The 116,571-nt window shown below is 44.1% G+C and overlaps 3 protein-coding genes and 1 long non-coding RNA gene across 7 annotated transcripts; 3 read left to right on the top strand and 1 right to left on the bottom strand.

The window, feature by feature from the left end:
- Positions 1-22,995: 22,995 nt before the first annotated feature.
- On the top strand, positions 22,996-61,133 carry CREB1 (cAMP responsive element binding protein 1). Of its 2 annotated transcripts, XM_061455734.1 has the most exons (8): positions 22,999-23,392; positions 42,229-42,350; positions 45,803-45,949; positions 47,853-47,953; positions 50,499-50,641; positions 52,091-52,273; positions 53,648-53,798; positions 56,691-61,133. In XM_061455734.1, the coding sequence occupies exons 2-8, from the start codon at positions 42,237-42,239 to the stop codon at positions 56,833-56,835; spliced, it is 984 nt and encodes a 327-aa protein (XP_061311718.1). In that variant the 5' UTR covers positions 22,999-23,392; positions 42,229-42,236; the 3' UTR covers positions 56,836-61,133. The 2 variants fall into 2 exon arrangements, with proteins under 2 accessions (XP_061311709.1, XP_061311718.1); XM_061455725.1 differs by lacking the exons at positions 42,229-42,350; positions 56,691-61,133 and having other exon boundaries at positions 22,996-23,392; positions 53,648-55,384.
- A 5,349-nt stretch (positions 61,134-66,482) lies between these two features.
- METTL21A (methyltransferase 21A, HSPA lysine) lies at positions 66,483-70,760 on the bottom strand. 2 transcript variants are annotated; one of them, XM_061455760.1, is made up of 3 exons: positions 70,611-70,760; positions 68,960-69,071; positions 66,483-67,916 (listed from the first exon to the last, which is right to left on the bottom strand). In XM_061455760.1, the coding sequence occupies exons 2-3, from the start codon at positions 69,042-69,044 to the stop codon at positions 67,519-67,521; spliced, it is 483 nt and encodes a 160-aa protein (XP_061311744.1). In that variant the 5' UTR covers positions 69,045-69,071; positions 70,611-70,760; the 3' UTR covers positions 66,483-67,518. The 2 variants fall into 2 exon arrangements, with proteins under 2 accessions (XP_061311744.1, XP_061311733.1); XM_061455749.1 differs by lacking the exon at positions 70,611-70,760 and adding an exon at positions 70,255-70,509.
- Positions 70,761-75,960: 5,200 nt separating this feature from the next.
- LOC133270521 (uncharacterized) lies at positions 75,961-79,695 on the top strand. Its single transcript, XR_009743816.1, has 2 exons — positions 75,961-76,733; positions 77,307-79,695. It is a non-coding gene; the product is annotated as an uncharacterized LOC133270521 (long non-coding RNA).
- A 4,168-nt stretch (positions 79,696-83,863) lies between these two features.
- On the top strand, positions 83,864-116,111 carry CCNYL1 (cyclin Y like 1). Of its 2 annotated transcripts, XM_061455795.1 has the most exons (10): positions 83,871-84,201; positions 95,572-95,646; positions 98,072-98,106; positions 99,805-99,905; positions 101,348-101,383; positions 102,072-102,123; positions 103,701-103,820; positions 106,813-106,979; positions 111,344-111,506; positions 114,364-116,111. In XM_061455795.1, exons 1-10 carry the CDS (start codon positions 83,949-83,951, stop codon positions 114,478-114,480), a joined length of 1,119 nt encoding a protein of 372 aa, XP_061311779.1. In that variant the 5' UTR covers positions 83,871-83,948; the 3' UTR covers positions 114,481-116,111. The 2 variants fall into 2 exon arrangements, with proteins under 2 accessions (XP_061311790.1, XP_061311779.1); XM_061455806.1 differs by lacking the exons at positions 99,805-99,905; positions 102,072-102,123 and having other exon boundaries at positions 83,864-84,201.
- The last annotated feature ends 460 nt before the right edge of the window (positions 116,112-116,571 follow it).

Here is a 116,571-nt window from a genome sequence, read left to right on the forward strand (position 1 = left end):
CATCACACATCATCAGGTGCTGTTGGTATCTGCCCCGCTTGGGACACTGAGGCCATCACTGCCCCATGCCTGGGGACACTGCCAGCGCTGTGCTGGGGGCTGCTGGAGGGGCTGAGCACCATGTGCAGTAACACACCTGCACCTATGGTGCTGCCCAGAGCAGAGAGGAGCAGTTGTACACCTGTGCCCATCACACAGTGCTCAGGGCAGACAAATGGAGAGATGGACAGGTACAGCATCCCCAAACCCCCTTGTCCCGCAGGAAGTAAAGGCACGGGGAAGTCTCACACTGTGGCAAGGGCAGAATGGCAAAATTGTCATGTAACAGCCCATTTTGGCCTTCACATGGAAAGGTGGGAAAGAGGGGATGGGGTGAAGTACTGGTTTATGTATTCCCAACTTCCCAAGCACCCCCATCCTTCCCTCAGCAAGATCTGCACCAGTGGGTCGCATCCTGCACCCTGGAGGTGCTGAGTGCCCCCACCCTGCCCTGCAGCAACCCTCTGCACACAGGCGCTTCAGTTTAGCAGCACCGGGAGTCCCACCGGGGCTAATTATAACTCCTAGGATTTTATCAACAATTAGCTCAGCCCGGACGGTCTCCTATCTGTGCAGCGCAAGCTGTTATTATCGGCTGGGCTGGCAATAATGCTGGATACTGGTTTTCCCCAGGACTTCCCATTATAAAACCTTGATTTTGGTCACTCACAGCGCTGCTGAAATTTTAAGCATTCAGACAGAAAATCTCATCCCAAGAATGTGTCTCCAAGGCAGGGGTTTTAATGTCTGGAAAGATTTAATTCAGGCTAAGAGAAAGCAATTACTCTGCCCATGGAAAGCATGCTCTGGTTGTAGGCAGCTCTGGGCTTTCCCTCCTTTGGCTTTGGCAACTGGATGCTTTGCAAATGTGTTTGTTAGCGTATGTAGCCCATGTAATTCACTGCTGAGCAGCCTCAGGGCTTGGAGGGACTTCATTTTGTTCCCTGACAGGGCAGGAAGTGGTCACAGCATCATGTCACCATGGCTTGTGGCTTGGTGTTTCTCCCTAAAGCACTTGAGGTTTGCTGCCATTAAGTGCCATAATGCACGGCTGCTCTATATAGCACGGTCTCTACTGAGAGAAACTCTGCAGTTCAGTGTTCGTACCTTGCATGGGTCAGTGCACGCTGCTAATGCAGGAGAAAACACTGGCAAGGATCCTGCCTCTCGAAAAGTAATGGGGCACATGGGCACTGTGGGAGTCATGCAGCAAAGCCAGTGGTGTCAGGGCACAGCGGCTCCATTCAGGGGGTCCCCAGTGGTGATGGGTGATGAGACCGGCTGGACCGCAGGGATGAGGGGAGATTGGGCAGCGAGGATGGAATGAGCATCCCTGGGGAAAACACCTCCTGTGGAAGGTGCCAGAATGAGGAGGAAGGTTTGGGCTGAGCAAAGGGGTGAGGACACAGGGAAAACTGGGAAAGAAAGGGGAAGAGCTGATGGGGGAGAGCTAGCAAGGGATGAAAGGACAGGGTGGAAACATAGGGCTGGCAGGATGATTAGCACCAGATGGCAGGTATCAATTATTTACCATTTATGTACAATAAAAAAATACACTTTAACGATGGGAAGAGCACAAAACAAGCTCGACAGCAATTCAAAAGCATATGGAAATAAAATGCAGCAATTTAAGGGGTTGTAATAAATGTGCATCGTTGGTTGTAATGCCCCTGCAAGAATTATAAATGTTCAGCCTTAGTGAATTACACTTAAAAATAAATGTAACATAAAAAAAGAAATTAGGTACACAAATAACTTCACATTTGGGCATTTATAACAGAAAATCTGTTTGCAGCATCTAATTAGAAAGAGGGCTCTAATGAGGCTTACTTTTCTTTACCTTAGGGACAAGGCTGAAGAGTTAAAAGTGAATATAGGTATGGTGGGTGCCATTAAAAACTCAACTTCCCTAACTTTCAAGTGATTTCAGAAATGAGATATCTCTTTCTCAGAGATGGGAGCTGAAACTGTGGTGCTGTTATAGCTCCACTGTGTCTGGAGATGCCATCTGCACCTCTCTGCGGATTCCCGGATGCTGGCACCGCCTTCCTTTAGCATTACCACTATCACTCAGTCGCTGTATCTGTACGTTAATGTTGGCTGGTGGGAAAAGAGGTGACTACCTTAGGCTTGAAATGTGCAACTCCCAGTGAAGATCCTGCATTGTAAATGGTATTTTTTGGTTTGCTGTAGTGTGGGTACCATTCGAATTGGAACAATGATCTTAGGTCAGTGAGCAGTGCCAGTGCCACCTGAGAAATGTGCTTTGGGTAAAGCGGTGTGTCAGAAACAAAACAAGGAGGCCAAACCAGACTGCTCATTTCTAGTGGGTGAGAAACTTTAATATCATTAAACTGATCACTTCCCACTGAGCATTTGGTTTGCACTCAACAGCAGCACTGTAAAATGAAGGCAAATCAGCAGTGCAAATCACTGTCTGCTCCCTCCATACCAAACTACCAGGGATGACTTTGAAGTTCTCCACAAATGACGTTTCACTGGGCAGAGGCCTGGGGAAGGTTTGGTCTTCACTTAAATAGCATTTCCCCCCTCCTTTGCTAAGGAGTGCTGGTAACAACAGGAGCAATGGCCAAAAGGGGCCCTTGTGCCCTGCAGTTTCTGCTGCGGAAACCCAAGTGGAGGGGGGGGGGATGTCCCACAGAGGCTGTGGGCAGCAATGCTGATGGGCAGGGCAATGGCAGGGCAGCAGCTCTCAGCCTGGGCAAGCCTTGCCAGGTGAGGTGGCAGCAACAGGGCTGCAGGACACTGGTGCGGGCCACAACCCAGCCACGTGGATGGAGCAGGGCAGCTCTGCTTGCCCCTGAGTCCCTGCATTGGCCTCGCACGCCAGCATCGCTTCCGTGTTTTTAAATATTTAACCTTTGCAGCCCGGTTGCCGTGGGAACCTTCAAGCAGAAATCTGGACTTTGGGTTAATCAGAAGGAGCCTTCCCATGGATGGGCAGGAGATGCGTTTTCCTCCGGTGCGGTGCCAGCACCTCACCAAAGGGGTTAATTCTGGCCCGCTCATGCCCAAAGGTGTCAGGCTCTAATATACTGTCACTGAGGTCTTGGGAAATCCCCTCTCTAACACTCACATAATTCCTACTGGAAGTCGTGGGCTGCCTCAGAGCACTTACTGTGGAGAAAACTCTTTTCCAGGAGCAGCCTAGGACATGGCTGTGATTCCCAGTTGGATGCCACTGGACTTTTAGCGCATGGTGAGGGAGCTGAGGCCATGAGCTGCCTTTTGCCTATTGGCAGAAAAAGGCTTCTGATTCTCATCACAGGTTGAAAGTGATCATTTCCTTGCTCATTTCAACACCTCTGGGAGCAGCAGGGAATTGGGCTGGGAACACCAAATAAAGCACACCAGTTATCAGCAGGGCTCACCCTGTCCGATTTGGCCAGCGCACCCCGGTGTGTGTGCAACAAGACAAGCCCACTTAGGAACATCGTAGTCCTTTCACAGACCACCTTTTCTGTTTTGTGGCTTGGTGCGGAAGGCGCTCAGGATGCTGTGGAGCACGAGCAGCCCCGCCTCATGCATGCTGTCAGTGAGATGCTTCCCTGGATTTGAGCCCACTCCAGCAGACTCCCACTCCCATAATTCATCCTCCAGCCGAGCTACTGGAAACCACAGCCCGATCAAAGTACGGACTTGCCATTCCGTACAGTTAATCCCCAAAAGGTTCATCAACCACAGGAGGTGCCCAAGAGTGGGAGCTGCCATCGGGAACACAACAGTGGCCGTAGCCATGCTGCCAGCAGCACAGGGGAGCAGAAACCATCATTAAACAGTGTTTCACTGCTCATAACAACTGGGGTACCAGTTAGCCAGATCATTCTTATGGTCTCACCCCAAGCTTTTTGTTTGGCATGGGGGATTTCACATTGCAAAGCCCTAACTGAGAGCAAATCAAGGGCTCTTGCTCTGCTTTCCTGGCTGCTATCCCCTTGTGTCAGCCAGGGAAGGCAAGGTGTGAGTGGTAACCCCAGCAGGGAGGAGGAGAGGGCTCCCTCTGCACGGCCGGCGCTGCTCCTTCCCTCTCTTCTATTTTCGGATGCCTCCTCCCACTCTCGTTTAAACATTACCTAGATCCATAATACTTGCCATCTGGGGGTAGTAATGCCTGCTCCCAAGGTGCCTGCGGCACTTACACAAAATTAGGCAATGGAAGGAAACTGTCTCAGCAATTATGTGAGAGATGATGGTGAGCCAGGGAGAAAAATGTATGCAAAAGGTGTGCTCTCCTGCCAGCAAATTAGGGCTAAATTACAGAGTCCGGGAGTCTTCCAATAAGTTAACATTGTATCACGAGCGTAGTTTCAGTTAACAAACAGGGAAACAACCTCACTGCCCACCAGCTCCCACACCAGAGGCATTTCGAGCCATGACCTTTCTCCTGTCCCAGATGGTACAGCTTAAAACAAAACCCCAAACCTAAGCCCATTTCCTCAGCTCCGAGCTGGGTGTCAGCAGCGGTGGAAGCCACAAGCCTCTCCCAGGTCCTCTGCAGCCCTGCCTGAGCCATGGCACACGCTGGTTATTCCTTGACCTTCCTGCCTCTGGGCCAGGGCTAAGGACCAAGACCCCACCATGCTCAGCTCCACTCTAGACACACTACACTGAGTGCGGGGAGTGGGACAGGGACACAGATTCCCGGCTAGGGCCCATGGGCTGGGTGCTGTGTCCCGCAGGAGCAGGTCCTCCCCACCGAGTCCCCTCCAACAGTGTTTCAGCAAACACCCCACTGCTGACTGCCCTTTTTTATTACTTTCCAGCACAGTTTTTCCTCAAATTTTATGGCATTTCATTAGAGCCGCCAGAAGGTGATACTGCCCCCTTCCACAAGTGAAATAAATTCAAGCTTTATCGCTTCTGGAAATGCTGGAACAGCTGTCAGCACATTTGATGGATTTTCTCAATTACAGGACTTGTGGAGCATTTTATACTTACATCCGCACCGAAGTCTAATATACTGTACTAGATGTTTGTGCTCCCCCCCGCCCCTTATCTCTTTGCATCTCCCTCCCTAATAATGGTCAACTTGTTGTTTTTCTCTTAATTCCTTTTTTTGACTGTAACCTTTATTCCCCCCGATAATCATCTCGCCTTTTCCTTCTTTGTTTCCCAATAACACTTAACTTGTCTATAAATGCAGGCGGTGACCCCAGAGCTGGTGAGTTCCCTTGTGAGAGCTTAACCAAAAGAGCACATACACCTCATCCTGGCAGCATTCAGGCTGGGGGCATCGGCAGAGAGGCCAAGCAAGGAGGACTGACTCTATGGGCTGCCCTGTGCCTTCAGGGCACAATTTCCTTGGAAATAAATCCCAGTTTTACCTCCCCCCTGATTTCCAGATCTTCCCAGTGTGGGCAGCATCCCAAATACAGGGACCTGTCCCCTTCATCAGGGCCAGAAAGCACAGGAGTCAGCCTACAGCCATCTCCACCTTCTCCTAAAGACATCCCTGACAGATGAACGCTCATTTCCCAGCGCTCCCAAGGGAGCCCTTCTCCTCCAGGCTGCTCCAGAGACTGTTTTCCAAGTGGTCTATATGAAATCATTTCTCAGGCTCTTCTCCGCCTCATCGTATACCTGACAGGTTGTATCAGCTCACGCGCTGTCATGAACACATCCCGTTTTGATGGAGGCATTTCTCCACGTTGCCTCTTTCAGCACAGGTGCCCCACTGAGGCCTCAGGATTGATGGAAACACTTCTTTTACCAGGGTGAACTTATCTCAGCTCACCAATAAAATGCCAAATTACACCTTTCCCTCCTTTCTGGCTGTAATCCAAAGCGGAGCAGCAGCTCAGGGCTTGCAGCTCCCTGAAGCAGCGAGCAGCACAGGGGCTCAGATGGGAACGTCCCCTTACAAGCAGCCACATCCTCCCCACAAAATGAGGCTGGCAGAACTGAGCTGCTGCTTTGTGCCGCTTAAAATAAGTGTTTTAAATGGGTGCCTTCCTCTGAGTCACAGGGAGAGGAAATCCTGCAGAAGCAAGTGCCCCAGCACTGCATCTACCAATGGCCAATAAAAAAGAGCATGTGCATTTTAAGGCTTTCCTCATTTAACCCAAAACTTCTCCCTTTGAGAAGATGGGAAGGAGGAGGCACCCACCCCCTGTAGGAGCAGGAGTGAAACAGAGTGGAGATGAAGCTGTGCCCCATCCTAGAGGAGGTCCAGCATTGGTTCCCTCGTCGCTAAGGCACTGCCTGGGTTTCCCACCTCCCCGCACACCCCACGCGTGAGAGCTGGCAGAGGGGTCAGAAGGAGCAGCTCCACGCAGAACATCACAGATCCTCAACAAATTTCCGCAAGCCAAGGTGTGATCCCAGATTTATTCAAATCAGAACAATTAAGGCAATTAAAGGCAAAGAAGTGCTCAGTGAAGGTGTGTGGGGGGGACTACTACCAAACAGAATTGCTATTACAGTCTATCAAATTGACACAAAAAGATTAAAAAGCTGATTTACATAAAGGAAAAAAAAAGGGGAGGGGGGGGGGGAAGAAGTCTAGTATTCCCTAAAATAGATAATGCATCCTGCTGAGAAAATCACTCCACGCATAAAAGAGAAGCCAAGGTGATTATATATAACAAAACTAATCTTCTCTATTGCTTTAATCACCTCAGACCATTTCACCTGCTTATTTGGAAACTGTTAACCCGAGGAAAAAATTATTGTGAGAACAGCCTCATTTCCAGCCCTGCGCTCAAATGGGCTTGTTTTCCTAAACATCCATCCCCAGAGCCTTTAACAGCAGCCATTGCTCTGCAAGATAAATGCTTGCTTAAGACTATTCTGTAGTTAATACATATATTCATGACTTGAAAGCAATGCAGCAAGGGAAGAGGGTGCCAGGAAGGCACGAGTGACCCACCAGGGTCATGGCAGGAGTCTGTCTGTCCTGCCATTGCCACAGCCAGCGGTAAGTTCTGCCCAAATTTGAGGGAGCACAGCATGCGGAGCCGGTGTATGGCCAGGGCACAGGATGCACAAAGGCAGCCCTACATGTTTCCTTCCCAAAATCCTGGCTCACAAGGTCAGGATGGAGCTTACCTGGGGCTGTTCACAGAGCTAGAGACGTGAGCATCTGGGCGATGAGCAAGACAAGGGGTGATCATCTCCTTTCATAGCTCCTTGTATGCCAAAACCACCACCGCTGGGACCCCGCAGCTGGTCAGCATCTCATACCCACACCCAACAGCAGAGCAGCACCAGAGAAGGACACCATTGCATACTGTGAGTATTAAGAGGCTCTGTGCTGGCAGAGTGAACTTACCCGCAGTGCTTCAGCCTGGCTCAGCCTGGTGCAGCAGCACATGGTGCATGCATGTGCACATGTGTAGATGTGTGTTACTTAAAGCAGTGCTCAGGTGAGTGCAGAGCCCCTGTGTGCCCTCAGCTGAGCCCCTGCCCTGCACACCAGCTCAACAACCTGCAAGCAGCCATGGTATGCATGGCCAGCATTGCCCTCACAGCCTGGAACAGGGCTTTTTGGGAAGAGCTCCAGCTTTGAGGTCCCCAGGGTTTATCTGTGGCTGACACCTCTCCACTGCCAACAAGAGCAGGAGCACCTCACCAGGCTGCGAGTACCTTCACACACTGCGTCTGCAAAGATGAATGTGTTAAGCCCATGCCATATGTGCTTGGTTATCTCAATATTAATCATATTTGATACTGAGAAGCAACACCTCTTTTGCTAAATCAGACATAGTACATTAAGCACCGGTTCTTTTGCTGCCCGCATGGTAGCTTGTGAGATTTTATAGATGGTTTATTTTTATATGTCACAGCTTTGGTTCGAAGCCCACTGAAACCCACAGAAACCCACCAACGCGGGAGGCTTTGTGTCAGAGCTATAGCAAGCAAACACACGGAAAGGAGGCTCTCAAGCAGCAGCATCCTGGGCTGGCACCGCGTGCCACTGCCATCAGTGGCAGCTCCATGTTGCAGCAGTAAATTCTTGCAGGTCTCCATAACTCACCCCAAGTGCCTCGCTCGTTTTTCTTACGAAGGCAGATTCACAATGATCTCCGAATTCAGGGCTGGCATGAATGATACTTGTTATCCCGGGGTGTCAGCAAGGACAGGCAGAAACACTTCCTCTTCCAGTCACTGGTATACAAATCAGTTTAGGTAGGACATACCTGCACTGCCCTTGCAGAGCCTAGTTACCTCCCAAACCCAGGATATTCAGAAGAGGGGAAGACATCGAGCCCAGGTGCACAGAGCGAGCAGGATGATGGTAAGCATCCACTCCTAGACATAAATCACAGAAATCAAATTAGATCATCTCAAATTGAGGGACAAAAAGCCTGTTATAGATCCATTTTGCAAAGCCAGCTGACATGGCTTCCATTTGTGACTCACTGAGTGACATTACTTACCCTGAGTGCTTCTCTGACAATATAAGCACTTAATGTGAAGACGTGTAAAATTACAGCAAAATGAATGAAACTCAGGAAGTTATGTAAAGTTTATGGGGTTGATTTTTTTTTCCTTATTTTTTTCCCCTTTTTTGAGTCCTCCTCTCAATTTCTGCCTTCTAAATGAGGATCTGGGCAATGCATCACCTGACAGTGCCTTCCCAAAGCACGGGCTCCTCTGTGCTTGATGCATCTGAGCAACCTGAAACTAATACTGGTGTGCACTGAACAGCATATAGACCTTCATGTTGATGAGGCAAATTCTGCAGCACTTAAAAGCGAGCTATGCTAAAGTGTCCCATGTATCTCCGTCTCCAAAGTGCAACACACTTATGGAAATTGCAGATGCTGTGGTGCTATTTGTCTGGAAGGAGACATTACGGATGACATATGAACCTGATTTCTCAAACAGATGAGGCTTGTGAGAGGATTAAGGAAACATCTATAAATTAAGATGCAGAATAAAGTTCCTGCTGTCTTCCTTGGCCTCTCGTGTTGGCTTGAGAGTCAAGTGCTCATGACTGCGTATTTGGCAGAACACCAGCATCCCTCCCTTGCCTAATGCTATAAAATAGACAGATCTCATGCTGTGATTCGCCTTCAGTAGAGCAGGCAAAACCACAGTGCCCCGGGCTCTTGGCAGTGCCCCCTCCCCAGCCTTCCATGGACAGACAGGTCCTCGGCCATCATCCACTGCGAGCGAGGTGTCCAGCATGCAGGCCGCATCTTTATCCTGAACTTTTTCTAGCTGTGTACTGCAAATCCATGTGGTGCCCATTCCTGAAAGCCATCAGAGGTAGCATGGAGATGTCCCTCTGGATGGGAGTGCGGGTGAGCAGGCAGCTTGTGGGCCTGGGGTACAACCCACACTCCCCACACCAGATGGGGGATCCCTAGAAAAGGCAATCACCTCAGTTCAGGACACAGATGGAGATTTCTGGGTTTCTTCAGTGTTCTTTGTGCATGAGATAGGGTTAAGTGCAAGGGAAAAGAAGTTCATCTTTCTCTGCAGTGACCTCAGGAGTGAGGTAATTAAACCCACACCACAACCCCACTTGCACTCCTCAGCAGCCCCTCTTGCACTCCGCAGCAGCCCCGCTCGCACTCCGCAGCAGCCCCTCTCACAGCTGCACTTCCCAAGGAGACAACATGCGGGCAGGGAAACCAAATTCCTGCTGCCATCTTCAGCTCTGCCCTGATAATGCATGCATGGCAGGGCTGCACTGGAGTAACGTGCACACCCCAAAACCTCCCGCAAGTAGACCCCATCCTGGCTGCACCCAAGAACAGTGGCCAGCACTGAGAGAGAAACCTGTGCTGGACAGGCACCAGCTCAAAATCAGCACCCAAGAAGTAAGTGTCTGAAGTGCCAAGGTGTTTGCATGACTCTTACAGATCACTCACAGGGACAGAGCAAATGCGAAAGCATCAAAATATTCTGTTTTTTCTTCAAAACAGATTTTTTTTTGTTGTTGCATTGGATATAGATGGATTTTTTTGGAAAGGGTGTGATAACTCCGAGCCATGAGGGTCTGTGCCAGCCAAGCAATCTGGACTGATCTGAACTACATCCTTTTCCCTGACTGGGTCAGAAAACAGTTTGTATGACTCTGCGGCCTCTGTAAGAGAAAACACACAGTAAGAAATTACTCTTTTCTTTCTGAGCACAAATCGAGGTGGATAAGGTCAAAGGTAGGAAGGCAAATAATGGGAACAGAGATAACCTGGTCTGACTGAGGTTAGAGGAGATGCCACTGCCAGTACCATGGTTGGTTGAAGCAGACTGTCGGCTGGTGTTTTCCCTCGGGACAGTACTGTCCACACAAGGAGTTAGAAAGGAGTAAGAGGTGAAGGATCAAGAGGTGAAGGAGCTTACCTATGTCTTTAGGGCCTCACCTTTCCTGACTGCAGTGGAAGCAGGGCAGCAGGCACACAGCTGAGACCAAGCCCCAGAAAGCAGCCCTGGAGCATTCAGGCTGTGCTAGCAGCGTGAGTCACCTCGCAGAAGCCGGCTGCAAGCCATTTTATTTTCTGCTAGCACAGCCTGCTTCACAGGAGCAAGGAAAAGCTCCAAACCTGGAACATAAAAAAGGCATCAAGCAAAGACAAACAAGTATTTCCATTTGTTTCATTGCAGATAATGGGTGGCAGCTACCATTTTGAAATCAAGTCTTGCTCTGCTGAAGACCTCCAGCTGACACATCACCAGTCATTTACAATCTGCCATTAAACATATACAGTCATTACAGCTCTTTTCTCTGCTAGCTGCAGCCTCAGGACTTTTTGCTTAGGCTGCACATAAGTTCTTGTTTGGAAGATTTAAAAGGAGAATAAAAATAACAATCTTTGTCTCCCAGAAGCTGTCTTGTGGTGCCGGGGAGGGACATAGTGCCAGAGCCCCAGCAGGGTGGCAGCCCCATCCTGCTCGGCACTGGGCACGGCTTTCCTTCTTCCCAGGTTTAACTTCACTCCCAATTTCTCTGCCTCCTCCCCACAGCAGCACAGGGGGATGGCTAATGAGGGTTGCAATCAGTTCATCACACACTGTCTCTGCTGCTCCTTCCTCCTCAGGGAAGATTCCTCACACCCTTCCTCTGCTCCAGCGCAGAGTCCCTCCCATGGGAGACAGTCCTCCATAAACAGCTCCAGTGTGGGTCCTTCCCATGCGCTGCAGTTCTTCATGAACTGCTCCAGTGTGGGTCCCGTCCATAGCTGCAGTCCTTCAGGAACAGGCTGCTCCAGTGTGGGGTCCTCCATGGGCTGCAGGTGGAGATCTGCTCCCCCTTTGACCTCCATGGGCTGCAGGGGCACAGCTGCCTCACCATGGGCTGCACCATGGGCTGCAGGGGAACCTCTGCTCCAGTGCCTGGAGCACCTCCTCCCCTCCTTCTGCCCTGATGTTGGGGTTCTGCAGAGCTGTTGCTCTCACATACTCTCACTCCTCTCTCCAGCTGCTGTCATGAAGGAGGATTTTCCCCCTTCTTAAATATGTTATCCCAGAGGTGCTACCACCATTGCTGATCATCTTGGCTTTGGCCAGTGGAGGGTCTGTCTTGGAACTGGCTGGAATTGACTCTACTGGACATAGAGGAAGCTTCCAGCAGCCTCTTAGAGAAGCCACTCCTGAACACCCCCCCAGTACTGAAACCCTGCCACACAAACCCACGCCTGCCCTCCCAAAAGCAAGACCAGATCTGCCGGGAAAGGTCATACTCTCCTCTGGATCCGCTGCTGCAGTAAAAGCAGACAGAGAAGTTTGGGGACCACTGGTGTCACACAGACCACTTGGCAGACACCTCTGCCCCACACTGCATGGGGCTCAGCCCAAAGTCTGCCTGTTTTTCCAACTGCATCCTTTGTTCAGATCAGAAATACCAGGGCTCCCTACAAACCTTTCATCACTTGACATACCTCCCCACAGAGGTGACATGAGAGGAACGATGGGGAAAGAAATGATCAAAGAACACTATTATCAGGATATTTGGCAGCGGAGCTATCATTCCAAATGAGGCACAGCAGACACTGCTCCGAGGCACTGACAGGCCCATGCTGGGTGAGGTGTCCTTGGCAAGCAGGAATACAGCACAAAGAAATCAGTGCTAGGGAAAACAAGACTTCTCCCACAAGTTGTCTGACCCTGGGGTACTTTGTGTGAGCTACCCTAACAGAGCAGACACCATCATCCCAATTTTAACTTGGCTAAGTAACTGGCATCCAGTCTGGCTCCCTCTGGAGATGAAGCTAACCCCAGGTTATCTGGACTTCACAGCTGTTTAACCCGAGGTTATTCCTTTTGGACTGGGGTCAGCGTGCTCTAATGGAGCTCTGTGATTACAGAAACAACATGTTTCTGTCAACCAGGAGTTAGTGCTGTAGGATGGTGCTTTCTCTTGCATTTTGGGGTTTCTGTGGCTCTCACACTTCTGCCTTGCTGAGCTGTCTGTGTCAGCCAACCCATGAAAATTTGGCACTGAAAAGATTCCGTGTTGCACTGTTTTTCTCACTCTATAGCTCATGATCCCTCCTGTTCCTCGCAGATCACCACAATCATAAGGGCTGCCAAGCCTTGAAGGCAACAGCAGCTTTGGGATATCTATCTCACCTTCTTGTTTGACATGTTGGAGTTGATGCTGTAGCCACGTTGGATGTGGTGGTGAAGGCAAGCCCAGAGAATGAGAGGAAGATGAAATTCAGTGCTCAGGAGCACAAAAACCACTGTAACTTGGAGCCGGTTTCATGTCAGCTATGAACATCTGTTTTGGGAGAGAGGTCAGACCTCTCTATGACTTTGCAGACTACAAAGTTCCTATTGCATTTCTATTTTATACAAATCAAGAATTATCCAGAAATTCCAAATTTCAGCAGGAAACCTGGATAGACAGTGTCCAGTTTATTCCTTCTCTGCTGAAAGCATCCATGAATGAAACCAAAGCATTGCCATGGATCTCTAAATTGCTTTTATTTGTTTGGTTATGCTCCCAGAGAGCTAAATGCATTTGGCAGATTGAGACAGTTGTAGTGGGCAGAGTGCTAGAGATCACCCAAGCCCTGAAGCTAAATAAAAGTGAGGGAATGTTCTCTGCTGAGCCATCTCAGGTGCTGCTCTCCAGCAGCATCCTTGCTGATGTCCTCCTTAATCTCTTCCTACAGATAGAAATGGGCAGAAGAGTTCCTCTCTCGGAATAACATACTCTCCATCCAGGGCAAAGTCATTCCAACATGACACTATTCAAATTAAACCACAAATCTTCTCTTCTAGGAATAACACTGTGCTGTCTTTCCAAATCTGTTCTCATTTTCTGTTGCTGTTTTGACACCATTAGCCTTCTGCAAGTGCTAACACACACAGAGAGATAATACTGTTAATTTTATCGTGCTTGGAAAGGCACAGAATAGCCTAAACTCAGCCAATGCTTGGCTTTGCCTTCACCCCATCGTATAATAACCTTTTGTAGATAGCTCTGTGTGGCAACTCATTTATATCAAATCTTACCAGTTAAGGGAAGAAGAAAAGGGGAACAATCAATAGCTATCTTGCCAAAGAGATCTGAAGTCAATAGACTCCTGTTTTCCAGTGAGAAGTGCTGGTGTCAGAGCTCATGCAGGCTGCCTGCTGCCTGGGTGGGGCAAAGCGTGTCATGGAGCTCACTGCTCTGTGACACGAAAGTTGGCCAGCAGATACCAACCCGTGGATAGCATGGTGCAGCCAGCTGCCTGCAGAGCGCTCTGCAGTCACCTGCTGCATTGCTGCTCTCTGGGAACTACGAGCATCTCAGCATCATAGTTGGTCATAGCTGTGGGGTGAAAACACAAAACAGCCCTTGGAGCTCTGTAGCGCAGCAGAGCAGGAGGGGAATGTGCACTTCCACAGCTGTAAGAACAGGAAAACCAGGATGTTTCGTATTTAAGCCATGGGTGAGGACCTGCTCTTCAGACAGTGATTTCTCACACAGATTTTCACCCTGGGGCTGTCTCCCCAGCCTTCAGCAGTGGCTCATTGGGAGCAGTCAAAGAGGTGGGTGCACATTGCAGCATCAGAAGCCTCCATGCAATGCTGAAAATGCTGCTGAGCATGTTCCTAGCAGTGGCATGGGGGGTCGCTTCAGTGGGACTGAGGGATATCGTCAGCTGGGGGAAAGATGGAGGGAGACAACAAACATTTGTGCCCATTCATCTGAACAAGATGTTCAAAATGAGCAGATCTCTTCTCTTCGCACAGTTTTTGCTTCAAACATGGTGTAGAAAAAAAATCAATATGTTTTTCTCGGTCCAATTCCCTTCTGTCTAATAGGTCTGTTGTAAAACGCCAATTTCACTGTCATTTACACTGTGCCCATCTGAGCTCTTTTATCAATAGTTAAATAAGAATACTTTAAAGTAATTTGATTTTTTATTTGAATTCCAATTTATGTTCAGATGGTTTGACACAAATCTAGTATAGAAGGCTCACTATTTTCATAGAGCAAATGAAGTTATATAGCCACATGAGTAAACATGTTATATAATTGGATAAATAAATACTTGTGATTAGATATGGTATCTCACTCTTACCTACACGTAAGAGGTAGTGTGGAATGCTAGTAGAAGCATTGCACAAACCACTGTGCTTTAACTGTCAGCAGTCCATTAAAACCAACCTGAAAGACAATAGGCAAGAACAAGCACAAAAAAGAGGCTAAATCTAGTTATTTGAACCAAGGCTTCCTGCTTGCCGGTTTAAGTGTGATTCAAATCGGCTTAGAGTCATTTTCACTTAAGCCAGTGCATCTGGGCAAAGAGGTCAAAATGTAATTAGTTGTGCAGAAGATGGCAGTGGTGGATAAAAGGTGATGATGGAACCTGCTGGTGGGACGGAGGATGGGGATGAGGATGGGGCTGGATGACTGGCATAAGGATGGACAATGGGGATGTGCCACCAGTTATAGGGCACAGTTGAAGCCTGCAGAGCCAAAGCCAGTACCTGGATAACTAAATGGTTGAAATTGCCCATTTGCAGGGAGTTTGAGAGAAAGCACTGATCTCGGTTCATATTGTCACAGACAATGCTTTCCTTCTGAGTGGGGAAGAGAAAATCAGTTCTTTTTAAGCTGATAAATACAGCCCAGCTGGGACCCAATTTGTTGTTTGGATATTACAGGCAGAGAGACAGACCGGAGTTCTGGCATATTTCAAAGAGTGGCTCCCTCATGCCGCTAAATTAGTAATAGATAGCACATGCCTGCAATGGAAACCTAAGAAGGCTAATGGTAATCATTCCTCTCTTACACCCACCCTCCTCTGCCCACATTTTGGTTCAGATCAACCTACACTACTTTTGAAGTGTTTTCACTGTTTTTTTCTCTTCAGAACAACCTCCTTCTCCTTCCCACAACTTCAACCTGACTTTATAGTAAATGGACACACTAAAATTGGAGCTGTCGAGCATACATTAGTTACACCAGGGCAGTGAGACAGCTATCCTGAAAGCAAGCACCACACACAGGCTCTCCTCTCTCTGCCATCACTGAAATTATTCACCAAATGAGTGTTTGCTAGCTTCCCACATGGAGGAAAGGCAGCTAAGAGACATCAAATCTATCTTTTCAAAGTGTGAAAGTCAGCCTAAATAATATTTTCTATATGACAGGAATTAACTCAAAACCAGCAGGCTGTGCTGGTTGAAATAGGGTATCTACCAGGAGAGCGATATAGAATATACCACCCCTAGTAGCCACATTCAAGCTAAAATGTGGGCACTCAGGGCCAAAGTTGGGGGCATTTCCAAGAATTATTCCTAACAATTTCCCCTCATCTTCCCCACTTCATTCTGACAGCAGTTATTGTGTTTCATTTGGTTTTTCATTTCAGCTTTGACTTCTACTGCGCCTCATCCAACTGTTTTTTCCTCTATGTGTGGCAGATGAAATCTCATTCCTACTTGAAAGGAAAACCTCTCCAAATGGTGAGCTACTGGGAAGCCCAAACACCTTGTCCCTCATGTGCAGAACTTATGCGGCCTCACGACAGCAATGGGTTCATGGCATGCAGGGTCCTGCGTGTACTCATAGCACATACCTACACCAGGTCATTAAACCATTCATATTGTATTTGCCACATCTGGTACTTAAACGAGTGCTGACAATGTCATCATTTTTTGTAGCTCTAAAAGCAACAGGAACGTGTTGAGTATACCAAGGCCCACAAGCCATGAAGTATGTGATGAAAGGACTTAATAGACAAGAAAAAAGTCACCATTGTTTGGAGCGTAACCAAGTATCTATAGCATGGTTAAGCCCCTCTCTGGTCAGCAATTCATCTTAGTTCTCCCTTCTGTGTGACAGTCTGTCATGTGAAAACACAAGATGCTCTTCAAAGCTTATGTGACCTTTAGAGGTTCAGCCCAAAGCAGTTTTGCTGACATCTGGCACACGAGGGACTTGCCATAAGATGAAATAACAACAATAACCAAGCTTCTGCAGGGCTGTCATCTGTCAATCCCAAGGCAGGGAAAGCAGCACAGAGAATGGAGGGCAAAAGGCCGTACCTGAGCTTGAACTGCAGCCCTGAGGCTTGTGACACCTACAGTTAGTCATGGACGGGATGGAGAGAGGGGCAAAGGAAGCAACCTGGTGGGAAGGAGGTTTAGTGTGAACACAGTTCATGATTAACCTTTGGAGAAAGAGTGACGGCCCCCAGAAGCCATTGGGACCACATGAGCCAGGATGTCTCTGCAATGAGAAGATACTGTGTGAAGAATTTGGTTTACATTCACAGTTAACTCAGAACAAATTAACCTAAACCAAGAAATGGTTAAGCAGGGATTAAATAGGGGTCAAACAAAATGAGAAGAAATTCAGCTTACTGAGGAAGACAAAGAAAAGTGAAGCTATAGTGACAAGAAAATGACTTTCAGAAGGCATTTTTCATGAAGTGAGGGGAAACACTAGACTTTTCCTTAGTCTACATGGAGCTGTTCACACAGTGGGCCAGGCTGGGCTTGCTGCAGTGTGCTCAGGGAGCCAAAAGATGTATTTTACTGGCTGTGCTTAGAAAACACAGCACATTGTCAAAGCATCAAAAAGCTGCTTGTGCTCATCTGTTCCTGCACTCCTGCCCTTGAAACAGTCCCTCTGCTCCTAAGCGGGATGATATCGGATAATGCAGAAATGGGCTAATACATAGCACAGAATGTAACCAAAGTGTTTGGGGTTTAGAAATTGTTCTGTCAGAGCAGGCAAATCCCGGTGCGGCAGCGTGTGAACTGAGGAAGCTGCTCTGCTCCACATAAGGTGAGGTGTGGTGGGGAACAGCAGTGTCCCTGGCTCAGGATGGAGGATTTCCATCCCCAGCTGCTCCGTCAGTGCAAGAAGCGTGATCCTGCTCCAGCAGTACGGTGCAGCAGCAGGGCTCCGTATTTCAAACGGCAGGGGTTAAGCAAAGTGACCAATTTCCTTGGACTAATTGAGCATGCAATCTGCCTGCTTGTAAAGCCTGTATTTGGCCAGGAAGATTTATTACTTTTCGCAATGATGACTGTCCAAGAGCACTGAGGGCAGACCTGAGCTGCAGTTCATTAAGTGGGATGATGTTAAAAAACATTTCTATTTTTGGTTACTTTGTTCTGTGTTAACTGTGAATTTAGTCCTTCTTCTGTAATAAAGAGTCCAGGGAGTCCAGTGAATCTTGTTCTCTATGGCAGATTCTAAACCTGTAGGATTTTGTCCTTATCCTGATGAGTAAGCAGTTTTAGCTGGTCCTGAGAGGCTATGAAATGATAGAAGACTGCTCTGTGCAGGAGTTTGAAGTTAAGCCTCCATCTATCTCAGAAGCAGAAATGGAAATGGAGGGCTGACATTCCTTTGTCATTGGGTTTCAGAATAACACCTCTGAGGGGGGTTAACCCCAGCTGAACACCAGGTGCCCACTATTACTCCTCTTCTTCAGCGGGACAGGGCAGAGAGAATAAAATGGGTCAAGATAAGGCCAGGGAAAGATCATTCACCAGTTAGTGTCACGAACAAAACAGACTCGACTTGAAGAAATTAAGTAAATTTACTAAGAATCAAATCAGAGTAGGGTAACAAGAAATAACACAAAATCTTAAAACACCTTCCCCCACTTCTCCCTTCTCTCTGGGCTTAACTTCACTCCCAATTTCTCTACCTCCTGCCCTCCAATGACACAGGGGACCAGGAAATGAGGGCTGTGGTCAGTTCATCACACATTGTCTCTGCTGCTCCTTCCTCTTCCTCTGCTCCAACATAGGGTCCTTCCCACAGGAGACAGTCCCCCATAAGCATCTCCAACAGGAGTCTTTCCTGAAAGCTAACTGCTCTTCATGAACTGCTCCATGTGGGTCCCTTCCCTGGGTGCAAGTCCTTCCAGAACAGCCTGCTCCAGCGTGGGTCCCCTGTGGGGTCACAAGTCCTGCAGCAAACCTGCTTCAGCCTGGGCTCTTCTCTCTATGGGTCCTGCCAGGAGCCTGTTCCAGCACAGGCTTCCTATGGGATCACAGTCTCTATTCGACATCACCCTGCTCTGAAAGGGCACAGCCTGCTTCACCATGGGGTGCACCACAGGCTGCATGGGAATCTCCGCTCCAGCACGTGGAGCACCTCCTCCCCTCCTTCTGCACTGACCCTGGGGTCTGCAGAGCCGCTGCTCTCACATATTCTCCTCTCTTTGGCTATAATTGCTCCTGCAGTATAACTTTTCCCCCTTCTTAAATCTGTTAACCCAGAGGCGCTGAGGCTCTGTCAGACATAGAGGAAGCTTCCAGCAGCTTCTCTCGGAAGCCACTCCCGTAGCTCCACTGCTACAGAAACCTGGCCACACAAACCCAATTCAACCTCTTTATTATCTTCATCTTCTCAGAAAGCCATCAGTTCAGTGCTCTGTCTGTGCTACTGAATCACCATGTCCATCACAGGAGTATCATGGCACCCCCTACCTTCCCCTGCATCTGCTTTAAAATCAGTTGCTCCGTTTGCATAGGATGGAAAGTGTAATGCAATGCTCCTCACGCTGAGGTGCTGGACACTTTACTGTCTAATGTAACATCTGTCCCCCTCCATGTCCATTATTTGCAAATACTGTCCTTTTCTCCCTTCCCTTGAAGAATGCCCATTAGTAAATGTAGCTGTGAATACCCACAGCACATCCTGCCTTCTTGTGCTTAATGTCATACTTAATACAAAACAGCCTCTCCGTGTCCCTGCAGTGCAAGACCACACTGCTGCTCTAGAAATTGCCGTTGAGTGTTTGATGCTGAAAGATCATTTTGTTATAAATCATCCCCAGAGGTGGCTATGGCCTTTAAAAAGCACTTTTGTGCTGCTCTCTTTACAGCTGTGTGTAGACTGAAAACACCTCTGTGTCTGTGTTTCCACAATTACCTTGCATGCTATCAGTGTCAGCAGCATCAACTGCTCCAGACTGCATTGTGTGCATTGTGGCCCTGCCACACCTTACAGCCAAATGCAAATCCTTCTCGATCTGTATGTCACTCATTAGCCTCTGCGGACCCTGGGACAGGGGCAATCAATCTGCAATGCTGTATGCAAGGAGTCCACAGGCCAGGGTAAACAACCTAGAAGCTGCAAAACTAATGAATTTGCCTCTGAGGCTTAAATGTAAGAAAAGTAATTAATCTTGCTGCATTTCACTCATCATCAAGCGAACTTTTGCTGATGAAGAAGAAAACTGCTGAGAATAGCAGTTCACTCCCGATGTCAGCCCCTCCCTATTGGACTTTGTGGGTAATTGGCACATCATTAGTATCCCATCTTCTACAGACTCCCCAAGAGGCAACAGTGAAAGAAACAGGTAGATGTCAGTGAGGGAAGGGGGCTTTGCAGCTCAGACTTGAACTTGCAGTTCCAGTTTGGCTTAGGGTCTCAATTTCGCTCAGATGTGGTTAGAGGGGAAGAGAAACCAACCCAAAACCTGTCACCATCACCAAAAAGCTCCAACCAACCAAGCAAGCAAAACCAATCAGAAAACCTGTGAGGGAAGGGGGAATGTGCGAATCAGCTGTCAGAAGGTTTCACTGCAGTTGTGTATGAGATGTTTGCCCAGCCTTGCCACTGAGCAGGTATGAATCATGGATGAATCCAGCTCCTGCCCATCTAACTCTCAACGATGGGGCATAAGATGAAGATACCAAAGACACACATCAGGTGTAATCTCAAACCACTTCAAGAATCTGGACTATCCAAGGCATCTGTTTTAGTGAGATAAATTGCTCTCTTGAGCTGTCCGCTATATGTGGAGCCTATGCCGGCTAGCAGAGAAGTAGCCACCACTGCAAGATGCCCTTTGCAAACTCATCAGTGAGCTGACAGACTTTGAGAGAAGTGCTGAGGAGCCGGCCAGAGAGCTGTGAGTGAGAGCAGGGCTGGCAAAAATCAGCAAGGGTGCCAGAGTATTTGGCCCTAAATGGGCAGCAGGATCAGAGGCACACAAGGAGCTGTCTAGCTGCATAAAGGCAGTCCTGGCTGGTCTCAGGAACCAGATGTAATTCAGAATCACCAGTGGCACTCCCACGAGTGATGTTTGCTGAGATATGGTTAGTGCATTTTCATTGCCTGTTGAGGACCAGAGTTCATTCCCTTCAAGGCTTATTGCTGTGATTCCTCAGGCTTGCCGCACGAGAGTGAGCAATCCAGTTCTGGGAAACATGCAGGGTGGAGAATGCATATGATTTTGGTCATTTGGGGGAGCAAGAAAAGATGATGCAACATAAACATTAACACAAAGGGGAAAGGGAAGGATAGGAAAACAGATGAAGAAATCCGTGAGTCAAACAAGACATGCAGATGACTACGTTTGTTCTGCTCATTAGAAGTATTTTTTCACAGAAAGTACTTTATTCCTACTAAGAGGAGCACAAAGGTTTGTGCTTTGATCTCAGAATCACTCATTGAAACGCAGGAGTTTTAGCAAACGTTATAACCCACACAACAAAATGTCCATGTTTTATCTGAATTAAAACATTTTAATTACCTAGTTTGATTTAATCTGTATATGGTAACAAAATGCATAGAAGATACTTTATTATACACACATTAAAATATTTAAGCTCTGTGCAATGGGGCTAGAGCTCAAACGTGAAAACACTGTCAGAAACCAGTCCTCTACCTCAGTATCTAGTGGAGTGAAATGAGCAGAACATGATTGTGAGACAAGCCTTTCACACCTATCTTGCTGATTTGGAGTGAAAAGTATTTCCATTCACTGCCAATGAATAGACCAAATAAACACTGCTTTTAGGTTTCTCACCTGTCTCAAAAACTTTAAATGGCATAAAAATTCTGCTCAGGACAGGAATTGTAAAAGCCTTATTTAGTGGATTGAGCTTGCATATCCTAGCAGAAAGGATGGGGTATGAGCCAAAGGCACAGCGTAGGTCCACACATGGAGGGGGGAGAAGCGGGCATAGGGAAGGGGCTGTGCTGTGCTGCAATCCTGGAACTCCTGTCTGCAGGCAGCACAGAGGGAGAAGTACAGCAGAAGCAGGAAATGGGGCAAGGACCAAGCCATGGCGTGTGTTGTCAATGAAACAATGTTCTTGCTTTACTGTTCTGCCTGGGTTTTTTTTCCATATGAGAGGTGTTTTTTCAGTTTATCTTAGAATAACAGTAATCACTAAAGTCAAAGCAAACCTGCAATCGCTCTCTGCACCATATCTTGTAATTTCAGATGGAGTTAGATGAAACTCAACATAAAAAAACTCAGTTCAACCTTCTTGAGAAAAACAAGGCTAATTTAAACTGCACACCCGTGTCATCTGATGTGGTGCCTGCAGCACTTACAGCCTCCCAGTGGGGTCTCAGAGTGGCTGTGAGGCCACCTGCAAAAATGAACCAGATCTGGAGCTTCAAATCTTGTTATGCAGTGCCATCTTGAGGTTTTATGAAAGGCTATGTGTAGCTTCTATCAGGTTGTAGTTCAAGCAGTTAATTCTTCAGGGTGTACAATGGGGTGCATTGAACTCTGTGAAACATAGAAGACAGGGCTGGGCCCACTCAGCAGGAGCACCAGCGGCCCATTCCCTGCTCCATGGTGGCATCAATGCTTTGAAAGGCCTCTCCTAGGAAATGTTCGCCTATCCAGTGTTTAAAACCCCAGCAACACACGTCACACTGGTACTGGAGATGAGGCAGTTGTGAGCCAAAGCACATGGATGCTCCTCTTCTCTGACAAGACACAAACCGGTATCTCTGCCCACTGCCAAGTGGCAAAGCATAGGGCTGGCACCAGGGGTTAAAAGTGCCACCTCGGCCACAGCTGCTCTGGAAACTGGGGGTTACTGCTTCAGTGCCTCTGCAAAAGCAGGTTTGTCCCTCCAGCACCGGTGGAGGACAGTTGTTCGGGGCTACAGCATGCCTGGGGAATATTTGGCGACAACGAAGCAGCAGTCGCCCCAAGCCTGGTTTTGGGCTGCCAGGGCTGGCCAGAGAGTAGGGGGCTGGATGGGAGTTACAACCTGGAGTGAAAACCAGGCAGTAGAGGAAGACTTGGAGGAGCAATCTGAGCACTTCCCCATGTGGGGAATGGACGGCGAGGACGCCAGGCAGGTGGGAGGCACAGACAAGGGTCAGCGTGGCGCTGCCGCATCACCTCACCCCGCCATGTTGTGCCTGTGCAGACAGGGTGGCTGGCCCTTAGGGTGAGAATCGGGGATCTGAGGAAGGTGGGCTGCCCGGCTGTCCCGGCACTGGGGCAACTATGCAGGGGATTCCCTGGGGGTGGGAGCAGCCCTGCGGGGCCGGGACCAACAGCTCCCCCAGGAGCCGGTGTGCCCGTGGGGACGCGCTGGGTGACCGGGGGTCCCGGCGCCCTGGCGGGGACTGTGAGGCCCCACGCTCACCCACCCGCCGCAGGGGCAGCTCGGCCGTTTCCGTCAGCGCTCGTCACTTTCCGGTTGCCTCGGCCACGCGCGCGTGGGGACGGGCATGGGTGGGGGGGAGGGGGTGCGCGCCTCCCCCGCACCCCCTTCCCCCCCCGCACCGAGAACCCCACTCGGGGCTTTCCCGCGGGCTGCCCCGGACGGAAGCGCCGTTCGCGCCTTCCCGCGGCCGCTCGGCTCTTTCCGCCTCCGCTCCGGGGCGCTTCGTTCGTTTCCGCGGTCGCTCGGCTCTTTCCGCGGGGGCCGGCGGCGCGCTCGGCCGTTCCCGCCGCCTGCTGGGCGCTCGGCGTTTTCCGTGAGCGCTCGGCGTTTTCCGTGCGGGCCGCGGCGCGCTCGGCGCTTGCTCCCTGGCTGGCGCTCCTCAGTCGGCCGCTGCCTGCCTGTCGCCGGGCTGGGAGCGCCTGTGTGTGTGTGAGTGACGCGGCGGAGGTGTAGTTTGACGCGGTGTGTTACGTGGGGGAGAGAATAAAACTGCGGCGAGATCCTAGGCGCGAACGAAAGCAGTGACGGAGCAGCCTGGTAACCGGTAAGAGGAGGAAGGCGCCCAGCAAACAGGGGCGGGGGGGAGGGAAGGAAATGGAGCCCGGCGGGGACCAGGGGAGCCGCCGGGCGGCAGGACGCGGGGGCCCGGCCTTGCACCGCCCGCGGGAGGGGCGCCCGCTTTAAAGATGGAGCCGAGCCCTGCAACATCCCCGCCGCCGCCGCGCCGCGAACAAAGGATAATGGCGGATGGGAGCCGGCCCCGGCGGCGGCCGCCACGGCCGGGCGGCGGCGGCGACTCTGGCGGCAGCCAGCAGCGGCGCTCCCCGCGGCGGGGAAGGGGGATCGCGCCCCCCGGCCCCTGGAGGAGGCGGCGGAGGAGGAAGACGACGAGGGGGGAGCGGCCGCTCACCCACCCGCGCCCCCTCCCCGCCCCTCCGGGTGCGCCCCGGCTTGCTTCCCGGCTGCAAACCCCGCGTTCTCCCCCCGGCGCTGCCCTCTTCGGTCGGCGGCGGTCCCGGGCACGGCCTCCCGGCCGGCGCGGCTGCGCCGGGCTCCAGGGACGCTGGGCGGCCGTGGCGGCGGCTGGCCGGGCAGGCGGGCAGCCCTCCTGCCGGGCCGGGCCGGGCCGGCCCCCCGCTCCGCGCCCGGAGAGTTTCACTTCCCCGGTGACCCGAGTGCGCTGTATAAATAAATAAACAAACTCTTGCCGTGATGGAAACGAGGACGTGGGGTGCTCCTGCGCTCTGTAACGAGAAGTTCTTAATAAAATCTGTGCACAGAAGCTCTGGGCCAGCGCTTGGTCTGGTGGTTTGATTTTATTTGCAGCGTGGGGCACGGCCGTCTGCAGCAGGCTGTGAAAGGGGTAATGGTGCTCGGACACCCAACACCGCGCTCCGGTCCGGGCGCAGATCGGAGGGGAGAGCTTTAAGCCCGATGCGCAGATCACGTAACAGAGATACGGTTCCCTTTTGCTGCGTTATTTCTTCCCTGTATTTTTAACCCGACGTGAACTTGAGCTTGGCCGTGGCTGGTAAATCTCGGTTTGGGATTTGCTTTTGCCAGTTTCCCACAGACGTTTAGGTGCTGCACAGCGAGCAGGATTTGACCTCTATCGCTGCCTCAATCGCAGATGTCAACTCGGCTGCCTTTTGCCACCTTACACCAGCCTTGCCGTGCTGCTGCTGTGGGGCTTTTTTCCCTGTTTTGTTGCCTAGTATAGAAGACATTATTTTGACTTCATTTCAGCTTTTAAAACCCGGATATTTGCATTTTTACATACAGTAATAAGTAAAAATGATGCAATAGTGTTTAAAAACTTATTTTACCTAAGATTGTAACACCTTTCAAATGTATACAAGGATAACTTTTTTTTTAATAGATCATATGACTTTTCTTCCCAAAAGCATGTTGATTTTGGTTTAATACATTTTTCCCCTCTTAAATATTGAAATGCCTGCACATAATCTGCTTCTGGAATAACACTTGTCATAATTTATTCTCTTCCTGGGGTTACAAACAAGTTTCCTATTAAACAAAGGATTAGAGACTCTGTTTAGTCCCATCGTGACCACCAAACACTATTTCAGAATACAGGAATTTTGAGACTCTACTTGCTTCCTTTGCTTGTATCAATATGGGGTTTTCTTACAGTAAAATGTTAATTCACTGAAATAAGCTTTTATTCAACATGGGTATTTGTGATTCACCTGTCCTTCCTTGTACATGAATTTCTGTCACTTCCACCACTCCTTTTGAAATGAAGGCCAAAGGTGCTCTGCATCACTCTGAATAATACCAACATGAAAAGAGGGTTTCTAAAGTTGAAATTGATTAACAGACATCTGTGGGTTTAAGTAAGTAACATAGGTGTTGATAGTGATTAAAGAGAATGTAGTCATTAGTGTATTTCATTCATTCTTTGTTTGATGGAATATGCACTTAAATGCTAAAGTATAACAGTAAATCCTTGCTTGGTGTTTGTAGCTTTAGAAACACAACATTCTATTTTATAATAGAGTGGAAGACTCAGATCCATATTTTCTAACATGGATCTCTGCATTTCCTCACCAGCTTTGTATCCTCACAAATCAGAGAGAAAAGGGGACAGAGAGGTGGTTGTGTATTTGCTAAGCATCAATTACAAGTGACCTAAAGTGGAATAATTTGCATGCAGTATAGAAAAGTGTAATAATTTTTAGTTCTTTAATCTCACTGATAGAACATCAGATGTTAAATTAATACTCTCAGCTTTGTATCTGGATCTGCAGTAATGGTCTGCATCTGTTCTTAATTTTTCTTCCAATACTTTTGGTGTGTACATACATATATACTCACATATACATATATATGTGTGTGTGTGTGTATATATATATAAAAAAGGGTCTCTGCTACCCTGGGTGGGGAAAAAAAAGCCAATCAAAACCCAAAGGTCTAAAAGGGGGAAATTCTCTGATAGAGAGAATTCAGAAACTTCTCATTTAGACTGTCACGTCATCAGTCTGTCCTTCCTGGATGCCTGCACCAGCGTAGCTATTGCTGGTACTGATGTCAAAGATAAAATATTCTGTAGTAGCTGATCTTATTCTGGAAAGTAGGTGTTCTGCTGCAGTAAGAAGCAAACAGCCTCTTGCCTAAGTACAGCTACAGCTATGTAGGTGCAGATTCTGATAGCACATAAAGCCCTGACTAGGAATTTCTGTTGACACCCTTTTGAAACAAATGGGATATTCACACCTCACCTCTATTTTTGGATCTCTGGAAGCAAGTGGGGATCAGTTACTCATGCTGCATTTCTCAAGGCTTTTGTGCAGTGAGAAGGCCATGCTAGCAGACACTAAAGTTAGTTTCATGGGACGTGACAGCAACCCTTGTCTGCAGAAACAGCCTTACTGAATCTGGTTTGAGCTCTTTGGTGCCCTACCTGCATACAGTTGAAGTTTCATGACAAGGCAGTGATTTAACTCTGAATCAAAAATTGTGTTGCTTCATCTGCAATCCGTGCAGTCCTACTTCATAATGGTTATGAAAACCTGAGCAATCTTCAGTTAATGATCTTTGTACATCCCCCAGCATGAAAACACTGATACCTCTTTTATTCTGCAAAACTTTTAGATCACTTGGTTGTACTGCAGTTAAAAAGGTTTCATTACCTTACAGTTGGTCTCTGACACAAGACTACACTGCTACTTCAGACAAAGCTGCAGGAAGCCTCATAATGACCTGTTCTGGAGCCACCTTCATGCAGGAAACATAAATGTCTGCCCTTGAGATTCTCACACATTTTGGAGGGGAGAGTTCAAGTGATGTGTAAAAAATCTGATTCTCTAAGTGTTGTTCCAGTTATAGATTGTTTGGTCAATGAGGTTATCAACAAAATGGTTTTCCCCTGCATTTGGAAGAACTGGGTTGTATTTTCCTCTTTTGGCACAAACTTTTTCTAAACTTCAGGAATTTTGAGAGTTTATCCACTACCTGATGGACTGAAACCATAGTTCCACATACAGGTTTTTGACAGAAATACTGGCTGAAGCATCCTCTGTCTGGTGGTTTGTTCATGTCTTCTCCATTGCACTGGCACAAGTGTTTGAGTTGCTGCATGGTAGAGCTGACTGGGGAAATGATCTATCAGGGTGAGGGATGGGAAGTCTGGTTATTTTTCACCTGGATCATCCCTCCCCTGATTGCTGCCGGCTGCATGTGATCTGTACCAGCATATGCAGGGAAGGGTGGGTCAGGAAGATGAGGGTGGCTTAAACAACAGTGTTGCTAAATGAGAAAATGCAACCTACATGTGAATTTCAACTATTGCTGTGCTTGTAACTTAAACTGGATGGCACAGATCCTGTTGTGGCTCTTCCTGCTGCAGCCCTGCATCATTTAGCTAAACTCAAGTTTTTACGTGTGCTAAATACGAGCAAATGAACACGAGCAGCAGCCCTTCACAAACTTCAATATCACGTATACATACTGTTTGTTGTGCTACTTATTTCCTTGGATTAAACACCTTTTGTGTGGTTTTGGGTGTTCTTTTAACAGCTCTAGCATTCACTTGCTCAGTGCTGTTCTCACATGTTTTCTTCTGACTTTTAAACTCCTGCTGCTGTTCTCTGCAGCTCTTTGCTGCAATCTCTTCAATCATCTCTCCAGCAACCCTGCAACTCCTGTGATATTTTGGCTCCAATATCACATGCATTTTTTCTGATCAATGCTGCCCTTAATCTAATTTGTTGTCCACTGCTGTTCCAATATCAGTTGGATTTTGCTTTCCCTTGCACCTTTGCTAGGCTTAAATGTAAAATCTTTTTTCATCTAGCTTATATTTTATACCCCATGGAGTAATGGACGGGAAGCATTATTTTCTTGCCTTTTTCTGATGACTGTTCCTCTGGCTCTATGCAGCTGGCCCAGACTCAAAACTCCGCTGTGCCTGTCCATTCCTCCAAGTGACATGCAGTGTGAGCAGGGTTGTAAATTTATGTCTTTGTAGGTTGTAGAGAGCTTTCTCTTGAATAAAAGCTTAGGGCATTGCTACAGAAATAGGACACCTGCCCCTCTTTGTGAAACTCATCCAAATTTTCTTTTTTGTGCTGATAGGAAAGTTCTGGGAGATACCAAGATGTGAAAAAGGGCACTCTGTAGTAATGCCACAGTATAATACCAGCAGAAGTCTTTTACTGTGGTTTCATCTGAGCTGATAAAACTGCATGTGGCTCTCAAGAGACCAACATCTCATCCTTCCTTCTCTCCTGCTTCTGGTTCTGTGGTGTTCAGCTACCTCTTACACTAGCTGCAGTTTTCATTGTATGTAAAATCTAATGAAGCAGTTCAGTAACCCAGGAGAAAACCATCCTTTTCTGTTAAGTTAGTTTCTTCTGTGTGAGTGAGCTGAATCAGTTGGTGATTATTGTTAGCACCAACACTGGTGCACATTCATAAGGAGATGCAGGGACAGGAAGTGGGGCCATAACTTTATGTCTTCAGCAGCAGAGAGCTGGGTCAGTAGACCCATCCTGGGGAACCGCAGCACATCCATGATTCATCATGAAAGAAGGGTCAGGCTCTGTCCATGGTGATCAGAGCCTTATCAGTTTGTCTTTGCTGCTAGGAAAGCTGGGACACAGTAAGGGCCTCAGCTGAAGGAAAAAAAAAAAAAAAAACAAAAAACAAGAGGAGAGTCCCTCTTTTGAAAGCCTCATGATACCCCTGTGGTTGAGCTAGCTTCTCCTTATCAGAGGCAAGTTTCGGTCTTCTAAAGAGATTGAATCATTGTAACTCTTTGGTCCCAGTCAGATAGGGAGAATTATGTATAACTTTTCTTTAACCAAGCCCAAGTTGAAAGGTGAAGCTCCAGAAGGTGTCCAGGCCCAACACATTGGTGTAGATCCTGTCAGTTGGCCCAAGGCACCTGAGTGGTGAGCTCACTTTAGTTTCACTGTTACTGCAAACTGATAGATGCCTTGCCCTGTCTTCCTGATTTTAAAATAATTGTGGCTGAAACTGCTAGCCTGAAAGTTGCAGTTCAAGGTTAATGTGGTATGTGTAATCAGTGAACGTTATCCTGGGCTGGCTAGAGGATGAAGTACGTTACCTGCTGCAAACATCCGCTATGGCAGTGATGTGCCTGTTTGAAAAATGCGTGTTTCTACCCAATCTTCAGTGAGTTGATGTTGACTATATAAAAAATAATCATCCTGTTTCCGGCCTCCTACTCTTAAGCAGAGTCATCAGTAAAAACAATAATATCAAATTACAGAATATAGGTGTTCTCTTTAGCATCTGTATTAACTTCCTGTGGTCTTACGACACACCCATTATTTTACCTACTTTGCTTTCATTGCAGGACTGATTGCAGCAGGGTAGACTCTGCTCCACTTTCCCTGTTCCTGCACCTGTGCCAGGAGTACTGGTACAGCTGCCTCTGGGGCACTGCGGTGAGCTGGGTTGAACTGGTCTGGGATAAAAATGCAGTTGGTCTGTAGTGCAAATTGGTTGCCCAGTCCCATTTACTGCACAGCCTCACAGGCAGTTCTAAAGGTATAAATAAGAGAGAATCCGGAGGAAAGCAGAGCCTAATCTGGCAGTGTTGCCAACAGAAATCCTTGTCAGACTGTAGTTGCTGAAAGCAAAATTGAGATATTCTTTTGTGCGAAACACACTGATGCAAAACACAGGTTCTATTTCTTTCTCTGATCCTTTCTGGTTCATCAAGGGCTCCTATTCCTTATTCAGGGTTAGTTCGGAATGTCGCCATTGCCAATAGGGCACATGTCTGTTCAGTGGAGACAGCTGTGTTGCCCACAGGTAATGCAGGTCTTAAAACTCCAGTTAAACATTTGAGAACCAAGGTAAATTATTCTCTGTTCTGGAGGTGATACTTTTGCGGTGTAGATCTGCCAGGCAGGCATATGAGAGATCTTTCTCATTTGAGAAGCTCTCCACACCATCCAGGCAAATATAAAATAAACCAGAATCCACTCAGTTTATAACATTAGACCAAATTATTTTACTACAGAATTTGGTCACTGTTTAATTTCAGTTGATTTTTAGGGAGAGGGTGGGTCGTAGATGTAATTTTGGTGTTTTAAGCGAGATAATGTACCTGCTACTGCTCCAGGACTGATGCTAATTGACCAGCCAAAGATTATTTCAATATAACTAGTAAAGTCAGAGCAATTTTAGGATTTAAAATATTTCCACGTCTGACTTGCGGTTTAAGCCCCAAATCTTCAGTTTTAATGTTGCAATAAATTTTGTGAATAGGGTGCATTCAGAAGGCAAGGTTTGTAAGGAAGTGATGTTTTTCTTGTGCATACCTGGGCATACTCTACTGTAGCATGCCAGCTGCAGAAATAATTCAAAGGTTTTCACTTACTTGAGAGGATTGGAGGAAAATACAGCCTATATTGCCTGTTAAGAAAGAAACAAAGCTATTAAATCATAACAAAAAGTATGTTGCTTATACAGATACAGGTTATTTTGCATTTGTTTCAGACATTGGACTTTATCTCTGGTAATTGTCCACTTTGTATAATAATTCTTTTAGATGACCATTTCTAAAGATGTTCTGTTAATAAAACAGTGAAAGCAGTGGCCTGAAACATCCATTTTGTTGTGTTTTCTTTCTGAACTCAATAGAAGTGTGGGTTTTTTAAATAGGACTTTCCAATATTTACTGTGTTATATAACTTCATGCTCCTACACTATGGGTTGAACTCCAGAAATACCATGAATGTTCCAAGCATCAAACCGAATGAGCAGTGTTTGTTTTAGTAGTTTATGCCTGTAGAGCTTGCAGCGTAAATATATGAAGCGGCATATTTTACACATTAATCCTTTAGCCACTGACATTCAGAAGTGGGTTAGAAACATCAGCGATGGAGCTGTCCCTCATGCCCACAGACAAAACCTGTTCTGGAATGCTACCTAAAATTCTCTTGTCAAGTTTAACCATGGTGCTGATAATACCTAAAGCTCCATGCTTGCCTTGAGCTTCTTAAGTCATTTGATAGTTCTCTGAAATAGAAGAATGATGAGAAAATGAGTGTGATTGGTGTCACTTTTGGATTCCAACTTGTGACCCTTTTCAGCCTGCAGTATTGTACTGAGGTGTATTGCTTGAGTTTTTAAACCTCAGGATTTTTTAATTTGTTCATGAACTAAACAATGGATGTTGAAATTCAGGTACATAATTTAATGTTTTAGACTGAACGGAAGAACTTCAAATACTGACAGTTGCTCTCCCTCGTTATAGGATGGGAAAGGAAACATTTGCTTTATTAATGGGAAAGTCTCCTGAATTCTGGGTCTTTCCAGAAGATTTAAGTTTCAGAATGTAAATTTACATTCATATTACATTAGAATGTCATCTTCAATCAGAATCAGAACCTTCAGTCCAGTCTTACAGTACACTATTCCAGTAAATGTGATGTGTCTGTTAATATTTTCACACTGTAAAATTAACAGAGACTCTGGAAACAAGTTACTTTGGAAAAGGAAGATTTCAGGTAATAATAAACATGCTTATACGGTTATTTGTCTTTATCACATTCCTGCATAGGCTTCCATTAAATCATACCTGGTATGTAATTTAAATTACTACAACTGAGGAAATGCCAGTATGGAGGTGATTCTCTGTGACAGGCGTGAGATTACTGTGTGTTGTGTTCTTGGCCCTTGGGCTTGGAGCACTCAGGTTAACCAGAATCATGTGAGTCTGTAATGCTCTGGGTTTTATTTCTGTTATTTAATGAGTTGTTCCTCATCTGCTCTGAGCACCAGAAAAGAGTTGGATTTTCTAATGTATGATTTCAAAGTAGCTTTAGCTTTGTTCACTTAAGCATTTGTCATGGACCCAGTGATCAAGACTGTGAATCTCTGTAATACATAGAGAGAAAAGCCTGTGCAGGAGGCACAGTTAGGAAATACCCTTGTCTTAACAACATCACAGTCCTACTTCACTGTCTCTGGAAGAGTAGCTCTGTTGAGCAGTTAGTCTTTGCTCCTGTAGTTGTTTGCTAAGAACATGTTTGAACAGTTTCCTTGTGTCAGAGAGAATGGTTTATTTAATGCACATGCGTATAGAGTCTCTATAGGGCAGCGCTCTGTCACAGATTTGGGATTGCAGCAGTTCCTTCCGCTGATGCTGCTGACCTGGGATTTTTAAAGGCTTCTTGGCATGTGGACAGAGGTCCTTACAACATGTCAAAATGGTATCAAAACGTATTTCATGCAGTATTTAGGTGGTTCTTACTCTGCCAGAATGAATGAAGGGACCGTAAAAGGCCGTAAGACACAGAAATGCATATGGAGGAAAACAAATATGATCCATCCGAATGATTCTGGCAGGTCAAGTGGAAATCTCAAGTTCTGACGGGTCTACCCAGTGGAAAAAAGCAACACATCCACCTTAGGTGGATCTTAACCTTGCTAACTGGGCATCATTTTCTGCTCTGAATACTCCTTTCATTGTTAGTAGGGACACAGTCCTCTTTTCTGACAGCTCCCATTTTCTCCCTGTCACTGGGGAAGAAGGTCTCTGTCCACTTGCAGAATTAACTCTCATTTCCATCACTCTGGACTGTCTTAGCTCTTCTGCTGGAACACCTTCACGCGCCAATGTTAGCTATGAAAAGAGGTGGCCCAGAATGTTCTGCATGTTGACCAGCACAATCCAATAAATTATTTATTTGGCATATCTCAATAGCTGGGTGGTACCAGAGCACTGTTTATGAACTGCTCATTGTGCCAGGCATGTACAACCTACCTCCTTACTCAGGGGTCATGTAGGTGCTTTTGTGTGGCGCTGAGCCCAAGCTAACAACCTGTACTAAGAGGTAGGGTGTACCAGCTTGGGCATAGGGCCTTGTTAGCAGAACAGACATGTTAGTTTATTGTACCGATTGCTGTACTTGAGATTGCTTGGGTTCAGGCTGCATTAATACACCCCGTGGCTGTTAGATGGGTGCTGGTTCATTCCAGCAAGTCTCCACCATGGACTGAGCAGGTGCTATCCCCACCTCACCATGTGAGGTACCTGCAGAAGCGAGCACTATTGGTGCAGTATCTGTTAGCATCGCAGGGGCTTCCTTCTGTAGAGGCACACACACACAAAGGTAACCTCACTAGTCATAGTGCAGATGTAATTGTATCTTTTTCTGTTAAAAATTGCCATAAGATTAGTGTGTGGTCACGGTTCAGCACTGAAGTTACAAGTGCAAATACAGGACGTGGCTGGCTTCGTGTCACTGCAATCAGTTGCACTGAGAGATCAGCTTCATATCTCATGGAGTCATTTTTTCCTCAGTTCTCCACCCACTGCTGTTTCAGTCAAAGGTAGATGAGAATTTGACTAGGGACAGAAATTAAACCTCATCATGAAGAGCTATGCTGATTATTAATTTGCTGTACTGATTGCAAAGAGCTTGTTCCCGGAGTTCAGGATGTATTCAGAGGGAGCATTAGCTACCAGATGCAGTCATAAAAAAATGATTTGATGCCCTTATTTTATGTCATGCTAAAGATGTCTGGGTATAAAATGATACTGCTAGGATAATTTTTATTAAGTAAGCAGCAGCTCACATTGCGGAGTGAGCCACAGGACTTCCAGCAGACACACGGGCAAAAGAGGCGTGTATTTTGACAATTTCACATGGTTTTCTTTTTGTGAAAGGAAAGCTACTTTCTACACTTAGTAGCAATTGCAAGAAATCAGCATAAGTTGAAAATTAGGTGCTTTATGTTCTAAAAATAATGTCAGAGAACAGATGGCAAGCTGTAGTAAAGTGTGGTCAGTTTATATGTAAGTGCACCTCATAAATATGACACTGGCAACAAATGTGGAAGAACTATAAAATGTGCTGAATTCTTAGAAATAAGCAAGTTCTTACGAGGGCTCTGTGAACAGATGATTGTATATACTGCACAGGACATCCTTAAACTCTGTTTTGTCTAAAATTCAGTTTGCTGACATATTTCAGGGCTTTTTTTGTTGTTTGGCTTTCTTTTTTTTCTTTTTTTTACTACACATAGTAAAGGTGTTTATAAGTGGTTATGACAATTCTTTTACAAGTTAAGGATCACAGACATAAAGCATATGAATTAGTCTTAATGCCCTAAGTGCATTATGAGGACAGAGCATTTATAAACAGAATGTATTTATGGATTATGTTTTCAGTAATAATAATAATAGTTACCCAATGACTTTATTACCCTTCTGGGATTTGTTTTAACATTTTGATTTGTGTAAGTGAAGTCTGACAATATATTAGGGGAATTTCTAAATGCAAAGGGGATAAGGCAGTGAAGAGGCATTTGTTTGCCTTTCATTGTTAATGCCTTAGGAAGTGCTTGCTCTGTTCTGTCCCCTCAGGATCATCTACCCGGCTCTTCGCAGAACTGGTATATTCACATATGAACTATTCCAGCTATTAGATAAGATTAGGAAAAAGGTTTTGGGATTTGTGTCATTTTGGTGGTGGTGGGTTTTTGTTTTGCTTGTTTGGCTGGTGTTTTTTCTTAATACATATATTATCAGTAGAATGAAAATATGTAGGGGTTTTTATTTTTAAGCTTTGTAGGAAGGTTCACCCTTACTTTCAGTGCCCAGTTCAAAGGCAAAGGTTGTAACTTATTCAGGTCCCTTGATTCTCTATTGATCAAGAAAAGGCAGTATAGATTAAACTTCATTTCGTGCATGTACCAAGTGCTTGCTGGATGCTCTTGTATTTGTTCATAGAATCTGTGATAGAAGAAATAAACTGCAGTTAATTGCTATCAGAATCTTTTTTCCTTTTAAAAAGCTTGAAGGCAGAAACACTAGATACTGCTGCAGTGCCAACAGCGTGGAGTCAAACCAGGAAAACTCAGCATAGAAGAGTGTTTAAGCAACTTTGACTCAGATACGTTACCTGTGCATACTGATTCCCCATCTGCCTGCTAAATGTCAGCTTTCTTGTGTTATGCTAAGAGAAAGCATTACATGATCGCTCATTTGGGTGCTTGCAGCTGTGGTTGTGATTTTTGGTCTCCTGACCTTGTTTTAAAATCTGCCGCTGCTTTTTCTTCAGTTGAAAGGAAATTGAGTATGCAATGCCTGTCATTTCATCATTTATATATTTAAAGCAGTGAAATATAAGACATTTTCACCAACTTCAGAGGTGTAGCTACTCGAAATTTGATTGGAAAGGTCATGAGCCAGAAAGGTTTGTTACACATAATCAAGGCTCCTGGTTGCATTCCTTCTGTAATCTATATGAAAATACTACGTTGCTCTCCTCTCTTGCATTGTCTGATACAGCATGAGAGTTTTCAGACACTTCTCTGAGTGTCATGCTGATGGAGACACAAGTGGGACTACAAGTATTACCTTCAGCTGATGGTCTGATTCTGCTTTGTGCAAGATCCCGATATAGTAGGATTAAATTTTGCTTGTAAGTTCACGATCAAATATTTTAACTTCAGTGACAAGAGGAATTTTCCCAGCTTTCTATTCTTCAGTTTGCCTAGCAGATTTCTGTGTGTGCATGCAAGTCATCTGAATCACAGAATGACAGAATAGTTAGGGTTGGAAAGGATCTTGAGATCATCAAGTTCCAACCCCTGCCGTGAAAACATTTTCGGCATTTGCAGTGGACTTAGTTCTTGAGGCCATTCTTTTATTCCAGTTCTACCCAGTTTCCATGGCCCTTGCACTGTCTTCACCCACAATCTGTCATGGTCATCGAACAGCTGTGTGGTGGTCAGAGAAGTAGGAAAAGGTGGGTTTAAGACAGAGCAACAGACATAGGTTGTGTTCACATTATGGTGCACAGTCCTGTTACCCTGAGGAGAGGGCAGGAGCACAGACCCAGGGGTAGCAGCAGGGGCAGTGCCAGACTGTGGTGACAGAGAAGCTCTGGTGTGAACTGCAGTCCCTGTGCCAACCCACTGTAGTCATTAGTGACAGAGGGAGATAATTATGGGCCTGTCCTGTTGAACATTTATTACTGCTTATTTGAAGTCCCATGTGGTAGCTGTAAATAAAATCACTTTTCTCTGAATGTTTTCAGTCTGTAGCCTCTGAATGAAGTTTATAAAGCGGCTGTTGAGGCATAGCTGAAAGGGCTGCTGCACTGCAAGGTGACAGTAAAAGTGTTTACAGATTTCATGTGAATGTGCTTAGTACTTACACTGGGAAGATGAAAACAAATAATACCTTAAAAGAGGGTTTTTTTATGACCTCTTCAGTGCTTTCATGATGGATTGTAGCTTTATAAAGCCACATATAGTAAATACAGAGCGAGTTCCTGGAGCTTTGGACAGTGGAGGGGTATTTGCTTCCTCAACAATTGTACTGGCACTCCTGCTATGAATAAATCTGAGTACAGTGCTTGAGAAACAGGCATTGCCTCAATTTCCCTTTCCTCAGCCCTCTCACTGCCCCAGTCTTTTACTGCCTTGCTGGGAGGCTGGGTATTGAACTGGATCAGGAGCCTAGTGTGGCGGTAGAGGTGGCCTCTGCAGGTGATGGCTGAGGGAATGTCCAATGGATGGGGCACAAGGCAGGTTCAAAATGATCACAGGTTTGTTGGATCTCTGCTCCTCACTGTTTCTGGAGGCTGTGATGTCCTTCAAAATCTGGGTGTGTGATAAAATAAAAGCAGAAGTCATCATCTGGCTGCAGAGGAGAAGGAAGCTTTAAAGTATGTCAGTTGGTAAAGCTGTGCTTGCTTCTGAGTGGGCTATGACAGTGTATCTGAGGTGTAAAGCAGACCGTGTTGCCTCAAGGTGTACTTATTTTTACTGTATGGCCAGTAACTGTCAACATAAGCATTAACTGATAACACTGAATTGTTACCACGATGTTACTGAAGACAGAAAAGAAAGGCTTCCAAGGAGAAGTAAAATGTGTTATTGTGGCAACTGTAGAACTGAAAAGCATGGAAAGCTTTGGGGCATTCTGGACCTCCAGGTATGAAAGTGGACGGAAAGTTTCATCTGCTGCAACAGCCACAGTGAGGTATTTTGGTTCTTGGATTTAGTGGTGTCTGGGAAAGGGCCTCCACCTTTTTTCTCCAGTCCATCCTGGGATATGAAAAGCAGCCTTTTTTTGCAAAGCAGGAAACCTATGAGCAATGAAAAACCAAGGAGCAGAGCCTAACATTCTGGAGAGATGCTGGAGTTCATGGGGATATTTAGGAGAAGGAAGTAGTAAGAAAGCTGGAAATATCAGGGAGGCCACGGATATATCAATGGGTGGGTACTGAAGAGTGAAGATGATATGAAACCTGTGGGAAGACTGAATGATTTCTTGACTCTCTGAGCAGGTGGGAGGGGAGGCAATGCTCATAGTCCAGATACACAGCATTGATGCTCAACCAACAGTCTTTACAGGAGTTACCATTATCTGTAGCACACCTAGTTCAACATCCTGGCTCTAAGGTACTGAAGATCTCTAGGTTCAACATCCTGTCTCTTAAGGTACTGAAAAGACTATTGGAACTGGAAAGAATTACATGTGACATAATCTTCCCATCTCATTAAAAACTTGATTGGATTTTTTAATAACTAGAGATTGATTTAAATCCTGACTTGTGATCTTCCTCTGAGTTCTGAAATTCTTTTGGTGAAATAACCGTATTAATTCTGGATATTCTTGGATATTGTTATCCATGTGCATGTCTAGCCCCTCTTTGAATTCTGATAAATTGCTTAGCAGCAGCAGTGCTTTATTTGTGCCATACATAAAGTATCAATTTTCATATTTTTTTCTTACATATATCTTGTTAAATACAAATTTTTATACTTTTAAATTTTCACCTTTCAGCTTCGCTGCTCTTATCATCAGGCAGTGAATGTTTCTAGCTTACTTACTTTTAGTTTTTAGTGTTGGAAGCATTTCTCTGCTTTCTAGAGTGAGTAGCACAGTTTTATCCAGTTTCTTCTTACAGCAGTTTTTCACTGCCCCAAACGCTTGCTTTCTCTAAGCACCCAAATTCCACAGAACCCAACCTCTGCACTGTAATCCAGCTGATGTATAGAGCACAATCTCTACAAATGTTATTTTCAAAGATCACAGTGTCTCCTACTACTGTTGCTGTCTACCACTTTAGCTTTTCTTGTCACAGATGTTGTCTGCGTGCTAAGCAGAAATCCATAGTGAACTATCCGCAGTAGTGTCCAGGCCCCTTTTCCAGGTTTTTGCCATTAGGAAAACAGGATTATTTGGATTTTTCTGCAGTGTGTATAGTTCTGTTTCCCTGCACTCTGCAACTGTTTGTGTTTAATAGCATCCGTCTGCTGCTGTCATGGTGTTAATTCAGTTAATACATTTAGTTACCTTCTGAACATCTTTCTCCCTGTCCTCATTTGGCTAAAACAAATTACTGGGTGTCAGCTGAATGTTTCACTCTTTGGCTCTTCACCTCTGGAATGCCAGATCATTAGTAAGTATGTTATTAAGAAAGTATTAGGAAGTTTAATACTAGCTCTTTTGATCTAATAAAATTATGTATTACATAAAAGCAAGAGTTAAACTTCTCAAACTAGGTAATCTCATCAGCTTTCTTAAGCTGTGTTCAGAGTTCATAGCTGGGGTGTTCTAGGCATGCAGACTCTTGTTTTTCCAGCTCTGGTTGTTAATAGCTAACTGTTTTTTCAGTTATATTCAGTTGGAACACTTGGTTCAAGAAGAGCTACAGCAATTACTAACTCCTTCTCCAAGGGAGGGTGTGGGGGGGTGAGCCCTCTCCTGACAAGGTGTAAAGTAGCTTGGAAGTAGATGGGAATGAGAAGATTCCTTCCTCTGCTCTCATCTGCCTTATCTGCCCTGGACACTTGCTCCCCACCAGGACACTTTCAGACCCCTGCCTCCAGTAGAGAAGTGCTGGTGTGGTGGCTGCCAGGGAAGTCAGTTCCTGGGAGCAGGCTGGGCTGCTGCAAACAGGGCAGGGAGAGCAAAAAGATAGGCTGTGCCTGAGCATCCACAGGAGTAGGACACCAGGGTACTACTGGTCAGTAAAGCTTGTGTAGACGAGGGATGTGCAAGAGATTAGAAATGAGGTGTAAAGATTGGTGTTCATTTGTATGTGTAGGGAGCTTAAGGTTTCAAACCAAACATAATTTCATCTGTTACCCTGTAAATTGCAAGAACTAATAGGAATTGACTACCTTAATTTCAGCCATCATGGTCTTCTCTGTACATGCAACTTAATAAGTATTTATGTTCTGGATGTCTGGTCTTTTGTATCTTGGCAGTCTTAATCATACTGTACTGTTAACGCAAACATCAGACAATGTAGTAATCACTGAATGTGGGATATGTTGTGATGCTCAAAAACACAATTCCTTTTATCACAAATTACTGTAAAAGGTAGTAGTGAAGATGTTCAAATACAAATACTGTAATGTGCAAGTGCAGTGTAAATTGAACCAAATTCAAAAGTACTTAGAACCTGAAAATAATACAAGACTAGAAGCTTGTCCAAAAACCACAAGTCATGTGGGAAACTCGCTTAAACTGCATGTGTCAAGATGTAAATCTTGCAGGCAGCTTCCCGCATTGCTCAGTGCTTACTGTACGTTATGAGGAGGTTCCTTTCAGGTGCTTGCAAGTCGCAATAAGAATGTGATTTCTGAAATGGTGGTGGTGTAGAGGAGGGAGCACCTCAAATAGTTAATGCTTGTACTGATTACATATGCAAAAGATGATGCAAGTGTGGAAACTAAGCTTGTAAAACCAGAGGTCCTTTGCTGAATAGTGAATAAGAGGATTGGAAATTCTTCCTAGGAAAACATTGCATTTGTCAGCAGGAATTTGGCAATATCTACCTTTGTGAACATTGCTAAATACCTGATTCAAGAGACTTCTCACTTGCACATTTCATCTGTTTCTAATCCACTTGTATAGAAATTAACTCCATACTGGAGTTACGATTTCTGTCAGCAAGCAAAAGCATTACTGGTTTTGCAAGGCATTTTTTGTTGCAGGGAAATTGCTTTTTTTAAGGTTATTTTCAGATTCTTGGCTGGGAGATGTTGCTCAGGCAAAAGATCTGCTCCTGAAATGGTTCCGATGAGCCAGTCTTTTGGCTGGAGTCACCATGATACATGCATAGGAACTGGGGAAAAGTTGCTGGTTTGCTTACATTGGACAAACAAGCTGATACTCACAAAAAAGCGATAAAACTAGATGCCTCCTTTAAAATGATAGAACTCAAAGGGAAATCTACAGTACTCTGGTTTGTAGTTCACACTTCTGAAAATGCAGAATACTCAAAAAAAATGGGCATATAATGTGGAGGACTAAGAAATGTAACTCGTGTGTTGAAGCTGGGGTAGAAAACCACGTTAATGAAGTCTTTCAGAACTGTTTTGTGACATACTAGAAACAGTAATAGTGCATGGGTTTTCTTCTGTGCTTTCTGGAAGATGAAATGCAACATGGAGAAGACTTAGTACTGTAGGGAACAATGGGGTTATTATATTTGCATGGACACAGGCAATAAAAATGTAATGTCTGGACTACTTAAAATGTGATGACTTTACAATTAACTTATTTCATGGCCAGTTGACAAATATATACATATAAGTAGACTATTGTTTGTGTCTAAGCATTTGGCAGACTAATGTGTGGTTTGTGGGACAAAAATTATGGCATAAAAGTATTCCAGGTGCTCAAAAGAATTTAATTTGGGTTTGTTTTTCTTAAAAAAACCTTGTGTGTTTTCTGTCATTGTTTGTTTTTAAGGAAGATCAGGTTTAATTCTCTTCCTTCTTTTCATTTCCTAAGAGCTTCTAAACTGATGATGTAACTAAATATTCAGTAGTTAAAACATTCCCATGTTCTGACACATGAGCTTATTTACAGTCTCTTTCAAAACTGAAAATACAGATTTTGATTTATGTACATTGACTTGCTTTCTTTTGATGCAAGATAAAATCACTGCTACTGTGAAATGCTGTTTTATCTTTATTGAAAGCTATCATTTACTCTAAGACAGAGTATTCGGTCATATTATGCTCGGGGTTGAAGTGTGACTCTACTGCTTTGGGGCAGCTCATCTCCAAAAAGTATTCTTTCCCATAATACTGAAGTATAGTTTGCATTGAAATGGAAAGTTTCCCTGGCTGTGTTTAAAATGAAATGTTTTGAATGTGGTCATGGTACCACCACCCATATTGACACTTATAAGTCTTTTTCGGGGGGGGGGGGGGGGGGGGGGCAATAAAGTTGAGCAAGGAGAAGGACACGTCTCCTTCTTTCTACCCTTCTTTTGATCTGAGCATCTTCTGCCTCCAGGCCCTTTCCCAAGCAGAAATGCTCTACTCTGTGGTTTTGGTCCAGCTCTGAAGATAGGTGTGCTGCTTTAGGGTAGCCAGAGGCCTGAGTAGATTCGGCAGCACAGGGTGGTACACAGGATTAATATTGTGGTTGTGGAGGTAACATCCATTCTCAATGCTTGGTATTTGGAGTTCTGCATAATACAGTGATATTGCTATCACCCTGGGGAGCATTTCCTTGTATTTTGAAGTTCTTTTAGATATATTAAATATTTTCATAATCAGTATTTAAAGAAGAACTGAAAAGTAATTTTCACAGATCAGTGCAGAATTTAACATTCATTGCACTCTGCCTACATGCATGGTTTTGGAAGTTATGCAACCTCTTTTTATAGAGTGGTGTGTTGTGATCTGGGCTTGCTCAGTTATTCCTTAGAAATATAAGTGTGTTAGGAGCTATATATTATACAATACTTAGGTCATGACAAACTGCTATGTACCTTTATAAAAATACTTATTTGCATTAAGGTTCAAGTAAAAATGGCTTCCATCATTACGTCTGATGACAAACTACGGAGTAGAGAAGACTTACGCTGCTGTGATGTAGAACTGGACAGGCTGGTTGTGGAAAGAATTTGCATGGTGATGTTGCATATTTAGTTCACACAGAAAAAGACTGAAAACTAAGTACCCAACACAGAAGCAATTGCTAAAGGTTATCTGCAGACTGCAGTTGTGGGAGAGCAGTGGGCTGTCCCCTTGGCACCGAGGGAGGTGTCCTTCCTGACAGTGGTGGTCATTATCCCAAATTGCGGAGGTGCTAGGTCATCACGGTACATTTGCTCAAGCAGCATTTTAAGATGAGCTAACCACATTTTTTTCTCATCACTGGAAGAGACTGGGCCCGTTCTTCAGAAAGGTGACACACAGAAAAACCAACCTGAGGCAGACGCCTGGCATGGAAGTATTTTGCCCGAATGCTGATAGTTTGGCAACATTTTAATAAGCAAATGAAAACAGTATGTAGTAATGGGAATTCAGGTGCACTGACTGCTGCTAGATCCACCAAGAACAATGGACTTGCATACCAACCCAGACTTACAACCAATATTGTGATTGTAGGTAACTAAATGACCATGGAATCTGGAGCAGAGAACCAGCAGAGTGGAGATGCAGCCGTTACAGAGGCAGAAACCCAACAGATGACAGTACAGGCACAACCACAGATTGCAACGTTAGCCCAGGTATAAAGTCATATGGTGTAATAGTTTAACCTATTGGCTATTTTTTAAGAGGGATAATGTCTGCTCACGGGCCTGAGAGAAGGTTCCATTGATAAGATTCTGAAAGAGGTACAATGTATAGTTCCTTTATTATTTGTCTTCATGTTTCTAAAGCAGTAGAGATTTTAAACTTCTCATCACACTAGGGTGTGTTAGCTCTGAAGAACTGTATGTGTGTAAACTGAGTATACAGTTTACACTGTAATGTATAATGATGTAGCATTCTTTGCCATAGAATGGTGTAACATTCTTTGCCATACTACTGAAAGGTATTTTTTTCAAAACATACGATTTACTCTCTTTTTTATATTGACTGGATTGTTTTGTTGCTATGTTTTCTTTTTAGAAACTTGTCTATAGCAATCAGTTTAATTCTGAGGGAAAAACCTGAAAATACAGATAAATAATACAGGGAATATGCAGATGGGATTAATATTATAAGCATTATAATCAAATGGAACAATTCAACAGCTTGTGTTATCCTGCTGTCTCCAGAATTTCACAGAATTGCTGGAGAGACAGAATTTCACAGAATTGTTTAGAGAGACAGCAGTAGATCACTTATTATCCCCAAATTATTTCAGAGAGACAAGAAATGTGAACCTAGCTGCATCTCTGATTTTGGAACCTGGTTTCATTCTTGGATACATTGATGGTTGGCAGAAGCAACCCCATTGTGTAAATGAGTACAGAATCTGTTCAGCTCTCTCCTGTAAGCATTTAATTTTAAAACTATTTGCAGCCTGCAAACAGCAGACAGGTTTTTTTAAATCTCATAGTTTGGGGAATTGAGTGTCTTCTAAGTGGCGCAGGTGTTAAATCACGTATTTCATAAATGATTAATGTATTTTTAAAGTCCTCACACCTTTTGGTAAGCCAGATCTAGTACGCTTCCATTCAAGTGATAGTATAGGGTTTGGAGCTGTTAAAATGCACAGGGTGATTTTGTTGTGTGAAGCTGTAGTGTGAATTTACAGGCCACCAGCTGCCCTGCACCAGCTTGCCTCTTTGGGCAGTTTTCTCACTGTCTAACTTAGGCACAGGATGTAGGTGGTGTGACTAACACTTCAGTGTGAACTGAGTGGAAGTAGTTTATTTCTCTTGCAAAACCAGTAAGCTGCTTCTCACTTGGTATGCATTACCATTTAGTCCAGAAAAGCAAGAATGCTTTAAATTCGTGTGCTAACACACTGACCTCCAGGTAGCTGAACTTGCAACTATGTGGTGGGTTGAATGCATTTCACTCAGTCAAAATTACCCCAGTACTTGAATGAGATTTCTTTCCAAGTAGGGAAAAGCTACACAGCTATGGTTAAAATCCATATGAACCACAAAGAAATATGTTATATTTTTCCTAATTTGCTCTGTTGTCATTCACTGTATTATTTGCACCTTAGCTGTTCCCCAGGCTTTATGTTCCCTGTGGAGGTGATATAACAGTCTAAACGAGATTCCTTCTTGTGTTCACATCATGTTACGTTATTATGGCATTTTAAATACCAACAGAGGCTTAGGCAAATCTAAATAACTAATTATGCCAATTTGTTTCTTTCATTATCTCTTGTAAGGTCACCCCTCTTGTAAGCTTAGTTTAATTGCTGCATTTTAGTGAGTTCAGGGTAGTTTTTAGAGTCAAAAGGAAACTCGTTCCAGTTCCACAAGGTATGAGTCAGAGACATCTGCAGAAGTTACACTCTGCTGTTGGCTTAATCCAGTTGCAGAGTAGCCTCCAGTTGATCAGTTTTGCCATGATTGCCAAGGACTGTTGGCAATGTCAGATGTGCACTATTAAAAAAGGCTGCTTGGTAAATTTGCTAGAGGAAAGTGTGCTCATGGTAATCTCAGCCCTGGTTCCTCTCAGATGGAGTTAAGTACCACCATGTAATGCTGCAGCTGTTTTCCTGAAAAAGGAAGGTAGAAGCAAACACAGGTTTATGGATTAGGGAGAGACAGCTGTGGAGGAGAGAGGTCTTCGTGTCATTCCCTTTAATTTTGTTGTTAAGCAAGATTTCCTTGTAGGTGGTGGATGTTTATGGAAATGCAGAGATGAGCTACTGCACCTTTTTGAGAACCACATGTTCATGGGGACAGCAGAGGATTTACTTCTGCATCCGGTACATAGCAGCTGTTTGAGATTAGGTAGGACAGCAGTGCAGCCCCTTCTCACATTGTAGCTACATGGGTTGAATTCTTGAAAATGCTATTGAACACTGGAGGATTGTTACATTTTCCAAAGCTGGGTGTCTAGTCGAAGGCTGGCCAGTCAGTGACCTGTAGTCTGGCTGCCGTCTGCCAGAGCAGCTCACACATCATAGTCCTTCCCTGAGGGCTGTGATGGTGTGAGTCAGATGCAAACTGAGGGTAATGTACGCTGGTACAGCAGCACTGGCGCCCTCCTGCCTTTCAGGACCCCCCCCTTCCCCAGCCATGAACACATGTATCATGTCACCAGAGAGTTGCTGAGTGCTGGGTGTGCACCAGGGCATCTGCCCAGCCACATAGCAGCCTTGGTGCATGGCCCTTCAGCTGCCCATAATAGTTCCTGTGACCTGCCAGAGTCATACTTCCCTGCGTGATGTGAACAGCTTTGTGTGGGTATTGCTGACATCAGAGTCTGAGCCACTGCACAGGACATGGGTGGCTGTGCACACAGTGCTAACGTATGCTGCTGCAGTCATTAGTGTATCCCTGTTGGCATAGCTGCTGTGCCTACAGGTCTGTGTTGGAGAGATAAAGTTGCGCTTAGGAGCTGAGTGTTCAAAATGTCAGCAATTTTTCCTCACAGAAATTGACTAGAATCTGTGTTGACCTGTTACACTGAATCACAGCAACAGCCTACAAACCATTTGTTTCCCACTGCAAATCCATGTCTGACCACATGATCAGTTTTCTTCATTTAAATGGGCTTTTCCAGCTACTCAGTATGGTTTAGTCTCTGGGAAGTCCAGAAGATGCGGCTCCCTAAAAATTTTAACTTCATACAGCTGGCAAGCACTTTGCATTTTCTTGAGTGGGAACAAAAATAGCTCCACTCCCATATGCTTCTGCCTTTGACTCAGCAGTGTCTGTAGGAGTACACCCAAGTCCTAGCAGTATCTAACTGAAGTAAGCGAAAGGTAATAATGTGGTTTTAGTAGGTTACCTCAGAATAGGGGCAGTTGTGTTTTCTCATTTTATCAGTGGTTTTACAAGTGATGTTTTGAGCCTGCAGAAATTCTGCATTAGATTAATTCGTGAAGTAGGTCAGATGTTGGGTTTAGACAGTTCAGGGGAGTTTATATTACACTGAAACATTTGGGTCATGTAACTGGGGTCTAGAAGACATGTAATTCTTTGACCACGGTGTGTTCTTGGTAGTAAAATGTGAAGGTTTTATAATAACCTAATCTATGCTCACTGTCTCTTTTTTGCAGGTATCTATGCCAGCAGCTCATGCAACGTCTTCTGCACCCACGGTGACCTTAGTTCAGCTGCCCAATGGGCAGACGGTTCAAGTGCATGGAGTAATTCAGGCTGCCCAGCCATCAGTTATTCAGTCTCCACAGGTCCAGACAGTTCAGGTACTGATGGAAGAAATTCCTAATACGTGAATTGGGCCTTTCAAGTACTCCTGCCAGTTCACAGGTTTCTAATGTGTTTGTGTCCTAGATTGTGGTTTTGCTTATATAAACTTTAAGAGCATATTGAAGGCAAAATCTGTACAGTATGTGCTGCTCTGTGACTTGTTTTCTGTTCTGGTTTAACCACTTTTCACTTTCAAACATTGCTGAGTTTCATTTCTCTGTAGAACTTGGTAAGTGAGTTTAAGTGAGTTTAACAGCTTCATGTTTTTTCTTACAGTATTACTCTACTTTTTGTCTCCATTGTATTTTCATACATTTTTGTTCAGTAAGAGTTTATACTATTCTGAAGTGAACAAAACGTTGTGGGTTTTTTTAATAATCTTTAATCATTACTGAGGCTGATATTCTGGAATGAGAGTCTTTGCTACCTCAAAAATACTTGCATTGGTTTACAAAATAGGTGTCTGTTTGTTAATGGTCCTTAAAATAAACATATCAGTCCTCTCATAAAAATGGGTTTAAAATTCACTGTGGAACTTTGTTTGCCTTGTAAAGCCTTAGCTTCTCTTCTATAAAGCAAGCCAGATAATACAACATGATGAGGTAGCTTGAACACGTAAGAGACAAGTAGTCTGAGATCTGTAAAACCTGTAATTTATTTATTTGTTTATTCGCTACTTTAAACACAGTGGTACTGAATGCAGCAAGAGAAGTTGCTTGTCATGCAGCAGCTACACAGGGCAAGGGTTTGTACATCATTCCTTTGCTAGTAGTACAGTGACCACAAAAAATGTTTCATTTTAAAATCAGGTCATTCTTATCATAATCTTTGTTTATCCCTTGTCAGCTTTAGTGCTGAGTTTCTGGCAGGCTCTACCCCCCTCAGCCATTGGAGTCAAAAGTTTAGAGTTTTAATGTATTGGTGGTAAGCAGTGTTCAGATAAGTTACTAGCCCAGAGGTGGAAGATAAGAGACTGACAATGAAACCATGCTTGGAATTCACCTGGCTCAGTGTAAAGCCAGCATGTTTGAATATTTAAAGCCTGGTGGCTCACTGTCAGCCTCGGACCTGTTCAGGCCCTTTATCTGATAACTGAGATGTGGGCGCCAGCAACCTTTTTGAGCCTTTGGGAATATTCTCTACAGTGCATAAAATGACAGGCTGTGAGGTAGGTTTCTCACACAGGCACTTCTCTATCCACTCACTATCATTAGCTTTTGTATATTTGTCATGAGTGTAGTCTTCTGGAAAACAGTCTCTGTTTTTATATATCGAAGATGCTTTTACATTTGTGGCACACTTCTAATTTAAAGTTATTGAAAGGTAATTGATACAAACATTTTAGCTTTCCTTCATAAGCCTTTGTCTTTTTTTAGCACAGATGTTCAGAATTGCAGCACTGGATTCTTTTTTAGCGTCTTTGTGTTTGACATTTTCCTGACAATTTCCCCCCAGCATCAGTCTCTAAGACATTGTCTACCCAGTGATTTATAAATTGATGTTTCTCAACTTCAGGTGTATTTTGCTCTTTTGTTTCCAAACGTTTCTGCTCTCTTAATTTGGTTGTAGTTATTTTCTCCCCAAGTTTTACTAAAAAATCTTTCTTGGTTTCCTTAAAATGGATGGAAACAAGGAGTCACGGAAGACAAAAAGTGCATGAGATTACTGTTTATATTTTCTTATTAGAGTATTTAAATTATAAAGAACATTCTCATGGGTAGATAATTGTCAGGTCATCAGTCGCTGGATCTGTTACTGAACAGCCTGTCCTTTGTGTTCATTGACTAGATAGAAGCACTATAGAATACTTGTAGTGTTTTTCACAGGATGTCAACATTTCCTTAAAGTAAAGATACTGGAAGTGTCTTGTTAAAGTTTGTTTGCTGTTCTTATTTACAGATCTCCACCATAGCAGAAAGTGAAGATTCACAGGAATCAGTAGACAGTGTCACAGACTCACAGAAGCGAAGAGAAATCCTTTCCAGACGACCCTCCTACAGGTATGGATTTTAAAAGCAGAAGCATTTTGCTTAATGGATGTGTTCTTCATGTGGCAAGACCGATAGTGTGATTGTATAGTTATTTCTAAGTTTACCGTTAATGGTGCCTCTCTTCCTCAATGTGTTTTCCATGAATAGGATGTAAAGAGATAATAGGAGGAGGAGGAAGAAACCTCAGCTGTTACACTCAGTTAAGACAGAAATGAGCTGAGAATAAGCTAATTGCCACATTTGTGAAATGCTGAGGTATCATTGTGCTAGGTCCCCCAGAGGTAGCTTTAATGGATAGTTAATACATAAAATACACTGAAGCTTTGCAAGCAGGTGGCTTCTGTATAATCTGTAGTCTGCAAAAAATCAGCTCTGTTGTTTTTCATCAGTGTTGAAATGCTAGCAGCAGTCAAACTTAATTCCTTTCTCCCAGGAGACTTTCGATGAACATGTGGTGTTCTGAGGCTCAGAGAAAAATTCATCTTGAGCCAAACTGGTTGTGTTTAAAGGTTAAGAAGCCAGGGTATAAGCTGAATGTAGTGGTAGTCATCTGGTATATTTAGTTGTCATGGCAAATACTTCTGTGGTAAGAACAATTGATGTGCTCCTTCACATGGTGTTAGTCATGTTTATTAATTAGCCCTTGTACAACTTTTTCTGGCTGTACTAAATCTCATTTTTCATTCTTAAAACATGCTAAATAGCGTTAAGGAATAGCTCTGAAGTTCCGGTTTTAAGTGACTCGTGCATTCCTGCAGCTTCAGAAAATTCACATGCTCCTTTTTTCTTCATGAACATAACGTTAGAAATATAAGCTAGACTGTAGGCCTGAGCGTATCTCAAACATTTATTAGCAATTACAGATTATTTTCTTCCACCAGTCTTTAAGGCTGTTGTGGTGCAGATAATAAAGGTCATTGCTGAAGACCCCTAGCCTTAATAGATTTGTGAGGAGCAGTGTTGCTAACTTAAAGGCTTCCACAGACTTCCTTGCAGTCTGCTTCTGCAGTGAGACACTGGCTGTTACTATATATGGGAGAATGTCTGTGTATCGTGAGACAACAGAGCTAAGCAGACATGGAGCAAAGCTGAGAAGAGGGCAGTTGTTCATGCTCACTTCTCATTGAGATGGGCTCCTTTGCACACACTGACGCCACGCCACAGCCTCTGTCCTCAGACCACGTCCTGGTGACTCAGCAGAACTTTGTCAAACGTAGCCTCTAGGCCAAGGCAGGAGTCACATCAGAAAAGCTGAGCCAGACTGGTGCTGTGTTGGCAAGATCCCGGTTGGCATTCTTCAAGCTGATGTAACTGGCCCCAGAGGCAAGATGGATTTACAGAATAGAAGGCTCTTCATCTGTTTTGTCCCCTGGTTTTTCTGGTCTAACACATAGTTGCAAACTCTCTGGATGGGAGTTTTTCATTTGTCCAGGTGGTGCTTGGCACAGTGGAGTGCTTGTGCAGAGCTGGGGTTCTTGCATGCACACCATCAAAACAGCATCAGCAAAGCTCTGTTCTGTCAAGTTGTTTAGCAGAATCACTGCTCTTCCCAGATAGCTCTGTACAGATGTTGGCTCCCAGAGCCATAGAGCCTTATTTAGGAAATGAGTGTTGCTTTGGAGCTTGGGGTCTACAGCTATGTTTGCTTCATCACACTTTGAGTTCTAGTGACAGTCCACAGGAAGACATATGAGGAGGATTACAGAAGATGTTGCTCTTTACCTGAGTAGCATTTTGCAGTGACATAATAGAACATGCCAGCAATGAAAAGGGCTTGACAGTTCTCTGAGGGACAGTGTTTGGTCTAAATGATGCAAATTGCAGTAACCGCTATGGTCAGTCCTACAGTCATGTTCAGTGGGACCTGTAGCAGTGATGTTTTAAGCAGTTTTTAGTTTGGATAATTACCATGTGAAAGTAATTAAACCACGTGTTCTTTTCTTTACCCATGCTACTGTCACAGCGTTCTCAGGCAGGGCACCTGTAAACATAATTGTGTGACTTGACTCAAACACACTCGGTATTGCCTCCCAGGCAGGCATTACACTATAAACTGGTTGCTTAAAGAGCAAGCATTTCTGCTGTCTTCCTTCATACTCAGCTCTCTGGCTGAAGTGATTACAGTCTCTGAAATGGAGCGGTCCCCCTAATGTAAGGGAGGAGACAGGGTTTTACATACTTTTGCTTTCCTCCAATCCTTCTGTGGCTAAAAGCAGGAAACAAGTAAAAATGCATGAGAGAGAAACATGCTTTTAAGAAAAAGGGAAGGTTGTGACAGCTGATGCTTGGGTTGAGAAGAACCTCCTTGAGAGGCATCTTTGTCTGGTGTACTAAAACACAGCTGTTCTGTGCTGGCTCCCTTGCCCATCTATGAATGGCACTTGGAACAGTCCTCTCCATAAGAGTTTGAAGATGGTGCAGGTTTTCCATTCTGCACCCGTACTTCCCTTGCTGGCGTACTGCACTTTTCAGTTTACTGCAGCACTGTGTATCAAATAGGCAATTTTTTTTCCTCATATTTTTGTTAAAATCTCTACAACACTGTCTTTGCCAGAAAAATTTTGAATGACTTGTCCTCAGACGCCCCAGGAGTGCCAAGGATCGAAGAAGAGAAGTCTGAAGAGGAAACAGCAGCACCTGCCATCGCCACTGTTACGGTGCCAACTCCCATTTACCAAACCAGCAGTGGGCAGTACAGTATGTAGTCTGAATTTCTCAGTGGTGCTAGTAAGTGGGGATGAGAAGATGAAGAACTATTATTTCTATAAGTGTTTGGACTAGGACAAAGCAGGAGGTGAAAATAAGGTTATTTTAATTTGACTGTTTGATAACCGTGCCCTTTAAACACATTCCTGTTGTAAGTATTTGAAATGATCAGTTAGCATTCTGGGACTGCATGCCAGTTAGTGCAGCTAATGCATCCTGAGGCAAAATATGAACTAACCGTAATTCTTTTATGAACTTCACTTCAGGAACCAGATGAGGTAATTCAGAAGTTTCTTTTTTTCCTGGCAGATGATGAATACTGGTTCACAAATTTGTAACCTCATTAATAGGAAAAGCACTGCAGTCTGCAATTACATTTTTAGAAAGTCCTGGAAAAATAAGAACTTCAGCAGCTTTATTTAAAATACGTAATAAATATATGATTCTGTGTTTATTCACTGTATTTCACAGACAGAGTGCTTTAACTTAAAGGTTTGAGAATACAGAAGTAAAGCTAAAATTCACATGCTGTCTCACACAAACACAGAGTATTAAATATACAAAATGGAGAAAGAATTTGCTTGTTTGTATTTTTCTCTTAAAATCTGTTTAGAATTTTGTATCTCTGTTTATTCCTTAGCCACTTTGCCTACTGAAACTGATGTGGTTAACTCTGCTTTTCTAGCGTAACTGTAAAATACCTGCTTGTGCAGATGCTTGAGATTTTGGGGTGTCTGTGTTTTGGAGCACAGTGAAATTCTGTGGAATCACAAATGAGGTGTGATGTTTCAGCATACCTGCATGACAGGGTTGAGGGAAAGAAAGGAAAAAAACCCACCCAAGTAAGATTGCTTGAAGGAAAAAACCTGTGAAAATGGACCTTTATCAACAAAAACACTGCTAGGAAGGCTCTGAGGAAGTTGTAGAGAGGGGGGATACAGTCAGAAGGAAAAAAAAGCGAAAGCAAGAAGAAAGTGAAACACAAGATGGATAGCAATAGCAGCAGAGCAAAGTGAAAGGCATAAAGCATGGAAAAGGAGAGGAATTACAGATGAGAAGAAAAGACTATGGAAAAGACCTAAACCAACGAAGAAGAACATCTTAACTAAGAAATTAAAAAGTATTTCCTGGGGGAGGATTGTAACTCCTCAATGTGATGCTGTTTTATCAGAGAAACTAATCTGTGGTTTAGGCTGGAGGTCCCCCCGTCCCCGCCCCCCCCCCCCCCCCCCCGAAAAAATAGGTCTCATGAATAACTCCCAGCTTACTTTCAAAGCATGATTTCTTTAATGTACATGAAAGCCATATGTCTTGATTTGAGGGGTGTATAAGATTTCAGGGGATTTAACTCAGATCATTATTCTGCCATATCTAGGTTTAGAACTGTGAGTTAATGAGTAAATTAGTGTCTTAAATGCTGTGTTGATTTTTTTTCTTCAGTTGCTATTACCCAAGGAGGAGCAATACAGTTGTCTAACAATGGCACAGACGGAGTACAAGGTCTCCAGACGTTGACTATGACCAATGCAGCTGCAACTCAACCTGGCACCACCATTTTACAATATGCACAGACCACAGATGGACAACAGATACTTGTACCCAGTAACCAAGTTGTTGTACAAGGTGAGAAACTTCACAGCCAGTCATTCCGTATAACATGTTCTCCATGCAGACACAAGTTGCCAGCCTAACTCCTTAAAACGTCAGGAAACAGAATTAACAGCTTTGGCACAGATTAAGTCTCTAAAGTTATTAAAAGAAATTCTGGACAAAACTATTTGTCACATTTTCTTGGAGCCTTTCCCTTCAGCTTATAAAATTGTGGATATTTTGGGTTTACTTCTTAAAAATACGTATTCATTTTTGGTTTTCCATGCTGTATTTCCTGTATCTTGTCCACGCTATTTTTTTTTTAACATCTCTGCAAAAACTGATAACGCTTTAGAATTCTTAGTTCTCCCAGACAGTCATCTGCAGCAATAGTAAACTTAAAGCAAAGCATTAAAGTGAGTAAAGAAGGTTGTTTGATTCTTTCTATAAGAACACTTTAACTTAGAAGTATTCTTTTCCCTTTTTCAATTGCAAGTCATCATTTCTTCCTATTGTGGCTTTTGTGACTAGTCATGAAGTACTTAGCATCAGAGAGTAATTTAGGAAGGTGCCTTAAAAGATCATTTGGTCTAACCTTCCACTTAGAGCAAGCGGGGCTACTTCAGCTTAGAATAAGCTGGGGGTTTTTATTGTATTAAATTACATGGTTTGGTTTGTTAAAAATTGGGGAGGTATAAAAAAACCCTGTCTATTAAAAATAACAGAAATGTGCACCCCTGCTTTTATAACTGTAAAGCAGTTGATCTGAAAGTTGTCCAGTGAAGAGGTCTCCAGGCATCCTTGAAAATACGTAGCTGAGAAAAATACTGTAGTTGCGTTGATGATCTGTTTTTTTTGGTCTTAAGAACATGTGATTTCTTTAGGTGATGCTGTATTTTCTTACAAGCTCAGGCAAATGTAACACACTCCTAGATAAATAAACAAAAGAAACCCAAGACCTTGTTCATTTTAGGGAAGTAGCTAGTTTGCACAGTCTCTTTCTTGTTGGGGTAAATGCTACATTTCTACACGCTTTTTTCTGTGCCAAATACTTACACATGCAGCGTGTGTAAGCACATAGGCATTTGGAGCATAGCTTGAAATACTGTTTGTCCCATCCTTCATCTTCTTAAAACTGCCCAGAAACTAGAGAAGTAAAAAGAAATATACTAGGGGAAAAAGCAGCACAGCAATACAGCGAGACAATTGAAGTTACCAAGCACAAGTGAAGACTTCTTCAGCAGGAATGCCCAAAACCTAAGACTGAGATAGCAGTGATGACCCAGATGAGGGTCATTCCTCCTGTATGTAGCCCAGAGTACATGGTTAAATAGACTAGGTGCTCTTGGCACAGTGTTTAACAGCACTCTTCACCACACTGACATCATGTTCCCTTATGCCTTTCAGCTGCCTCAGGAGATGTGCAGACTTACCAGATTCGCACCGCCCCTACCAGCACCATTGCACCAGGCGTAGTCATGGCATCCTCGCCAGCACTTCCGACCCAGCCAGCAGAAGAGGCCGCGCGGAAGAGAGAAGTGCGTCTAATGAAGAACAGGCATGTATATTTAGATCACTTCTTATCCCGTCAGCTCTGCATAGAACTGGAGTGTTAAGCGCTAAGAATCCAAATCTTTCTTTTTTTCAAAGTCTTTCTAAAGACTTTGCCTTCATTTAAAGATGCAAAACAAAGAAGCGCATCTGCTAATGCCATGTATTGTGACTGTGAAACCTCAAGCAAAGGTGTCAGATTCATTCTGTGAGGTGTATGAATTTTTTGCCATAAGGAGAATACTCACTGGTGGGGGACTTAAATGACCTCAGTTATGTACTTACAAACACTGAGCTGAGTTGATTTTTTCTGAGTAACTACATTCATGTAGTTTCTTTTCCTGGATTCTCTGCCTTAGCCTTCTGCGTGCATCCTCCTTGCTGCTGACCTTCCTGCACTCTTCATTGTCTCACTTGTTCTGTGTAGCTCTTTGCCTTTTGGGTTTTATCCTCCAGAGGCAGAAAGATTCAAGAAAAGGCTGAATGAGCAGCTTTGAAGTCTTTTGGAACCAGTGGTGGCAGCAGGGGGGCTGAAAGAGAGAGAGGAGATATGACCCCATAGGATTTAGTGTGTGAGGAGGAAAAGCCAAGCCTACTGAGGTGGGACTTGGTGGAGGCTGGGAAAGAAAGGAGCAGCAGAGAGAAGTTGGGCATAATGCTCCTTAAGCTGCTGTTGCAGGAAAGGGAGGGATGGGCCTGAGCTGACCCATCACACCAGGCTTGAACTCCCATCTGCAAGCCACAAATTTGAGCCGGTATGTTGCAGTGATTCCCTGCCCTATGAGCGGGGAAGCCCCATGAAATCAGCTTTACTTCATCTGTCAGTGAGAAAAAACTATGTTGTACAGGTACATTTATCTTCTGTAGATCGCTGAGCTGTGAACACAATAGAAAATTACGTGAGCAGACCCAAGGTTTATCTGAGGGGCTTTAATGAGGTAAATAATGCTGAACAGCAGAGTTCACTTTAAAAAGGTTTTTATATAGAATGTCACCCATGTCCCCTTTTTATGTATTTTTCTGATACCAGTGAATAGTAGATGTCACCCTTTCAGGCTCTGCACTTGAGAAAAATACAGTGAACATTCTGAATCCCCTCATTTAGTCAGCAGTCTTCCTCCAGTAAAAGAAAGCTTTTGTGTTTAGGAAAGCCAAGAAAAACAATGGGGAATTACCCCCACTTCAGTTAAATTGAGAGCTTTTGCAACAGTATCATGTTGCATGTGGTGCTTTTAGCCTGCCTGCTTAATAGATATTGCAAATCTAGGCTCCGTAGCAAGGCAGGGGAAAGGGGGAGAGAGAGGCAGATGGCGAGGTGGTTCTTATTGGAGGATTATAGCGTAAATATTCATAGATATTATTGTGCAAATTTTCTATGTAAATTTTACATTTTAAAAGCTCTCTTGTAATTCAGTATAACTGTAGCTGTTCATTATGAATAACTAAAGCAAACAGACTCGAGGTGGCTTCATATGCAGCCCAAGCTGGCACAGAAATCACAGAAAGAAAAAGTTGTCACCCAGGAAGGCAGGTTAGTAGTGTGCACTTCCTGGTCCAATAAGACTTAATCCTTTGGTGACGCAAGTACCAGGCCAAAATTACTGCAAGTTGCACAAGGCCCGTGTGCTGCAAGCTTGTGAAATTGTACTTGTAGGAGTGAACTAATGGATCCCTGAGTTCTTTCAGGGCTTCCAAACGAGGTTTTCTTCATCATGTCTCACTTGTAGGGCTGAATTTCAGAAGTTACTTTTAGAGTCTTCTTGCCCCTTAGGTCCTGGAACAGACATTCTTTGTACCTAGTACTACGGCTGTTATTTATCTCATAAGCAGAAGAACTGGGTTCAATTTTGTCTCTTATTTCCCATAACACTGACTGTATCACCAGTCTGTGTAGTATGTGCAGTGAAGGGACGCTTAGACTCTCCTGAAGCTGCTCTGCTTCACTAGATAAAGGTTCAGGGCAAAGAAGTAGATACACTCGGTATCTGCAGTGTGCTGCTTTGGCAGAAGGAGAGCCCTCCGCCTGGACTCCCATCCATCTTAGCACATGCTTGTGCTTACTTTGCCCATTGGTACCATTACTGTAGCAGTGCAGGGTAACTTCTGCCTTGGTGTTACTGTCTTCAGCATGCTCAGCAGCACATTAGCACCTTCCAGGTGTTTTTTGTTGGTGTTCTTAGTATGTTACCAAATTACCTACAGGCAGCTCAGTCTTTACAAGCAAGACCTAAAAGTTTGACTGTCTCAAGATCTGCTTTAGCCCATTAATGCTGCCATGTTCTTGGCACAGCAGGCAAGGACAAAGAATTATATGGTTGCTAGTGACTGTTTATTTTTTGAGTTGTTTTTGTATTATCGTTGCAGTGATGCAGACATGATTAATAAAATTGAAGTACTGCTCAAGGCCAGATACATGAAAGCTCTAAATACAGCTTTTTTTGGAGCTGTTGAGCATCCTGTAAGACTGCAGCAAAGGGAATAGTCAAGACTATAAGGAGATTAATAGATGGTCTTATTCATGTTTTTATTATTAATTTATTTATTGCAGTAAAATCACTGAAGTTATTTCAGCAGCATTCAACTCAGCCTGAAGGCTGTAATATAAATCTGCATGCAGAATTTTGTCATTGAGTAGTATCCTTTTCTCACAGAAGGAGAATTTTATTGGTGCTGACTTACTGGCATCTGCATATTGAAGTGATTTGTGGATCTTGAGTGTGTGTGATTTGTGAAGGAGCAGCTGCTAAGAACACAGTGTCTTTTTCCAGACCTGCATTTCTTAACAATGTCTCCGTGGTCTAAAAATGGCAGTACTGGGTAAAGGTTTGACCTGAACAGTTAAGTAGCCCATGTCTGCAAGTGATCATTCTGGATCTGAATTGCCTTTTTTGCTTTGCAGAGAAGCAGCACGTGAATGTCGCAGGAAGAAAAAGGAGTATGTGAAATGTCTAGAAAATCGAGTGGCTGTGCTTGAAAACCAAAACAAGACACTCATCGAGGAGTTGAAAGCACTTAAGGACCTTTACTGCCACAAATCAGATTAATTTTGGATTCCTATTTGTCCAGGTGGGATAGAGACTGGTTCTGGCTATATCCAGAAAGACAAAGTAAACTTTTTATTTTCTAAACATTTCTTTTTTTCTATGCGCAAAACTGCCTGAAGCAACTACAGAATATATTTCATCTGTGCTTTGCATCAAACTGTGAATGTTCAAGTACTTGCCTCCACTCCCCCCCACAAGATTATTTTCATCATCAATCTCTGCGTGAAGAACAGGCTTCTTTCTCGTCTCCCCATCCTCTTCAAGGACTCACAGTGTTCACTTGGAAAGTTACTGTGGGGAGAGTCCTTTTGTAATGATGTCAAGAATTTGTGCTGAGCTCTTTCCATTGCCTTAGAGACAGAACCACCCCAGCCTCTTGGTCCAGAGAACTGTGGGCCACATACATGGAGCGTGCATGACGCAGTGAAGAAGCACTGGTTGCCAAATTGGTTTCCCATATTCATTATGAACTGTAAAAATACACGGCTAAGTGGCATGCCAAATGAAAGGCACTACAGAGTCATGTTCTTGGTATGGAGACAGCATACCTTTTTCAACTAGCTCAGGAGGGATTTTGATCTGTAATCTGTATTAAGCCCTCCTGGACTAGTAAAAACTTCTCCATACCTCAGAAACAAACCGCATTGAAATGAGCTTCACTGGTCAGTTGTTGCTTCTCAAAGCTTACGTGTGTGCAAGTGTATTCAGCATTCTGAATGCACGAAAAGCAAACACCAACTTCATAGGATATTGTCTGGGAAATGGTATTTGGATAGGAAAGTTATTCAGAATAAAAAAGGTACAAGAGTGAAGTTATGAAAACAGTTGTGTAGTAACCACATGGTAAGACATGAAAGCACTACCTGTTGTGTGCAGAGCAACTAAGCAGTTGAAGCATGGCCAACTCCACATACATACTCCCTGGTGACAGTAAAGTCTATGTCCCAAGTCCTCTCAAACACTGAGGTTATTTCTGTTGCCCTGCCACTGTCTTATGTAATGGAAATTACTGTACTCAATGGAAACATCAGCCTGGTTTGCTGGATCCTTTTTCAAACTTTGAGGCTGCCTTTCATACATAAATTAAACTGTAGTGTAACAACTTCCAGGACAACCTCAAACACTGAAGAGAACTTCAGGCACAAATATTCCAACTCCTGCTTTGCAAGGGACAATGTTAGTTATTTGAACCTGGCCAGGCTAGCTAAATTTATTTATTCTGAGGATTTTTTTTCATGTAAAAGGTCAGATTTACCAAGTAATTTATTCCTGTGAGTAAAGTTACTCCTGCGCCTCAGACGTCTGCAAGGTGATTTGTTTTGTGTGTGCACTGACGAAATGCGATCTTTCCCAGATTTACGTTGTTAAAAAGTAGTTCATGTTCAAAACCAACTCTGTACTAAGCATTAGGACTTGGAAGGAATCATGCTCAAAAAGAACCACAGAAGAATGTTAAGAAGTCATCATGTGTCCAGAAGAATCATGTGCAGTTTATTTACTGGCCCTCTGATGCTTGTCTCTTGAGAAATCAACTTGGGTCATTTGATGGAGTAAGTTTACTTTGGGCTTCTGGTCAAACTTTTATGTATAGGGATAAATGAATAAGACTGTGGTATGTACTAATGCATTGCCTAGCAAAGTATTAACTAATACCTATCTTCTCATTCACTCTGGTATCTGGTTTTCAGACAAACTTCAAACGTGAACTTCTGAAAGGTTATACAATCAATGTGACATTATAGGAAGAACATTTGGAAGACTGGGCAGTTGAGTCTCAAACAGTTAAGCAGTATTAAAAGTTCTAGTTTTCTCATTTGAGAGGGCATTCAGTTTCCAAGAGACTTTAAAAGGAGTTTAAAAGGTTAAACTTACAGCATTAGTGTTAAATCTAGAGTTATCAATAATTTCAAATTATGTTTGTATTTCAGGAAGAGAACTTGAATATCGTAATGATTGAAGAATTCATTTTCATGAGTTTTGAAGGGATTTATAAATTGTCTATTTTTATCTGCCATAGAGAATTGATTTTCATGTTTTTATTTAATGGAAGATGAAATTTAGCAGTTTTAACAATGCAAATTTGAAGAAGACCCTAAATTCTCAGCAATGCTGTTGTAACAACTGTCAGAGAATGCAAATACATACAGCAGTTACCAGAACTAGTGCTGAAGTAGAAATGTTGATAACACAGGAGTTGTTCTTGGAAAATGAAGCTCATGGCCTAGTTTGCACAGGTATATGGAATGGTTCCTCCAGCTTTGAGAAACACGGAAAAGGCTGTACATGCGTACATTGAGTCTGTTTCTTATGTAGAACCTTCTCTTTGCAAAAACTTTAGGTTTCGCAGTGAACCTGAATGAGGCTAGCTGCGATCGATCTGAGAGCTCTTCTAGTGGGTAATGAGCACCGTCTAGCGCTTGCTGATGGTCACTTGCCACAGAGCCTCAGAGCTGGATGGACCAGGGAACCTAAAACGGTACCTGGACAGGGTTCTTCTAATACAGGGTTGGTGTAAATTCATTCAGCAGTGGGAGGAGAGCTGTAACTGGTTTGGCTGTGCATGGTCTGCAAGTAGTCTGTAGTGTTCCTAGTCTAGACCTCATTAGCAACCAGTGTTTCATTAAGGAAAAAAAAGAACGTTATTTTAAAATGCATAGGGATCTGCAAGAGTCTTTATTTTTATTTATGCTGCACTGAGGATTTAGGGACTTGAATTTATTTAATGGAAATTTGAAATGACAATAATAAAAATGTATTAGACCGAGTATAGGGTTGTCCATACATGCTTTACTATTCATGTTGACTCAAAAAGGGAAAGAATGTGACACAGGGATCCAGTCATACTTTATTTACCAAGTAGTGAGGTTGGGGTAATCAGCTTCTATACACTAAGGCCATTGGAAGTAGGACAGAATTTATGCTGGCAGGGGGGAGGGTTAGTTTTCTATCTCACAGTTGTGAGTTTTCAAGAACCGATAGCCTGTTTTACCTGAAGAGAGGGTTAGAAAGGGCTAGATCCATTATGTTCATAATAAACAAGAATTGATTTGAAATATAATTTTTGTAATGTCATTATTTTGCAAAATAACAGCACCAATCAGGCAGTTAAGATATTGTCAGAGGTGCTCTTTTAATTTAGATATTCTTGGAAAATACATATGTATAATACATGTACATATATATATATACACACAGTATATAATCTACAGCTCTGAGAGCTTTTAAGTCAGGAATGCTGAGTATTATAGTTATATGGAGGTCAGAAAAGATTTTTACTTCTTCTGTGTGTGTCTGGGTGCGTGTGGATGTGCGCGTGTGTGAAAGCTTCCCCCACCCCAGTCCTTCTGGGCTGCATTATTCGAGCGCTTATTGCTGATTTGTTTTGTGCTGTTTCTCACTTATTCGTTTTCAAGAACTTTATTTCACCTTTCATGGCTTTTGTGAGGTTTGTTTTCGTTTTTCATTGATGGAGGTTTTTAAAGTTACGTAAACCAACCACCACCACCCCCAGAATAATTCACTTTTGTGCTTTTTTCTCCTTGGCAGCTATATATCAAAGGCAAAAACAGTTGGAAAGGTTGTTAAGGTGTTGTGTTTGTTTTCTAAAGGAACCACTGGTAAGAGTTCTGGTTTTCCTCCTGGGGTAGTGGCGATGCGTTTTAATTTAAGCAGCGATTTCACCAGCATCAGGTAGTTACCAGCATCATTGCTTGTATCTGAAAGCACAATTTTAGCCTGGCATTCTCGTAAGGACTGTACAGGCACCTGTAGGTTCTGACTTCTGTAGTTGGCGTTTGCGTTTAGACCAGGCTTCTCTGGTACTTGTACATTGATCAGAAAATTGGTGGGGTGTTTGGAATCATTAAGAGGCTCAGGAAAAAAACTATAAAATTATAAAGAAAAACAGCCCTGAGAGTTTCTGATCTAAATTTGTACTACGTTTTTCTTTCACATTTGGGCTTCCAGTAGCCTGCAGCTGCAAGTAGTCCTCTGTTGGCAAAAACTGGCCTCTGCTTCTCTATTTTATGTCTTTTTAATTTAAGACAGCCAGTGCTTTTTGTGGGTCAAAGACAAGTCTCCCCATCAAAGCAAGTTCAGTATCAGTGCAAATCTATGGCAATTCATCAAGGATTTCATTGGTTTTCAAAGACCCTGTTTTTATTGTCATTTTTCCACCCGGAAGCTGGTTAGTGATGTGACATTTGCCAATGATCTAACCAAAAGGTCATGTATTTATTTTTGTTACACTATATTCTTTGTAAATGTTTAATTAAAATGTGCACTTTTTTTAAAAAAAAGCATTCTAACAATAAAAATAAAAACACACACGGAACAAAAGAAAAGATCAATTGGGTTTGCTTGAGAAGCTTCTCCCTGGCACGGTTGTTGTAATCCTGCTGCCTGCACACAATTCACTCCTCTCCCCACAGCAAATTTAACTTGCTGATTAGCACCTGGCATCCAGCAGGCATTACTTCAGAATGGCAGGAGATCTGCACTGGCAGCGCTGAGGACTGGAAAGTATGAAGTGTGTGGTGGCTCAGAGCAGTAGGTACAGGATGGATGTGGAACTATTTTTAGAGTAGAACTAGTTCAGGGATCCCAAGTGGGAAACGGAGGTTAATCTGGAAGGAAAGCTGAACTGGTTTTCAGCCACTTTATTCCCCTTCTCTTAATTTGGCTGCAGATTTTACAAGCTGCATTCCAAGACGGTAAATCAAAAGGCTTTCCAATCCTTTGACACCAGGAAGTAAAGGTACATTGTCAGTGGGTCACCCTGCTTTAAAAAACATGAGAAAAGCACAACCACCTTTCTTTTGCAGGAACAGTGATAGTTTAGCTATAACCCCGAAACCTGTCACTGTGAGCGGCTTTTAAAAGCATACAGTACACTGATGGCTCTCTCTGCTGTGCCTGGGAACTCATTTCCCTGAGCTTTTGAATTTGCTAGCTGTAGAAGACGCTGATTTTGCAGAAACCTGAATGTATCATGAAGCTCAGTTGGTCTGGGAGGAGCCAGACTGATGAAGAGAAACAGGCTGCTTTCAATCCTACCTACTGTGTGCTTGTGGCAGGTTCAGGTCTGTGGATGGATATGGCGTAAACCTGTACATCTTTGGAGAAAAGGGACCAGATCCACTTGGTAAAGAGTTTGCATTTCAAGAGTTTTGCCTTGCAATGTGTTTTCAAAATGTATTTAAGCTCTGGCCCGCAAAGAGAGTAGCTTGGGCTAGTTAGAGTAGCACAAATTGAAGACAGTGACCTGTTTGTGTTCTGGCAATGGAGGTGCAGTTTGTGGCTTGCTGTGTAAGTGGTGAGCTCAGGTCTCACTTTCATCAGTGAGAGGCGGCAGAAGTGAGCTGTCCTCAGGAGCTGTGTGCTGGCAGTGAAGGGGCCAGGGGCAGGCTGTAATGATCCATGGCTGGCACAATTCGTACGCTGACCACGTACTGTACTCATGGCTTGGGAGCAGTCAGTTCACCCAGTCTCAGCCTCAGTTATGTATTTCTCTAAATTAGGGGATAGCTGAGCCAGAGCACGGGGAAGGAAAGGCTTGAAGCAGTTAGTTACCTGGAAGTGGCCACTCAAGAATTAAGGATGTTCAGGTGCTCTCCACAAGTTGTGTTTTATCCAGGTGCCACTCCATGTTTTTTGTGTGTGTAATGACATTTATTTATATTAAAACATGAATTTTAAGAAGTTCTAGAACTTCAAGTTTTGTATGAGGTTTGAAACTGCTGCTTATAAGGACTTCTAGGAATGGGAGGGGGGACAGGGCAAGAAAAGGTGCTAAGATGGCGGCCAACCCCTCCATAGACTTGTCCACAGATTGGTTGTTCACATGAAGAATCAGTTGTTTCTACTCTGGATTTATGATTTGGAATTGTTTTGGAACAACATTTTTCAGGGAAGCTTCCAGAGCGAGGGTTATTATTCTCCCTTTGTAATGTAAGCTGGTAAGAGTTAAGTTCACCTCATCTGCATTTCTGATTCTTTACCCCCATCATGTCAGCACAGAACAGGGTATTTGAGCTCGACTCCCACATACTTGTGGAAGTTAAAAGACTAAATGAAAATCCATTATTTGGGGGGAAATAAATTCTTATTTACATATCCCCAAAAATCTAGAAACATCCCTGTTGTGTTTTGGTTTTTTGGTTGTTTTGGGTTTGTTTTTTTTTTACTTATTTTTTTGTGCTTTATCTGTGTTTTTTTAAAACAAAATTGTACTGGGTTATAATGCATTTTATTAACACTATGTACATATTAGCTGCTTTGTGTTTCAGGATGGTAGTAATTGCTTTGTATATTAAAGTGATTCTTGTGAATTTGTGAATTATTGTCATAAAGAAGTGCTTTTTCTTACTGTAACCTTTGTGCTATAAACTGTCATAACTCCCTTTTTACACAAACATTTATGTGCAGTCACATAAACATGCTTTAAAAAACTCTACAAAGTCTCTTTTTTGATCAGGATGTTCCATTTACACTAATTTAGTGTAAATTAGACAGGAATACAGGAAAAGGCATATCTTGAGCAGACTATGGTGTCCTCTCACAATCTGTGGCCTGCTGTAAGAATTCATGAGGTTTTCCCCAAAGGGAAGGCTTTTATAATCTTAATTAAATGGAATTAGATTTAGTGAGAGGTTAAATCCTGAAGTGAGAGGTTAAGTCCTGAAAAACAAAGTTTCTCTTCCACGCCTGGTATTTGTAAACCTGCTTTCTAGTATCCATTCTGGTGGCAGTTAGCCCCGTTGTTTAATAACGCGTGGAAGGCTTTTCCCTCTCAGTTTAAATATGCTGTCTTTCTCACTTTTAAGCATTCCTGTAAACCCTGTACTACTGATGTTAATAACAGAGCAGAACAGAAGGCAGCAAACACTGCAAGGATCATGACCTGATTATGCAATCTGCAAGGCTGGATCCAAACACTGGGATGAAAGCCAGAGGAACAAATTCAGCACCAAGGTAAACACACCTCCAGTGAAATCAAGGGGAAGCAATAAGGTTGGCTCATTACAGCTAGGATTTTGTGGTTTTCACAAGTAAGTGTTTTCATAATGCCATTCACGTACTACATCAAGTCTACATCTCAGTAATGAGGGAGAATCCCAAACGGGGTTAGTCCATGAGGTAAAAATGCAGTTTGGCTTGAATTTTGCACTGAAAATAATTGGGTAACACAGATCCCTGTGCAGTCAGTAGGTCAGCAGTTAAGCATCATTCTTCTGACACTGCTGTACCCTGAAGCTCTCAATCCATAAGATACAGAGCTGAAATTCATACTGTGTCCTCCTAGTAATCAAGCATAAATTTGGTTGCAATGACATTTTAGAGGAGTTTGTTCCCTTGCCAAATGGTGTGTTTCAGGGGTAGTTTCACAATCTCACAGCATGTTCATGTCTTATCTGGTCACTTCACTATGACTTGGATCCTCTCCCTAGGGTGAGTATTTATTTCTCAAGAGACTATTTATGCATTGCCCCACTATTCAGGGACCCATGCCCAAACACATCCTCCCTACACATGAGTTCACATTGTCTGTTACAAAACAGGGCCGATGCAATGGAACCACCCAAAGGGGAATCACACTGACTTTAGCACTGGGATGAACAGGGTGATAGACAGCGCTTGGGCAGGGTGTTTATGTCATTGCCAAACAGCCACGGAAGCATTACCATGTGTCATCTCATACTAGAGCAGGAGCTCACCAGGAACCAATGGCTCAGGACAGCAGTTTGCAGGTATCATCCGTCGCAGAGGGCTGCTCTCTTGTGTGCTCACTCATTGGGCAATTACTTCTGTCCTCCATGTCTGGCATAGTTTGTTCCTGACACCTCCCTGAAGCTAAGTGTGATGGGAATATAAAGAAGCTGCAAAGCCCACCCTGGGACACAGAAGGCACTGCTCTCTGGCTGGTGTGGAAGCAGTGCTTTCGGTGGGAATGGGCTGTAGGTTTCAGCTGAGCCATGTTCTCACAGGTGCTGCCTGCTCCTGAACACTGTAGGTTAGAAAACCAGAACTCATGTGCTTGTGGTGGTGGCCTAACTGTAATTCCTGGGTCTGGTGTCCTGAATGTAATGAGCACCCGCACCCCTGTAGCAGTCAGAAGAGAGAGTATCCCCTTCTCCCCAAAGTGCCACTTGCTGAGCTGCAGAGGGGCCACCAAGAGCCCAGTTCTGCAGGCAAGGCACTCACCTGAGGTGCCTTTTCTCCAGGAGTATTTCCTTATGGGCAGTAGCATTGCTTCAGCCTTCAGACATGTTCCCTAGGATTTGCATACAGCTGCTCTGCAACAACACAGCAAAAGAAGCCAAGCCTGGTCTCTTTTGGCACATCCCTGCTGTCGCAGGAAGGCTATGGGCTGTAACAGCAGCAGTGGGAAAACAGACACTGAAAGCTGCTGAACAACTGGAAGGAGACACAATTAAACTGATTTGTTTTAAAAGTGCAACACTTTTCCTGTTGCTAAAGCAAGGCCTGGAGCAAAGCCCCCTTCGTAAAAGTGTGTAGGTCGCGCACTAGGCTTTATTCTGTACTTCACAGGGCTTTATTCTGTGCTATTTAAGCAGGATTTCAACCATGTTCTTACTATGGCTGTGGCTCTCAGTACTGCAAGCTGCAGCCTCTTGAGAAGGCTCAGCACAGCCAAATAGCAAGCTTTCCCCACAGACAAGTCACATGCACTCACAAGCCCAAGCACCAGCCCGCTGCTTTCTGCCATCTCCAGCATGGGAAAGCCTAATACACAGTGACCACAGCGGAGCTCTGACACAAGTAAACACCAGTGGGGAGGAAAAGGAAGAGGAGTGGTGAGAACTTACAGCCGCACTCCAAAAACTAAAGCCAGAGAAGAGACTGGGGAGAGCTGGTAATGTTTTTCTACCGTTGCTCAAGCAGTCGATAGGGCAGAAAGGGTCAAGTCTGGCACACTAAAGCTCATACCATGTTCTGGTTTTAATTAAAGCTGCTGTCTTCCTTCCCTCACAGGGACTTCAAGGCTAGTTTCAGACTGCAAAGCCCCAGCCAGCTGCGTAAGTACTGTTCTAGTGACACCATGTGGCTTCTAAGGATACTGTTGTAAGCAAGTGTTAAGAGCAGCAACTCTCTGCAGGCCAAGCCCAGAGCCAAGTCCAGAGCCAAGCAAGAAACTTAGCTGAAAACACACGGGAGACACAGCAGGGATGAAGCACAAGATCTTCGGGCCTTATTCATGAGCTGTAATGATGAATGGTGTCATTTCCATATTACAGTCTGCACATCACTTCTGGACCATAGACCCTCTGCATGTTTGCCAGCTGGAAGTTTGATGGAAGCAGAAGTGATAAAGAGCTTCTGATGTCCGTGATCCAAAGCAACTGTTGGTGTTTGCTGTTGCCACTGACAAAGACAGGCAGATCCTTAAAGCCTGAACCTAACCTGGGGCTTTGTAAGTTAAGTTTAAAGAAGTTCCACATCCACCAAAGGAAAAGGTACTATAGCAATTCCTGCATTTAGAAGTGTAGCCATCTTCTGTTGGCCCACTGTTTTCACCAGGTCCCTTCTTTCACCACTAGAAAGAAGGAAGTCTGCTGCTGGTGTGAGCCAGATTCCAGGTTGCAGCATTTCTCTTGTGGAATAAACACAGAGGTGTTTTCACAAGCTCAAGGTATGAGATCATTTACTTAGAATACTGTGCCCAGAAAGCACACAGACATCTAGACACTGCTCCCAAGTAATACAAGAGTAGGTACTCCCCAGTTACAAAATCTTTACAGCAGCACCCTATGCTCCTAAATAACAGCTCTTGGAGACAGTGAGCCACAGAGGCAGACAGAACATGATTTAACAGTACTTTGCGAATCAACGATTGATTTGATATTTAAAGAACAGTTTGTGTCTCCTTGTTTCACTTTCTGTGCTGGCACATGCACATGTGTATATGCTTAAAGGAGCCTTGATCTGTATGAAAGCAAGGTTTCTTGGTAGGGACAACTCAAGACCTATGACTGCTTTGGTACTGCAGGCACAGCCTCCATGCTTACAAGTCAGGTAAAAACACCACTGATTTCTAAGTTGGTTTACTCTGCAATACTGATTTACACACACACCCCGATCTTGTTCTTTGTTTCCCTATGCCTCTTCAGTTCAGCAGTGACAGCAACAGAACCACTTTATAGCAGCTGCCTTTGTTGGTTTTTCCCTTAAGTAGCTTCTTTAACCACAACCTTCAACTTATAGAATACCTAAAGTGTTAGAGCATTTAGAGCTCATGTCTTAGTTTATATATTTTATCCACTTCTACTTTTCAAGAGTTAAGGAAGTGATACGGGGAAAACCCCCCACTCTAATTTCTTTTGAGGCTTCCCACAGAAATTGAGTGTGGTTTGATTTTTAAACAAATCTTTTTATGACTTTTTTTTGATGCCTGGAGATTTCTGCAACTTACATCAGTTTCAAACATTACATTTGATAAAAAGTCAGTGGAAGACCCTATACAACTCTACCGAGAAATGAAGCAGAGATTCAATAAGCAGAAATACAATCCTTGCTGTATCAGATCAAATGATCAGACAAGACCATCAGAACAAGAAGCCAGTGAAATAACACAATTGCAATTACATGCTCAGGAACAAGTATATCAAGTAGAAATAAGGGGAGGATTGAACAGCATTAGTGGTTTACGAACAAAGCACAGAGTCAAAAGTCATCCTTGTGACTACCCCTCTGTGCTTTGTAGATATGAACCTCCTTACTGGAATCATAGTGGACCTCAGATACAGAGAAACAGCCTCTCAGCATCCTCAAGAATCTGTGATCCCGTTCATAGCGGATGCGGCAGGAAAGAAGAATCACAGTTTGCTCTGAGCACAAGTGCTCCAGTGTCTGCAGCAGCTCTGCAAAAGTTTCCTCCAGATAAACGATGTCCGCACCCAGGATGAAGTCAAATGCTCCTGAGGGGAACTTATCCAGGTCTCTTCCCCAAGTCAGTTCCTTCACCACAGCTCTCGGACGTAGTTCAGAAGGTAAGTTAGCCTCAACATTTGACTCCAGGAACTCCAGTGCTGCTGCCCTGTCTGTGATGGTGACATGGGCACCTAAAGTGGTACAGAAGTATACACCTCAAAGATAGTCCATGTCCATAAACACAGCATTTGAACTACAATGCTCAAAGTCAAGCAGGCTCGCTCTTCCTGTTAAACATTAACAACTCCCCTGAGTTGCCTGATTAAAACCAAACAAATAAAAGAACAAAACAAGCAAAAAGACCACTGTCTACGTACATCCTACCCTTCATCAGTCACTTAAGAATGTAAGGTGTACTGCACATGAAGATCAAGTTTTCAGGAGCAAAAAGTATTTTCTGGAGCTTTTTCTTCGTGCGTGAAAGTACAGGAGTTACTTTCTGCCTTTCCATAGGTGACAACAGAGTAAATTACAGGGATTGTTAAGATTAACCAGCTCCAATTCTGTATTTGTTCAGTAGGAGAGAGGTGTCTAGAGAGCCTGTTTCACAGGTCAGACAAAAGTTACGCCTGTGTGATATTTGCACAGCATCACTGTATTGTGTCAAACTGCTTTGCTTTTTTTATTTCAGTAGGCACTTTCCACAGCCACTAGAGCTTGGAATTACAAAGTCAGCCTGGGACAGTCAGCACAAGTTAGTGCCCAGTCCCTGCTTCAGCCACAGGCAGATTACAGGCAGATCACTTTATTTCTCCAGACCTTGGTTTTCCTGTCTGCAAGATAGGCTAACAAGGCTTACACAAGCTCAGAGAGTGGTTTCTTTCTGTAGCTTTATCTGTGCTGCATACAAGGACAAGTGGAAGACAAGCACAGCACTTGTTCCCTGGGGGAGAATGGCTGTGGAACTGAATGCTGCTGAGCCAAGTACCATGGTAACAGGCATCCGCCCCAACAGGGTCCCACCATAAAGTAAACTGCGGTGGCACCATCTCTACAATAAACAATGCAGCAGGCTCTGAAGTCTAACAAGAAAGGAAGATGACTCAGACAGGAAACATCACAGTTCACATATGTAGCTTTGGTGCTAACTTCTGTCCCATGCATGTAGACGCGAAAGTGTCAGTTTGAGTACACTTGTAAATTGCTTTAAGCAAGCAAACAGAAAAGCCCTTACCTAATAACGTGGCCACTATTCCCAGCAATCCAGTTCCAGCTCCCAGTTCAATCACAGACCGATCCCTGAGATCAATGCCTCCCATCTCCAGATAAGCACACAGGACAACAGCCTAAGCCAAGAGACAAAGGCAATTAAGCACAGGGCTCATTTCAGTCACACTAAACACAGCATTTCCGATTTATACTGAGAGAGAAGGTTATGGGAAGAGTCAGGCACTTCAGGTCTGCAGCAAGACTGTTCAGCCCCTCTCTGCCTCCTGCGTGCATGTGCAGCCTTTTTTATGAGCTTTACAGAAGACTCTTATAGGCAAAAGGAAAAAAGAGCCACAGAGGCTACAACTCAGATGTGGAAGCACTGCTTTATGAATCCCCAAATGTAACAGGAGGCAGAGAGAGCTGTATTTGGAAAGGAAAAGCTGGGAGCGTCAAACACTGGTCAATGAAGGCAGAATTGCAGAAGTCCAGGAGAAGGCTTCATAGTATCTTGCACTGTATTTCAAGAGGTTTCTGCACAATATAGGCACAACGTCAGGAAGGACACAGGGAAAGTAAAGTATCACAACTTCTGTTTGTAAGGAAGCAAACAAACAGAACAAAGTAAACTTCTATCTGTTTGCATCTAATGTGTTGTGTTTTACTTGATAGGGAGCTCTCTCCATAGCAAGTTCTGTCAAAGCCAACATTAGGAAACACCACCAGCCCTGTGCACCAATTCATACCAGGAGGTTGCTAAAATTATGCTTGTTCTTTAAAACCAAAGGTAAAAGTGTAACCTGTGTGTGGACAGAGACCAGACCGATGGGAGCCCATGACTGTTACAGCGGTACCACAATGGACTGCCCCGCAAACCTGGACCAGCCACAAACCCCTCTGTTCTGGAAGGCTCTTATCCCCAAGATAACGCCTATCAGCAGTCCTTGACGCTACAAGCAGCAGTGCTGTGCTCTGAAGGGCATTAAGGGAACACTATGGGCCGCTGTTGACTGACAGGTGAGAGTTCTGTGAGTTATCAAGAGTATTTTCCGTATCGGGCACTGGGCATGCAGGGGTTTGGGTGTCCTGTTTCCCTTAAAGTCCTCCAGGATCTCTTATGAGGGGAAAAAGGGTAAAAATACCAACTTCTGGTGAAAAAAAGAAAGGGGGGGGGGGGGAGTGAGAAAGCGGAGAAAGGGAGGGGAAGACTTCCCTTAGCAATACAACATTGAATAGTTTTATAAGGTGATTCTGAAAGCCGGGGCAAGCGCTATGGGAAGCCATCAGTACAGAAACGCTTGTCTCGGTGCGAACACCTACCGCATCCCAGACCACGGCCGCCACCCCGAGCCGCCGCCAGTCCTGCTTGATGCGGATGGTGCGGCTGACGAAGCGGTATGTGGCCGAAGGGCTGTGCAGCTGCCGCGCTACCCAGCCCGCGCCCTCCTCGTAGGGGACCAAGGCCATCCCGCGGCCTCGCGGGGCCCGGCGGCCGCGGCCCCAGCGCCCGCGGCTTCACCGCGGCCTCCGCGCCCGGCGGGCCGCGGCCACGTTGCTCCTCGGCGTGTCTGGGCCCGTTGCAGCCCGCGCTGGCGCCCGAGGCCGAGCCGAGAGCAGGAAGGGCCGGGCTAGGCGCTGGGCCCGGTCCCTCGCCGCCCGGCCCGCCCGCTACTCACGCGTGGCAGCCCCGCAGGCGCCGCGGAGCTCTCGAGCCGGCCCCCGGCGCCTTGGCCTGGAGCGGGTGCGACCTCCCCCGGCCGCCTCCCAGCCGCCGAGTGGCGGCGCGGCCGGCGGGCGCAGGGCGATCCGGTCACGGATAAAGAGGGATGAGGCCCGGGGTGGGAGGTCTCCGGAGAGCTCCTGCCCTCAGCAGCGGCGGGAGAAGGAGCGAGGACGGGGTAGAACGCAAGCCGTGGCTGTCAGCATGGCCCGGGGCAGGTGCGGGACGGCACAGCCTCAGCAGCGTGCAGCATGGCACCGAGCAGCCGCTGGCTCGGCAAGGGCTGCAGTATCCCAAAGGGAAAAAGCACGGCACTGCTTCCTGCAGGAGGCTGGGGCTGCATTTTGAGAGCTACGTGCCATACAGAAAGGTATGAGATGCGAAACACCCTGCGGGACGCGGGACGTCTGCTGCCTCTCTGCGGTGCCAGCCCGTGGCTTTTGTTGCAGGGGTTTCTGGAAGTTAGTGCCCAGGAAAGGTGTTTGTCCAGCCCACTGGCCTCGTCCGCTACTGCAAGCATGGTGAACGTTGTGTCTGCAAGTGCGCATAGCCAGACTGGAAGCGGTCCCTCAATAGCTGGGTACCTGTCGTAGAAACGCTCATAGAATCATAGACTCATAGAACCACAGAATAGTTAGGGTTGGAAAGGACCTTAAGATCATCAAGTTCCAACCCCCCTGCCATGGGCAGGGACACCTCACACTAAACCAAGTCACCCAAGGCTCTGTCCAACCTGGCCTTGAACACCACCAGGGATGGAGCATTCACAACCTCCCTGGGCAACCCATTCCAGTGCCTCACCACCCTCACAGTAAAGAACTTCTTCCTTATATCCAATCTAAACTTCCCCTGTTTAAGTTTTAACCCATTACCCCTTGTCCTGTCACTACAGTTCCTAATGAAGAGTCCCTCCCCAGCATCCCTATAGGCCCCTTTCAGATACTGGAAGGCTGCTATGAGGTCTCCACGCAGCCTTCTCTTCTCCAGGCTGAACAGCCCCAACTTCCTCAGCCTGTCTTCATACGGGAGGTGCTCCAGTCCCCTGATCATCCTCGTGGCCCTTCTCTGGACTTGTTCCAACAGTTCCATGTCCTTTTTATGTTGAGGACACCAGAACTGCACACAATACTCCAGGTGAGGTCTCACAAGAGGAGAGCAGAGGGGCAGGATCACCTCCTTCAACCTGCTGGTCACGCTCCTTTTGATGCAGCCCAGGATACGGTTGGCTTTCTGGGCTGCAAGCACACACTGAAGCCGGCTCATGTTCATTTTCTCATCAACCAACTCCCCCAGGTCCTTCTCCTCAGGGCTGCTCTGAATCTCTTCTCTGCCCAACCTGTAGCTGTGCCTGGGATTGCTCCGACCCAGGTGTAGGACCTTGCACTTGGCATGGTTAAACATGAGGTTGGCACCAGCCCACCTCACAGGTGTGTCAAGGTCCCTCTGGATGGCATTCCTTCCCTCCAGCATATCAACCCAACCACACAGCTTGGTGTCATCGGCAAACTTGCTGAGGGTGCACTCAATCCCACTGTCCATGGGATACTGATACTTGTGCACTGACCACGTCAGTAAAGCTGAAGTTGTTCTTGGCGGGTGGTGTGGCGGCAGTGGTGCTGCTCCTGCAGCATTGTTTGTGCATGGGTTTTTCTTCACCTTTGGCTCGTTTTAATCTCTTGTTTGGCAGAACAACACAATGCACCTCTCCTTTGTGTGTCTTCATCTCCAGTTAACTTGAACTTGCTCCAAGGTGGCTAAAGGCCGCAGGAGGACCGGGAAGTGTCCTGGCAGCTCCCTGGCTGCCTGGAGGCGTTGCTGCAGGTACTCCACAGAAAGGCACAGGGCTCCCAGCCATGCTCCTCAGCCCCTGATTGGAGCTAGGCTTCATTTGTGGGGGCCACACACAGGGGACCTCGACAGGGGAGCAGCATGTCTTCCCTGCATCCATCTCCAGTGGCTGTGTGGCTTGGCAGCTCCCAATGGCATCACCAATGCAGCAAGACCAGCCAGCCCTCAGTGCTGGGGAGCATAAACAGCTCCAGAAATCCTCCCCACTCTTTCCCACAGGGAGCAGCAAATCTGGCTGGCACACAAATGCAAATGTGGCTACATCTAAAGGCTGTTGATTTCAACACAGTGGCTCATGATGCATGAAAGGCTTTGTGGAGGAGCATTACAGGCTCCTCCTACAGCAGGGGTAGCAGGAACTAAAGCTTGTTTTTAGGGTTCTGCTACTGTAAGGGAACGGAAACCAGAATTTCACTTGCCCCAAACCAGTTCATACTTGTCTAATGGCAACTCAGATTTCTCCAAATAAACATGCCAGAGCGGGTGCGATGATTCAGCTTACTGTGGGTTTATGTCCTAAAGTGCTGCTCCCTTGCCACTAGTGCTGCTTTGGAGAGTTTGAAACTGCTTGTGCTATTATCTCAATGATTTTTTTAATTATTTATATGGGCAGTGTGGGAAAAGCAATGGGAATGATTATACCTGACATGAGAACTCTGCTTGGATGAGTTTTGAGTCTCTTATGCTGTGCCTAAACTACAACCACCATGTAAATGGAGGGAAACTCTCAAATGGCACAAAGCTTTTGCCCACATCTCCTGTACTATGTGCCAGGCCTGAGATCTCCAAGTGAGATGTGGAGTGTAGCAGGGCTCCAGTGCTCCAAACTGCCCCCCACTGCCCCTACTCATTCTCCCCCATCAGGTGTCTTCCCTACATTATTTCATAAGAGCAAGGGTCTGGCTGAATAGCAGCCAGAGTGAAAAAAGACTGCATGTGAAAATGTGTACATTTGTTCCCAAAGATGGTACTGCAGGGAGTGCTTTTATCCCAAGAGCATGTTTTTCTAAGTCAGAGATCCCTGAGTATCTTTGGAGCCCAGCAAGTTCCCTACCAATCCTGCCCTGCTTCCCAGAAGTATTTTCCCCATCTTCCCTGCTAATGTTACTTTAGCGCTGACTTCCACGAGCCTCAGACAAGAGATCAGAAATAACTTTCCAGATCATAACTGAGTAGTGAAGCTATTAGAAATGAAGCAGGTCCACTAGAAGTTCAGTAAGGGCCCTGATTCCCCGTATTCATTCCAAGCCTATATTTACCTGCTTTTCCTATTTCCATATCCATTTTCCAAGAAGACACAGTACCCGGGTATTATTGTGGTAGAGAAAGACACTTGGTTTCTTCCACCCATCCTGACAGTAAAAGGATAAGGAAGATGCAACAACAAAGAATTATGGCTAAAACAGTTGCCCAGAACTGAAATGCTTTTTCTCCCAGCAGGGCTAGAGCTTAGCACAACAGTAAAGGTGCAAGAACATAGCCTGATTCAGCTTTTAAACACTGCAGAAGGCTGTAAGGACACCTAAGCTGCAGATAAACTTGTAAAGTAGGAAACAGCTGATTATAAGGTAAGCAAGAAAAGTGTAAGGAAACACCAATTCAAGTCTGTTCTTACCTCATTCAGCTACTTGATAGGGCCAGCATAATGTGTCAAATTATAAGTAAATCCTGCTACTTCAGATGCAGGTAAGCTGCTTGGGATAGTTAAGAAAAAGTGTTTAAGAGCAATGGTCCTTGTATTACTTAGAAGATCAAAGAATCAAGTAGATAAGACAGAAATGAGAGCAGATTATTGTGAAGCTGTACTAATATACCTTCCTTTCTGAAATCTTCTCTGTCCTTCTTAATATTTAAAATCCTCTGTTAGAAATGAACGTGACAGTTCTTGTGATAGTTGTGCAGCCAATGCATGTAACACTGCATGGCTGCGCATGGATTTTGGAGCCATCTATGATGTGGGGAAGATGCTGCATCCCTCACGCAGTCTCTGGTTACCAAGGCAAAGGCAGGTATAAATAGAAACAATCTGATTCTTACCTTTTTTTTAAACTACATCTAGAAACCTGTGTCGTTGATAACCCTCTGTCAGCAACGCCTCATTCCAAATGGTTCTGTTCTACATTGGTGTCGAAACTTCTGGTCGTACACATTCAGTCCTTTCCTCTCTAAATAAATAGCAGCTACTTCTGGTTGTCATTCCAGTGAAATATGAAAAACGTCTCTTTGAAGTAAAGTTTGGACAAGCATCTATTTTGCTAAGAGCTTTCATCAACCAAACCAACACCAGCTAACACAAAGCTTGGCAGGAAACCCAGAAACGAAAGCAGTCTTTCTCCCAAAGTGTCACCATTAAGTGGCCATTCAAATGACTAGTAGTGAAAAGATGAAACAATTCTTACAGTTTTGTCTTCAGCAGTAGCTTCCAGATTGTCCACACCACTGGGATAGATGGGGCGGTAAATCACATGCTGTTAAATACAAAGGAAATAAACCAGAGATTAATTTGGCTGATGATGGCTTGCAGTTACAGACTGAAGACAGCCTCATCTTGAAGTGATCTGGATCAGCTTTAAAAACAATGGGGTGAACTACAAATAAAACCTTCAGTTTCTGCAGAAAGTTATGGGTTATCAGTAGACCTTTTATAACTTGCTGCTTCAGCAAGATCCTTGCAAGAAATGTTTAGTATTGAAACAAATGTATGGTCTGATCTAGCATGTCATTTCCTTTACATGCAGAGTTACATTAAGCAGTGGAAGTAATGATCAAAAGTACAAAGATGTATAATTTTGTAAGTGCTTGAGCTGAAATGCAGGAAGTTTCTGGACCCTCTGAAGAGGGAGAAGATCCCGTCAGTAACATTACATTCACGCCTTCAACCTCACCTCTTGATAAGCTGTCATCCGTAATCACCACATTTATTAAGATGTCTTGTTACAGAAAGATCACTTTGCTTTTAGTGGAATTCTGTGACTGATCTCTCGAAGGCCTTGCAGGTCTGAAAGCTGACATTATTCTGAAGCTTTAATTAAGGAACAAAAAGCTAAATGAGTAAGCTCTTCTTTGCAGACCTGCAGCCTTACCCATGTCTCCAGCTGCTGGAGTTCTAGGCCACGGGGAAACGTGTGCCAGGTCTTGTGACAGGAGAGTCCTGAACTCGCTGCAGGGAGACAGATGCATGAACAGGCATCACTGCACACTGGGCAGGGCTGCTCCAGCGTTTCTACTGTGGGAACTGTGGGCACAGGGCAGAGGTGTGGAAATGGCAGCACGGTGCTCTGATTGCCCTCCTCTCCCAGCAGCTTCTGTGCTCCTTGCAGGTGGTTGCATTCCAGGGTAACTTGTGTGTCTGGCATGTGCATGTGGGATACTGGGGAGGGGAAAAATGCTGCAAAACACTGAGTGTGGATGGGGTCTGATTGTGGCTCTACAGGCTTAACGTTAGGTGGCCAGATTTGCTTTATAGGAGCCATGTTAGATAATTGGAGGGGAAATTACAGTGCAAGCAATGCACTGTATTAATTTAAAACTTGTTAACAACAGCTAAATTAAAACAATTTAAAAGCAATTATATAGACAGGCAAACAACAGCTACAGCATTCATATAGATACAAAAGCATCTGCCTCAATGCAGAGCTTATCTTTTTAAAACCATGAAGATCCAAGTTTAGAAAAACATGGAGATTTTAGTGTTATTTGCAATGGTATTGGCAGTGTTTCTCTTTTCTGCTCCTTAGAAAGAAAGACAATGGATGAGGAGGAAAAGTCAAGCCTAAGCAATTTCAAAGCTAACAGAAAGGGCTCCTCAGGAGCCGCCTTGCAGGCTTTGGTGTCCCAGGGTTGGAATTAAACCTTTAGAAGTTTACCCTAAACAAACTTACTGCAGGGCTTATGCATGCAATTTGGTGCTTCTGAATGAAGTTACACACTCATATTAATGTTTGTGTTAAAATACTGGAAAGTATTTTCCTTTTCCTCATAGGAAATTTATACCCATGACCTGCAGTTTCTAACGCTTGGTACATCAGAACAGTAGTTCTGCCAACCTTCTGTCCAAGAGCATACAAAGTACATCTTTGCAGGCTTCTATTTTTCTTGGCTTCAGCCCATCTCAAATTCTCTCCTCAGGAACTAAGTCTCCATTAACTCTACCTTAGCCTTTGATAACTGTGAAGCTGGTTTTATTTTGCCTTAAAACAAAATGAAGTTGGATCAGAAAAGAGAAGCTAAGGTAAAGAAACATTAACTCCCACATGTCTGTGCTGTTGGTATCCCTGCAGTGATCCAGATGCTCGCATGCTAGCAAGAAGCCTCTGCATTGCCTGTAATGACATCTTAGGTTGCTGCAGAGGCAAAGGACGGATTTAATCAATGACACGAGCACTGCAGTCTCCTTATGCTATGAAACAGAGGCTCCTGGCCCTGATTTGCATGACTCACTACTAGCCAAGGGTAGTACAGAAGATTTTAAAGCATGAAAATGTAGGGCTACTAAAACTCCATCTTGTGTGTTCTGAACAACCTCACTGGTTATTCTGTTTCCTCCAAAACATTCGGATTTACTATTTCCCTAACTATTGTTTTGCTTCAAGCTTTTTCCCTTAAATGGCCATAGTCTTATGTTACTTATCAGCTTCAAAAGACGATCAGGCATGCAGTATTTTTGTCCTGTCAGCTGGTGGTGGATTTCAAAACAGGATGCCTATTTTTCCCCCCATTATTTGTAACAGTGAGACACAGAAGTCTGAGCTTTTGTTTGCAGCTGGTTATACAGGTTCAACCTGGTGATTCATTCTTCCTGCAGCTACATTTCCAGGAAAAGACAAAGTCCTGGCTCTTCTCCAAGTTATCCATAGGCTGCTTCAGAGGAAGATCAGAAAGCACTCCTTCTCCCACAGCTGGGACACTTTCTAAGAAGAGAGGAATTGAACGCAACACATCACAGAGCTGGTGTTATCGCCCTGCAGACAAGCAAGGATGCACATGGCCTTGGAGAGGCATGTACAGCCCTAAGTCAAGGTGCAGATAACAGCAGAATTTACAGGATTTAAGATTCTTGGTCTAGTGAAGCACAACTGAACATTTGCAAGGAGCTACTCTCCATTTCTGGGACTGATGGTGACTGTGAAGCTGGATGGTTGTGGAAAATCGTGCAATTTCATTCCTAGCATGTTAGGAGACTCCGCTTCATGTTGCAGTTGGTGTAGTCAAGAAGAAAAATTCCCTTGGATTTGGGAATTTTTCAAGAGTTGTTATTCAGTTAGGAGCTGGTAACTATGGTTTCAGACATCTCCTCTCAGGGATACTGCTCACGGATGAAGGGAGGCCTGGTTTTGCATTATGAAGCAAGGGACTACAGGGTTGTGTGTTTATGAATGTAAATTCTAAGCTTTCAGGGAGGGGGTTAAATAAAAAAATGCACAAATCTACCTGCAAGTAACCATCACAGGAAATGTAAAGACTTGTCTGAGAAGTGGAGCTTCTTTGAACACAAGCAGACAGCGGCTTACATGTACAGGGCAAACAGGCCAAGTAAAGAGACAATTATCTTCCCCTGTAAGCCCACAAGCCAAAACACAGCTGGTAGCACTAACATTAGTCCTGTCAAGCCTGGCAGTCTTCAGTTATTATGCACCCTTCAAATAATTATACATCTACTTAAGCTTACAGCCCAGAAGCTGCAGTCAGTAGCTGGCAGGGATACAGTTCCTTGCTGGTATAGCTCCTTTGACTTCCTTAGATGCACATCAGGACTTAATCTGGTCCTTTGTATTTCAGAATAAATCATGGGTCTTTTCCATCTCTGCATCTCAGACATAAAGGTTGCTCCTCCTTCAGCTGTCATCACAACCTGACTTCGGTTTTGTTTCAGGGTCCTGCCTGGCTTTCCTTACGGTCTGTGTGGAGTTCTCCTTACAATTACAGCAGCTTCCCCAGAGGGCTTAAATTGTGACTCGGTTCCCACAGTTTGAAAAGTTGCTTTCTGTGTTGTGAAAATTCAAGCAAACACACTCTCTCCCCACCATGCATTATTAGATGTTAAACATGAGCCATCCCATGGTGGAGGAATGAAGGCTGTATGACAAACTTGCTCTCTTCAGGGAATAGTGACACTAAGTACCAAATTTATAAACTCCCATCTGCGCTAGCATTAACACATGTTGGCATCCATTCGGCAGTCAGTACCTTTGAGCTATTACTTTGTAGGTTACATGTAGGTCACATTTTCTTTGAGAATTACTTTTTATCTTCATAAAATCAAGATTCAGGTTGAAATCAAAAGAAAGCAAACCTACAATGCCAGAACAAGCCAAAAGCTACTCTGCTCCTCTCTGCTCCCTGGGAGAAAGATGCAGGATGCTTGTGAGGAACAGACGTAAGGACACTAATGATGTTACTCCGACCCTTGTGCTGATCCTTCTTTCCCTTAAGTGACTGAAACCTGTTAGGTGTCACCTGCAACTGAAACAGGAAAAGAGAAAAAACTAAAAAAGCCCAGAATGCCTTCATTCGAGGCTCACACCTGCCTAAACTCCAGGACTTTGGTCTGTGCCCTCGTTGCCTGCGCTATCCTAATCAAATGCAGCGCCAAGGCAGTGTTCAAATAAAACTAAACATAGTCCCTATCAGGCTAATTGAGCATGAATGCTCAGCACTAATCCAAACTACAAATACTGCATGCTTTTAAAGCTGAGCAATAAACTGTGTTCTCATCCCATAATAAAAAGCTTTCACCATCTTAAGAAGTGTTTGCCCAGTGCAGAGGATGACACGAGTTCTTTCTGATTTGTTTGAATTTTGTCTGCAAACATGCAGGTTCAAGCCCCATTCCAAATAGGCCATAGCTTGTGATCAGGCCTCTTCCCAAGTGCCTGCCATTGGCTCAAAGAGAACAAGCAAATACACCCATGAAACACACTTCCATCAATTGCAAGTCTCTTTTGTGGCAGTTTTCACCCATTACAACTTGAAGCTGGAGTGTCCTTCCCAAGCAAGGTGCAGAAACGACATGCGGTGCCATCAGTGGGACTGTTGCTTCCCAGTGTAACCCTCTGCTCCTCCCTGGGAATAGCACTAGTTCTCCCCTGTTACCTGGGACAATCTTATTGCTACTCTGCAACAGGAGTTAGTAATCTTTATGGGACAGCCCTGTAATCAGGAGAGCTCAATAAAACTGACCCACCTCCCTTGCACCATCATCTGCATTGGGAATTGCCCTTCCCTGGCCGCAGCCCTGGGGAACCAGGACAGCCCTGGAACCAGGAGGGGGGTGAATGCTGCAACTAATGGGAAACACTTCTGGAAGACTGGAAAACAGTTCAGTGCAACAGGTTATGTAAAAGCACAGTATTTGGTATCTGTGAGAGGGCGTGCTGCCCAATGGGTGCCCTGCTCTGAGAGAAGGGCAGCAACTGAGGGTCCCGTGGCTCAGACCTCTCTTCCTGGAGCAGCAGGAAAAAGGGGCTGAATCCCAATGGTCTGTACTAAGCTATTTTCAGCTTATGTATTTGATATTGCCAAGATCTGCCATCCAAAAACCCTGCTTATGGAAAATGTGGAACTAGGTGTGTGCTGCCCATTGTACATCAAAGTAATTGATTCCTTTATAATGGAAGCTGTCTGATGATTCAGTAGGGTAAATCAAGCAAAACAGTAGGAAGACAAGATGGAAAACAGGAAGAGAAACAGGACTAGTAGTAAATCATGATAGATGGTATTCAGGATATTGCTGGAGCAGTAAGTCAATAGAGTGCTAAGCTACATGAATAAAAGATAATGTGTTTCATCTCTGCAGGGTGTTGCTCAGGCTTTTCCTATTAACAGGATCACCTGGTTCTGCAGAAAATATGCACAGCAACAGGTTTTGTCATATCATCCTGATAAATCAGACCAGTATTAAGATTTTAAGAGTTCATTTGCCAAAATGGAGGGGGGAATGAATATTCCTCATTGCTGCAGCTACAGGCAAACATGCACGGATATGGAAAAATACTCTTCAGTGGTGTACTGAGGTATGTGGAAGCGGAAGCTTAAATTCTTCTGGAATGACGGGGAGGTGGGACAGTTTGCTGTTTCTGTGATTTCCAGGGATTAAAGTCAGCTTCCTCTTGCTTAAGACCTACATGAATAAGGCTGCACAGGGAAGCAGACTGACTTCTTTCCTCCCTCTGCATGTTTGTATAAACCCTGATGCTGCACAACAGCGCTAGCGTGGGGGAAGAGCAGCCCTTCTCTCTTCCCCTTTGCAGCATTACACACTGAGAACAAGTATGAGACCCATGGGAAACTTCAGCCTGTGGAACACAGAAGAGCTAAAACCTTCATGCCCACATAGCAAAGAGCCACGTCGCATACTCCAGCCACTCCACGTTCCCAGCATTTTTCATCTATTGGGACAATTATGTGGCGTTTTGGCTACTGCCTTCAACGGCTGGGCCCTGGCCCTCGGCTGCCTGGTAAGCCACTCATGCTCACTGCTTCTGCATCCTTAAACAAGGATTTTCCACTGCCCAAAACCACAGCTTTGGCAATGGGCTCCCTGAGGCTGCTCCAAAGCACAGGCTTAGCAGAGGTCCCGGCTCCACCACAGACAGGCAGCACCAACGTATGTGCTGGTGCAGCTGCAGGGAACAGGATGGACACAGTATAAGGAATGGGATGCTCAGCATCACGGCTGTGTGGCTGAGATGTGCCAATTTGCCTGTGATTCCTGTCATCGCTCCACATGGAGCAGGCTCTCCTCTGCCGGCGTTGAGCCACTGGACAAGGTCAGAGTACAGCAGGAGTGCAGCTTGCTCAGGCACTGCCACTCTTAACATAGAGCCAGTCATGTGAAAAAAGTAAGGGAACTGCTTTTCTGGGGCAAGAGGGTAAATTACCCCAGTTTGTATTAAATAGTGCCATGCAAGCCAGCTCTTATTCCTGCTTGAGAATTAATTACTTCACTAAACCACACTGACTCTTCACCTTTCTTCTCTTCCCCACCATCCTCACCAAACATCAGCGGATGCAGTGCCAGAGGGAAGAAAACACAGGCTTCTGCATGGCTGTTTGGCATGAAGCCCCTTTTCTCCCTCCCTGACTCAAGCGAGTCTCCTGTCCTGATGGATGGTTAAGTCCCATCCTTCCTACACCTGGGAGCAGGACCCGCTGTCCTACAGCTTTGTTCCACGCAGAGTACAGAGGCTGTGGAGGGACGCTGGGCTGAAGTGGTTCAAAAAGCACTGAAAGCAAATCTCCTCTGAGGCCCTCGTGTAATCCACAGCGAGGTCAGATTTCTCTGGAGTAACAAGGCTTTACAGACTGTCAGCAGCGTGTAGAGAGGCTTAGCTAGCGCAGTTTAGAGAACTTGCCAGAAGTGGGAAAGTATAATTCACCAGTCTGAAGGAGTAATCCTCATAGAAGATTATAAATCATTTAGTTCTTCCCTTTATTGTGCCTGGGATTAAGCTGTACAGATTCTAGAAATGCAGCACCTGTGACTGCCTCCCTTCAAAGAAACCACCCATGGTTTTGTCCGAAAACTGTGCTCATGATCACATGAGAGAGCCAATGTTAGGATTTGTCCTACAAAATGGAGCAAAACCCCAAGCCCACCTATCTCTGGAACAGCTGCCAGCATGATAGCAGTGTTTTGTAATACTTTGTGTGTTCTTAAGTCTTCTGCAGAGCCATTCTTCTTATCAGGAGCCAGAGTTAAATTTCTGTAGCGATAGTGAGGTGATCCATTGCAGAATGACCTATGTTCATGTTTATCAGGGCCTCTGACTCCTTTGGGTATCTTGCCCTTTAATCTGTCTTCCCTGGAGTGTATCTGAGCATTCCAGTCCTCTGAGCAGCTCTCAGGTAGCCAAGATTCACCAAGCAAAAATGCAGCAGTGCTGGAGGCTCTCTATACAGTCCCAGGAATCCCAGCGGCCACATGTAATGTTTCATCCCCAGGCTGCATGCAGGTAACGCACAGAGCAGCAAATGTAAGCCATAAGCGAGCAGCATTGCTTATGCTCAACTGCTTTGAGGGACATTGAAGTCATGAAATCGCAGAATCATAGAACAGGTTGGAAGGGACCTTCAAAGCTCACCTAGTGCAACCCCCCTGCAACGAGCAGCCACATCCTCAACTGCATAAGGTTGCTCAGAACCACATGCAGACTGGCCTTGAATGTCTGCAGGGATGGAGCATCCATGACATCTCTGGGCAACCTGTGCCAGGGTTTTACCACCCTCATTGTAAAAAAATTCTTCCTCACGTCCAGCCGGAATCTGCCCTGTTTTAGTTTAAAACCATCACCCCTCATCCTGTCACAACAGGCTCTGCTAAAATGTCTCACCCCAACTTTCTTACAGGCCCCTTTTAAGTACTGAAAGTTATCAGAGTTGATCACAGAGCTCCCAGGTGGCTGCTGCGGCCCCCAGCCCATCCTGGAACCTGGAAGCACGGGCTGCCCACTTAGGATGCATGGGGACAGGCGGGCAAAACACCCCAGAGCAACCCAGGAGCTCTTGAAAACCTCTGCTAGGTGGTGTAAAGAGCCAGTGTGATCACAAACAGCCTTTTAAACTAACAAGTGCAGCAGCACGGCTGCCTACATCCTGCACTGAGCTTCCCTGGACTGCTGTACATAAGCACTGTGGAGGCAACACACAGCATGCAGGCAGGGTACTGCTAGTATTATTATTTATTTATACACGTGTCTGGTTTATTATACCATATTATTGCTTTTTGTTATTATTTTTTAATGCCTTCATAGAGTGACAAGGTTTAGTGTGAGGTGTCCGTGCCCGTGGCAGGGGGTTGGAGCTGGATGATCTCAGGGTCCTTTCCAACCCAAACCATTCTCTTGTTATTATAGCGCTACCATACTTTAACGCCGCAGCTGCACCACGTGGACGACGGCCCGGGCCGACCCAGACGCGCGGGGACTGGGAGAGGGGGCGTGGTCACGCCAGGGAGCGTGCCGAGGAGGGCGTGGCCTAACCGGCCCTGAGGCCTGCGCGCTGCTTGTGCGTGCGCGTGGGGGGCAGGAGAGGGGCAGGGCGAGCCGGCGGCGGTGGCGGCGTGACGAACGCCGCGCCCATTGGCGGAGCGGCGTCACGCGGCGCCGCGGAGGGAGGTGATTGGGTAGGAGCGAGGCGGGGCTGGGCCGGGCCTCACCCCCGGTCTCCTCCCTGCTCCCCCCTCCCCCCCCTCCCCGGTCCCCCCCCCCCCCGCCCGGGGGAAGGTGGGCAGGTCGCGCGAGGTCCGCCGGTGGCCGCGCGCAGGAGGCGGCGGGGGGCTCGCGCGGCTCGTGGGGGCGGGTGGAGGCGGCGGTGATGCGGAGCTGAGCCGAGCCCCGCCCCGCCCTCGGCCCTCCCAACCCCCGCCCTCCCGGCGCCTCGGCTCCCCCTCCCCCGCCACAGCCCGGGAGCCGCGCAGCCGGGGCCCGGCGGGGGAGCTCCGAGCTCCATGGGCAACACCGTCACCTGCTGCGTATCCCCGGACGCCAGCCCCAAGCTCGGCCGGGCCCGCGGCGGCGGCGGGGCAGCGCCTGGGCCCGAGCGCTGGGCGGACGTGTACCAGGCTGCGGCGGCGGCGGCGGCGGGCGGCAGCGGCGGCGGCGGCGGCGGCTCGGGATCGGCGGAGGCCGAGTCCGGCGACTCGGATCCCGGCGGCGGAGGCCCCCACCTCCAGCACATCAGCGACCGGGAGTTCCCGGATGGTGAGCGGTGGGGCCCGGCGGGCGGGCGGGCAGCGCCGGGCGCTGCATCCCTGCCCCGCCGGCGGCTGTCCCCGTGGTGCCCCCGGGGAGCGACAGTTCCCGGCCCGGGACGCGCCCCTTTTGTCCCGGTGGCGGGGGGGAACGAGCGGTCCGGTGAGCCCCCCGCGGGGGAGCGGCCCTGCCGCCGACCGGCCCGCGCCGCGCCCCAAGCAAAGTTCCCCGCGGCTGTCACCGCGCTGACAGCGCCGGGGTTTCCTGCGGGCGCGCCGCCGAGTGCCGCCGACGGTGCGTAAACCGGCTCCGCGTCCGGGACCTCTGCCCGAAGTGAGCGGCGCGGCCGCTGAACGAGTAACCTGGCGGAGGAGCGGACGGTTCCCCCTGCCCGGTGCTGCACTGCCGGGTCCTTGGCTGCCCCGCTGGTCGCACCCCGCCCGCGGGGAACCCGAAAGAGCCATAGCAGAGCCCCTTGTGCTCCCGTCTGAGGTGGAAGTCTGGCTGCTTGTTACTCCTTAACTATGCAGCCGTGACTCAGTCGTAACGCTCAGGCAGTTAGCAAAAGCTGCTGCATTTTCAGCCTCTGTTGAACAGGAGGAAGGAAGAGGGTGTGTGGGGAGTAAGGGAATTAAGAATTACAGAGATTGTGTTCGTATGACATCATTGTGGCTGGACGTGGGTAATTTGTAATCTAGCTATGCGGAGTGCTCAGTTACAGCTGTGGACTCATTACACCGACATTCCTTGTGGTGCAGCTCTCGGTCTTCCCAGTTTGTTTTCCTTGAGCTCATGGGAAAGTCCGTGTTCAGATTCCTTCCAGTTCTACCTGGAGCAGTGGTGTCACACGCACTTGCTGTGTAACGCGTCTCCTTTTGAGACATGCCTCTGAAGAGCTGGCAGGGTTGTGCTGCAGTGATAGTTACAGGGACAGCATGTAACAGGTTTGTGGTGCTCCCGTCTGTCTCTGTATGCGCACATGATACCATAAGCGCACAGCACAGTGTAATAGCATATGATATTCAAAACTCGGTTTAATTAACAAGCTTCTTGCTGTTCGTTTTCATAATTATAACCACACCTATATGAAATGTATTCAGTTGAAAAAAAGGTAGCCTGTCTGACATCTTTAATGTACAAGGTATACAGTGAGAATTCATGGACCCTCCATACTCATCTTGAACTTAGGAAAAAGATTTTTCTTATCAGGGAGAGAAACTGGCTGCCAAAGAATGAGGAACCTTTCAGAAATGGAGTTATTAAACTTGCGAGGATCTGCACAGCACCATATGGTGCAGCTGTTACAGAAACGAGACGGAACGCTCAGCCCCTTGGATCTGCTTTGAGACAGCTGTGCAGTACAGCAGTAGGAGAAATTGTATTTGCCGTCTAGGAGAAACAAAACTGTATTTTTGTGAGATGTTGCAGAAACCTCTCAGCTTTCCCATGCTTTTTAAGGGAGGAGGAGCTGAGCTCCAAAAATTCTGGTAACTCAAGCAAAAATGCCCAAGTTAAATACATCTGCTCAGGAATAAGGGTTGTATTTGTTTGAATCTGAGTAACCAGGCTTAACTGTGAGTTCATCCAGATTTCAGGACTGGCCTTGAAATAGGGAAGTATTTCATACTTTGAATTTGCAGACGTGGATAATGGTGCATAGTCCAAGAGTAAGATAGTAGCTGTCTGTCACAGGTTTTACTTTTGTGGCTATGGAAACTTTAGTCTTGAGGCAGGAGGTAATCCTAAAATTAGAACTGCGTAAGTAGTACGTGTTTTAGATGATGTTAAAGATCAGTTTTACAGTGGTACGTGGTCCACTGCTGCATGGCTCAGAAGGAGATCTGCTACAGATGATTGATGCTATTTGTCTACAGTTTTCCAATTGATATGACTGTTCAGGGCTGCAGAAAGTATCCAAGCTTGGTATCTTTATGGAAATCCAATTCCATGTGGTTAATATGAGGAGTAAAGCTTCTTGTGTTCATTTTTGAATGTTACAAAGCTCTACTTCGGTAGGATGGAAGCAGTTAACTTCAAAACGTAAAAAGCGTAATTTGCAAAGCCTGAAATCAAATGTTATGAAACAGACACTGTGATGACTTTTTAGGTGATACTGCTATCTGTTTAATTTAAAACCTTCTGTGAAAATAATAAAGCTGTAAATGCAGTGCTTGCATATACCAGATAGCTAAACTTATCCCTCTTAACTCTGGGATGTAAAAGCTGTCAGCATAGCCAAACTGTGCAAGCTGTCTGCATTAGTGTTAAGTAGTCCAGCAGTTTCATTTGATTACTTCTGTAACTTACTAGTGTATAATATCATAGGTTAGCTAAGATGCCAATCTTGTCCATAATGTAAGGCTGGGAACCTACTTACAGGCCTTTTCTTGAGTGCTTTGGCAGGGGGAAAAGAGAGAAAGCTACAGGGAAAAAAAGTCAAAATCATCTTGGCTATTTTTGTTCAATGCTGCTCGCTCAGTTCTGGGAGTTTCTAAGAACACAGCTAAATATATCAGAAAGCTAGCATCCAAATGTGATGGAGATGCTTCATTCCTTAAGTTTTTATCTTTGTTTGTTGTTCTTAAGTCAGTCTTAATGCTCTTGCACTTGTTTTGCTAAAATTGAGTGTTTTGGTTGAGTCAGGAATGCAGAAGTTACCAACTTAGCCTTGGACTTTTTGTTTTGTAATGTTTTGTCTTGCTTTTTCTTGGCAAGCGGAATGTAGTCCTTGCAGGTCTACGCTCTTAAATGAGGATTATGCTGCAGCTTCTCCAGCACACTACTTAACAGGCACTGCTTTCCAGTCAGCACCACTTATATTGTCTGTATCAGATCAGAATTAAACAAGAAAAATCTCACCATCTTAAAATGGGGAGGTTATGAAGTGGTATTTATGTATGACAAAAAAAGGAGTGGTAAGTGGAATGGAGATAAAACACACTGTGAAAGTGTAATGTTTCAACACAAGTTAATTCAAATGGGAAGGGATTGCCAGATCCACTGCTAAGACAGAATTTAAAGGATGACTTTGTATTTTATGGTTCTCAAGATCCTGAGCCGTAACCTGTTCAATGCATGCTTTTCCAGAATGAGGAATAAGCCTGTATTTGTGGTATGATGTGCTAAGCCAAGTTGTATTATGTAAACTGGAATAAATATAACTTTGAAAATTATAGTTTTTCCCCACGTAGGTTCATGCGTAGTGCTAATGTTAAAAGCTGAAATGAACTTGAACTGATGGTTGACTGTTCAGCTGTGCAGTACCTGTTCCTTCTTCCAGTGGGCAAGCAACAGTCCGTAGCAGTTTGAACTGACCAAAAGGCTTTCCTGTCTAGTTTTAGAAATGGCAGCTCTTTGATCTTAACGTGCTATTTGGGGTGTGCTGGTTGCTGGAGTGGCTTCTTTTTTGTTGTTTTGGTGTTTCCCCCTGAAATGTGTGTCTGCTAATCTTTATTTGGCCTTGTTTTTTTTTCATGCGATACTCTGTTCATGGTTGTTTGGGGGAGAGCTTCTTTTGGCTGACACTTTCTTGTCTGTCCCCATGTTTAAACATAGATTTAACTTTTCATAAATGCTTTGATCCTTGGATAAAACTAGAACATGGCCTTGCTTGGCAGACTTTTCTCGCTTGTACTTGAAAACATCCCTCCACCACTGCTGTTTACTGAGTTCACAATTTTAAGCAGGGCTTTGCCTGATTTACATGAACCAAGGGGAAGATTGTTGGCTTACTGAACTGGTGGGACAAAATGAATTTGTACCTTCACCTGGAAAACTAGAGGGTGGGCAGGGGGTTGGAGAACAAGGGAAAAGGCAACCAGGAATAAGAGGGAATGACAAACGGGGTGCTGAGTGGGATGTGGTCATCACAGAGGTTAGATGGGAAAACAAGTGGAAGGAGGCTTTGAAGAGGAAGGTTAACAGAGACTGAGGTAAGTGAGGTTTACCTGAACAGGCTCAGACTAGTGCCTAGAATAACTTCAAGAAGCTTTTTGCACCTTCTTTTCTTTTTCCAGTCCCCTCTCTAGAGGCTGTGCCATGCTGAAAGGGCAAGCTTCAAGTTGCCTGTGTACTGCAGTTATTAAGTAGTGTTGAACATGCTTTGATGAAACCTGTGGAACTAAGGAAACTGAATTAATTTCCATCCTGAGTTTTTTTTATTAAACTGTTTCCATGTAATTAACCTCTAGCATCCTTTCTTTGTCAGGCTTTCTTTAGGACACTTTCTCTTTTCCCTCCAACCAGTCAGGGTAGCTGTAAAGCAACAGCAGCTTTGTGGCTCAGGGTATCTGTTGTCTCAAGTGTGATCAGTGTGGTGAGGTCATACTGAAAAGCTGACTAACAGGGGAATGAGCCAACAAAACACAAAAACCTGCTCCTCCCAAATTCACATCACACATTAAAGTGAGGTTTCTGACAATGTTTCTTCCACATATGTAGGAAGAAGTGACTCTGGGAGGCAGGAGGAAAATTCAACTTAACATTAGGAATCCATATGCTGGATCTGTAGATCCTTGCCAACAAGCTCATGTTGAGATTTTTAAATCTGTTTGTTTTTTCTTCATTACGGCTGAAGTTTGAATGTGCACTTTTATTTCACTCACCAGAAAATAGTGTTTTCAGGAGAAAACTCTGGATGTTTCGACTTGAAGGGACAGACGAGGATGCAGCTTGCTTTAAAAGCTCGGTGCTATTTGTTTAAATGTGTAGTAAAGCCAGATGGATAAAATTGAAGATCATACTTGCAGGGCATGTAAATATCAGGTTTACCTCAACAGCTTATGCAAAAATCCCACTGTCAAGCAGGTAGTGTTCTGCAGCGTTTGATGAACTGTGTGTGTTTAGCACAGCTTTGCTTGTGTGTGGAGTTCTGTAAGGTTCTCAAGTAATTGGAGTAGTCAAGCATGGTTGCTGGGGTTTATTCCAGTGAGAAAAGTAACACTGGCTTGTTATCAAACATGTCAGCCAGACTCGGATAATAAACTGCTGAATGTCAGCTTCTTTCAAAGACCAAAAAAAGCTTTTCTGTAAAACTGTTGGACATGTTTTGTTATGCAGATAGTTGTTTTTCTTTTCTAGAACAAGCTGCAGGTAAGCTGGGATTCCACAAAGCCACTGTGAAGAGCGACTGAGCTTGTGCCTAAGTGGGCACAAAACTTGATGGCACTGTTACTTTCCTAAAAGCCGAAACTTCATTTGAATTTTGCATTAACATGAGCAATTCGAAGGGGAGAAAAAACACATTCCAGTCCCACCAGGTGGCATATAACACTTAGCACACAGTACAGTGCATCTTGTTCTGGTTACCTGCAGACACGAGGTGCAAAGAGCGTGTGAGGAGTTGTTACGGGAATAACTTGCAGTTATCAGCATGAATCTAGGATTATAAAACTTGTTTGATCTTTCATGTGTACAGTTAGAAACTTCTGGTTTGGCATATCAATTAAAAAATTAGAGCAGTGGTGTTCTACTTTTAGCTTCTAATGGTAGTGAATTGTGTTGCGTGTTAAGATCTGTATGGGGAATAAAAAGCAGACAGCATGTAACTGATTCTTTCTCCTTGTCTTTTTGAATGGGCCTACATTAAATGCAGTACAGAAACACATCTCTAGCAAAATATCAGTAACTCCTAAGATCTACCTTGTGAACTACTGTTTTCCTTCTAGTTCCGAGATGAAATCCCAGGAGCATCTGGTTTTCCTCCCTTTTAACTGGTTCTGCTTTCACTGTGAAATTTGGGGCACTCCTGACGTCCTGCTGTTCTGCCTGGCTAAAATGTGTAGAAGTGGTTAAAACCCTGGTGGGTACATCGTGAAACACATGTAAGCCTACCCAACTTCCTTCAGACCCAGGGAAACTAGGTATTCTGTATGGTGGAACAGATTTCTCTACCATGTTTCCCCAACAGGGGCTGTGAATTGAGGGATTTGCACCATGATAGTGGTGTGGACCCTCCTCCGCTTTAAGAAATGCAGGATCCTCTATTGATTTTTTTAAACCACATAACTTAACTGAAACCCTGGCTAGCCCACAGTATTTAATAGATGGTCTGCACTTTTGTTTTCTAAATTTTTCTGATTTTAAGAGTGAATTTGAAATGTTTATTATGTCAGCTTCCAACTAAGGACAAGTGGTGTAAAAGGACAAGTAAGTCCTTCTTAATTAAGAAAGCTTGTTGTATTGTATACTGAAGTAAGTTCTGCAGCCTTCTAAAACATCACAGTGCACATAGATACATGCTGGGTATTGATAATGGTACTGCTGTTATCACAGCAGTTCCATAAAGTACAGCTGTCAGATTTTAAATGGCTTAAGAAAATTCTTCTGTGAATTGTGTGAAGTCAGGATCTTTAAAAGTGATCATTTAACAATGAGGGAGGTCAAACACTGGCAGAGGTTGCCCAGGGAGGTTGTGAAGTCTCTGTCTGTGGAGATGTCCAAAACCTGACTGACACAGTTCTGGACAGACCCCGCTGGAGCAGGGGGCTGGACTTAGGTGATCTCAAGAGGTCTCTTCAAGGCTCAACAATTCTGCCTTTCTGTGAACAAAGGCCAACTGTGCGGGTTGGTTTTCGTTGTTTTCTTTTTAAATAGAGTAGATTTCCTCCAGGGAGTTAGGGAGGAGTGTTTTTAAGGGACCTGTGCACATGCAAGTGTTGGCTGAGATTGTTTTCACCAAGGTTTTCCCTTAAAATAGAGTTCCTTTCTGAGAACCAGTTGTGTTTGAAAGCACTTTGTTATGCAACAGATCCAAGTCCTTTACGTATTCAGATTTGCTTGTATTAGTTATGAAAACAGAGCAAGTTTTGTATCTTTTGAGTCTGTCCCATTCTGGAAGAGAGATGTGTTTTGTTGAAGATGAATAATCGGGAGATCAGAGTGCTTTCATTCTGTCCAAATCTGGGGAAGGAGCCACCAGTGGAACATTTAAAGAACAGACTAACCTGTGTGTAGCTGAGGACATAACAGGAGAAGGCAAATGGAAAACAACCTCTGTGTGCTGGGCTCTGTGGTGAGTTCGAGGTGGCTGGTGAGGAGTAAACACAGAATTCAGAAACCAGAACTGTAACTTTTGGGAATGTTTAGGGGGGTAGAAATAGAATAACAATTTAAAGGACAAATAATTTTATAAGAAGGTAGGAATAACAGACTTTCTGAAATGTGTTGGCAAATTTGTTCGTCTCGTTTCATAATCTTTATTGGGAGTGTTAAGTAACTCACATCTTTCACACTGTAAGGTAATGAAATATGACAGAAGCTCAGACATTAATGAAAGCTAGTATCCCACTGAGCAAGGGAACTCTGTTTACAGGAAGAGATAATATTATGATTTAATGCTTTAAATATATGCTGTATCAAAACGTTACTGCTGGCTGGTAAAGCAGAGGATGGAGCTAAACCTATTAAAGAAGTGCAGTATTTTAGTGTTCTAAAGTAGTGAAATCGTCAAAGGGCTGCTACTTAATAACAGTGACGTCTTTGACTGTCAGCTTTATTAACGAGACAATATATGTAGCACGATGCAGTGTGTAAAATGTGTTCTTAATAGTTAGAAATCACCCGTGGAGGTGTGTAAAACAGTAGGTAAGTAGCTAGCTTTATGAATTCCTAAAAGCCACACGTGTCTGACATTGCATAGATGAGTAAAAGTAGAGCCTTGATGCAGATCTTGTGTTGAGGAAAGGACATAAGATCTTGAGCTGGGGGCAGAGATTTGCTTTTCAAAGTAATACGGTCCGTCCCGTGGGGAACTGTGTGCTCTCATCAGCACATGGAGAGCACAGCAGCAGCAGAGGTAGCTGAGATTGTCTGAAGGGCAAGCAAGCTGCAAGGCATTCTTGAGAATCAGTGTTGAGAGAGGGAAGTAACGTCAGGCATCTCTGCTCCGGCTGGAGACAGGGTTGATCACACAAGCTTGGTAGTACCACGGCACTGAGAGATGCAGGGAAATAAGAGGGAAGGCTGGTGTTAATACACACCTCCCAGAGCGAGCAGGAGGGCCATTGTAGCACTGCAGCACTACTGTGCTGCTCCCATAGACTTAATTTCTGGTGGGAATCTTTCTCACCTCTTTATCACTGAGTCTCTGATAGAGAATGTGTTTTGACTTCTTTTGAGTTGATAGGCCCTGGAAAGAAAATGTTTTGGTCTTGGTTTTTTTTTGCTTTTTGTATCATCCTGTTGCTTCTGTCATTCCTGATTCTTCATGTTTTAATTCCAGTTATTTCTGTTCATCCTGGGGCATACCATGCTGCTTTCTTTCTCTGATGACTTTATGTGTTGCTTGAGCTTTCTGTCCTGTATCTTCTGACATAGCTCCTAATCAAGGCTTACCATTATTTTCAGGGCCAGATATCTTGGGTTGGGCTTGTAAATGCTACAACAGTGAAGTATTAGGAGTTATGCTTGGTTGTGAGTCAGATTGTTTGCAGACAGATTTATCTCTTCCTCTGGGTTTTATTTTGCCAAGTTTCCCATTACATTTTGCCTCTTCTCGTGTTCTTACCAGCCTCTTGCTTTATGCTTCCTTCATCATCTGTGTTGCTGTTGCTTTTTGGTATTCCATGGGCAGCACTGACAGTTTAGGAAGAGCAAATCATACAACTGATTTCTCCACCACTTGGAAAAAAGCATTGTCCAGTGAGAAGAGGGCAGAAAGGATGGTTAAAATTCTCTGGCTGCTTAGAAGGTGAAAGCTACAGGGAGGTGCTCTGCTAAATGCATCTTTCCTTTCTTCAGTCACTTGCAAGACGTACAGTTGGTCTTGATCACTTGTGGGATTTTGTACTGGGGGCTGTGCAGTGTCTTGGAGGAACACGAAGTCCTGTGTTAAGAGTTACTGAATTCCGTAGTTCTTTTTCCTCTGTTCTCCTGTGCCTCTTCCTTCCTAATCTTCCTTGCTGCCTTCCCCTGAATATCACACAAGTCTCATACAATCCTACTTGCTCTTCCCTGTCATTCCATAGTGAGTCCCATAGCTCTGTAGGCATTAGTACCCACTGGTGGGAAAGGTGATCTGGGCTGTGTGGACCCTCATTGGAGGCTTACAAAACTCAACTGGGTAAAGCCTTGAGCAACCTAGTTCTACTTAGTAGCTGACCTTGTTTTCAGCAAGAGGTTGAACTGGAGACCACCTGAGGTCCTTTCTAACCTAACATCCAGTTATTCTCAAAGTAGCTGCTGAACTATAAATAAATTCTGAATTGTTTGCCCTGTTTGCATATAAATGTGCTAATAATCATCTGTATTTGAAATCTGCATATTGCAGTCCTGTTCTGCCTGCTGATGGTACTTAAGTTATTTGGTAGACGAGCAAAATACTTCAGTTTCTGAATCACTCCTTTCTCAAACCTAGAAAGTTGATTAATGTTTGCCATTATTAGTGATTGCCTGGTCTGTGCCTAAGTTCATTGGGGTTTCTTTATTTGTTTTAAATAGAGTGTTCGCATTAGGAACTAGAGTTGGTCTCTCTATTGTGTCTTGAAAGTGATTTTGTTAAATCGGTGTAAGAAACTTGTCAACATTGTGACAAGTTTGGGACTTGTCAACATTGTGGACAAATGCAACAAACAGTTGCATTATGTTGTTGAGACATTGCAAGCAGTGATTAAATGTGCCGCTGTGACATTCCATTGTGTGCTGGATTTATTTTTTCTCTCCAGAGAATCAAATGTGTATTAGTGGTACTTCAGGTATCAGCTGTGAGGCAGATTCTGTTCTTGGGCTTCTAAACCAGGACTTCTTACATTCTAACTATGCGATTAAATTCAAGAATCGGTTCACTTTGCGCAATGAATGAGCACATTATGGTGAAAATAGGAATACTGGTTTTGTAAGTTAGCTTCTAAAAACTGCTTTAGGTGGTCTGCTTTTAGAGGAAATTCCTGGTTGAACAATATTTGTGTTCCTGAATAGACATTGGCTCCCTTACTTACACAGTAGAGATTCAAAATCACACTGGTCTGCATTCTGGACCAGTGTCAGAGCAATACTGCTACACTGAGATCAGTGATGTTGTAAGTACTTGGAAAACATAGAGGTCTGGATACCAGTGTTTTGCTCTGGTGGGAATCTGGAATGAGAAGTCTTGGGGACACATGTACTTCTGCATTTACATTCACCTGCTGATGCACAAGGGCTGTGGCTGTGCTGTGTGTTAGGTGCAGTACCACAAAACTCGCATGGTTAAGACTTCCAGCACCAAGAGTTTGTGCATGCTGTGGCTACTATTTAACTGCTTCTGTTGGTTGAGTGCATAAAAACCTCTTTAAGATTTTTTTTTTTTTAATTATGAAAAGTTGATGGTGAATCTGAGATGATTTTTGAGGGTTTGGCAACAGCACTGGCATACCAGTGACCTTGAAACACTAACGTGCGAGTTTGTGAGCTTGCATGCTTTTATGGCCAGCATGGCATAAGTAGCACACAGGAAGATGAGAATGACAAATCATAGAATGGTTAGGGTTGGGAAGGACCTTAAGCTCATCTAGTTCATCATAAATGGATGTGAATTTGCCCTTTCCAGGATGCACAGTATCACAGTACTTGATTATTATGTTGATGTGTTCACATGAGTCAGTGTGTCTGTAGCATGACTTCCTCAGAACAGCTGTTTCTGCCGTCAAAATGCAGCTCAAAATTTCATCATGATGTTTACAGTTTCATCAACAAACTTCAGTGATCACTCCCATCTCAATCTAAGGGAGTAACATATCCTCGTCTAATGTCATCACTGGTTCATTGTGGCAAAGGATTAAAGCAATCATTTTGTTCTTCAGAGCGTTATATTAGCTGTACAGGGTTTTATGTGAAATTCCAGAAGAACAGAATAGCGCAAGATCCATGTTTTGATATTTATCAGTGCTGTAAAAGTTACTTATTAGGTTCTTTTATAAGACCACAGAGATTGTTTGTGTCCATGTGGGGTACTTACAGCACAGAGTGAAAGATCAGCAGTGTCTTCTTTTTCCCTCCCCCTGAAATTATGCTCTTGATAAAGTTCTCACTTTCTGCCCTCTACTGAGCACAGGCTCCACACTCAATCACCCTAACATAGAGGGGTGCATACTGACTTTTGAAGATATATGTTGTTTTCTGCAGTCTTTCTTTACAGATTTTGTTATGATGGAAACCATGGGATGCTTCACAGCCTCATGGCAGTAGGACTAAGTCCACAGGGTTTTTTATTCAGAGAGGGAAATGTCAGATTTTTATTTATCGTGACAAAAGTAAGGTTTCTCTTTAGAGAGACAGTCCATTCTGAGTATTTCTGATCTTGTCTCCATCACTGTGCTTGAGTGTTTTAAGGCTGGGTGGGAAACGTTGCCGTAATCATCTTCTGTTAAAGGTCTCTCTGTTCTTTTGTCCTTTCTGTTTCAGATTTAGCCTTGGAATCTAATCCATCTGATCATCCCAGAGCAAGCACAATTTTCCTGAGCAAGTCTCAAACAGATGGTAAGCTTTTTCCAATTTAAAAAAAGGCAGGAGAAAACCTGGAAAAATAACTGTTTATTTTAATTATACAGCTCCAACACTTACATTACTTCAGTTCTTTCAAGGCATAGGGATTAATAATTTGTGTGTTTACACAGCAATATGTTTGTAGGCTGCTTTACTCAACACTCACAATCACTTGTTCTTCTGAACACTCAAATTCTGGATCCTAGCAGTCTGAAGGAGCAAGGCTTTCTTCACCAGTGTAATTCAATCTTCAAGCTTTAAATTAAATATATATATATACACACATATATAAAAAAATCAAGGACGGTTTTCTGTAAGGAATAATAATCCTAAGCCATCAGTCTGTATCAGTTGCTTTTGACTATGTTGTTTTAAACCATTTGAACAGTTCCAGTTAACATAATTATTCTTGAATCTTGGTTTTAATGACATGGATGTGTTGGGATTTTCAGTTACTTTGTAGCTCCCTTGTTTACTTGATAAAAGTAAGTGTTGAACGGTTGCTGTAGCTTGCATGTTCCCAAGTGCTGTCGAAAAGTGGAGGCATTTCCGTATTGCACAAGTAAAAAAGAGTTGTGACAATAGTAAATTTTGAAGTTGCAGTTGAAAAGGAGTTTAAGATTATTATTTAAAATGCTTCTGGTCCTCTTACAGTTGGTTCTTGGAGAAGTTTTTTCTAAGCTGTTTTTCTAAGACAGTGCTGCATTTGAGATTGGGCGTGTTGTGGAAAGCCGCAGAGCATCTTCCACCTTGGCATAGCTTTGCCCCAGAAAAATAGAATCATTTTGACAGGTCTGTCAGTTGCAGTCCTGCTCTTCAGTCTTATGGCAAGTAGTAAAATTGTCAGTGGTATAACGTTCACAATGCTCAGATAATCTGTGAGAACTGGAAATAAGCACTAGCACGATTCTCCAGAAAGAGGTGATATCAAAGAAATTTTAGGCCTCTTTCCTTGAGGCCTCTAAGGTCCATCTTCAAACAGAGAATCTGATGTGCACATTTCAAGCACCTCCTAGATAAGTGCTGTTTAAGTTGCAGTTAGCAAGTTGACATGGTTGTTGAGTTTGTAGTGCAGCTTTACAGTGCAGCCCGATAGCCTCACTGCAAGTAACATTCAGACTACATGAATATCCTTCTTGGGGGTAGTATTGCTTTCAAACATGATTCAGATTCTTCAAATATAGTGCATTGGAATGTATGCACTTGTGTTCATGTAGAAAAATGGTCTGCTAGGTGAGATGTTACCTATTAAACTGTTCTCTGAAGCTTGTATTAGTTGGATGAATTGATTTTTAGAGGTTATATTTATGAACAAGTCAGGCAGAAGAATTTATTTTCAAATTTCACTGAATATTCTCTAGTTAACCTTCCATAGAAGTAGTAGAATTAATATAGGTAAGTTCCCTCTCACTGAGGTGTTACCAGGATTATGAGTTTTCATTTATGCAAAAAAGAATAATGTTGGATACTCTGTTCCAATAGTTAATTTTCCTAAGTATGTAAGAGAACATGTCCTGCTAACAGGTGGTAATGATCTGAGATCAAAACTTCAGAGCAGTCACCTGTCCAGGCTGGTCACATTTGTATAGCTTTCTGCATGTGTGCAACTTCCACTTTCCTTTAACAGCACTGTTTTACTTCTACTGTTAGAATCATAGAATAGTTAAGGTTGGAAAGGACCTTAAGATCATCAAGTTCCAACCCCCCTGCCATGGGCAGGGACACCTCACACTAAACCATGTCATCCAAGGCTTCGTCCAACCTGGCCTTGAACACTACCAGAGATGGAGCATTCACAACCTCCCTGGGCAAACCTCCCTGTTACAGCTGGAAGTTACACCTTACAGTCTTTTTGAAAAGCTGACACAGTTTACAATTACCAGATAACATGGTTGTGTTTATATGATGAATAGGCATAGCTTGTGCCAGCATCTTCTGTAGAATGAAATAGGTTTTTTACCCTTTGCTGTGTAATAGGAGGAGTGAGAACACATGTATATAACGCTGGGCACCTCACTTCCTCCTTGTGTCTCTGGCAGATTCAGTGTGTGATGTTTTTACTTCTGATTGATAGGTGTTTGCTGTTGGATGTTGAAGTGTCTATTTGAACTACCTGAAATCATCCAGTTTTTCATGATGCAGAGCATCTCTTCAAACCTGATATTTTTCCCTTAGTGGGATGGGTAGAAGTAGTTCTTAAATGTACACGTAGATAGTTGGAGGTAGCATGTAATTAACTAGCTTGATAAAACTTAGGGTTTTTTCCTCAAACTGCTTTTCCAGACACCTGGAGTCAAATTTGAAACTTCTAGTACTCGTGTACTTAAGAAGACTAGGTTAATAGAATGGCTTTATTGAATGTAAATTGGAACTGTATTTAAAAAACCTTTCAGTTCACATTCTTTCTCCCTCTTTCTAGTGCGAGAGAAGAGGAAGAGTAACCACATCAATCATGTAAGTAAAACAGATTCTTAATGTGCTATATAGATGGTGTTAGCATACTGGGACAGATTCAAGAAACAGATGTGGTATTTCTTCATACATGGTCCTACACATGTTCCAAATTCTCCATAGCAAGATAAAACTGAATTATCTTTGTCTGTAAGAAGTAAACAAACAGGCACAGTATCACAGAGCACAGAATGGATGACATCAAAAGAATAAAACTGCATTTTTTTTGTTGTATCAGTCTTGAGCATTTCATAACAGTAAAAGAGAAATACAAGTCAAACTGCCTACTTAAAGCAAATTAAACTGGATTAATTTCTCACCTAAGGTGACAAGTCTCAAATGACTTGCTGCTTGAGCATCACTGTAGGAGTTACTGTGAGGAATGTATCCAGCATGAAGCGAGGATGATGAACAAACATCACCATCAGCATGATAAACAAAAGATAATCTGTCGGTTTTAAAATCTGAAACATGCTCTAAGCTTTCTCTGCAAATATTAGCTGGTTTTGACACTTCATTTGCAAAAGAAAACCCCCCAAAAAAGAAAACCAACCCACAAAGAAGGTGCAATGTCATTAATAAGTTCATAAGAAATTATTGACTAGTAAAGATAAAAACAGAAGTTAATAACACAAAGCTTAAAAAATGCTGCCTCGCAAAAGTACCTACTGATGAGTTACTGGTAAGATAATATTTCGAGTCTGTTATATTTAGTATGATTATATAGGTGGATCCTATTTTTTATTCCTTTTCTTTCTATTTCAGTTCCTGCTTTAGTCTGCCAGCACCCAGTGAAATGTGATTGTATTGTTTTTGCTGGCAAACTTCAGCTGGAATGGGAAATATTCCCAGGCAGCCATTGCTGGATAAAGGGTGCCAACATTTTCATTTGGAAGACTTTCAAGGTTTTGGGCGAGGGATTTAAAAAGATTCTGGCAAAAACTAACAAATCATGAACTGCTTGATTAAAATCCTCCCTCAATTATGACGTCCTAGCTCTAGTGCAAGGCATTCGCTAAAAGTGCGCAGGGAAGCCTGACTTAGTGTTCTATAGGAAGCTTTCTTACAGTACAAAATTTACAGGATTAGGGTAGATGATGGCACGTACTGCTGGTTCTGAACGGTGAAAGTAAGGGTCGTAGTATTACTTTGTTTCCAGATTGCAGACACTAAACAAGACACAAGTAAAGAAGTTTGGTTGTTTGGGGTTTTTAACTGAAATACAACAAGGCAAAATCCCAAATGCAAAATTACCTTTATATGGAACAATACTGGATAACCAGAAAATGTAAAGGTATAGGATATAAAACAGGGAGATTGATGATAAAGGAGTCACAGGGAAATCTAAAAGTACATCATGGGAGGGAAAACAGACTTGAACTGCAAGAATGGCATGGAGGAGAACTGAGAAAATTGATGGACTTACTTCTTTAGCTGCAGCTATTTTTTCTGAAAACTACTTATCTAAAGCCATCATGTTGTATATTTATTACAAGGGATATTTATAAACCCATCTTGCACAAAGGGTATCCTCAGGAGCTTGATGGCTATAGAGTAGCTTACATAGCAGGAGCAGTCATCTACAAAGACCTCCTATGCCGTAACTATTTGAGCTGTAAAGCCAGTGTTCAGTGTGGTAAACCAAAGCTTACAGAATCCGTGTCCTTGAATGTATTTCTGTTCTCTTTCTTTTTTCCTAAGGTTTCTCCTGGGCAGCTTACAAAAAAGTACAGCTCATGCTCAACAATATTTATAGATGACAGCACCGTCAGTCAACCTAACCTTAGAAGCACAATAAAGTGGTAAGAGCCACTTTGTCATCAAGAAAGGGCTGAGTAACATTGCAAGGTTTATTTGGGATTTTATGGTGGTCTTATCTGTTCTAAAGCCAGTTGCACACTTGAATCAGAGGAGCACAGCACTGGTTATTCAGGTTGGTCACGGAAGGGGTATAGAGGTCTGGTTAATGATGACTGCTTATTTTAGTTACAGAGCTAACCTACTGTTGTATTTAAAAGTAGTTACTGTGCACTTGAGAATCTGAGGCAGTGCAGAAGTGTCAGCATTTTGGGGTTTAAAAGTGTATGTTGGGGTGGGGAGCCCAAGGGCTTTGCACTGAAAGCCAAATCCAGAAACTCTCAATCTGGGAAAACTTTAAATGGATTTTGTATGGAGTTGCCAGAAAAGTTTGCAGGCCTGTATTTGCTACTTGCCAGTGGTATTAGCCTGCCCTCTAGTTGTGGATAACGGTATGTTGCTGGTTTTAGTTGTAGGCATTCTACTTGTTCTTTGTGTATCAGTTATTTTACGTAAGTGAGTTTGATAATTGATTAGTCTTCTTGGTTCCCCAGTGGAAATGGCTGTTTGCCCTGTTGTTCTGGGTACCACAGAGTCAGTTCTTTGTGCATAGACAATAACAGCCAAGAACTGAGAAGAGAAATTTACTGTGCTTGAAGGGAAAGAAAGAAAAGTAGCTTCAGGCCCAGAAAGCTTTACTGTTGTAACAGTTTAGTAAAGTTTGGAAATGTCTGAGTTGATTTGTAGCTTTAAAATTTGATTTCAAACAAAGGTATCTAGCGTGTCACTCCTGTTCTAGAGAAGAAAGTGCTTAAAAGATGGTGCTTGTGCCGTTTCAAAGTGGTCTACAGCTGGTAACAGATCAGAGCTTGCCTATGATGGATTCCTGTGATGGCCGTGTTCCTGTTGTCACTGCCAGTAAAGAATGTGAAATTTGGCCACATTAGATAAGCATCAATATGGAATCTGTTGCCTTACGTGACTCAGCAGAGACCGAGATCTGTTGTTCTTTCCTTCTTGGATTATGTTGGCATAGTATCATCTTTATTATTTGCCCTATTTTTTAGACAGTGCCTAAAATAGACAGCCAGGATGCAGAGTTAAAACATTAGCAGAATCTCTACAGTCATGCATGTAACACCAAACAGAACTTCTATTGTATTTTAGTTGTGAATAGTCCACATTTCCAATAAACGTTGCCTTTTACGTTTCATCAGGCAATGAAGGTGTATGTTTAAAATGTGGCATAACATTTATTTTGTGGCACAAGTATCTGTACAATGAATGTAAGAGCAGTTTGGCTAGCAAATTTAATTTGGCCAGCTTCCCTTCAGGCAGGTAAATGAATGTGAGAGTAAGCCAGTACGTAATGGATTCTGAACATTCAGTGAAATAACGTGCACGGAATATGCTTTAAGTCTTTTTTTTTCTCTTTCTTCTTTTTTAGTGTAACATTAGCAATATTCTACCATATAAAGAACAGGTAAGTGAGCTTTTTTTTCTCTGAAATACAACTTTCTTTTTGAGCCAGGGGTGATATGGTCTCGGTCACTTCAGTAACAGCTAGTTGAAAAATCTTGCACTTCATGTAGTATCTGCTTCCTCTTTGTACCCCCTCTTCAGCTGATATAGAAGGGTCAGTAATACACCCATCCAGTGGCACAACACTGCATTGAGAATGAAGCCTAAAAAGACAAAACCGGGGGAGCACAGAAAATACACTTAATTCACCACAAATCAGCGTTTGGACTTTGTTTAGTTTTTCCTGAATACAGAGGGATAGATCAGTATTGATGTGTGAATGAACACTCAGTCCCATGCACAAATAACCCTTGCCATTATAGCTAGTTACAGTGTATGCTTCAAAATTACAGCTGCCTTTTTGAAGTAAATGCCATTATTGAGGCCGTTTTTGTATTTTAAGTGAGAACTGTACCAAGCATAATCTGAGAACATGGATAGCTATTCATTATTTAGCTTCTTACATATTCAGCTCTAAGATCTCATCATTAAATGCTTTGCAAAACTACAAGTTAACTTCATATCATATTACAGGAAAAGTTGAACTATGAAGTGTATCTCTTTATCCACTTTAATGAATAATACTTTGTAGTGGGGCATAGCATTACCAAATAATTCCTGTTGCTAAACCAGAGATTTTTACTTTGTAGAGATTCTGACAGATCATTGGATATTTTTGATGAAAAGTCTCATCCTCTCACAGTAAGTAACTTTTTGATCCTCTGAATGTGTATCAACACACGTAGTTTTTAACATCTTGGATTTGTATTGTTTAAGTCGAAAATGTCTTGGCACTAGGTTGCAATCAAATAGATCTTAAATTGTATCTGTGTATGTAATACACAGTGCAAACAGTGTTCTCTGGACTGTTGATACCACCTAGATCATGAGCAGGTTTTTCTGAATGTTGCAAAGTAAATTTGGTTTTCTATGTTTTGGAATATAAATAGAAAGCAAGCACCTGATGAGTCTTGCATATTTTGTATCCAGACTTTCTTGTCTGAGTACTTTCTTCCCCTCTTCAACACTACTTCAATTAAAAGTCTTTCCTATTTATTTAGGAAGACGTGGTTAATGTGCCTAACCTTTTAAATGACTGCAAACGGGAGAACATAGTCCATGAAGCATCTTGCCAAGTAGGAGACAGTGAGTTTGGTCTTTAAAAAGGCTGAAAGCAAAATGTTAAAGCTGGTACAGTCTAATGTGACTGGTACTGGTACACCTTTTAAGGCAGTCTTTAAGATGCAAAACCTCATAACACAAGGCAAGCTTAAGAGTAAAGTGTCCAGTTTGAGCACTACCAGCTTAATGACTGTCCTGCAGAACCATTTACGTTGTTTCTCATTTGGAATTAATTTAGCAAAGCTCTAGGCTTTAAAAATTGGGTTTGCTGAGGGACTTACCTGAGTGAATGCAGCTTGGTGTATCTCCCTGATTTAGCAGTTATTCCAAGTTTGTTAGAGTGTCATCCCTAAGTGTGACCCATTGTGCTAGGAATTGTACACTGAATAAATACAACTCTTTACTCATTGAAAATAATGATCAACTTCTGAAGAGCTGTGTGGAAGAGTTCCTGTATGGACTGTGGTGCTTCAAGAGAGAAGTCCGATCCAAAACAGTTTTGACTACCTGAATCTGTTGTTTCACATGGAAAATTGTTTATCTAATCCAAGATGAACCCTGTCAGACAATTTCATTTCTTTATTTACCAACCTGACATCTTTTGATCCTGTGATACAGTCTACCTCCCATTTAATGAGTATGAATAGAGGAAAATCCTTGTGTCCTTTAGGAAACACTTAAAGGTCTCTTCGATCTTACTGCAATATACAGACAGAAATATAGTAAGGGCTGTATGTCGTACTTATGAGGGGAAAGATAAAAATGGTTTGTTCGTTTCTGTAGCAATGGGGTTTTGGCTGAGAACCTACAGCTCCTTCAGAAAGATTAATTACATGGAAGACATCTTTAAACACCCTTAAAGATTCAGTCACAAGGAGTCCAAATCTCTATTAACCCTAATACCAGAAATAACAAACCCCAAGTTACCAGCATCAGAGAGCTTAGTTGCAAATACCAGTCCTTTCCTCCTCAGTTCCAGCCAGGAAAAACATACTTCCAGCTTTTGTACTGGTCATAGTGCAGGAATTATGCAAGAGGGATCCTGCTCATGTTGTTCCTGCTTCTACTCCGTGATAAGAACCAAGCATGTGTGGCTCTTGTTTAAAGTCAATGTTAAGTAAGCTAGATTCTCAGTAATTGAGAGAACTTTTTTTCAGCGGGAAGAAGTTCCAGATGACTACTACAAGCATGATCCTGATCACAAGCACATCTACCGGTTTGTTCGGACGCTTTTCAGTGCTGCACAGCTGACGGCTGAATGTGCAATAGTGACACTGGTAAGGGATGCCTGATTACTGAAATGGAGCTTTTGGAAGACTTTTTTGCTCTTCCCATCAATGAGCGAACTGGGCCAAACTGACATTTAAACTGTTACAGTATCTCATGAAACCTTGTTAATAATGAAGGCACTGTCCGAGTGAGTTCATTAGAGAAGATTTCTAAGTAGTCACAGAAGTGGTTAATTAAAAAGGAACTTACTTTTCTATATATGAATATGTAAGGCTTAATTACTTGTCCAGTCACACTGTTTCATAACGTGTAACTTGTTGAACAACCTCGAGAAAGGCAGAACAGCGGGACCACCATAAACAGTGGGTTGTAATGAGATCAGACACAAAGACAACTTTTATTTCAGTTGTGTGGAAGGGAAGACAGGAGTTTGAGTTTCTTATTAACCAGAACAGTGCAAGTAGGAGTGCCGAAGAAGGGGTTGAGGACCAGTAGTGTAGGAACTCCAGGAGGCAAATGTTCTCATTATTAAGGTCTTCAACTATTTTAACCTTTCCATCAACTTTTTTTTTTATTCAACCAAAGAGTCTACAGATTTTTTTCCCCATGGAGGTACTTGGGACTTAAGAACATTTGTAAGAAAATCATCTCACTACAGTTTGTTGTTTGATTTTTAGAAAGCAAGATGGATATAAAAGATTGCAATGCTGACTATGTATATACACACCAATATATGCATGCATATACAAATATTGTGTATGAAGGGAAAGAAAAAAACACAACCTGTATAATTGCTGCATTAGGCATTTCTTAAACTGCGCTATGTTGCATACTAGCCTTCAGTCTCCGTTGTGGCTTCTTGCTGAAGAACAGTCTGAAAGGAGAGCAGAACTGTCACCAGAAGACAATACAGAAATTAAGCAAACTCAGCTTGAAGGACTCTCTTTAATAAGGCAGTAAGAAATTGAAAGGGCCGAATAGTTAGAAACGCTAAAAGTACTTAGACATTTTTGCTTTTTCAAAGACGTGGGTGCAATTTTAACAGTACAAGATGATAGCTGACACTGTGCAATCTAGCCAGCTATTTACAAAGAGAGTTAAAGTGGATTTCACCGCTAGATGGCTCTGTTACTATAGGAACACCTTTAGTCCACTAGAAGGCTACAAGCAGAGGATGGAAAGAAAAGTGGGAAAAGCCTAGTAATAAAGATTGATCCTGCCATTAGGCCTGCACCCACTAGTTTATCTGGACTTAATTGAGGGAATAGAACGCTAAATTCAGCTATCCAAATTTGAAAGTGCAGATTACTGTGGTGTTCATTACAAAGGTGTGAAATAGTTTTTTTCTAAAAATAGACTTTTAAGGATGGGACTGATTCAATGTCTGTGGGCTGATCTGAGAGTACATGGGAGGAATAAGTAAAAGACCAAGATATATCTTTAGCCTTGGGTATCTTTCACTATTTATCTAAGCAGTTGGTGATGTAGATGAAAGCAGAGGGTGACGCTGTTGTAGGTGAAGGATTAAAGTCTGTTCTTTTCCGGATGAAGTAGAATAGCACTATAACACCCTTCATTGTGGGAAGATAGCAATTAATGCATCTTTGTCCCATGACTACAGATCACAGTGCAGGTTTTAGCACTTCCTATTAAGCTACAAGTTCTGAACCTTAAAGGTGATGAAAGGCAAGTGTGATCTTGAGTGATTTACTATCCTAGATAGGCCCTAATGAAAACTTGTCAATGACTGTATGACTCGGTGATGCAAAGAACCCTGTCAGTGTCTCCCTGAAACAACAGTGCTCATTGCTTGCTCAGAACTTATTCTCCAGTACCTTTATTGTATTATCTTGGTGGTCCAGTTCTTATGTGATAATAAAATATGGAATCTGTAAATCCTGAAAGTTTGGATTCTAAAGTACAGGTAGTAATCATAGAATCGTTAGGGTTGGAAAGGACCTTAAGATCATCAAGTTCCAACCCCCCTGCCATGGGCAGGGACACCTCACGCTAAACCATATCACCCAAGGCCACGTCCAACCTGGCCTTGAACACCTCCAGGGATGGAGCATTCACAGCCTCCCTGGGCAACCCATTCCAGTGCCTCACCACCCTGACAGGAAAGAATTTCCTCCTTATATCCAATCTAAACTTCCCCTGTTTAAGTTTTAACCCGTTACCCCTTGTCCTGTCACTACAGTCTCTAATGAAGAGTCCCTCCCCAGCATCCCTATAGGCCCCCTTCAGATACTGGAAGGCTGCTATGAGGTCTCCACGCAGCCTTCTCTTCTCCAGGCTGAACAGCCCCAACTTCCTCAGCCTGTCTTCATACGGGAGGTGCTCCAGTCCCCTGATCATCCTCGTGGCCCTTCTCTGGACTTGTTCCAACAGTTCCATGTCCTTTTTATGTTGAGGACACCAGAACTGCACACAATACTCCAGGTGAGGTCTCACAAGAGCAGAGTAGAGGGGCAGGATCACCTCCTTCGACCTCCTGGTCACACTCCTTTTGATGCAGCCCAGGATAGGGTTGGCTTTCTGGGCCGCGAGCACACACTGAAGCCGGCTCATGTTCATTTTCTCATCAACCAACACCCCCAAGTCCTTCTCCTCAGGGCTGCTCTGAATCTCTTCTCTGCCCAACCTGTAGCTGTGCCTGGGATTGCTCCGACCCAGGTGTAGGACCTTGCACTTGGCATGGTTAAACCTCATGAGGTTGGCATCAGCCCACCTCACAAGTGTGTCAAGGTCCCTCTGGATGGCATTCCTTCCCTCCAGCATATCAACCCAACCACACAGCTTGGTGTCATCGGCAAACTTGCTGAGGGCGCACTCAATCCCACTGTCCATGTCAGCGACGAAGATGTTGAACAAGGCCGGTCCCAACACCGATGACTAATACTTACTTTGACATACTTTATGGTAATGGGATGAAATAGTAATATTGGACTGTCATGCTTGCTGCTCAGAACTCAGTCCTAATTGCACACATAAAACTTTGTTTGTTGTTTGTTTGGTTTTTTTTCTCCCTTTCTACAGGTGTATTTGGAAAGGCTTTTAACCTATGCAGAGATTGACATATGCCCTAGTAACTGGAAGAGGATAGTCCTAGGAGCTATTCTTCTGGCTTCTAAAGTCTGGGATGATCAAGCTGTGTGGAATGTGGATTATTGCCAAATACTGAAGGACATCACTGTTGAGGACATGTAAGTTGCAAGGTTTGGCTAATCTGCAGTGGTGGGGATTTTGGGGTTTGAGGTTGTTTGTTTTGGTTGGTTGGGTTGTTTTTTTTAATGGCAATTTTTGGGATCATGCAGTAAAATGTTTGGTGCTATGATAGAGGTACATGATGTATATCTGGTGTCTGGCCTCATTCCCTTTCTTAACCTAGGAAACTTTGCATAACCCTACTTTGAGACAAATCTGTATTAATATTTCTAATGACTTGGGTGAGTAACTTTGCAGTTAGTTTTCTGTACCTTCTTTCCCCAAGTGATGAGCCATGGGGCTGGCTGCTTGTTTCCAGTTTGGTTTTTCTGCATTGGTGTAACTCTGAAGTGCCCAGTTCATAGTCTGATCAGCATTCTTTTGTGGAAGAAAAACACAAAGTGAACTCAGTTTGTTCCCTGCCTTGTCTGGTGTAGAATTTGAAAAACTGCAGGGTAAGCCATGACTTGTATCCAGCTAAGGCCTAAGTATCTCAAGGTATGAATTCCTAGCTGCTGCTGCTGGCAGGCAGGTGTCATTTGTGTTGGGATCTGTCATTGCATGTGTTACATCCAGCTGCTGCTACAGCTCATCCTCTTTGGATGAGCTCTTGGACATGTGTACAGTGCTGAGAACAAAATCCTCAGTCTTACTACTGCTTGTTTATGTAAGGCTGATCCTTGTATATATCCCTGTCTCAGGTGTAGATTTCAGCTTTTTAGGAATTTTGAATCTGCTGTCTTGTCGTGGTGCCTTAAGCCCTACGATTTCTGTGGTTTCAGAGGATGTTCATCCTTGTGGCTCCAGGCTCATACTACAGGCTGGAGGCATGCTTATGTGGTGTGGATTTGGCCATTAGATTTTGTGTTAAATTCCTTCTTGCAAAGTTCTGTGTCTGACAGCTTTGAGATGTCAGTATTACTGTTTTAATTCTATTTGCCAGCTTCTGCCCCTATTTGTGCTGTTACCTCAGTGGTAGAACTGCTAGAAGGCTATCTTAGTATCAGGCTTTCTGGCCTTAATAATCTTCATATGTTTTATGTAGGGTTGAGTTTAATCATGCTGCTGTGCTGTAACTGAGCATGTGTCCAGGCCTATGTAGTAACAGCCAGTTCTAGTACAGGAGCAGTCTGAGGTGGCAGAGGTTTGCACACAGTGCCGGAAGGCTGCCTGTGTGAGAGTCTCTTCTTGCCCCAGGCTCTCTTCCTTGGATTCAGCCTAAAGCTAACGTTTAAAATACAGTAAGTAATTATTTATCTGGGACTCTCTAGGAGGAGGAGTATCCAGTTTTCTTCCCTTTGGGGGTGGGACAGCATTTCTAATAATGGGGGAGTTAGTTACCTGCACTAAAACACTTTTTGTTATTCAAGTTATTTCATATCACAGGCTGCAAATACAGTATCTTGTTTTATACCTACCCCTTGCCTGGGAGTTCTTTGTCTCCAAATGCAGGGCTATGCCAACCCTGCTTCCAGGAAAGCATAATTAGTGGTTTTATACAATGTGCATCTTCACTCAACCTGGCTCAGAGTGCTCATCTGTCTGAGGAACATACTTGAAGTGTTGCTGCAAATTACTCTGAAATGGCTGAAGTGGGGTCAGTGATGCTAGGAGTGCTGGAGTATACATCTTGCTCTTTTTGATGTCTCTTCTTCTAGCCCTATTTGGGACAAATCAAATTGATAGCACTGAAAATATCTGTAACAAGCAGGATGTTTATTCTCTATTGCCTATGCCTGGTCTCCTGCAATTGTCAGTACTTCTGTTTTCAAAGCAGTGATGGAGGTAAAGAAAATAGGTGGAATTTAGGCATATTTTTACTCCAGTTTGAAGATGGGATTTTTGTAATCCCATCTCATTTGAAATTATTTAGACCTTTGAATTTACGTATGGGCAGAAACTCTACAACCCCTTACTGACAGTGGACACGTGGTGTCCATCTCAGGCCCCACACTGCTGCAGCTTGGCAGACTCCACTGCTCCTGGGTTGGATAACATCACCATAACTGGAACATTGGAAAACTGCTTAAAATACTCAGCAAGATTAAGTTTGTAAGTCTGCTTTCAGTTAATAGCCGGTACTATAGTTAATTGTCAGCTTTAGTACTTCCAGTATGTTTTAAACTAGTCACTTGATGGTGAGCATTAGGTATTCTGAATGCAAGTGTTACTGAAAGAAAACAATTGGCAAAGGAGTTCCTTCTAACACTGGAGATGGTTGGTGATGCTGCAAAAAAATCCACCCAAAACACTAGCGGCTCCCAGCTTAAAGGTTGCTTGGCAGGACTCAAGCTGGTATCACTCCCTGGGTGGGCCATTCCTGTGCAGTAAAGGACTGGTGGCAAGTTTTGTTTGTGAACTGTCTGTGAATCTTCCTCTTGGCTCTGTGTATCTATAACGATCTCACTAACCTGATGGGTACTCTTGTTGAGCCACTGCAAGCCAAGCGTGGAAGTAAAACACCCTTCTGGAGTTGCTGAAAGGGTTTAGATCTGGTTTAGTTTATGCAGTTTGCAAATCTATGTGTGAATGTGTCCGAGCCAGGCACCTCTTCTGCAGGCAGCATTGGTGCACCTTGTTCTCAAAAAACTGTTAGTGGGTTAAATTCTGTTAAAGGATACGTGATCCATACCTCACAACCAGCAGATGAGTTCATTTGCCTTCGCCTCTTCCTACTCAACATAGGTAAAGTGTTCATCTTCTTTTTTTCTATCACAAGCCCTTTCTTGGTAGTTTGTTGTGGTTTTTTACTGAAACGGGGTGGGGGGTTTTGTTTTGGTTGGGTTTTTTTGGGGGGGGGGGGGTTGTGTCTCTGTTTTTGTTTGTTTTACTTATTTCTAATGGGGAAAAAAATCAAAGGAAATTAAATAAATAGCGTTTTGGAAGTCATCCTTTGTGAAAACTTGCTTGCTTTGATGAGGGTGAATTCATAATCACTGAAAAATTAACCGTGCAGCTGCTAATCTTGCTATGATTGCCTGTAAGGAGACACTCGCTGTTCATTCTTTTGGCTACATGTATTTGTAAATAAGGCACAGAAAACACATGGGTATTATCCTCTGCCAGGTTTTAAACCACTGTTAATAGACTTGTTAATCCAATGAAGAATTGTATTTTTAAAGAATTAAAATGTATTAGCCTAGTGAGTACAAAAGGGGCAGTGAAGAGCATTTATTCATAGGGTAAATCAGCTGATCATCAAAACATTATCTGATTTACATTTCTATAGGCTTATGACCATATGAACAGGAAATTAATTTTGGCACTAGGTTCAATGCTACTCGAATCCACTGTGCTAGAAACAAGCACAAAGCTGCTATTCATATTGAGACCCGCCAGCCAATACAGGACACAACCTGTATTTAATAATAATGTTATAATTTCCTTGATTTATCTGCCCTCCTCTAATAGGTAAAACATCTATTCTAAAAGCTCCCTAAAAGCAAGAACAGCCTTGGCACTGAATTTGTGCGGCTTACCTTCTGGTGTATTCCCAGTTGGCCTGTACAGCTAAATTCTGTTGAGTTAGCGTTGAACTGAACTGCTTGGTTTGGGTACCGCCTGTTTCTTTTTGGTTAGCGTGTAAACCATTGGGTTTTTCCTCTGTGGAACACCTCTGACGTAGCTAACCACAGTACAGTAGCTGAAGGAGGCTTTTGCATGTCATGGCGCTCTCCCCACTTTCCTCCAAATGTTTTGCCCACTGAAAACAGACGAGTGAGTAAAAACTGGACAGTGCCCTTTGACATAGTACTTTGTTATCCTGCCTAATGCTATTGAGGAGAAAATTCCTTCTCCCACCTAATGCTGCTTATTTATTTATTTATTGGAGATGAATCCATGTTGCTTCAAGAGGCTTTTTTCTGTGAGATAATAGCAGCAGCTCTTCATAGATCCATTTGTTGCCGTGGTGATCTGCCTACTCCTTTTGTTAGTCCGCCTCTACTTCAATAAACCCCCTTCCTGTTATCAGCCTGGTGAAAATGTCTGCAAGTTCTTCAGAGCTAATAAACAGCATACATCATTCCTTTCATCTGATCACTATAGTGTGGGGCCGTGCGAGAGTGAGAATGGCACATGAATTGTACAGCTGCACTAATGGAACTCCAAAGAATGAACCTCCCCGGTCAGCCGAGCGAGTGCACGACAGGGCACTACCTTTCTCTCTGAGCCGGAGGTGCCAGGACTCAAAAGCTGCACCTTGTTTTGAGCACTGCTCTCTCAAAACTAATAAGGCAGAGCTCTCGATGACTGTTTCAGAGTTGCTGGTTTTAAAACCAAGCTTGAGGTCTCTTCAGTGTTTTCAGCCGGCTAAAATCAACAATCTTTCTTCCCTTTGTCTTCTGTCCCTTACACCTCCTAGGAACGAGATGGAAAGACACTTCTTGGAGCTACTGCAGTTTAATATCAATGTTCCTGCCAGTGTTTACGCCAAATATTACTTTGATCTTCGCTCTCTAGCCGATGACAATAACCTGAGCTTTCTGCTGGAGCCTCTCAGTAAAGAGAGAGCACAGAAACTGGAGGTAATGGTCTGAGATTGCCTGAGCAGGGGACTCTGTATGTGTAGTAAGAGCATCTGTTGCTAATCATGTTAAGTGGCAGTTAGAAAAACTAAAAAGCTTTTAAATTAGTGTATTACAGGCTAATTTAACCCCTTTATGACTACAGTTACCATTTCTAAAACCATGCCTGGGCTAAGCTAGTATCCCAAGGAAAGGAAGAGACGGAGGTTACGGAAGTCTAGCAGATCACAAAGTAAAATGGATGTTATTTTGGGAACTGTAGCTCAGCTAGGCTACTTCAGATTGAAAGGATTAGTGTCACATGTAATGGATTGTCTGTCCTTCCCTGGCCACAGTCTGTATTCCAAGCACCTAGAGACAGTCACACTCAGACCTTTCTAAATACTACCAGCTGAAGGTTTCCCACTGCATCCCACTGCACAGCTGCTTTTAGATTTAGAGGGAGCACTCTTAACTGCTCTCATGGTTTAATAAACCATTTGTCTAGGGACAGCTGCAGAAATAATACGTTTCTTTCCACAACTTCCAGAACCTCACCTTTGCAAAGAAATGTTGTTTTAAGATAAACTCTTGGAATAGCCCCTTCTTAGGAGTCCTTCAGAATGCCCAGAGGAGTGTAAATACACATTACTGGCCCTTTCTGCTCAATGGGAAAGGCTGCCTTGTGTGAGTCCCCGCAGCCTTCTTTGGTACGAAGGCTCGTACTCTTGCAGAGTCGTTTTCCTCGTTGCTGGAGATGTGTCAGACATTTTGGAAATAGCTAAATTACCTGTGTTCCCAGGCAAAATTTCGTGTTGGATCAGTGCAACCTTTCATCTGTCCAGGTTTAATTGATGACTCTGCGTGTTGTTTTGTTGACCTTTCAACAAAGGCATTACCGCAGGCCCTGTGTACACTGATACCATAGCCCCTTTCAAAGAGGGGTGTGCTACAGTATTCTTGGCTTACATTGTTCCATTGTCCACCCCCAATGATTCTGCCAAGTGCCAGGTTTTATTTCAGCAGAAGTGGCTGAACTTTGGGAATAAGTGTGATTCCTCGTGGTCCTTTGGAATGATAGGTATGATATGCCTACAAATTCCTCTATTTAAAGTTAAGCAGTGCAACTCTTCTGCTTTGTCTCACCCGTGTTACTTGCACTTTAAGCTAACACTGTCACTAATTGTAAATGTGGTTGTAGGGTAGTTCATATTCCACAGGAAATTGTTTACTGAACTGCTCGGTGCCCAGGCATAAGTGGATGATTTACAGATTGTGAGCCTGTTTTGTTTCTTCTTTGCTAGCATCTGGGGGCTTGGTATTTAAAACCAGAGTAATTTTCAGTACAGTGTGTGATTTGCCATAATGTATTTACTAATGCATGTGTATAGGAGATTTGGGGGTTTAATTCTAAATGTGCTAAATATTTGAACCATTTGCTAAAATTTTTAATTCTGCCTTTTGAGTAGAAGCACACCAGCAGTCGATAGGAGCCCGTATGAAGCAGTAAATTAGTATTCCAGGGATTGAAGAGTGATTTACACCATATGGGCGACTGGGGCTAAATATGTCAACACAGGTTGCTTTATGATTGATGTCCTAGCATTAAAACAGGATGGAGAGTCTGTCTGGTCTTGCACCGGGAGCTCATGCAGCCAGTGTCTTAAGGAATGCCCCTCTCGAGCCAAATGCATGCCTCCAGAAGGTCGGCAGAAATAAATGTAAATAATTATTTTAAACCACACTTATAAGTTTATTCATGCTCAGAGTGCTTTTCACCTTTTGAACTTCCAGAACACAGGGCTGCGCTGAATGGGTGCTGTCTTAAAGGGAAGGTGTAGGCTTGTAGCTGATGGCAGGACTCTGAAAGTTCATCTGGTGATAGGTGGTAAATTATTAATGGAGGTAAATGTTCAGGACTGAAATTCGGTTCAGCCTGTTATTACAGGTATCCTTATTTATTTATTTGCATAGATAATGCCTGAAGGCTCCTATCAGAAATAGGCCTTGCAGGGGAGAGCCCACGGTGTTTTCTGGTCAACCATGTGTTATTAGGATTTAAATAATGAGGCTTGTTGCTAGAACAGCTGCACCAGCATAAAGGCTGCTTGACTAGCTAGGTAAGCAGAGCAGAAGCAAGCCAGTAAATGGTGGAAAAGCAGTTAAATACTAAGTAAGTTGTCCGCATGTGCTGGTATTTAATAGCTGCATCGAAGTGCCATGGCTATTGCTGTGACATTGAGCAGTGAGCTGCCCTCCCTTCTCAGACCTCTTAAGGAGCATGATTATGTGAGTGACCCCAGGAAGAGCAAATTGGGGACAAGGTGTAGAGAAGGTAAAGGGAAAAGGGACACCTGAGTAGAGCGTCATTTGCTAGGCTCATGTGCACTGAATGGCCAAGGACACAGTGCCCGAGGGAGTGCAGAAACCTTTCCAGTTTCACCCTTTTCTCTTACAGAAATGGCTGTGTGTGCATTATTGTACTGTTAAAATGTCTGTGGTGCTGCGTGCACCAGACTTAGCTCCTAGGTGCAGTTTTGAACATAACTTCCACAGACTCATGAGTGTGAAATGGATCCAAGTTTTCCATTAGACAGTGAGACTGGTAAAAGAATGAAGATACTTGGATATGGAAACCACTCGCTTCAAGGAAGCTCGTCTTGCTTCCTGATGGATAGGGTTCTGTTAGCATGGGGACAGACCCCTGTAATATTTTCCCTCCAAAGTAGTTCTTATTGACTCTCATTCTAGGTAACAAAGTAGTGTGACTGCTATAGAGTGCCTGCCGTGTTGGCACTGCACTTGTAAAAAGCTCCCTTGAAATGACCAAACTTTTCTAATGTATACTTTTCCTTTTGTATCTGTGCATGGTATCCAGGCTATCTCCCGGCTGTGTGAAGACAAATACAAAGACTTGTCAAAAGCTGCTATGAGACGATCTTTCAGTGCTGATAACTTAGTTGGTATCCGCCGTTCTAATGCCATCCTCTCCTGAGGAGAGAGAAAGGTGCAGCACCGTGAACCAGCATCCATGCGAATCGAAGGAATACCACCACTCCATGCACACAAGCCAGTGGTGATGTTGTCTTCCAGCAAGAGGAGGAGAGGAGGGTAAACTAGCCAAGGGAGCCCAGAGCTTGAGGAGCATACTTGGTGAAAAAGACAAGACCTTTGTCAAATCGACTCTCTCCTCCTCCTTATGTATCCAGAGGTGCAAAAACAAACTTCTCTCCTTCTATCCCCCACAGATGTTTGCTTACTATGTAGGCCTATAGCTGTGAACTCTTGAGGTTTTTAATAATAAGTAGTTTTAAATTTTAGAATTTAAACATTAACCACATGACTGTAGTTACAATGTTCTGCCCTCCTCTCCCTGGCATCCAGAGTCTCACTGCATTTGTATTTTGGGTCGATGCAGTGTTAACATGGGACTCTGAGAGTATAAAGCCACTCTGGAGCTGAAAACAGTAGCATAGACACACGTTGATGGTTTTTCCCTGGTTTGGCTCCTAAAAGCTGCTATTGTTGGTGATCTGTTCATAACCAAGAAGCCGCCCAGAAGGAAGGAATTCCAGCTCTGCACCCACAACTTCAGTAGGCATTGTCAAAAGACTTTGAATGTTTTGACTGGGAGCAGAGATATGGGTTTATATATTGTTCAAGTATATAGGGTCCATGCTGCATTTCTTGTGAATTATGGTGCTTCTCTCATTTTCTAATCCTTGTATTGCTCTGGAAGAGGCGCAATCTGTACATTTTTCTGAGGCATTGAATGAGAAAGTTGGTCTGGAAACATCGTCACCATCCCAACAGTGTAGCAATCCAGTGGTGAATGGTGTGTGTGCAGCACTGCTTCTCTGAGTTCTACTGCATATCTCTTGTGCTATGTACAGTGGAGTTCCTAAAGCTGATACTGTGCATCCATCTGGCTCTCCTTGGGTTTTTGTTTCCTGGGAGGGATTTACATTCATAATGAGGCAGTGATGAGTTTGCGTATCCTGGACTACCTGACCAGGTAGATGATTGATTGGAAAATATTGAGTTCAATTGAGAATTATGAAAAGCTTTCTATAAACCCTGTTTTTTATTTTTGTTTCCAAAGTGAATTTTATCTTGTGCAGCTGCTCTAGAGGCTTGGGTTTTGCTCTTTCTGAGACTTTGGAATGGAGCTTACTTTCAGGCTCTGAAACTGAACTCTAAACAGGATAAGTATTATTAGACTCTTCCTGTCACAGGTCTTTGTAGTATCTTCCCTTCTTGGATACAGATAGATTCTAGGCAGTTAGTCCTAGGAGCAGATCTCCCTCCGACTGGCACGGGTTTTGTGCACTTCCTCTTCCAGCCAAGGCCCAGAAACTTACACTGAACAGCAGCAAGTCCATTTGCCTTTGAGAGTGGGGCTGCAGGAGTGCGGTCAGCAGTTTGGCTGCACCCAGCTGTTCAGATGATGCATACAGCCTTTTGTGGTGTGCAAACGGGCCAGCCCCTGGCTCCCAGATCCATGGAACTTGGCACTTCAGGTATTGATCACAGTTCAATTTTGAAAATAACGCTACATCTTCAGGTGGTTTTTCCTTTCTCATGTTTGTATTAAAAGAAAAGCTAATAAACTCTATTTTAATTAAAGTCAGAGGTGAAGTGTGTCTTCTGTACAGCGTCTGGTTTCAGTCCCCCTCACAAGCAGCTGGTGCTGGGCAGCTTCTCTCCAGTATGAAAGAAGGAGCCCCAGTGGTATGAGTTAAGGACCCTCCATTCCCTGGACCAGTCCCTGGCCTTCATTGTGTGACAGTGACTCATAAATGTGTGGGGAGCCAGTGCCAGAGCTCATTTGGTGTCCTTGGGAATTAGACCTGACTAGGGCTGCTCAAATAACCACTCACTGACAGTTCCTTTGCATACAAATGGCCTTTAAGTAGGGCCATTCTTGCTGGAGGTGGTTTGATGTTAACTCCTCCCTTGAGGAACACTAAATGGGATGCTACAAGTGACCTAATTGCTAATGAGCTTTCCTTCCCATTGCACCACCAGGTGCCTTCAACTTTGTGGGATCAGCCTGATGATACACTTTGCTGTGGGCTGGCACATG

The sequence above is a fragment of the Pezoporus flaviventris genome, unplaced genomic scaffold, assembly GCF_033815535.1.
Source record: "Pezoporus flaviventris isolate CSIRO_AGI_PZ_B2104156 unplaced genomic scaffold, CSIRO_AGI_Pfla_v1 ptg000001l, whole genome shotgun sequence".
NCBI lineage: Eukaryota > Metazoa > Chordata > Aves > Psittaciformes > Psittacidae > Pezoporus > Pezoporus flaviventris.

What these genes read in the sequence shown, in the direction of transcription:
- METTL21A (XM_061455749.1), bottom strand. Translation starts at nt 70,401, where the DNA reads ATGGCCTTGGTCCCCTACGAGGAGGGCGCGGGCTGGGTAGCGCGGCAG. An exon ending in CGGCCGTGGTCTGGGATGCG is followed by an intron (nt 69,072 to 70,254) that starts GTAGGTGTTCGC and finishes CTCTTGGCTTAG; the next exon opens with GCTGTTGTCCTGTGTGCTTA. An exon ending in AATAGTGGCCACGTTATTAG is followed by an intron (nt 67,917 to 68,959) that starts GTAAGGGCTTTT and finishes GTACCACTTTAG; the next exon opens with GTGCCCATGTCACCATCACA.
- CCNYL1 (XM_061455795.1), top strand. Translation starts at nt 83,949, where the DNA reads ATGGGCAACACCGTCACCTGCTGCGTATCCCCGGACGCCAGCCCCAAG. An exon ending in AGAGTAACCACATCAATCAT is followed by an intron (nt 98,107 to 99,804) that starts GTAAGTAAAACA and finishes TTTTTTCCTAAG; the next exon opens with GTTTCTCCTGGGCAGCTTAC. An exon ending in CTTAGAAGCACAATAAAGTG is followed by an intron (nt 99,906 to 101,347) that starts GTAAGAGCCACT and finishes CTTCTTTTTTAG; the next exon opens with TGTAACATTAGCAATATTCT.
- CREB1 (XM_061455734.1), top strand. Translation starts at nt 42,237, where the DNA reads ATGACCATGGAATCTGGAGCAGAGAACCAGCAGAGTGGAGATGCAGCC. An exon ending in AGATTGCAACGTTAGCCCAG is followed by an intron (nt 42,351 to 45,802) that starts GTATAAAGTCAT and finishes TCTTTTTTGCAG; the next exon opens with GTATCTATGCCAGCAGCTCA. An exon ending in GTGCGTCTAATGAAGAACAG is followed by an intron (nt 53,799 to 56,690) that starts GCATGTATATTT and finishes TTTGCTTTGCAG; the next exon opens with AGAAGCAGCACGTGAATGTC.